Genomic DNA, 144179 nt, shown 5'->3' with positions numbered 1-144179 from the left:
TGTTAGCCTATGAAACACCTTTGTACAAAAATAGGATTTAAAATTGCTTTATCTAGGCAGATATCTCAATATGAGTGGGTGGCTTGAAGCCTTTATAAAACTTTGAACAAAGTGCCCCTTCTTCAGGGTCGATGCAGTCCTGCCCCACACAGTACACAGTGTGTTGAGCAGAGCAGTGGCTGTGTTTTAGCTCTCACTTGCCTCTTGCCTGGAGCCCTAGACCAGGAACAACCCACTCAGATGAAAGAGGTGGTTTCACCCAGACCACATAATTTGCTTCTTTTCTTTTCTATTTCATGTTTTATTGCTTTGGTCAAAATTTATAGAAAAAGGTCAAATAGTAATGGTGATAACAGTTAACTAGTTTTTTCTTAAATATTATTGAGACTGCATTTAGGATTTCACTATTAACTATGCTAACTTGAGATAGATACTTGCAAATTTGAGATATTCAATAGCAATATGAGTTGGTTTCACCTGCATAAACAAATTAATGGCTTTTCTATTTTGCAATAGTTACCAATTAGAAAATGGAAAATAGATCCCATTAATGATGGTAAAAAACATATTAACTGGAAATAAACTAGGAAGAAACGTGCATTATATATATGAAGATCACAAAACTTTAGTGTGGAACATTAAAAAAAGCTTGAATTAGTGGAACAACATACTAATTTATAGTTGAAAGGACTCAAACTTACAAAGATAATCAATTCTCCATAAATTAATATATAAGTTCAATTCATTACAAATACAAATCCCAGGAGGACTTTTATGTAAACTGACAAGCTGATTCTGAAGTTCATCTGGCAGAGTAAGTGCTTGAGTCTAATTCATAGCTAATACACTTCAAAAGGGGGTACTTACCCTATGAAGATTCAACATATATACACTATAGTAAATGTGAAAGTGTAGCACTAGTACAGGAAAGACAAATGCATCAATCTTATTGAAGAGACTCTAGAAATATGTATGTGTGTGGGTGTTTGTAAAAATTCACACATATATATATGTTAGCTTTCCAAATCAATGGGAAAATATAGACTACTGAATAAATGAACAGTATGAAAATAATTGTCTATCAATCTAAAATAAAATTGGCATTTCCATCTCATATCACACACGTAAAATACCAAATGGATTTAAGACCTAAGTGTAGCAAACTAAGTTATGAAAGAATTGGAATAAAACATGAGAGATTTATGTATACATATTATTTAGGATATGCTAAGGTTTTCTCAAGAAGGATATGAAATCCAGATGCAAGGTATGAAAAATAGAGCTTTAACTATTAAAAAATGTTAAAACTGGTAGTAGGAAGATAACCTAAAACATGAAGACAGTGCAGATTAAAGACAGAAATGGAAACACAGAGCTTGCATAGAAGGCAAAGAGTTGACTATATATATATATGTATGTATATATATGTGTGTGTGTATATATACACACACATATATAGTCTAGTTGACTGTGTATATACACTATATATACATATATAGTCAATATATATACATATATGTATATATAGTGTGTATATATATATAGTCAACTCTTTGCCTTCCATGCAAGCTCTGTGTTTTCATATATATATACGTGTGTGTGTGTGTGTGTGTGTGTATATATGAAGCTCTCCCATAAAGTAATTAAATTTAAAGCACATTGAAAAGGGCATTTTATGAGTAATCTCTTAATTGTCAAAACAGATAAAGAATTGATGCCCAGAGAAGTCAAGTAACTTGCTCAAGGTCACATAGCTTCCAAGTAGTGGTGGCTGGATTTGAATGCAGGGAGTCTCTCTATAGCTGAAACAAACACCATGATTTCCTGCCTCCTCAAACTGAAACTAACCAATATTGGGGAATTTAGGGAGCACTTTGGGAGGCTGAGGTGGGTGGATCACCTGAGGTCAAGAGTTTGAGACCAGGCTGACCAACATGATGAAGCCCCATCTCTGCTAAAAATACAAAAATTAACCCAGCATGGTGGCAGACACCTGTAATCCTAGCTACTCAGGAGGCTGAGGCACGAGAATCTCTTGAACCCAGGAGGTGGAAGTTGCAGTGAGCCAAGATTGTGCCACTGCACTCCAGTCTGGGCAACAAACTGAGACTTGGTCTCAAAAACAAAAAAAAAAAAAAAAAAAAGAAAGAAAAAAATTATCATATACTGCATGAGTCGAAATGGACACAAACTTCTTGAAAGAAAATTTGATAATCACTTTAAATATTTATTACCTAAATTATGTTTAACCTTTAAATCAACAATTCCCTTGTATTCACCAGTTTGTTAAATACGGAGTTATTTAATTACACACCAAAAACATTACAAATAAGGCCATGGCATAGAAACATACAAGGATGTTTGTTAAATTTAATTTAACAAAGACTAATTATACAAATTGACTTTACTGGTAATGCCCCTCAAACTTTTAAGTAATAGCTAATTTCATCACCACATGGATTTTTTCAGAGCATAGTGAAAATCTACAAAGTGCATTTTATAAAACCAGCATAACTCCTCAGCAACCAAACCTAACAAAAATGTTACAGCAAAATTATAGACCCATTTTGTATATGAAAACAGAGTTAAATATGGAGTTATTTAGTTATACACCAAGTATGTTACAAATCGTACCATAGTATACACACGTAAATACAGCCTTCTGTGTTTCTATGCCATGGCACAATTTGTAATGTATTTGGTGTGTAATTTGATAATATTGCTTCTCTCTCTGTTTGAAACTGCGTGTATATAAAGGTTTATTTACACAAATGAATCATATTATATACTACACATCAGCACATGTATTTGTTTCATTTAGAGTTTTGGAGGGATTCACACCCGTTACTAGTGCTTATCTTCTGGAAAATGACAAATAGGGAAATGGGGGAGGCAGGTATGGGGACTTCCGTTTATTTATTTATTTATTTATTTTTTTTGAGTCAGAATTTTGCTCTCTCACCCATGCTGGAGTGCAGTGGTAGGCAGGTATGGGGACTTCCATTTAATTTTTTTTTTTTTTTTTTTGAGTCAGAATTTTGCTCTCTCACCCAGGCTGGAGTGCAGTGGTATGATCACGGCTCACTGCAGCCTCAAACTCCTGTGCTCAAGTGATCCTCCCACCTCAGCCTCCTTAGTAGCTGAGACTACAGGAGTGTGCCACCATGCCTGGCTAATTTTTTGTGTGTGTGTGTTTTTTTTTTTTTTTCTAGAGACAGGGGTTCTCACTATGTTGTCCAGGCTGGTCTCAAACTCCTGGGCTCAAGCGATCAGCTGGTCTTGGCCTCCCAGAGTGCTGGAATTATAGGAGTGAGCAACTATGCCTGGCCTCTACTTTTTAATATATAGATATCTGCACTGTTAAATTGTTACGGGGACCCTGTGCTAAATCCAAAATAATCAAGAGATACCTTTCTAGTCAGAGTTTTTAAAGAGGCTGTTTTCTATTGGTTATGAATGAATTTTGCATGTTATCCTTTGTTTTTTCCTCATCTATTGAGATTACATAATTTTTCTTATTTGGCTGATTGATTGAAAATGTCATATTAATAGATGATTAATATGAATAGAGATTAAATGATCCTCACTTAAAGTCTTAAGGAGACTTAAAATCTTTTTTTTTTTTTTGTCTTTTCCAGAGCTCAGTGTTCCATCATTATATGATTAGATGTTATGGTTTGTATTTATTTAAAAATTTCAGATTTCTTTTCATATACAAGATGGGTCTATATCTTGTTTTGTAATATTTTTGTTAGCTTTTGGTTGTTGAGGAGTTACGCTAGCTTTGTAAAATGCACTTGGTAGATTTTCATTCTTTTTATATGCTCTACAAAAATTCATGTGGTGATAAAATTAGGTATTATTTAAAAGTTTGAGGGATATTACCAGTAAAGCCAATTTGTATAATTAGTCTTGGTTAAACTAATTTTTTTGTCTCTTCAAAGTTTCTCCTACTTTTTGAATTATTGTTCACATCTATTTTTCTAGAAATTTAAATTTAATCCAACTTTTAAACTTTTATCGCACATAGTATACTCTTATGATTTAGAATTCTCAAAGATCAGATGGCTGTAGATGTGTGGTATTATTTCTGAGGACTCTGTTCTGTTCCATTGGTCTATATCTCTGTTTTGGTACCAGTACCATGCTGTTTTGGTTACTGTAGCCTTGTAGTATAGTACAAGAAATGGGGAAAGGATTCCCTATTTAATAAATGGTGCTGGGAAAATTGGCTAGCCATAAGTAGAAAGCTGAAACTGGATCCTTTCCTTACTCCTTATACGAAAATTAATTCAAGATGGATTAGAGACTTAAATGTTAGACCTAATACCATAAAAACCCTAGAAGAAAACCTAGGTAGTACCATTCAGGACATAGGCATGGGCAAAGACTTCATGTCTAAAACACCAAAAGCAACGACAGCAAAATCCAAAATTGACAAATGGGATCTCATTAAACTAAAGAGCTTCTGCAGAGCAAAAGAAACTACCATCAGAGTGAACAGGCAACCTACAGAATGGGAGAAAATTTTTGCAATCTACTCATCTGACAAAGGGCTAATATCCAGAACCTACAAAGAACTCAAACAAATTTACAAGAAAAAAAGAAACAACCCCATCAAAAAGTGGGCAAAGGATATGAACAGACATTTCTCAAAAGAAGACATTCATACAGCCAACAGACACATGAAAAAATGCTCATCATCACTGGCCATCAGAGAAATGCAAATCAAAACCACAATGAGATACCATCTCACACCAGTTAGAATGGCGATCATTAAAAAGTCAGGAAACAACAGGTGCTGGAGAGGATGTGGAGAAATAGGAACACTTTTACACTGTTGGTGGGATTGTAAACTAGTTCAACCATTATGGAAAACAGTATGGCGATTCCTCAAGGATCTAGAACTAGATGTACCATATGACCCAGCCATCCCATTACTGGGTATATGCCCAAAGGATTATAAATCATGCTGCTATAAAGACACATGCACACGTATGTTTATTGCGGCACTATTCACAATAGCAAAGACTTGGAATCAACCCAAATGTCCATCAGTGACAGAGTGGATTAAGAAAATGTGGCACATATACACCATGGAATACTATGCAGCCATAAAAAAGGATGAGTTTGTGTCCTTTGTAGGGACATGGATGCAGCTGGAAACCATCATTCTCAGCAAACTATCACAAGAACAGAAAACCAAACACCACATGTTCTCACTCATAGGTGGGAACTGAACAATGAGATCACTTGGACTTGGGAAGGGGAACATCACACACCGGGGCCTATCATGGGGAGGGGGGAGGGATTGCACTGGGAGTTATACCTGATGTAAATGATGAGTTGATGGGTGCTGACGAGTTGATGGGTGCAGCACACCAACATGGCACAAGTATACATATGTAACAAACCTGCACGTTATGCACATGTACCCTAGAATTTAAAGTATAATAAAAAAAAAAAAAAAAAAAGAATTCTCTCTGTAGAGTGTAGGCCTTTGGTCATTTCATTTTTGTTTATTTGTATTTTTCTTTTATTGATTAGGTTGTCTAGAGATTTGTTTATTTTCTTTTTTCTCCCTAAGAACCAGCTCTAAATTTTTTAAGAATTTAAATTTGAATATTAGCTTTAATTTACATTTTTGGGACATTTACTTGTGACATTACTCATTAGTTTGTTTTCTTAAAGAAACCTTTAAAGGAAATATCGTCGTGCTTTATTTTTCTTCCTTAGATTTGCTATATAGATGCAATGTTAATGATTTCATTTTGTTTATGCAAAACTGGTCATCCACAAAGTTAAAATTATACCATTAGCTACTGTCCCCATTTCATGGAGAGTGGCAATTTTAATGAATATGTAAATATGGTGATTACTTTTAGAATAAAATACATATATGTTTACAAATAAATAGCTTGCTTTTTTGTTGCTGCTCTTACAGAATCATAGAGGCATTAAATGGAACTGATTATGGAGTTGGTATATAAAATAAAATAGTTTACTTAGGAAAGAAAAAACATCTCAGTATCTTAATGAACATGGCCAGACTGAAGGAAGGAATTCTATATCTCTAACTAATATCTATACTGTGAGGAAGACAAAAGATTTGTATTTACACAAAGATAAAAAGAAAGTGGCAACCATCTGCCACTAATACTTAACAATACGGTTTAGTCTATGATATGCAGGAGTTAACAGTTAATCTGTTTAGCAAGCACAGGTAGACCATGGTGCTTTAAGTATGAAATCTTAGAGCAGAAATAGACAGCATGGTAAATCCTACAAAGGTAAAAAGAAACTGCACACTTTCTAATTTTGAAGACAGTCCTTCCACTTTGTTTCTTACTCGGTGAGAAAATGCCTGAAGGTCTCTATGACAGTAATTCAGCTAGCTCAGTATCTTTAATTCATCTATTTGTACTGTTAGATGGAAAGATTCATAGCATGGAGATTGGAAAATGCTGCCCTTTTGGAAATAGCTTGAATTCCTGATAAGTGAAATGCCATGTGATGCCACAGGAAGACAATGAATTAGCGCAGGGCTATGGAAAAGTTCTTAGTTTGGGAGTTGGTTGGAGCTCTGCTTAATCCTGCTCTCTGATCCTAGGAATGTATCCCTGAGCAAGACAGTTAAACTGTCTTCATTTCACTATCTTCATTTGATAACGCAAATGATACTACTTGCCTTTCAGAGTACTTGTGATGATTAAATATAAACTATGTGTAAAACATTTTTAGAAATCTCGATAAAACACTTTTAAAATGCTGTTGAATAAGTAGTAAATCTATTTTTAATATGATGATGTAACTATTATTTTTAAAAAATTCAGTGTCTTTTGTGGTTTCCAACTGAAGGCATCCCTGACATTCCTCAGTCATATCCTTGGCACGTTTCTGTCATTCAGCACTGTAATTAATTTTACGACACAGGCAATTCAGTTCCACAAACATTTACCAGGTACCTGTTCTGCTTAAGACTAGAGAGTAGGTGATGGAGATACAAGAGCTAGAGGAATGAGGCTCCTCCCTTAACAAATGTAGATTGTATCCATCAGATTCACAACCTGATTACTTGACCCAAACAGTTCTGATTAGCAAACACCATATGTTCAGCACTGTCCTCTAAGTTTAATTTGCCTGAGGCATTATTCCTCTGAGTACCATAGATTTTTACTGCTCTCTTACATTTAACTTGTCTTACTTTTATGTGAAATCAGATGTGAGAACAGGAAGAACTGGGAAGAACTCTTGGCCCTTCAGTGGTCCAAAGTGGAAACAGTTATATTTTATTAAAAATGAAGGGGTTTAGCAAGCATTTTAAAATAGAAATGGTGTGGGAGCTCAGCAGGTCATGAAAATGCCTTCAGAAGAATTTGCTGAAGGACTCTCTTCAGGGGTAAAGATCAAAGATCAGCCATTCACAGCATAAAGGCGGCAGTGTTTTTCATTTTAGCTTGTTCAGTATCATAAATAAACAGGGATATTGTGTGCATAGATTGGTTGTGGCTCTCCAGATTTGAGAGGGAAGGAAACACATAATTTCAACATGTGAAGGAAATGTGATGGGAATATAAGAAACTTTCAAATCTAGGAGTGTAGGGAGTGGGTTACCATTTAGTATATATGTGAAATCTTCCAAGATTCTTTGAATTTATTCTTTTTCTATTGTGACGTGTTTGACTTAAAAGGAATTCAAGTTCATCTATTTGAAACAAAATTTGCCATCACTATCTGTTTTTTTTCCTCTGTCAGAAAGTAGTAAATCAGCTTTTAAAATGAATTTGTAAAATCACGATTTTCATACATTCATTTGAATGCCCACACAATACAACATACAATGATAATATAAAATAAATATGTTAAGGCAATTTAGGTCAGAAAATATTGATTTGTGAATCAGCAAGGAAGAAAATACTAAATAAGATGTATAAAAGTTTGGTAGAGTTTCTGAGCTGTATAAAATGTTGTGATAAGTAAGGAAGTCTGGATTCAACTGTTTTTAGAGCTCTATGGACACATAACTGCTTGGATAGTGTGATAATAAATAAATAGTGTTGATAAATAGATAGGTGGAAAGTTCAGAAGATATACTCACACTGTCTATTTTGTGCAAATATTGAGTTCACTAGTGCTGTACAGGATTTTCTATGAAACACTAATTTGGAGATATTAATTGGTATTAAATACTTCTAAAGGTTCTCACTGTTAAATGAGTTTTAATTGAGTTAAACAGGTTTGCTCAATGCATTTAATATACAGTAAACCTTGTGAATTTTCCATGAGTAAATGTAATACCCATTATTTCCTAAATTTGTTAATAAAGTTATGGGTATATTCTTTTTAGATTGTTTTTTTTCCAGGACTATGCTACTTTGAGATAGAGTATTATTGACACAATTCTCATATTATAGACTTATTGCATTTTCTTGCTTTTTTCTAAGTGTTTGCCTTTTGAGCTTTTCCTAGATAAAATCACAGAGTGGAGTCATAGAGCATCTGCTAGCATCACTTCATGTGACTGATTAAGTAGAATGTTAATGCGGTCTCACCCAGCAGGATTCAAAGCATAGCATTAACTCAGAGGGAGTGCATGGAAATACTCTGTGCTAGTTATATCTGTTATCCCTGTCCTGGGGAATGGACTTTAAGAGACTATGTCAAATAGGAGTAAGTTCATGAAAAGTAACACGATGCTGAAGGGGCATTCAAAACTTTCTATTTTGGGAAATGTAGAAGGAATTAGAGATGTTCAACCTGGATATGAGACAATTAATTAAAAACTACTATGGCCTTTAAATATTTGAGAGAATGGCATTTAGAAGAGTGTGCCAAAATGGGTACAACCTGATCTAACAGAGATGTAACCAGGTGACAGAGTTTTGGGCTCAGTATAAGAAGATACATTCCTGCAGTCAGAATTGTCTGAGAATAACTGTCCCCTTAAGACGTGGTTGTGTTCAGCCTTAAACTCAGCAGAAATACTGTCAAGAGAAATGGGGGCAGTCTTAAAAAAAAATTACAGTATGAAATGACAAATTGAATCCTTTGAACCTAGAAACTTTGTGAATTCTACTACAAAATTTCATTTAAATGAGCATCTATGCAAAACAGAAATTTTCCGTGCCTTGATTCAAGATTCTTATTTCCAACAGTATACGAAAAAGATGATATTATTTTAACAGGTGTATTTGAAGTTTAGGACCGTTCTATAAATATTTTTGTAAACAACTTGGAGTACAGAGTCTCTAAGGAGTGAATGGTTCACTTCTTTGAAAAATAGACATGAACTGACAAATGACTTCTGGTTTGATAAGTGGCTTATTAGTGACGGGGTAGTAAAAGCCAGAACAGAATCCGTACTATATAACCAGAGCAGTGCCACTTATAGACATTAAAATTCTATTGTTTTTGTGTACAAAATTCGGGTTCTGTCCTAATGATATTAGTAAATTCACCTTGAAATAATAATAAAAGCCTCACGGTGACCCTGTGGGATAAGAACTATTACAAATGACAAAGCTGGAGCTCTGAGAAATGAAGTAACTTGCCCAGTCAGTGCAGAGAACATTTCTAGTTCGGAAGATACCATTTTCTTCTGATTTGGGGCAAAATGAAAATTTATATTTCCTGGCTTCAGTTTGCAGTTAGATACAGACATGTGGTATGAAGTTCTATTCTAGTCTCGGAGTTTGAGTACTTATATGAGACAGCATGGGAAATGCTGGCCAATAATATCACTCTTCTTTCCTATTACATAGGCTTTTAATCATGAGATTCTGCTATCATGCTCCTAGCTAATTGAACAAGGACTGACCTGACCCAGGGGAAGCCATTTATAGATTGCCCGGTAGTCCATGAGGGGTCTGCCTATAGATTTCTGTCCAATTACAGTGCCCTAAGCTGGGATGGTGTCTCATCAACCCAATGGGATGCTCTTTCTCAGTGAGTATAGACATGAGACATATAGAGAAGTAATCAGCAAACACTAAAGCAACAGATGCTGAGGGACTCAGAGAAGCAAAACAGTCAGCAAAGCCCTGAAGTGGAAAAAGTAGAATTGACAGTGCTGTGTGACTGTTAAAGAAAAGTAGTTCTCCTTCCTTGTATCCCCATGTAATTTATATTGAAACATCCTGCCCATTAACCAAGTCCATTAGTTTTCTATAGTTATGTACCAAATTGTCACAAACTTAGTGGTTTAAAACAATAAAAATTTATTGCCTGACAGTTCTGGGGGGTTAGAATACTGAGATGGGTCTGCTTTGGCTAAATCAAGGTATCAGCAAGCTATGTTCCTATCTGGAGGCTCTGGGGGGATTTCATTTTCTTGCCGTTTTTAGCTTCTAGAAGCTGTCTTGATTCCTTGGCTCATGGCTAGCCTTCCATCTTCAAAGCTAGGATTGGTCAGTCAAGTCTTTCTCACAATGCCATCTCTCTGGTTCTGCCTCTTCAACCTCTTCTATTTAAAGACCCCTGTAATTACATTGGATCCACTCAGGTTTTCCAGGATAATCTTCTTTTCAAGTCAGCTGACTAGTAACCTGAAGTGCAACTAAAACTTTAATTATCTTTTGTCATATCAGATAATATATTTCCAGGTTCTGGAATACATCTGGGGATTAAGATTTGGACACTTTTGAGAGTCATTATTCATGTTTTTTTCACCAACTGTACATAGGTGGATTTTTTGGCAAATATTAAACTGCACATATTAAACTCAGGTTATTATTTCCTAACAACCATCTACCACTACTACTAAACAATAAAGTTTAATCTATGATATGCAGGGGTTAATAATTAATCTATTTAGCAAGCACAAGTAGACCACGGTGCTTTAAGAAAGAAATCTTACAGCAGAAATAGACAACATGGTAAATCCTACAATATATGGCCACAATATGTCTCAAATTTCAGCATATTAGATGATAATTTGTTCAGTACTCAGAACCATGGAGCATTACAACAATCTGAGCATTATCAGATCCCAGTGATAAATAAGGTATCAGAGGCAGAGTTTTAGTAAATTCTTTATATACTGGTGTTTTAAAACATAAATATGAGTATTCCATTGTACACTGAGGGTCACACAATTGTTAAAGAGAGTATCACAGTGTGAGGGTTCAGATCGATTGAGAAGTTCTCTAGGTACAGTTTCTCAAGTGAGACAATAATTCCCTCACATCACTTTCCTGAAAAGCATTCTCTTTCTCTGATAGCATCTATCAGGTAATGAGAATCTCACTACTCTCATGAGTCAATGGATTATTTTGATAGTTGTCTGGGGTGATTTATGCATAAACATGGAAAGTGAACATATGCATTTATCTCTGTCTCATTTCTAAAGGGATGGGGACTAAAACAAACAAATGAAGAAACAAAGATACCAGCCCACAAGGGCAAACAAACAAAGAAGAAACAGTAGACAAGAGAGAAAACACAATTTTGGAAGATGAAAAATAAATGGAGAAGTGACAACTGCTTTAGCAGAAGTTGAAACATAAGTGCCTACAGATGGGTGAGAATAAGAAGCAAGGTAAAGAATTCTGCAGATCTTCAAAAAAAGCTGAGGACTTAGAGACCTCAAGTAGTCTGAAAGGTGCGTGGGGCTACTTCAGGGAAGATGGATTGGATGTAAGTTGTTCACAAAGCAGTTAGACTCTCTGATCCTCATCCCCACATGTTGATTTTCTGGATTCAGTGACACCAGGTATAATGGAGTAACCTGCCAATGACCCCATCCCAAATTCTAAAGTCAACATGCTCTACCTGTTAACACAGAACTTCCAGTCCAATTTTTAGTGTGTTATTTGTAATTATGAATAGATAGCCAAGAACCACATTTGAGGAAGTCCTCCGATATAAAACTCAGAGATCAAAATGAATAGAAAAGAATTGAGCACAGAAAAAAAAAAAACCAGATAAAATAGATAGTATAGAAAAAACCTTTAAAAATACTGTTAATTTCAAAGAAAAAAGCAATTTACCCATAAAACAAGGAAAACTAGAGAATAGTAAAAGATTCATGGAAATTATCAAAGAAAGAAAATGTGAATATACTCTAGAGGAGAACGACATGTGCTCTGGATTGAAAGAGCCTACCAAATGCCCACCACAATGAATAAGAAGTAAATAAACCAAAACCCACACCTAGAAATATCAGAACTTTAGAATATCAGGGCCAAAAAGAAGAACCTAGGGGCTTCTCAAGTAGGGTAGGGTGGGCATGAAATGGTGCATATACATAAAAATGAAAAAACAAAATGCCAGAAGAAACTGAAGCCCTCAGTCCTAAAACTGTAAGGAACTGAATACTTCCAATAACCTGTGTGAGCTCAGAAGTCAATTCTTCCCCAGTTGAGCCTCAGAGAAGACTGAAACCTTAGAAGACATTATGATTACTGCTTTGATTGCAGACTTATGACCCACAGAAACTAGGTTGTTTTAAGCTGATACCTTTATGGTAATATTGTGACAAAGCAAGAGATAACAAATATACCTGGAAACATTATTCAATTGTAAGGGTAAAATGAGAATGTTTTCTCACATGTTAGATCTAAAGAATCTTGGATGAAATTCAACTTTCCGGAGCTCTATGTCTGTCAAAAATAGATGGCATTCAAAAGAATCTAAGGCATGAAAGAGTAATGAATGACAAAAGTAGACAAAAATCGGGCTTGCATGTGGTAATTATGGTGCGAGCATTTTGTTGTGAGCAGTATTGGACATCTGAAGAAGAACCATACAATCTAGTTTTTGGTAACATCATACAATCCAAAGCACTGTACTTTGCAAATAGAACACAAATAAATAGGTGGGTGAAGAAATTAATGAAATAGAAGTATAAGAAACTCAAAGCACCCTAGTGCAACAGCATTTGTGGTCAGATTTGTTCATATAACTAACACTATCATAAACGATGGTATCTTCAGCTGCCAAGAGGAGCATATGGGTATTTGTATAAATTTCACTTGTCCCACTGCTATCCCAATTCCCAAAGGGACTAGGAATGCTTTTTTTGTACAATATGAATTAGGTGATATATTCTCCTTCCCTTATATAGAGGTTTAACACTCACTGCACTCTAATTACAGTTCTTTCCCTCCTTAGGGCCTTCTCACTTACCATGCCCTGGGTTTTTGAGCAGATATTTGCATGGTTTATGCCCTTACATCACTCAGCTTTGCTTAAGTATCACCCTTCGGGAAGCTTTTCCTTGTTGTGGTGCCTCAAGTACTAGTCCCTTGTCCTGATGTATTTTTCTTTAAAGTGCTTATCATTATTTATTAATTTTACACACCTCCCCCAAACACATTGTAAGCTCTTTGAGTGATAGATGTTTTTATTCATTTTTCTATCCCAAGACCCATATAGGTGGCGAACAATTAATATTTAAGTGAATGAATTAAATTTCAAAGCCAAACTTCCACATTTCTTCAGTTGAAGAATGAGATATAATAAGACAATAATCTAGACTGGGTTTCATTCTATACTATTTGAAGATCTTCTAAACATGCACATTTTTCTACAAAGAATTAAATGCAAGAAAGTTATAGACAGATCCAGTTCTAAGGAAATTCAAGGTAATTAGAATAGACCACATACTTTTTATTCTCTCCACAATTACAAATTTATATCATTTTAGCAGCAAATACACTGTACCGACTGTGTCATCTTAATAGTCATGAAACAGGAAGGTAAAGGCAGGGGTAAAGATTGGTATTATGTTATTTGGTTTTTGAGATTCTGGTCATTATTGCATCTAAAAGTGATGTTTTCCTTAATGTATTGGAACTTTAGGCAGAATGGAAGAAAGCATTTACCCCTTTCTGATCATTCCACTTAGTGGAAACAAAAGCGTTGCACTGTTGAGAAAAAGAAAATCCCAAGACCCCCAGCTGACAAAACAGACCATCATCCTGGCCAAGAGCACCATAGAGAAACCATGAAAACTGAGTTACTGGCCATGATGGGATGCAAGATCAGGCATGCCTTGCTATATCCCCTTCTTTGTTAAGTACCATTAGGCTTTCTTCTCTAACAGAAACTAGACCTTTTGAAAGACTCTTTCCACTCCTGGTATCAACCAACCACCTGAGGCTGCCCCTTCCTTTTTGTCGTTTCCACACAAATGACCAGCATTCCTTTTGGATAAGAGACTACTGACCATGCAGCAGTTCTGGCCAGTAGATGGAGGATGTGCACTGAGTGCCTTTATGTCCTCAGTCATGATGTCAGAGGGCTGAAAACTTCACTTTCAGTTCCATGGAGAAGATGAAGCACAATTGCATATAGGCATCCTTCTCCTTTCACAAATATTCATGACTCCTCCTATATATTACTATACATACTCACCCACTCCATTCAGCATCAATTCCTATTCCCTTTGCTCCCTGTTCAAAGTGTCTGTTTTCAGCTTTTGCCTGGAGTTAAGCTTCCCAACCTGTCAGAAAGGCTACCTGCAGGCTGCAACCTTTTATGAGAAGTAAAACTCTCCTTTCCAAATTTATGAACCGTCTCATTCTTCATTTGACACTGTGCATTAGGGGAAGTAGATAGAATCTCTGAGGTAATTCCATCCCCCTGCTAGTTAATTCTTTTTAAGTTAGATCTCTACCTCATTGCCTGGCATTAATAAATATTTAATAATGTAAAGAATAGATGAGAATTGAAGAACTAGCATCTAAATGTGTTGAAAAGCCAGCAGGCCACAGGCAGAAAAGGTGAGTTTGCAAGCTCTTCCCAGTGTTATGCCTCACAAGATGCAGCCAAGCAAAGGAAGGCTGACTTTTCATAAGCCATTGTAACTGCAGTGCAGATTCATGGTAGGCTTGAAGATAAGACAAATGGTGTTGCTGCCTCTACTGGTAATACTAGGTTCCTAACTCAGTTCTTTCAATTCACCTGTGTAGTTCTAGATTTTATAAAATGTAACTATACCCAAGTCTCTTCTGGCTTTTAATAGAGAAAATGTTGAAGAAAACCATAATGATGACTATTTTGATTGTGTTATATAATATTATACTCATATCTTGGTTAATTCCCGCTGATATTTTACAAATTTAAAGTTTAGATTTTGACTAGGGTGATGAAACATCCCAGTTTGCCCAAGACTTTCTGCTTCTATCGTTGAAATTCTGCATCACAAGAAACCTCCCAGCCCCAGACAAACCGGAACACTTGTGTCAGAGGCATTTGAACCAGAGCGACTCCATCTTGAATAGGTGCTGGGTAAAATAAGGCTAAAACCTACTGGGTTGCATCCCCAGGAGGTTAAGGCGCTCTTAGTCACAGGATGAGATTGAAGGTTAGCACACAACATAGGTCATAAAGACCTTGCTGATAAAACAGTTTGCAGTAAAGAAACTGGCCAAAACCCACCAAAACCAAGATATCAACATAAGTGACCTCTGTTCATCCTCACTGCTCATTATTTGCTGATTATAATGCACTAGCATGCTAAAAGACACTCCCACTGGTGTTATGACAGTTTACAAATGCCATGGCCATGTCTGAAGTTACCCTATATCATCTAAAAAGGAGAAGAACCCTCAGTTCCAGGAATTTCCCATCACTTTCCCAAAAAACTCATGAATAAACCACCCCTTGTTTAGCATATAATCAAGAAATAACCATAAAAGTGGCTACCCAGAAGCTCAGGCTGCTTCTCTGCCTGTGGAGTAGCCATTCTTTTATTCCTTTACTTTCCTACTAATTTCCTTTGCTTTCACTTTACTCCATGGACTCTTCGTGAATTCTTTCTTGTGCAAAATCCAAGAACACTCTCTTGGAGTCAGGATTGGGACTCCTTTCTAGTAACAGTTGACTACCCTAAAGCATTCTCTTGGGCTGCAGTCCTGGCAGGACCATGATAGGTTGTTTGGAATTGAAAATGCCATTGTTTAACCTTCCAGAAAATCTTCATTTCTACTGCAATCACCTATACTTAACTATTGCTGTACCATGACCACGAAGAGCAGATCATACACTGCTTTAACCCAAGGATAAACATTCAACACTTATTGAACCCTCTCATTCAGTAATTCTCCTCTTAGGATTTAGAGATAAAGCAAAGATGTATATGTAAAGACATTCGTTACAATATTATTTCTAATAGCAAAAATTGGGAATCAACTTAAATGTCCAAAATGGGGACTAATTTAGTGAAATACATTCATGTAATAGAAGACTACATAGCCATTTCAATTACATTTTCTTGCAAGCTATCTAATGATGTGGCACAAGTCTTCAAAAAGAGTTTTAACATGATGAGAGATACAAAATTGTGTACACTTAATAGAAAAAAACTGGAAGGAAATATACACAAAATGTTAATAGGTTATCTTTGGATGATATCAAGATACTTTTTCATTTATTTTTGTGTCATTGCAAATACTATTATTTTATCTGTAATCAATATAAGAAAATAATTGTTGAGAAAACTGTTAATGCCTCATATAGAGGATTTTCAATTTTGGTTGCCTAAAAGGTGTCTGGGAATTTTACTAACCCAGATTTCTTGACTCTACTTTCAAATATTCTAAATCAAGGTCTCAGTTGAAGCTCTTGCACCTGCAATTAAAAAAAAAAATACCCTGAAAGATTCTAATGCATGTGCCATGAATCACTTGGGAAAACAATAACCAGGAGTGTGTCTGTCTATCTTCAATCTATTGTCTATTCTTTTGTCTGGCACGATAGTCTAACATGCAGATAGAAGAGGTAGTCCTATAATCAGTTTGACGTCAAGGCACCATCATCAGTTGCCCAACCTAAGCTACCTCAACCACTGATTAATGATTTAAAATTTACCATTAGATGTCCTTTCCTTTAGCTTGTGATTTACCACTGAGGGATTACTTTTGGAGCTCTGTGGCTGTCTGCACACATGCATGCAAGCATCCACAACATACAAACATGCATGCATGTACACACACACACACACACACATACACACACACACACACACAGAGATTCCACATCAAACCTCTGAAATCAGTATCTTGAAGTAGGAGGCTGAATGTATGCATTGAAATGGCTCATTAGGTGTTTCTGATATTTACTCTCTTTAACAGCTACTGTATCTCTGTAGCCTAAGATTCAAAATCTTGTTAAAACACAAATGCCCTTGAAAGATAAGACTTTGAAGCTGTTACCAATTATAAGCATCTCAGTAAAATTGAATTTGTCAGGTTTTTTGTTGAAAGTCGATTTTCATGAAGATAGAAGGAACACAAAGATCTGGGTACATGAAGAGGAATGGAGAGTAATTTAAAAACAAACAAACCACAGAAGCAAAAACAAAAAAACTCCCAAAAGCCAGCACACAAAGCAGCTACTGGAACTCCCAGAGACTAAGTGCCAATCTCATTATTTTGCATAGGCAAACCCCTGGCACTGCAAGGGTGGTTTTACCAACTCCGAAAAATAATTAGGTGCTATTGGTGAGTAAAGTTTAAAAGTTAAATTGCTCACATCTTAACAATAGCTGAATAGTCAATGCAGCAGAAAGTAGCCATTTCATTAGCACTTTTTGCAAGACTAGTAAGTGGTTCATTATCAATTATGCAGCACTTATGCAGATTTGCTTTAGACTTATACCTCCAAGGCCACGCTTCCCACATTTCTTAATTTTCTCCTGTATTTAAATGGCTGGGCTTCAAATCTGTGCCTGGGATGTGTTCTCAATCCATCAAGGTGGGTCAGTTCAAAAGGAAAAGTGGCAATTTCTGCCACCAAAAAAATATTTTTTTAATAGAATGCATTTTAACTTCTTACCTGCTAGGTTCCAAAGCTAGCTCATTCTTTTGAAGAATAAAGTGAGAAATAGGTAAGTTTTCTAGTGCTGAGGTGGAGGTCACAGGAGCTTTTCATCAGAGAATAATGCTTGCCTCAGAACTGGCCTGGCATCCCCTTGAAGACTCAAGATATGCTGCGGAAGCTCTGTGTGTATGTCAGGGAGCAGAAAATAGTTTGAGCAGCTGTAATTTGTGCTGGGACCGTCCTGTGTTCAGAAACTTAATCCATTTCCTCATCTTCAGTATACCAAAGGATGAGGAGGAACATTTTTCTTAAAGAGTGTTTATAAAGGAGCCACTTAAATATATAAAGACAAAGAAGAATGCTAATTGTTCCATAGAGCATGTTCCTTCTTAAAAGAAACTGTAATAATGAGAATAGGAAGGTCAGTTGGAAAGATAGTGCATGATTAAGTAAAGAATTAATTAGGTCTATTCAAACTCTTCTCCTTCCACCTTCCTGGTGTAGGCTGCAAAGTGACTTGTGTTAATGGAGCTAGTTAACAAAGGCAAGAACAGCTGGGAAAGTCAGAGAATCGTTAAATAGTGTTATTTGAAGAAGATATAACTCTTGCTTGAATAGATTTTGGTAATGTATGTGTGTGCTTGACCCTGATGCCTGGGCATGTTGTACAAAACATCACACTTGAGCTGTTCAAGTTGCAGGAGTACCCTGTTCTGTCTTCTCTGAATACCTGGAGTATTCATGCTGATGAATTTCACTCTTGGACTCCTGTTTCTAGGCTGGGTCTACATCTACACCACAAACACGACATAACCTGAACATAGGCTCTAAACAGGCTTAGGAATGAATGAGCAGTTCTATTGAGCCTCGTTGGACAATCACTTCAGTGAGAGCTTCACACAAATAAAAGACAGTGATATAGAATGTTAGAGCTGGACAGCAACTTCTATGTCACTGGGACTGTTTTACAGTTGAGAAATCTGAGGCTTGAGAGGTTATGATAATAATGCTGACATAAGAACAATGTACAACCTAAAATAGAATATACACTAGATAGTTGCCTATGTTATCATTTACTTACAACTTCCTGAGTTGGGTAGGATTATTACTGCCATTTTAATAAATTAATAAACTCTGGCTCAGAGAGGTTAAGTAACTTTTTGAAAGCAACAAGGAAATGCCCATGTCAGAAATTGAACACTGTTTCATTGAATCCAAAGGGTATGCTCTTCTTTATATGTAGGTGTTTCTCAAAGCTGGCTGATGTTCAGAAGCACCAGAGAGTATAAAGCTGGCTTTGAAAACACTGTCCTCTACCGCACTGCCCTGCGGGATCCTGCCTGAGGTCTGGAGGCACTGAGGGAGTCAGACTGGGTTTGCATAAAGACACACCAGCTACTGGCCTACTCGATTCCACCCACCCTTTTGTTTTATGGTGTGCATCCTAATTTATCTGACCTTCGAGCCAGAGCCAGTAGTCTACCTTCCATCTCTATGCTATTTGCAGTTAGTCTCACTCTGAACCCTAACCCCAGGCAAGCATTGATCTGCTTTCTGTCTATAGATGTCTCTTTTTTTTGAAATTTCGTATAAATAGAATCATAGAATATTCTCTGGCCTCATTCACTTAGCATAATTTTTTGAGGTTAATTCGTATTATAGCATGTTTCAGTGGTTTGTCCCTTTTTGTTGCTGACTAGTAATCCATGGTGTATGTCTGCTACAGGGAAGAAAGTTTAAACTCTTCAGTTTAACATATAAACCTTTCATAACTTGGAGGGAGATATCCCTCCTTCTCCCTCCTTCTATTGATGTCAGTCCTCCTACATTCCCCACCCTGATATTTTACTCTAGCAATATTAAGCCATTTGCAGGTTCCAAGCATACTATGTTCTCTTTTCCTATATGTCTTTCCTAATAATAATAATGTAAGTGATATAATAAAGCTAAATCTGCTTTGAACACCCTTATGCTCCCTGTGTCCAACTCTAATCATATTCTGCTCCAGTTATATTTGTTTGACTCATTTCTTTTTCTTCTTTTTTTTAAAATGCAACTCAGAAGTCTCCTGCTTTCAAAAGGCTTTTCTGACACATAGCCATCCTACCTTTAACCTTGGACTGGCAAATAACTGGCAGATGCCCCAGTGGTCCATAGTTTCCTCTTCATATCACATGTATCATAAGCATTTGTTCATTAGTTTGCTACTCTAGACTTATCATATTGTAAGGTAACTGAAAAAATGAACCATGTCTTTCTGTCGTTAGCAATATAGCACATGGTAGGAATTTAATATGTTTGAAAATACAAAATTCTCATCTACGGCTTGTGTATCTTATGGCTCCTGAACTCAATGGAAGAAGAATCTCAGTACCATTGACAAGTAAAAAAGGTTTTTTTACAGATAATTATTTCCAAATGCAGTTGTTCTGTGGAATAATGATAGTCTAGAGTTACCACCACCCATATCACAAATTACTTGTAGACCCTTTAGGAATCACGTTTTTTATGGTTATTTTATTTTTAGTGAGTATTAAACTAAAAGTACTTAAGTACTATCTAATTCAATCACTGTGTTTCAGTGATGTGTATTACTGAGGTCCAAAAAGTGAAATGACCTGATGAAATTCACACATCTCGTGGCTGAACTTGTACTGAAAACTGGCTTCCGTAGACTGATTTTTACCGCAACATGCTGCTTCCCCTTTCCAAAAGACGGTAACAATGGACATAGCTCCAAAGGTAAGAGAAGGTGCTCTAAAGTCAGACTGACTGTGTTCAAATTTTAGCTTCCCAGTCTTACATTCTGTGGGACCTTGTGCAAGACACTTTACCCCCTGTGACCTCGGTTTCCTCATCTGTCAAACATGGATATTTAGTTGCACCAATTGCACCTACTGCCCCTGTGATTTAGCTATTGTCTCTTGGCCTCAAACCTTCCCTTCTACACCCTACTTTGGGATGTTTGGACTGGAACATGTCTCTTTGCTGTCTGCCTTCCTGCTAGGATCTATCAGTAGGGGAAACTAGAGAGAGAGACTGAGAAACTGGAAGTAAAATGTGTGTGTGTGTGTGTGTGTGTGTGTGTGTATATATATATATAAAAATATATATATAAAGTTTTTCCAAGATAGGCAGGAACAGCTTCATGGAGGCTCATCAGGAATACTATCACTTTAGCCAAACATTGTTCTATTCTCATAAGGCTTAATACTCCACAAAGTCCCTCCTGTAAGCCTTTAATTTTAATAATTGCAAACACTTTCATCTGTTTCCCTATACTTAGGAGGGGTAGCTGCTTTCTGTTGTTACCACCACCTGTTCCGTCTTTTCAGTTCTTTAATACCTAGTTAGCAAATCTTCTTAATAAATTATTTCTGTTAAAATAAGAAATGTGATTTCTGTCTCCTGAGTAGACCCTGACCAATATGTCTTGTTTACAGAGTTGTTGTAAAGATTCAAATTATTGTCCATGTAAAGGGTTGAACAGTGTCTGGTATGTAGATAGGGTTCAATAAATGTTGAAGGTTGGTATTGCTAAATGCTGTTCAACTGTAATAGAAGAATTGTGTATCTGTTATGAATTTCCTTTTATTTATTTTCTTCCTCATGAACACTAAAGGAAAGGCTAATCACACAGGACTCATGTTTTGTTTTGGATTTCTCTAGAATTCATACATTATTTTGGAATTCTTTAAATTTCTGTGGGAGGTACAAAAATCTTGGACACTGGATCAACTTTATAGGGTTGCTTAGTTCCCCCAATAGCAACTCTCATTCCACTATTTAACTACTGAAAACAACAAAAACAACAAAGGAAGCAAACAAAATAACCTTCTCGAAGAAGCGTTTTGCCTGTGAGTTATCCACATTAATTTCCCAAACAGAAAACTGAACAAATATGAATAATTAACTCATTCTCTTTGAGGTTTGTTTCTTATGAATTCAGTTTTAACTAGTACTATGGTTTTCACAGGTATGTTCCTTTCTTTTTAGGTTCTTTGGGGTTTTTAAATTGTCTGTTTTTAAAATTTCTATTTCCTACACTTTCTGCTAAGCATCCCAACATATTGTTTGCTTGTACGTAGTTGCTTCTCATTGTTTCAGATGCTTCTCTGGGTAAACAAGAACTCTAGATTTTATTTCTCCATTCAGTGATCCAAATGGACTGTTTCCCAAAACCTTTGCAGTAAAGCTGGTCAATTTTCTACTTATCCTTGAACCAACTTGAAGAGAGAAATATGGACAAATTTGTGATTACTGGTTTCCTGAGAAGTGTTATAAATCATCCTTCATAATATGGAACCATAGGAAAATACACATTGGGGTTTTGCTTCCATTTCTAGGCGTATTTATTACTTCTGAGACTGATTGGTCTACTAAAATATCTAAGTTGGTTCTATGTTTACTGATTAGTCAATATATTAGCATTTTGGCTGGAGTTCAGGAGGTAAAGATGCTGTGTGTGTAGAGAGAGAGAGATGGAGACATAGAGAGAGAGATGGGGAGAGAGAGTAAGGGGAAGAGAGCAAGAGAATGAGTGTGTGTGTGTGTGTGTGTGTGTGTGTGTGTGTGTGTGCGCGTGCACGCGCGCATGCACGCACATGCATTTGGAGATGAAGTCAGAGCTCAGAAGGAGTTAATGGCTGACAACAGCAATAATTACCCTGTGCTTAATTCTGGTAGCCTGTTTTGGTTATACTTTTTAATTTATTGTTTTAACTTTTTTGAGACAGGTCTTGGTCTGTCACCCAGGCTAGAGTGCAGTGGCATGATCACAGCTCAAGCAATCCTCTTGCCTTAGCTTCCTGAATAGCTGGGACCACAGGCTTGTACCACCATGTCTGGCTAATTAAAAAAATTTTTTTTTATAGAGATGGGGGCTCCCTATATTTCCCAGGCTTGTCTCAAACTCCTGGGCTTAAGCCATCTTCCTACCTTGCCCTCCCAAAGTGCTGAGATTACAGGCATTTGCCACCATGCCCAGCCTAGTCATACTTTAGTAGCCAAAAGACTATAACAGGTGGCTGCTTCAGCAACAATAGTGAATATGCTGGTATCGTCCTTTGAAATGTTACACTTCAACAGTCTCATCAAACTTTGTCCAGTCTTAAGAGGTCCATCACAGTTATGAATTTCATCACTTTCATTATCAAGGAAAATGTTTTTTTTTTCTGCTTCTGTTTCAAATTTAGTTCCTGCAATTGCAGTAAATCTGAACTAAAAGAATGTTAATAAAGTAAACAACTTGAACTAAATCAAAGCAACCAAAAGGAAACATTCTCTTCACCATCAAGGTTTATATTCCATAAGGAATAGGAATATATTAATATAGATAGATAGATAGAAAATTCTAATGAAATGTTCTTCTTTCTCCTTTGCTACAGAACAAAATTTAGCAACAATGGCCCTCACAATACTCTTTATATAAAGGAAATATTTCATTACCAGGAAAATTAGAGACAGTCAAAAGACAATTCTTATTACCTGATGTGTCTTCTTCTCTCTTTTATTTTCCTTTGGGTGAAGTCCTTTCCATGAAATTTTCCCTTTTATTTGCTGCCTGTGAAAGGGTCTTGTTTAATTGCCTAGCTATGTACTGTTTTGACTCTTTTTATAAGCTTGCCAATTTACTCCTCCTGTCTGTTAATATTTAATTATTCAACTACCTCAATTAAAACTCATTCCAGCTGCTGAGGAATTGCTGCTTGGCACTTCCCTAGTTCTTTTCTTATGTGTATATTATGAATGGTTAAGCTCTGGGGCTTTCTGGACATATATTTTGTAATTTTCTAGTCTCCCAACACTAATTGGGAACAGTGAGAAAAAAATCTGTAGCTAAATCATTAATAAATAATGGTTCAGAGGTTGAAAAGAATCTGGAAAGAAGAAAGAGATCCAAAAAACGAAAACTCAAATGCTCTGGTAGCCAGGCAGGAAGAACAGACTTAATTGTTATACTAGAAGGACTTTAGGTGCCTCATTATTACATAACAGAAGAATGAGCTATGAGGTTGGGATTATTAAAAATACTGGGAACTTTAAGTTATCTTGCTTTTTGTCTTGACAATATGTGCATGTGCAATTAAAGTCTGGTGACACTCTGCCCTTGTCCTGGTTTATATCCTCAATCTCTCAGAAGTGTCATGGTGATGGCTGTCATCCATCCAAAAGCTTGATGATATTTTCTCTGGAGCCCATCTGTGAACCATTGTATCAGATGGGAGGGTCACCACTGAGCAACATGTTAAATTAGATTTGCATAAAACATTCCATCTTCTCCAGGTTGAGCTTGCAGCCTTTACATGTTTTCATCTTATTTGTCTTAGCTTCAGCATTATTTCTATAGAATATCTTTTGGTCCCATTTTAGCAGGTGGGACATCTTCAGATCTGCTGCTGCTGCTCCGCCCTGCGAGTTGAATGTTTACCACACAGACTGTACTAGTTCTTCAGAGCATTTCTGAGGTAGAGAGTTCTCTGCCTTTCACATCCTCCCCTGGGGATGATGTTGGGGAATCTGCCTTTTGCATACTCCCCTGAGGATGATGGTGGGGAATCTGGTTTTCCAAATACCTGATACTGAAGAAGTCTGACCCTGGTTGACATTTAGCAGAAAACTAAAGACATAAAGTATCATCAGACCGTGTTCTTCCCTAGGGGTTGGTTGAGAAGTCTGTTTCCTGTTCTCAAGTCCTCCAATTGTCTTCTCTAAATTAAGACTATTTTTTTCTTAGATTAATTCTTCTTTCAAGAAAGAATTTTTTTTTCTTCAAGATGAAGACAAACTGTTAAGTATTGTAAATTGTGAGGCTGAAATAAAAGCTCTGTTCTAATTTAGTGGTTAAAAAAAAAAAGTGAGAGTTAGATATTTCTCTAAATGATATACAGATGAAAATCTACTTTAACGTGTTTCTAGGACAGTCATTTGTTCTGTCGTAGTGACATTTTCTAATGATGATCACATTTTCAGTATGCAAAACTTGGGATAAATGTGCCTTTCTTTGGTCATTTACTGCGTGAAAACAATTTTTACTTCGTAGGAGATAAAATGAAGTGTCACGCAAAGATGCTTGCATGCCTTTTTTCTCATGGAAATTGAGTGCGATGAGTGCGTAGAAAGTCAATTGTGATTGGGAGTTAGAGCAGGCATTCTAGAAGTGAGGAAGAATGAAGGACAGCTAAGCACAATGCTATCAAGTTGTTAAAAATTGAATTTTAAAGATTCCTGAGACAGCTTACATCATTCCTCTTGGACTACAATACAAATATTACATAATTAGATACTCTTAAGGATTGCCATTTATAAAGGTGGAATCTGCAAAGGCTTTTGTTGCATTTCTAAAGGATGTGTTGAAAACTTATTCCCAAATAAAAATTACTAAGGACCTTTTCCTTACACATGGAAATATTATTTTTCTACATTATATATTTTTTATGTTAAAATAACATAAAATCAACATTTGTTTCAATGTTGATGACAGGGACTTGGAATACCAGGATTTCACACTGACTCCCAAATAAGAATTACTAAGGACCTTTTCCTTACACATGGAAATATTATTTTTCTACACTATATATTTTTTATGTTAAAATAACATAAAATCAACATTTGTTTCAATGTTGATGACAGGGACTTGGAATACCAGGATTTCACACTGATAAGCCTTTTTCAGTAAATGTGGTGTAGGTATAAGGAAGTAAGTGTATCCTTTCTACTTTGAAGGACCAGAGAGCTAAGACGCCAGCAAACTTGTAATGAATATATTTTCTTGTCTATTCTTGTAATCTATAAATTCTAAGTCACTTTTAAAATGTCAATTTTCTTCCTTTTCTCATGAAGTTATCATTTATATTTGTTTTTCTTTTTTCTATAACCAGGAAGCCAACGTTGATATGTATTAATTTGGATCATTCTGTTTTATAAGACAAGTGCTAACAATTTTTTTTTTTAAATCAAACTAGTTACCATTCTTTCACTGTGTTTTAAAATGAGAATATTTATCTACCAGGTTTTCTGTCTTGTCTTTAACCCAGTTAACACTACTTGAGAGCAGTTCTGCAGATGGTTCAGAAACATCTTTCCCAAGGATGCTTATTTCAAATTCATCACTTCAGTAATCATTCTTCATATTTTATGCTATGGCTTTTGTGAATTAGTCATTCTTCTACTGAATATCTCTTCTTAATTTTGAAGTCATTGAATAGTACTTTATGTATCCCAAGGCCACTGGAACTTTTCTTTCTCCAAGATCATCTATGCATAATGTAGTATCTTATTCAGATGTCAGAAGTGTTTTGTTCATTAATAGCAGCCATGCTTTAACAAGTTATTTACACGGTGGAGGGGCACTGATCTCTGGGAAATGGTATGAAGAGAATGTGCTTATGTGTGAGTGAGGGAGTGAGGTGGGTTTTGTATTTTGAAAGAACATAATCAATATACCTACTCTATTTTCTTCATAATATAAACTATAAAAAATAATGCTGAATAAAATCTTAGTGGGTAGGGATATGCAAAAGATAGGGTAGAAAACACTTGAAGGGGTTTGGCCAAAAAAGAATAAGCAACTGCTTTTGGGGCAAGGAGTGGATCACCAACCGAAATGGAGGTAATGGCTTATACTAACTGCATGTTGTTATTTGGTGACATTAAGTTGTTATCTTCACAACTGTCATAAATATTGATAAATATTGGTTTATAAGCATGTCATTGGGGAAATGGAAAGATGCTACAAATGAGTTAGATTGTCATAGCTATTCTGTGACTATGGGAATAGTTAATTCTCAATATGCAGATTTTTGGTTTCTCTTGACTGACATCATCTTCCTGGGTCATTTCAAACCGCTACTGTGTATTCGGAGAACATACATCTGGGTTACTAAGAAGAACACACTGTAAGATAAATCTTTTTGAAGTCTGAAAAAAATCAGTTGATCACTCAAAAGTAAAAAGGGAGACATTATTTAAATGTATGTTCTCAGATCATTTTTCCAAAATATTAGGGAGAAGAATCTGCAATCAGATTCTACTGGCTCTCTCTTTTATCCAAGAATGAACTGTTAATATTACAGTGCACTGCAACTTTTTTCTAAGAGTCCTCATTTTGGATTTTTCTACATCTTAGTCAACACCGATCAGGGATCACAGAGAGGGTTGATGAGAGTTGAAAATTAAATGGCTACTAATAAGAAGCTATATTTTAAAAAAAGAAAAAATAAATATTTTTATGACAGAAAATTTGAATGGATTTAAAAAGTTACAATTTGTGAATTATCTTTGATACGTGCTTACCACCCTACATGTTACTGTAAAACATGTCAGAAATTCACCATTGAGTTTCCTAAGAAGAAAAAGCATGTTCTTTTAACTGAATAGTTTAAGATAGAATCTCAAACAAACCATCATGTTTATTGTAGTTACTCTTTCTGACTATACAATTAGCCCTCCGTACTCAAAGAGTTCTGCGTCCATGGATAAAACCAATCTTAGACCAAAAGTATTCGAAAAGAAAAAAATATTGCATCTGTACTGAACATGTGCAGATTTTTCTTTCTTGCCATGATTCCCCAAACACTACAGTATAACAACTATTTACAAAACATTTACATTGTACTAGGTATTATAAATAATTAGAAATTATTTAAAGTATACGGGGGGATACATATAGGTTATATGCAAACATTACACCATTTTATTTCAGGGATTTGCTAATCCTCAATTTTGGTATTCCTGGGAAGTCCTGGAACCAGTCTCCCATGGATACTGAGGATGATTGTATGTGATTTAAATCTAAATCTAAATAAAAGACTATTTTACATATATTATTATGCAGAAATACACATTAACACAGAAAAACATACAATACAGATATACTGAACACTTGTATATTTAAATAAATTTTATACATATATACATATATTTTTGGTATCTTGGTCCAAAAAGTTGTCATTTTTCCAGAAATATGTGTATTTCTAAATTGTTTGACTTTATGTTCACTTGATTCTCCCAATGGAAATTTACCCTGATGTAATTTTAAAATACATTTCTTTAAAATCATAGTAAAAATAGTTTAGCATAAACATATCTTTTGCATTCAGATACATTATTTGCTATCTTATTCTTTAGGGAGCTGTCTTTTTAAAAAATGTAATAGCTAATAAATGAACACCAATGATCATTTGGTCATATCAGTTTTATTAGTTATTCAAGCGAAACATAATAGAAGGAATAACTTTTTTAAATAAAAAGATTAGACATACAGACTTCCAGAATCTATACATTCTGCTTTCCCACAATAGACTAACCAATTGCATGATGTTAAATATGACCACAAAAGGAAATATTATTATTGTAGAGAATGATAAAGGAGAAGAAAGAAACTGACAGCTTGACTTTCAGATTTAGAAAAATGTCTCTTCTATGACTTTTCAAGGACATTTTCTTTTGCTCTACATATCTTTGAGAAGTAAAAATAAAAACAGTAATTACTTATTCATGAAAAAAAATCAGCTCCTTCCTTGAGAAGCGAATAAATGAAACAACAGGTCATATCTCCCCTGGTAGAGCTGCGTGTTAGGTGCCCCTAGTGTTCTCTGCTGCATGAAGGCATTTAGCCTAGAAGAGCAGCTCCTACTGCAGTTTATTTGAGAAACAGCTGATAATTCACTTGGACTCTATGGCTTCCAGCTTCCTCTCAGAGCTGAGGCTGTCTCACAACTACAATTCTGAACTCCTATTCTGAACGTGTAGGCTCACAGGAACTCTCAGTTTTCAGACTTTGTATAAGGGGAAGGAGCTATAGGGTAAAGACCAAGCAGGAACTTCAGAATCTGTCTCTTCTTGGGATCACTTCTCAGTGAACATCATTCTTTTCAAATTTAATGAAGGCTAATCAGTTAGACATGTATACTGGAGACTCAAGGCTAACAGGTTCCTTTTTAAAACAATAATTGAGTTATGGAAGGCTCTGTCTGCCTCAACTCCTTCTGCATAAGGGTGCTTCACTTCCAGCTCCTGCTGAAAGAGAATTATTTCAAGTCATGTTTCCTATCACATCACTTCATCCTCTCAGCCATAGCTGATGGAAAATGTGCAGTTATTCCATCCAGGTTGAGCCAGTTCTTAGGGTGATGAGCCACCTCTGATGCCACCTGACAGACACACATGCACAAACACATACACACAATAAATTAGTTCTAAGACACTCTCTTTTCAATTTAAGCCAGGGAATACCAAGACAAGGAACCCATTAGCAAGGGGAGCTGAGCCTAAGCTGTCTTATATAGAGATGGGCAGGTGGAGCTACGCGAACATTTTAGTTTCCCATTGTAGCTGCAAAAAATTACAACAGCCTTAGCGGCTGACAACAACACACATTTATTCTTACACAGTTAGGAGGTCAGAAATCCAAAATGGGCTTCACTGGGCCAAAACCAAGGTGTCTAAACTCCCTCAGGAGGATTGAGGAAATAATCTATGTCTGTACCTGTACCTTTTTCAGATTCTGGAGCTGCATTCCTGGCATTACTTGGTTCCTTCCTTCATCCTTAGATCTACTTCCAAACTTGGGGCATCTTTGTCTGTCTGATCTTCTGTTGCCCTCTTATGGGGATCCCATGATTATATTGGACCTCTCTGGATAATCCAGATAAACTCCCCATCTCAAGATCCTTAATCTAATCACATCAGCAAAATATCTTTTGCCATGTAAGGTGACATTCATGGTTCTGGGGATTAGAACATAGGTATGTTGAGGGGCCATTATTTGGCCTACTATCCCAGGTAATGTGCACACCCAAGTTATAAGGGAGCCAAAATTATGAGTTAGCAAAGTGTATGAGACACAAGAGACATATGATGTAGTAAGGAAGGAGAAAGCAGCTGTGTCAAGGGAAAGGCAGGGCTGGCCAGAGTAAAAGTTCATGGGGTTCTGTGGCTTTAGTCTCTGCAACCATAAAAACAGTCTTCAGTTCTTGCTGGTCCTGAGACCTGAGGTCAGCTGTATCCACCTGTGAGTATATCCTGAAAACAAATCCCTGCTGCTGGAGGTAACTTGAGGTTGTCTCTGATATTTGTAATCAAAAGGACCTGATGGGGGCCAGACGTGGCGGGTCACGCCGGTAATCCCAGCACTTTGGGAGGCCGAGGCAGGCAGATCACGAGGTCAGGAGATAGAGACCAGCCTGGCTAACACGGTGAAACCCTGTCCCGTCTCTACTAAAAATACAAAAAATTAACCTGGTGTGGTGGCACGTGCCTGTAGTCCCAGCTACTCAGGAGGCTGAGGCAGGAGACTCTCTTGAGCCTGGCAGGCAGAGGTTGCAGTAGCCAAGATTGTGCCACTGCACTCCAGCCTGGGCAACAGAGCAAGACTCCGTCTCAAAAAAAAAAAAAAAAAAAAAAAAAAAAAAAGAAAGAAACCTGATGGGAAGAAAAGGAATATTTGTGATACTTTTCCTTAAAAGCGGGTGGTAGGGAGGGAAATTGATATAGTTTGGATGTGTGTCCCTCTCCAAATCTCATATTAAAATGTAATATCCAGGCCAGGTGCAGTGGCTTACGCCTGTAATCCCAGCACTTTGGGAGGCCAAGGTGGGCAGATAACGAGGTCAGGAGATAGAGACCATCCTGGCTAGCATGGTGAAACTCTGTCTCTAGTAAAAATACAAAAAAAAAAAAAAGAAAGAAAAAAATTAGCTGTGTGTGGTGGCGGGCGCCTGTAGTCCCAACTACCCGGGAGGCTGAGGCAGGAGAATGGTGTGAACTTGGGAGGCAGAGCTTGCAGTGAGCCGGGATTGCGCCACTGCACTCCAGCCTGGGCCACAGAGCGAGATTCCATCTCAAAAAAAAAAAAAAAAAAAAAGTAATATCCAATGCTGGAGGTGGGGCTTGGTGGGAGGTGATTGAATCATGGGGGTAGATTTCTAATGAATGGTTGAGCACTATTCTGTTGGTACTGTCCTTGCGATAGTGACTTCTCTCATGAGATCTGTTAATTTAAAACTGTGTGGTAGCCCCTCACTCTCTATTGCTTCTGCTTTCGCCATGTGACATGCCTGCTCCCCTTCAACTTCCGCCATGATTGTAAGCTTCTGGAGGCCTCCCCAGAAGGAGGTGCCACTATGCTTCCTGTATAGCCTGCAGAACGGTGAGCAAATTAATCTCTTTTCTCTGGAAATTATCCAGTTTCAGGTATTTCTTTATAGCAGTATGAGAGCGGCCTAATACAGAATGTTTGCTAATTGTCTAGACACATTATTGAATAATTGTTCTACTTGCTTTCTCAGAAAACGGATTTTTTTTTCCTTTTGAATTTTAAATGGCAACAGTGTTAATTTGAGGAGAAGAACCCTGGCTCTTCAAAACAAAACTTGCTATCACCTAGACTTTGGCCCTTAGTAGCTGCTAGATTTGGGGAAAGTTAACTGACCTGAACATATTTCTGGTTTTCCTTGCAGATACACTGGGGATTGTGGAAGAATTATATGTGGATGTACATGGAAGTCCTTTGAGACCATAAAGAGTTACTGCTCTTTGTCATGACTGACATAGAAGCCTGGCCCATGGACTTCTTGGAGTTTTAGAGTATGGCAAGATCCTCCAGAAGGTTATACATATTTTTCGTAAATAACTAGAAAGATGCCCTATTGGGGTACCGCAGTTCTCCAAAAGAAGTAAGGTTTGTAGACAGATGAACTTGGAAATCAGAGTAGAAAAGAGAGAAAAAAACTATAAATGGCAAAGGCCGAATATGATTTATGGTATGCAATCATTTCTCAGAACACTGTATATGGGATAGGTATACATGGCCTTTGTTCGGGTTACAGGCTTACGGTTATTTGATTGGTAACTCAAATGATGGATATTGCCAGTTGTCTCCTGTGAGAGAGGTAGAGGTCACTTAAGCTATGATTTTTCATATCAAATAAAAAAAATGCCTAAATGTCTGATGGCTCTCATTTGCCTATATTTCAAACTTGAAAAGAGAATGAGAAACATGAAGGAAATGATATAAGTGTGCTTTGTCCAAACTAGGCAGGAGAGAAGCACTTGGAAATGAATGGGACAATCCTGTTCTCTTCTGAAAGATGTGGAAAGCATTTTGTCTTTCTCTGTTTGAGAAAATAGGCGTCCAGAATTTTCTCTGTGAGCATGAAGACACAGAACTGTAGGCATCAGCCAAAATGAGGCTTAGCACATAAAATCTGTGATGAAAATTCCAGAATTTACATAAAAACTCCTGACATAATCTTGGCACTAAGCAGAACGTCCAGCTGAGTGACGGCAGCAGGCTCGGCAGCTCTCAGGAAAGGGCTGATGAAAGCAGAGCCCACAATGTTTTGATGCCTAGAGCAGTGGTATGAGTCCAAGGTTACTTCGTTGGAGAAAAATCTTCAGTGCGGCTGCTAAGGAGCTCTCAGGGTGCAAACTGATTTAGAAAGTAGAGAGTGGTGAAACTCTCTGAGGTACTAATTTTGGAGCACTCATTGAAAAATCACTTCAATATTCTGTTCCTTTTAAGAAAAATTGTTGTTTTTACAAGAAGGTATAAGATATGAAGTACCTTATAGGTATGGTCCCTCCATTTTCACAGTGACTATTGTGGACTAAGTATTTGTGCTACCTCCTCAAATTCATCTATTGAAGCTCTAATCCCCTCCCTTCTCCAGTGTGACTGCATTTGAAGATGAGATCTCTAAGGAAGTAATTAAAGTTGATACAGTTTGGCTGTGTCCCCACCCAAATCTCATATTGAATTGTAGTTCCCCTAATCCCCATGTGTCACAGGAGGGATCCAGTGGAAGGTAATTGAATCATGGGGGCGGTTACCACCACGCTGCTGTTCTCATGATAGTGACTGAGTTCTTATGAGATCTGATGGTTTTAGAAGGGGCTTCTCCCTTCGCCTGGCACTCATTCTCTCTCCTGCCACCCTGTGAAGAGGTGGCTTCTGCTATGATTGTAAGTTTTCTGAGGCCTACCGAGCCATGCAGAACTGTGAGTCAATTAAACCTCTTTTCTTTATAAATGACCCAGTCTTGGGTGATTCTTCATAGTAGCATGAGAACGGACTAATACAAAGGTTAAGTGAGGTCATAAGGATGGGGCCCTAATTCATGAGGATGTAGCCTTACATGAGGTGACACCAGGAAACTCTCTCTCTCTCTCTTCTGCCATGTAAGGATACAGCAAGAAGGCAGTCATCTGCAACCTAAGGGGAGAGCCCTCCCCCCGGATATCAATCCTGATGGCACCTTGATCTTGGATTTGAAGCCTGCAGAACTGTGAAAAAATAAATTTCTCTTGTCTAAGCCATCCAGTCTGTGGTATTTTGTTATAGCAGTCTGAGCAAATTAAGACAGTGAGTGACTCAACATGCTGTCTAGATGGTGAGACACAAAAGTTTAAAGTAAACTGGTAGTTAACTTTAAGTTAGAAGTCTTAATGTATTCCAATTTTCTTGTGTGTGTGATTTATGCGTATTAATAGTTGAATCTAAACAGGTTTTATTGACTTAAAGTGGATGAAAGTATTATGGTAAACATCAGAGATATGGTAAAATATAATAGATGTGGACTTGAATGTTTTTGTTTGCTTATTACTTATTTATGCACAAAAATTTACATAGTTCTTTTCTGACCCATTTTTCTCTTCAAGGAAATAGGAATAAAGAAGTATTAATACCTGTGAAACCCGCCAGACCTCCTTCAGCAAATTCATAGGGAATGTCTAAAAAATGGGTACAGGAAAACTGAAAAATTCTATTTTATTTGGCATCTTTCAAGGAACAGAGACATCACAAAATGACTTCAAGCTACCCAGGCAGTGTTTGTATATTGTACGTATGGAAGTAGGGAAGTGCACAGAGCCTTATAATAAACAAACCCCTAGAGAACTGGAACATTACTCACAATCTTTCAGCAAGACAGTCTGCTATTCTTGTACCTGGTGTCTTCTTCTGCCTCTCTGTTCTTGCTCTCTTGGTAAGCTCATGCATACCACCTTCTCTCTAAAAGTCTTTGTGCTCTTATCTTCTTATTCTCTGTGCATCTGTGTCTATTTGCCTTTTATTCAAACTTCTCAAGAGAGAATCCAACTGAGTGGGCTTGTCCAGTATTTAGATCTGTTGCTGGGTAGTGCTTGTGCTGAGCCAGGTGATAGGCCACTGGTATCTCTCATGTCATACTTTGGGACACACTTTGATTCATGGTGGTCAGACTTTCGTGGTTATATGACATAATCCTGGCCATCTCATTGATGTGTACACATGTTTAAGATTTGTTGTTAAATGGACATATATGTGTAGATAACAAGCAATACATGGAGCTGTACACATCGAGATCTGTCTTTCACATCTCAACACAAATAATGCTTATATCACCTTCCATTTGAGGCTCTATGACCTTCAATATTGACTTTCGTTCTTGCTATTATGAAGAAATGTTCATCTCTTTCTGTGTTTTTCATTTTGTCCACTGGCCTTTCATGTGATATCATTGATGGGCATGACCTGTTTCACTCTACCGGAACAAGCAGGTTGGAGAGAACCTGGGGCAGGAACCTGTGTTGAGTCAGAGACAGGCATGGAGAGGGGAGAAAAGGATGTGGATAAAGTGGGAGGTGGGAACAAGCCAATTCCTGGCAAGCACAGCAAAGTCTCTGTTGGTACTGCAATAGAAAGCAGTCAGTTATCCAATATCTAAATAGGTCTGCATCTCTCATTGGCTGTGTAACCTTGGGCAGTGTACCTAACCACATCAAGTTAGCATAAGGAGTTTGGATTATATGCTAAGCATATTGGAAAGTCAAGGGAGGTTTTAAGCAAAGGGGTGACATGACCTGGATTATGATTAGAAAGTTCACCCAGGCTTCCAGGTGGGGAGCAGATTGAAAGAAAAGAAGGGGGAAGGCAGGGAGAACAATTAGAAGGCTAGTGCAGTGGTCCAGTAGAGAGATCATGTGGGTGGGGCCTCAGTGGGTGGATGGGTGTCAGTGTCAAAATCATCTAGAGGGTGACAAGAGTACAGATTCAGGATTTTCTTTTGGCGGTAGAGACAAAGAGACTTTCTCATTGATTAGAGCAATAACAGCCACAAAAAATTAACAACAATCTAATAACTTCTTAAAATCACAGGATAAGCCTGGGTAATCCATGCAGTTGGAGAACAGTCTTTCCATTCATTTTCTGTTTCTCTACCTCCTTTGCCATCAGTGTCCCCATGCAGTTCTTAGTGGCTGAAGAACTCTCCAGGAGGACATTGTGATCAGTTTATTTCTTAAGTTGCTTCCTATAATCATTTCTTATATCTTACAGTCTCCTTTGGCCCACGGAGTGACTAAAGTTTATTTTTTAAAGGTGTTTTCCAATAAATGTAAATTACTTCATAGACAATGTCCATAAGAAATAAAACATTTGCATTTTAACATGGAATAATTCTTGTTGAAAAGGGCCAAGATAGTGGCCAAGTCAATAGGATCGTTATTTAAATCAGAGAGGATCCTTTAGTGTTCCTCAAATGACACCACTTAATTTAAAGCTTCAACTTTTAGTCAAAGTAGGACTGTTCCATAATGTCATTGGATAGTTCTCCTCATCAATTCTGTACATCAGACTTTATGGTGGAGCTTTTAAGAATACATTCACCTGAAAACACACACACACACACACACACACACACACACACACACACACACCTGAAAACACATATAAAGGCACACATATGCTGCATCCCACTCCTGGATCATAATTTCAGGGATGAGTCCAGGCAGTGGTATGTTCTCAAGTTCTATAGCTCAGGAGTTGGCCTGTAAAGGGTCACATAGTAAATGTCTTAGACTTTGTGAGCCATGGGGTGTGTCCCTAGGGACTTGACTCTATGGGGGCAACTCAAAATAGGTAAACAAGTGAGTGTGGCTGTGTCTTCATAAAACGTTATTTACAAACCAGTCAGTGGGCCAGATGTGGCCATAATTTGCTTAGAACTGCCCTAGGTGAGGGCTTCACATAGTTCCCCAGCTCCAGGATGTCTCTGCTGGTTTGATTCTGGTTTTGAAATTTTGTGATTTGTATCAATCCTTGATTATCTGTTGCATCAACAATTTATCTTGAGTATTTACTACTTGCCAGCACTTAAAATATAAATACTGGCTCCTATCTTCAAGTAGTCACAGTTGCTGGAGAAGAAAAACAAAAATAAAGACAATTAACAATGTCAGGATAAAGATAAGCATCAATTTCTATGGGGGGCAGGAGTGGAATTGAAGTGAATACTGGTGATAAAAGAAGGCTCCTCGCAGGAGATTACTTGAATTCTCACTGGTAAGGTTAGCACTAGCCCAAGGTCCCAGAGTCAACTCCATCCTGAAGTAACAGTTTCCCTGGAAGTCCTGGCCTTTGGCTTCTATGCCTCAGTCCCAAGCTATAGCCCTATTGCCTGCAGGCTCCTCCCTCCTCTTGACATCAGTGGTTTTGGGTAATCCCAGGTTGTTCAGCACTCTGATGTTCCTGACAATGCAACCTGCTGGACCTGCCTCTCTATGGCGCCAGGGATTATTCTGGTACTTGGTCTCTAAAGACTGGCACCAGCCTTGCTTATGTCAGGTTGCCTGGCTCTAAAGTGTTGCTTTCTCCCAAAAGACCTCCTCCCACATGCAGCCTCTTTCAGCATCACTCAGTCAACATACTGGGTCTTCTTCTAGCCCATCTTCTGCCTGGTCTCTTATTAACACTTTGCATGTCACACTCTTCATTTCTCTATTATTCCTTTCTTTCTATCCAGCTTGTCTATTTGTAAGCACTATTCTATATGCCTGCTGCAAGCATGGTTTTGAAGCCATTGCTTCTCTCCAGAACTGCTCAGCAGGAAGCAGTATACCTTCTAGAAGTTTCGGTGCTTGTGTGGATCTAAATCTCAGTTTATAATCTTGAGAAATACAATCCTTAGGAAATTTTTTCTGTACTTTCTAAAGTTGGCTATGAATTTTTTATACTTTTACAACTGTAGTGGGCAGTTGTTCTGTCCCCTGTGATGTCCCTTGGTATCTTTATGAAATTTAGCAACACCACTCACAGTAAGGCTTCATTAGCACTGGGTTGAAGCATATCCAGGAAACAGGCCCCTTACTCACTCTTTTGGCCCAAAAGCCGTCATGGTGCACAGGCATGGTGAGCCTGGGGATGTTTCCTCTAATGATATTCAGAAGTTGTCCGAGCTGAGTGAAACATGACTTTGGTGCCGGCTGAAGCATCCTTTCTGACCAAAGTGTCAGTTAATTTCCAGAAAGATTAAACTATCCCCACATACACAAATGTTCAAAATTCACAGGCCATCTGGGGTTCCTGTATCTTCACATGAGATACCCCAGATGGATTGTAAATTCATCCCTGTGGGTAACAGAGTGCAGTTGCTCCTCAGTCTTCCTACTTTTCCCAGTGGCATCTGATACTGTGGCCATCATGAGGTTAATTTATGTGGCTTGATACACTTTATCATCTGTCACTTGTACAGCTCTTGCTGTGCCATCTGGTGTCTCAGAGGCGGTTTCAGGAAGCAGCATGCATAACAAGGTATCTGCAATTGTGAATTCTTTCAAGCATTTATAGGTAATAGCTAAAAGATATTTCGAGAAGCCAGTGCCCATCTCTGCCGCGGATCACCACTAACATGGGTAATCTGACATGAGGTTCAAACAAAGCCTGCTATACTTTGCAGGAAAACACATCTGAATTAGTCTGCAATCACCAATATTGATGGAACCTATTTATTTCAAGACCCTGAATATCTCTATCAGGCTGAGAATATCTTACTGGGCTCTTGTGCAAATCAGGAAAAGGCAGAGACAATGGCTTACTCTCAAACATGATGGATGATGAGACAAAACAGCACATACTAGCACGAAAAATTGTTTAAATCAAAAATCCTGCAGCAAAATGCCTAAGTGCCCCTATTATAATGATTTCATATCCATGTCTCATTTTCAGCAATGTGTTAGGACCTCAAGAGAGCACAACAAAACATTAACTAGGTAAAACCATGAGAAACAGATAGAAAATATACTCAGAGGAAGTGGGGATGTTGAATCCGACACAGCATGGACTGTCATGTCTGTCAATCAGGCTATGATTTGCATTCCACTGTGCCAGGATCAGGGGACAGGGCTGAGGTGGCGGGGGGAGAAATTACGAATGTTACAGTTCTTGCCCTCTGGACACCACAATTTATGTGGGGGTGTACGATACAATTATATGCATTTTTAGTAAATACTCAGGTAGAAAGAGAACCAAATCAGGGAGTGTTTAAAAAGAGACGGTATAGCAGAGTATGGCAAAGTTCTTGAAAGAAATTAGTGTTAAGCCAGGTTCTGAAGAAGTGAAGAATAACCTTTATAAAGGAAACTGAAAAGTGTGCAGGATGATGCAAAGGTCAAGAGGCAAAGCCTGACCATTTTATGCAGGGTATGGCCGGCCGGGAACTTAAGCAAAACATAGGGGTCCCTGGTGAGAGATGGAGTCAGTGAACAAGAGGAGTTACTCAGTGCAGGTTGTAATATAATAGGCTGAGACTTTGAAACTTAATTTATTGGGCATCACAGAGCCATTGTACGTTTTCAGGAAGACATTGGAATGAAAGTAGAGTTTGAGGGGAAAATTACTGCAGCAGCAATATGCATTGGAACATCAAATATGAGTGCAAGAAGAGTGATGACATATTCAAGAACCTTCCTAATGTTTACAGCTGAACTGCATTTAAATATAATGAACTGCAGTTAAAATATAATTATAAGGTAACTCTAGTGCATCAAATATTAAAGGTAACCCACTGTTTAAAAAACAATTTTCATGTCAATAATGAGTTTACAAATATCACCCCATGTCTTCCCACTTCTCAGCATTTCTCTCTATATTAGAAGACTAAGTAAACATGAGCCAACAGATACTGTCCGCACAGCCAAAGACGGTCTGGAGATCTGTACTCTGAGAACTGCAATAAAAATCACTGAGTTTAACTGAAAAGTCATTTGATTAAAAAGAACCCTTTGAAACCATCTATTCTGTGTAGGATCATCTCTTGGCACTTTCTGATTATACATTTCTAGAAAGGAAAATCTAGGTTTTATGTTTGAAAGACACCTCTCATCAGGAAAGCCTAGCTGAGCCAGTAGTATGTTTCTGACAGTGGTAAGAACAAAGAATTTCATCGGAAGGGGAAGGGTTGCTCTTGCCATTGATGCCTAGAGATTGGAGAAGTGGCCTGGCCAGGCTCATGCACTATTTTAATCCATTCTGCAGTTCTCCCTCAGAACCACACACTCAGAAATCTGTCACAGACATTTTGATCCCCTGTGCCTCTTCAGCCAAGGGCTGGCAGACAGTAGGGGTTCAATAAATGTTCATGAAATGACATAAGCTATGTGTTTGTATTGTCTCACTTTCTGGGAAAACAACCTTTTCTTTTCCCTGCTGAAATGTCTTTATTCGAATTTCTGCACTGTGGCCTGGGAATCTTGGAGTCGTTGTTGAGGAGATCATCTTCGCCATCTAACAGTTCCCCTCTGCTAGTATATATTCTGCCGGTTGGACATGGAATACTTTTTTCTTTGTTTTTTGGCTCTGGGTGGAGTAACACATGACTTTCTTGGGCAATCTCAGCCATTCATTCCTCTTTTATCTAGTCCAGGGGTCAGCGACTTTTTCTGCAAAAGGTCAGATGCAAACATTTTAGACTTTTTGGGTTGTATGGTTCTGCACAACTAACTCTGTTGTTATAGTGTGAAATCAGCGTAGACAAAGCATAAACAAATGGGTTTGGCTGTGTTGCAATCAAACTTTATTTACAGAATAAGTAGTGGTCATATTTGGCCTCCAGGCTATAGTTTACTCATGCAATTTAGTCTATAAATTATAAGGTCCTTAATATATTGTTTTGAGTATTCTAATGTTTCTACTTGCTGACATTTAGTCAGTATCTACTGCCTTCCTTCTTTTTGATACCAACCATCACTTTTGCATTTATTTTGTGCCACTCAGTACTTTTGGGCCCATGATTAAACAGGGGGACTGGGCCTTGCCAAACTTTGTTGTTTATGCGCTGTGGGCACTCAATTCCTTTAACACACAACCCGCTCTGTCTTGTGAAGTAAGTTTTTCTACAGTAGCAGGTGATTCTGGCAATAAATACAGCAAAATCCAATAAAGTTGGCAAATTCTTTCTTTCGAGCTGTCATTAACCTTGTGAGTTATTTCAGCAGAATATTATTTGTGTTTCTATTACAGTTAGTAATTAAGTTTTTCTTGGATCTCTTGATACTGTGGAGCCTTTGAATATTTATTCACTCATATTTTTGACCTTCTTTGAAGAACTAAGGGCCATAATGAGCAATTTACCTTCTCTCAGTTGCCTTTTCTTGACCTGGGCTCTATGCTTTATGCTTTCTGAGAGAAGGGAAAATTATAAAGACATAGAGGTTATTAAACTATCTTCTGTGAGGTGCCAAGTTTCTTTGAATTGTCTATGGGGATCCTTTAAATGATGATGTACTTATTTGCAGAAAAGACATTCCATACATCACCGTCATGTTATCTGAGGGTGACGGGCATAGATATATGTTTGCTATGGTTTGGATGTCCCTTCCAAAACTCATGTTAAAATTTAATTGCCATTGTGATGGTAATAAAAGGTAGGGCCCTTAAGAGGTAATTAGGCCGTGAGGGGCCTGCCCTCATGAATAAGTTAATGCCAATATTGCAAGAGTGGTTGTTATAGAAGTGGGTTTGGTTCTTCCTTGCTCTTGTGCTCTCTAGTCCATCCATCTTTTGCCATAGGATGATGCAGCACGAAGGCCTTTGCCAGTGCCAAGTTCTTGGACTTTCCGGCTTCCAGAAGCATGGGCCAAAAGTCTTCTATTGCTTATAAATTACCCAGTCTTAGATATTCTGTTATAGCAACACAAAACAAACCAAGAGAGTACTGTGTAATGAAAACCTCACAGCTTGGAAGAAAATAGATAATGGAATTTCTCCAGATTCTATCAGTCTTGAGGCATACAGTAATGACAAATGCCATCTTAGGACTCTTGTATTTGCAAGGTTTTATTTGGTTCTTTTATACTACTTTCATTTGTAAATGTTGAGTTGTTGCAGAAACCCATGCACATTTTGTCACAGTCTCCTTTATGAATATTATTCCTGTACTACTTCTTTCTGCATTTTCTAAGCTATCATGGTTGATCCCCCTACATCAGAATTAGAATATCTATTTATAACATTGCCCAGTTAATACATTAGAATAAATCTTATTAAAATGCACAATACTATTGTCAAAGAAATAGTAGTTTTATTACCTGAGATATAGGAAACAGGTTGACTAAAGAATAAAGAAGTAAAATATGAGAAGAAATTGTCATCCCTCCTTCACAACAGGGAAAAAAATAAACTTTTGCCTTTAATTGCTGAGATTTTCAGTGAATGGTTTTCTTGTGCAAAACAAATGAACAACAACAACAAAATCCTTAGTGAATACAGAGCTATAAATCTATCAGAACTCCCTAGTCAGAGCTACACTCTGGGCAAGGGATTTAGGTCTGTGCATTCTGATCCCAAGTTAGTTACGTGCATTTCCTGGTTTTATCTTTTAGAAACCCTTCACCATTACCATTTAAAATTTATTTTTAAGCAATGAGCCCTGCATACGTTTGCTATTGAATAAATCAATAGTTCTAAGTCCTAAGTCTTTCCAAATTTGGCAAGATGGTCTTGCAGAGCTGGCAAATTCTGCCAATCCTGAGAAACTAGTGTGAAATACTAGATTTAGAGATGGCTAAGGGCATTTCCTATTTCATTAACATTTAGAACACATTAAGGACTAGTAATAAATATAGCATAGCCATTGGACTTCTGCTCCAAGATTGTGGGGAGGGAGACTTTAGTGGCAGCTTCCTGCTACTGAAGTGTGATAAGGTAGGAGAGGGGTCATGCAAACTCCAGATCCCAAAATAGGAACATTATACCAGGAAGGAAGTAGGAAAAAAAATCTTTTTTTTTTTTTTTTAAGTCTTACAGCTGATGGAGACATTATCATGAAAAATGTAGAGCTGACTTGTGGGCATGGGGGCACAGGGAGAAATGTAGTAATCACCCTGTTATTTCTCTTGGCCCTTGAGAGAATGTCAAAATAAACACATCGAGGTCTGTACGCAGAGGCTGTCAGCAGTCTGGGTGCTGTGCAGACCACATGTAAAGGGAGCTGTTAGTAGACAGCAAACCAGTCTTTGTTTCCATAATTCTTTCAAAGATAGAAGGCAGAAAAATTTCTTTCTTGCCTCAGAGAACAAATGTAGACAGTGATAATTACAGAAGCAGACTATTTGGAGACCATGATGAGGGTTTGCATTTAGCCTAATCTCATTTTCTTAGCTATACTTTGCCATGTTTTAAATGTTGTGGGGAAAAATGGGTAGGGCACATCAATTTAGTTGGTAGAAGAGAAAATGCCCTTGCACTTTGTATTAACGTAACATCCATGGCATCAGGCCTACAAGTAATCTGTCTTTAAGGTAGAGTTCAGGCTATGTGAGCGAGCCCATCCTGTTAGATGGCTCAGTGTTCTGAGAGTTGTATGCTGCCCAGGGAGGAAGAGGGCTCTTCTCGAGGCTTCTACTATAAAACATGATTGAAAATGACAGGCAATAAAAATACAGATGACCTGAATTACATGGTTTGATTTGATTTGACTAAGCCCATATTCCATATACTCAGCTAGGATATACACATTTCAGAGAAGGAAATGCTTAGCTAATTAATGACAACTCACTCAACATGTATTTCCAATTTAAATACCTGTATTGAACTCTTACTTTATTACTATATTTCTTCTTGTTCTTCTTTGATTGACAATAGTTACCAGAAATTGGGCTGATCACTTTATATTTATTTAACGAAATCCTTCAATGAGTTCAATTCCATTATTTTCATCTTATAGATTTGGTTAGGTTACATATCCAAGAGCGTACATAGCTCATAAATGCAGGAGGTGGCATCGGAACCCAGGTCAGTTTGACATCAAAACCCCTCCTTCTAATTATTCTGCAGTAGTTCCTCTTCTAAAATGACACACTCTTTTCTTCAGCATAGTTATGTTGGAGTTTTCATGTTGTAAGTGGTTTAGTCATTGAACAAAGGACGGGCTCTATACATATTCCTTGAAAGTACCTCTCCATCCTCAGTGTGCCTCTAATAAAGAGAGGCCTCTACGAACTGAGTGTAAGTGTGAGCCCTGCTATTTAATTCCCCTCCTTCCCCCAATATATTTTTTTCTACTTCTGCAAGTTGAAGAAGTGAGATTGACTAAATAGTGATTGAGGTTTTGGTGGAGTGAGTTTTGGAGAATTGACGAGAAGGTAGTAACAAAGAGTGAAACTTGGTTACTTAAGTATCTTAGGCAATGCCATTACTGTAGCCAGTGAAGCTGGCATTGTGGTTTCCCCCAAAGAACTGAAGTTTTTGACTCCCAGTACTTTGTGTTTTGACTCCCAGTGTTTTGTGTCATTAACAAAATGACCTACTGATATGCAAGAAGAATCATATTTCTTTCCCTTGCCTGCTTCTCCTTCCTCCTTCTCTTCCTAGAAGTATGTGTGCAGAGGCTTGTGGTGCACTGAGGGGGAAGATGCTGCAGGGCTCTTGCTGCAGATAGAGAGACCTTGGCTTACAGCCTCTCATTATGGACTGTGCTGAGTGTGGCCTTCTGGGACCTGGGCCTGCTACAATGTGAAGGCTGTCTGAATTAGTTTCACTGGTGTTCCCAACCACTTCCCAGACCAAATGTGGAATGGCTCAGACTTGGAAAAGAATAGTGGAATTTAACAAACTATGAGTGGTTGTATAGAGTCGAAAACTTTAAGAAAGATTACCTGGGAGAAGAAAATGAAGGAATAGAAAGTGATCTTTATTCTTATAGGTAGGCAGTGAATGGGTCACTGGTTCAGGCGCTGCAGTAATTCTGGACAGAACCTACTCAATGTGTGATTTATCATTGTCAGAAACAAAAATTGCCTTTGCATTTATCATTCTACCTCCAAATTCCATTATGTCTGCTAAACTCACAATCTCTCTTTTGCTCTTCCCACTTCTGTACCTTATAAAAGCTATAGTGGGCAAGCATTTTCCTCTATGCTGACCCCAATAAGTTGAAAATACACATGGAGGTTGGGATAGAAAAACACAAAATTCCATAATGCTAATGACATCTGTTTATCTCAACATCTTTGTGGTGACATTGAGCTCCCCAAGGACCTGCCTTTATTCACTCAGTGGTTGATTCTTTGCCAGGAGGACATTCCACCATATTAATCCTGTCTATGTAGATAGATTTTTAAACTACTAGTTAAAAAAACTACTTAATACCTCTATTGATAATTATTATATAATTCCATATTTCTTAGCTCTTAGCAACATAGTTCACATTCTTTAAAACTGCTAATATTAGAAAAATATTCCCAATAGTTCAGTATATTTTCCAATATATCAAATTTTCCATTAATAATTTTATATATTAAAAATGTATATGTGTACATCTATACACATTAAATTATAAATGTAATGATATTTAGTAAACTGTTCATGGTTCATGGTTAGACTCATGAAAAACTCAGGTTAACTGCTATGGTTTATCAGTATACAGTAAGTGTTGGACTTTGTGAAACATTCACTCCTAACTATGTCTGTTTGATGGATGTTGCTTATGTCTTAAGTATGGCTATATATTAGCAGATGGAAGAAACCTATGTACCAAAAGCTGAAATGTATATTCTTGACTCTAGCTTCTCTGAGTAGAAAAACTTTGGGGAATAAAGAGTAGTAATAGAAAATGCATTCTGAGTCTATGCTGTAGCTGTGAACAACAAAGAAAGTATTTTGAATGCAAACATATTTTCTTTCAACTGTGCTAAGGAATGTCACAGTTGGACTGAAGTCTTGTTAGCTATTGTGTCAAACTGGAATAATGTTTCTATCAGAACATGTCTCATTTTAAAAATTATGCATCGTAACTGTAAATGTTGGCAGACCCATATTTCAAATAGGGCAACAAACTAGTTTTAAAACAAAAAGTTTAAAGATTCTATAGGTGCAGAAATTTATTAGTTCTAATTTCTATATCCAGTTAAAAAAAGGTTTCTATGTGTTCTTCCAATGGCTTAGGTTGCCTATATAATTAATATTTCTAGTTTTCAATTAATCAGGAGAAAAATCACTTTGACATATGTCTGTCTCAAAATGGTGGTGGACAAGCTAATAGGTGAGAAGTGAAGTCTGTGAGAAATGGTGGGAAATTAGGGTTATTTATTTTGCCACCAGCTCTGTGTGTGGTGATTAGAAAAATAACAAGTTATCAAAGTTTAATCTTTGATCTAAAGAGCAAAAATTTGAGCCATGGATTGATTTGTACTTCAAATTTTGGAAAGAGGTGGATGAAAGGGAAAAAACCCTAGATTTATTAAGTATATACTAAGTATCAGGAGAAATTCTATAAGTCGTGAGTATGTTCTGTTTGTTAACAAATTTAAATAAATTACCATGTCGTTGACTTACACAGTATCATCAAGTACAGGCATTCATATTGAATATAATGAGTAATGCTTGGTAGTAAACCTAATATAGGCACATACCTCAATGAATGTGATCTATATTCCTCTTATTAAAGCCTCTGTTATGTTATCTTTGTGTGAAATTTATTATTTATTCATTTTAAGTTTAGTTTCCCTTCCACTTATGGGACAGATTTGTTTTTTTCAAATTGTAACTAGCAACATGCCAATATGCCAATATGAGTCTTTATGAAGGCCATGTCTTTATGGCCAAGGAACAAAAAATGCCCAAAATACTATTGAACCTAATATCATTTTTAAAATTCTGTATTCAGTGTTGCATGAGCTAGTTAGTGGTCAGGAATTCCTGGAGGACATAGGTATAGTTTTCTTCCACTGCTCCTAAGTTATCAGTAGAAAACAGCTGGGGAGTAATTTTCCTGAACCCCATTTCTGATCTGAAAAAAATTTTTATAGAGTGTTTAACTGGAACACGATCAGTTGATCCTGAATAGAGTAGCTGTAGTGGCTTTTATTGCTTCTTCAAAATTTCCTTGCTTGACTCTGTTAACGACAAAGCTGAGAATGTAGCCCCTTCCCCATTGCAGCAATGAGCAATTGATGACTGCACATTTTGTGTTACCATGGCAATTGTTCAGTTAATGATGCTTTCCCCTCCCTCTCTCCCTCCCTCCCTCCCTCCCTCCTTTCCTCCCTCCCTCCTTTCCTCCCTCCCTCCCTCCCTCCCTCCCTCCCTCCCTCCCTCCCTCCCTCCCTTCCTTCCTTCCTTCCTTCCTTCCTTCCTTCCTTCCTTCCTTCCTTCCTTCCTTCCTTCCTTCCTTCCTTCCTTCTTCTGTGCTTCCCTCCCCCCTTCCCTCTCTTTCTTTCTTTCTCAAAGCAGTGAACGGTGAGGAATACAGATTTGGATACTAAAAGATCTAATTTCAATAGAAAGTCCCAAGATTTATTATAATTGCTTTTAAATTATATGATGACGCTTTGAACCGTTAACTCTGTCTTCTGTACCTATACAAAATATATGGATGCTTTATTTAGAAACATAAAATGTGAACTAATATTAAGAAATTTCCCCCCTTTTCTTCTCAACTAAAGGTTTTCTATAGATTACTTTGAAATGAAAATGTTACCTGGGTGTGTGAGCTGAGAGTTTGGACTTTTCATCTGACAATGAATGACACTGTATTTGACCTTGAAGAGGGTACTTGACCTTACCATTGCCTATATGTAGAAGTAGGAATGATTCAGATACCTAATGATTGTTAAAAATGCTTTGTTGCCTCAAATGAAATAGCTACATGCTTTAGAATTAAATATTTAAAATGGATATAATTTCGTGATTCTTCATTATTTCATTGTGAAGAAAATGTGTTTCAGGAATTATAAAACTATCTTAGAGTCAAATATAATAAAGTATAGCATTGTTAATAGGCTTACATAGAAAATGAATACAAATCCAAACTTAAATTCAGGTTCACTGGGTTTTAATTTTTTAAATCAATTTCTTTTCATGGCTTTTGATAATCTTTCTCCTGTGATTCACCAAAGACAATAATAAGAGGTATTATTATTGCTGTTTGTGAAGGTAAAACATATTGTGTCATTAGATCAATGTCCTCTCATCAAATTTGGCTATGTCCTAGTTCAGAAGTGCTCATGTAACTTAAGAAAATGTAAAATACATTTGATTCTTAGTTTCCTCATCTGTACAGCTTTTGTGATTTATTAATAAAATAGGGCTTTCATGTTCTATAATATCTACATCAGAAGACATTTTGTAAGAATTAGATTAAATAAGATAATTATAAAATGCTTCTCAAACTCTAATGAGTTATACAATGTATGGCCTTATTTTGGAAGGCAGTGTGTGGTCCAAGTAGAGAGGGCATTAAATATTAGGCTTACAAGTGTTGACTTAATTTGTTGTGTAATGGAAAAGCCCTGGAAGATTTTAGAAAAGACAGTACAAATGCCAAAGTAGGACTTGGGGAAGATTTGACCTTGCAGCAGCTTGTGTGACAGACCAAGAAACAAATAGAATGATCGTTGTAGTATAGCGTAGTTAGAAGACAGTACAATATTCAGGTGAGAGATAAAGAAGAGTCTGAAACAGGTAATTAACTGGGTCTCTTTCTCTCACTCAGGCTGGAAGACAGTGGTACAGTCATTGCTCTCTGCAACCTCAAACTCCTGGGTTCAAGCAATCCTTCCACTTTAGCCTCCTGAGTAGCTGGGACTACAGGGGCTTGCCACCAAGCCCTGCTAAAACTTTTTTGTATGTTTTTGTAGAGATGGGGTCTTGTCGAGCTGGTCTTGAATTCCTGGGCTCAAGTGATCCTCCTGCCCCAGCCTCCCAAAGTGCTTGGATTACAGATGTGAGCCACTGTACTCAACCAAGTACAATGTTTTTTCAAATCAGAGATAGATGCAAAAGATACAGCAATAGAATCTTTGGAATTTAAGTTTAAGAATCTTTGAAATTTACAGTTTAAGCATGAAGATGTTGCATTAAGTAAAGAAAGAATGAAATGTGGCTTAGAAGTTTCAAACTTAGGCATATATGACAAAATTAGAAAATTTAGGAGAGGAAATTGGTGCTTATAAAAGATGCTAAATTAGCCTTAGTGTATGCTGACTTTGAGGAGTTGGGAGGGCACCCCACTGGTTGGAAGGGCATCCCATTTAACAACAAGAAGCATTAAATGAAATCAGAGAAGTAGTCAGAAGATCAAGTGGTTAGAGGATGAAGAATCATTTGCAAGGGAGTAATAATAGTATTCCTGAGAATGAGGGTCTTAGATGAGAAAGATACTATAGAGACACAGGGATAGGTAATATCGTATTAAGAGGTTGTGAGAAAGTGGGGCTCTACAAAGGGGCTAGAAGGAAGGGTCAGAGAAATTAAAGAATTAAAAAATACTGTAATGGATGCCAAAGAATGAGAGATTTGATATTTTCATGTAGATGGACTGTTCAATTTTTAAAAAATATTTTATTGGAGGCCAAGAAGGAAGGGACTGTGACTAATTATTAGAGATGCCAATTTTGAGCAGATGATCGGTGAGGAGTGGGTGGTTGGAGATTGTATCTGTTTTCTTCACTATGTCACCATCACCTACTAGGGGCCTCACGTACATGAACAATTTAGTAAATATTTTTGTGAATGAATTCATGGTGAAAACCAGATTGCTAAAGTTCAATAAATGAGTTGGTGACAGGCAATTAAAATTAGAGAATGTAGGATGCTTTTGTAAGATATTTGCAGTGGTACATAAATTATATCATGGACATATTTTACTACTACTAATAGCTAAGATTTATTTGTAGCTTACTATTACTTCATTAGAGCTCAGCAATCCTATGAGGGAGGTACTATTATTATCTCTATTTTAAAATTGACAAAACTCAAGCATAGAGAGATTAATAAATTTGCTGAAGGTCATATAGCTGGTCATGGAAGAAGCTAGGATATATCTGCTCATATCATCCATCTACTTAAAATGCTTCAATAGATTCCGCATTCAATCCTAGTGTCTACCACAATATCTGTCACGCTGAGGTGTTTGTTACCTTCCTGCAGATGAAGGGACTGAGACATAGAAATCAAGCCACATGCTCAAGACTTGACAGAGTTAATTTTAGTGGTGGAGATAGAGGTTGTCTCAGGCACGTTGAGTCCAGAGCCCCTGTTTGTAACCACTATACCACATTGCCTCCAATTACTTTATGTCTAACATGTATGGCTATGTATGAGATTGAGTTTTGATAAGGTATTAAAAAACAGAATTAGAAATAGTAAATTGGGAGAAAAGTAAGTGATTAAAGCAGCAAGCAAGTTGATGACAAATATTAAGTCTGGTTGGAGTGGCAGAGTGGGAGAAGTGTAGATAATTCAAGTTCTCGGAGAAACAGGAGTTCTGAGTGATGTTGAGATCTGAGACGTGTGCACTAGTGGATTAGTGATGATGAGTAGAACTGGAGGTTATGAATGTTGAACATTTTAACACTTATGACACGAGGGTGTCAAAAAGACTGAATGAAATGAATGTTTGGAAACAAACTTAGACAAAGAAGAATTCATTTTTCCAGGCACAGTGTCTCAGAATTGTTGATAGGATCACATGTTACATACTAATACTATTCACATGATAGAGGATGATTGTCTGGGAGTTTATCTGTGGCAGGTCCTAAATCCCATGTTGGCTTCTTCCAGTTCTACAGTTGTGAGTCCAGAGAAGTTCTTCTAGATGTAAGTTCATAGGATTTGCTTAAACAAATAAACAAACAAAAAACCTTCTACAGAACCTAGTCCCACACCTTGTAGGTAGGAATCATTCAGTAAATATGTGCATAATGGAGATTGGGCTTGGTAAAAGGGCTCCTCTTTCTTATGAGAAAATGTTACAGCAGGTACCCTCCATTCATTAATACTTTCTTAAAAGATGTTGATTAATAATTTTCCCAAAGGAAGTCATTTGAGGGACATGTATTCAGTTTATATCTATGGGATTTTGTTTGGAATTTTAATGATCAAGGTTGAGATCTCATGGGTAACCGAAGACACCATGTATTCTGGTATTCTATTTAAATAGGACTCCCCTTGAACTTATTGCCACACTGCACCACTACCTCAAAGCCTGAACTACAGAAACTTGAAATTCTTCCCACTGCTCTGGTGCCTTTCAGTGCTTCCTTGATGAAACAACCAGTTAATATATAAGTACAGCTACTGGACTGTGGACTTCAGAAAGAAATGTTCCAAGGATTAGTAGTAGCTATAACTGAAAAGACATAGCCTCACTCTAAGGAAAGAACTGCATTTGAGATTCATTAATCTTACAGACTGGATTATTTTCCCCTTCACCCACATGGACACATACACATATGCACACAGGTACACATATACCCTTTCCTCAATGAATCTTTTCCCTAAAAACTTTTTTCTAAGGCAGACTGCATATCAGGATACATGTAGGACCTCGTGTGACATAAAACATAATTATTCTTCAACGGGAGACATTTCTTTAGACTCTGATTCATTACTGGTTCAGGAAGTGGGGAAAGAGGCAATGAAAGGCAAAAATGAGCCACATTTTCACATAACAGATAGTCAACTTCCATAGACTTTTGTGTCCTCCTTCAGAGATTTTTTTCCCCTCTTTGAAACTTTTGCAGACAAAGTTTTTAACTATGCTGTATTAGCCTCAGTGATAACCCAGTGAGGGTCCATCTATAACTGCCTCTTGGATTGCAAGAGAACAGAAGTTAGAGTCAAACTAATAGCATGCAGGGAGTTCAGTGCTTTTGCTGCTTTGAAGCCTGTCTGTCAATTTTTCTTAAAATACACACGTACATACACTGCCTTCGGTGCTTTCACTGACTGATTAATGTGGCTCTGTTCCTCCAGGCTAACACATACTGCACTCTCCTTGTTTCTAGCAGCCAAGCCCCTCTGGTGTTGCCCGAATTATACCTGATTCTCTTCTACAAATTATTGTGATGATTAAGAAAGTTTGATGATATACCATTTTTTGGATTCCAGACCTCCTGTCAGATAATAGAGTCAGAAGAGTGGGGCTGCTACAGTTATTCCATATCAATGCTCTGAGTTCAAATAAAGTGTCAGGATGACTAAGTACAAGGGATTTGTGGAATGCTTTAATGTTGCCTCATTTCAAATCACTTCATAAGCAGCCTGGAAATGAGCTCAATAAATTCTGTTGGAGGAGGAAAAAAAAAAAGGAGCCCTGTATTCACTACAGAAAAAGTAGGTTGCTATTTTATAATTAGGCCTCTGGGCTGGTGGGAAGGAGTCTTATTTCCTGTTTGAAATCCACTTTGTAAGCTCTGTGATGTGGAGATGGCTAAATGAGTGTGAAATATTATAATTAAGGACATCACAAGCTGTTTATCTTATCAACAGTATTTTTCCTTAAAGGAAAATTGACCTCATTGACCACTTGTGTATTATGACCACTGTTTTTTCATGATTTGCCAGTTGTAACCAATAGAGGTTTATCTGGCTCTAAGGGGGCAAAGAGGTGATATGAATAGCAGCCCAGCAACAGAAGTTAGTGAGAGACCTACATTGCTTATATTTTGCTTGGATCAGGCATTCTTTTCATTAACTGCAATAAGCTGTTTGTTTATGGAAAGAAGTGAGTTTGCAAAAATTTGACTGAACCTGGGAGGGCGTGCTACCATGCTGCCCAGGGCTAGGCTGTGAGTGCTGTCTTGGACATCCTGCCCAGAATTGTGTTTTTGTTTCAAGGCTAACACAGAAAACCAGTCTCACTTTGGGAAATGAGAACTGGTTTATTATCGTTTGGATGGAAAGCAAATGGCCAGGTCTGTAGTCTCCGCTGTAATTTAAAAGGCTCTATATTATGATGATCTTTTGACCTGCCAACTTTCTTGTTTTCATTCAACAGTGGGAGAGTGGGTCCTGCTCTTCTGTACTACTCTGATTGACAATTCTCACCAGGTTCTACTGAAAAGATCTAGATCATAGCCATTTGCCTCATAAGCCATTTGACTGAACTGAAAGATCAAACCATATATTCACAACACTTTGCCTTAGTGTTGATTTCTAAAAGATCCTAGTTCTCAAAAAAACCCCAGCAATATCTAATATGTTCTTAAGATGCAGTTGGTGTAGCTGGACATTCCGTATTGGTTGGTACTTGGCAAAATGATGGACAGTGACAAGTTTTTATTCTAAATTCCATCCACAAACCTGCTTTGCACTAGAATCTGAAAGCCCCTTCTATATTCATGATTTCTCCATTTCTCCACCAAAATCTTTTTACATATATAAAAAACAGCTTTATGAAATAATGCTAAATTTCATCACATTAGAAGTGTTAAGGCCAGGCGCAGTGACTCACACCTGTAATCCCAGAACTTTGGGAGGCTGAGGCGGGCGGATCACTTGAGGTCAGAAATTCAAGACCATCCTGACCAACATGGCAAAACCCTGTCTCTACTAAAAATACAAAACTTAGCCAGGCATGGTGATGGGCGCCTGTAATCCCAACTACTCAGGAGGCTGAGGCAGGAGAATCGCATGAACCTGGGAGGCGGAGGTTGCAGTGAGCCGAGATCGTGCCATAGCACTGCAGCCTGGGTGACAGAACGAGACTCCATCTCAAAGGAAAAAAAAAAAAAAAAAAGAAAAAAGGAGCATTAATATCTTCTGATAAGGTTTTATGGATACCCAGGGCCACTGCTTATTGTTTTGACCTTTGTGTACTGGCTAAAAACATCAGGCCAAGAAGTGAGTGGAGAATAAAATCCAGTTTACAGTCACTTCATGTAGCTCTGCACCTTGGGACAGGTTTGGATTTGCATGGGGGCATGGGTTGCTTTTTCTAAATTCACTGCCCATAGAACATGCCTGTGCCTAATTTATACAAAAGCACCACATACGCTAGAGCTGGGCTCCATATTACTTCCCCTAAAGTAAAAAGAAATAGATATATAATAATAGCTTTTCCCTTACCACAGAGGTTTTTCTGAATACCAGGGCTCCTGAAATAACCGTTTATAGACAGAAGCTGACTTTGCTCATATGCATAATTATTAAACAAACACATTGTTCGTAGAAAATGCCAACACGTAAGCTATTGAATGACACCATATTCCAGAACAGAGGTTGGCAAACGTTTTCTGCAATGAGCCAGACATTAAATATTTTAGGATTGCAGGCCATCCGGTGTCTGTCACAATTGCACCTCTGCTGTTGTAGCACAGAAGAAGCCATAGAAAATCCAAAAATGAATGGGCATGGCTTCGTTCCAACACAACTTTATGTATGGATGCTGAAATTTAAATTTCTTGTACTTTCCACATGTTACAATTTAAAAATGTAAAACTCATTCTTAGCTTAAGAGTCACAGAAAAATAGGCTACAGGCTAGATTTGGCCTCTGTGGTAAGTAGTTTGTTTGCTGATCCCTTTTCTATATAACTTCCAAGTAAGGCTTTTTCTTTTTCTAGGGGCTGGGATGGGGCAGAAGAGTTCTCTGAACTCTTCTTCTCTTCGGAATGAGCATCTTAACCTCACTGACATACTTTGAGACCCTGTCAGATTATCAAAGGAGGGAATGACAAAGAGGTGACATTTTAAAAATCCTAAATTATTTTAATTTTTATATCTATTTAGTTGTTTTAGGAAGTAAAGCATAATATTTCAATATTGTTGAAATGCAAGAGAGGATCACCATGAATTGACATGTACCTGTTCAGAAATGCTTCCTGCCATCCAACTGCTAAGTCCTATTTGATGTCAGAATAACTCTTTTACTCATTCATTCACTTACTCATTTATCAAATACTTCTTGAGTTCCTGCTTTCTAGAGGACCCATGACTTGCTTAAAATGCGGGGAAGTACAAATCATGAGAGAAAGTGTGAACCCCTAGGAAGTCCCAGAAGCAAGAGGTGAAGTGCAACAGCTATAGAAGGCTGGGAAACAGCCACCAACACATGGCCTGGCTTGTGAGTTTGTCCTGTGAACAAATGTGGCACACACCGTAGAAGGAGAAGAGGCGGAGTCCCAAGCGACATCAGAATGTAAATAGCAACTCAAAGCTACCCCAAAAAACATCATTCAAGTGTTCACTTGGAGCTTTTACCTACAGAAACTGGGATCTTAGCAGCTCAATATTCTAGGAGGAAGGACAGTTATACTTTATATGCATATCTGTCAGGAACATAAGCCTGAATTGTTTTCTCTTTTCTCCTGGGAGTTCTATATTTTTAACAAGTACCTCTTTCCATCTATAGTTGATTCCCCGATTTTCTGCCATGCTCGATGCATTCTTTCATTATTTCCAGGACAGCTCTTCCAAAGTAACGCCCTACCACCACATCACCTCATCATTACCTTGCACATGGGTAGAACTCCCTGACAGAGGAATGTGTAATTGCACCTTGGTTTTTCAATGGAAACAACTGAATTGAAAAAGAGAAGAGTTCATGTGACTTATTATAGTTACCCCAAACCCTGGCAGCTTTCAGAGAAATGAAATACATGGAGAGGAAAAAAATTATTCTGACTCCAAAGTGCCAAAACATCAAGATGAAACATAAAACATGAAAAATGCAGTCCACTGTCCAGATACTTTGTCTTTTAAATGACATGCATGTTGTATTTGCAAATTTAGCCGCCTTCAAACATACATTAAAATCTACCTAGATTAAGAAAGTGACATAAATGTATTAATTCTATGTAAGATTTGCGGAGGTCTTCATATTTTCTGGTATTTTTTTCACATGCCATATTTGACTACCAACCAGTAAGATATTAACATCAATTCCTTTTGCAGAAGTAGTAATCAAGGGCCAAGATGTGAAGGGACCTGCCTCAACTCAATTGGCAGGAAGTCTAGGCAGGGGATGAGATCAGTCCAAGTAAGTGACAGGTTCCTCCAGATGTTATACCATATTATCTTTTTATTGGACAAAGTTGCACTAAGGCTGCCATTAGTGCCCTATGTGAGTGTGATTAAAGAAACTATATATAAGCTACAGCCTTTGATGAATTGTTGTTATTTGTAGAGACTTTGGTTGAGAGTCTCAACTCATCTCATAAGCTCTCTGCTACCTCTGCCCCCAAAATGTTGAAACCTGGGCCAAGATTATTTTAGTTTTACCTGATGCTTCCCTCACCCAAGAACTTAAATAATATGGCATATTTAAAGTATTTGAATATCAAAAGCTTCAACAAAGCCAAGCGTCTCGTATAGTATTAGGCAGATCTACCCTGTGTATTGGATGTAATAATTTATCATTATGGGCAGATGCATAATTAGTATCATTTCTAATGATACAGAGATACAAATTTCATGTTTGATGTGATTCTGCCAAATAATTTAACATGGTACAGTTAAAAAATGACATGGATCATATATTTCATTAGTGGTCTGTGAGGGAAACCAAAGTAAATCTGATTTCAGCCAGGTCAAGATGGGGCATCCCCTGCATCCAGCAGCCTCATGTGAGAGTGTTTATTTAAAAGGGTGAGGGGGGTGGGGTGTATATGTTTGTGAGAATGTTTTAACGCTTAATTGCTTTCCAAATCTGGAATAAATATTTACCTAGAGAAAAATCTTTGAGACATTAAGGAAGACAACGGTTCTCTCTTTTAAGACAGAGAAACATATAAAATCACAGGCATTTGTGGGCTGTCAGAGCCCCAGGTGATAAACACTGGCACTTTCATGCACATTTTTGCATCTCTGCTGGTATCCTCTGCACTAACATCCTGCAGAGCCTCTTCCCTCCCCTTTACAAACTTAGACAAACAATATGACCATCTTAACTTTAAAAAAGGGGGCAAACCACGTCCAGCGAAGATACAGTGTAGGGTTTTTTTTTGTTGTTGTTGTTTTCTCAATCTTTTCTTCTGTTCCCTAATCCTGGACCTCACTTTCTCCACTGAGAAGCCCAAGAGATCATGACTGGTAAAGATATGAAATTAAATGAATGACAATCCTATCTAACTGGAGATATTTTCCCAGGAAAGTTGCTGTTTTGCTTGTTGAGTCACTGATTAATTCAACAACGTTTGTCAAATTATTATCTATCAGTGACTATGCTAAGCACTGGTGTGCCCACTTCCACTGACCACCCCTAAATTGAATAAACAAATCATAGCCTAGTGGGACAATAGACACATAAGTGACACAATTAAGATACAGTATGATAAGGGATGTGCTGTGCATCATTAAACCAAAAGGGAGGAAAAATTAACCCAGACAAAAGAGAGTAAGCCTAGGTTTCTTGGAGGAGAGAAACACATAGACTCGTAACATGGAACTTCTACCTGCCAGGGCTTCTGCTTGCAGCTCATCTCCCATCATCCTAGGGCTTCCCAGTAGGGGACTTGCATTTGTCATTTCTCTTTTCTTGTTTTACCCTCAGCTATGGTGCTGCATCCTCTCTGGCTTCTGCTCACTGAGGGACAAAGCCTATGAGCTGTCACTGCTGAAGTCTGCAGGGGAAGCTGTGGTTGTAATTCATATGCTAGTGCTATTGGACTGACGGAAGCCACCGTCTCTGGGCTAGACCTAGCACAGACCTTGGCATCGAATAAAGGCTGCTGAAATGAATTGAATGGCTGCTCATCCCTTTTTATCCTGTGCTTGAGCCTGCTGCAACACGAATTTTGAATGGTGGCTTTCCCCACTGTTCCTGCTGCCATCTACGGCATATGCCACCAATCAGAGAAGATGTATGCTCTCACTTTCTCGCAGGGGAAATAGCTCTGAAAGTTTTTTGGTTAGGTGTTCCCTCTCTTCAGAACGCAGGGGCATCTGGAGGGGCAGTGGATTCTTCTCCTGCTCTAGTCAGGAGAAAAATAAAAGCCTCACTTCTGACCCCGAAGCATTGGCTTTGGAGATAATTTTTGTGGCTCGATGCTCCCTTTCCAAGAATAAATTTTTTTTCAAGACTATATCTAGTCTGTCATGCAAATAGAATTCAAACGGCTTAGCAAAGCCAGCCCTCCAGATCCCTGCAGACACATGGAATTCTCCAGAGAATACACTTTAGAATCAAAGAAGTTTAAAAAGTAAAAGTAGGGGGAAAAGTACAGAATGGCAGGGCACAAAAAATGATTGCACGGAGAGCAGAAGACTTATTATCCCTACCTAATGTAATTCTCCTGCACCTCAATATTACAGATTCTCCGATTCAGCTTCTAAAAGACTCTTTTTGTCCAAAGGGTACTGGCTGGAATTTCTGAAGAAAACTCATTGGTTTTGGGTCTTTTCCCCACTTGGGTCACTGTGAAAACTAACTGATGTGACACTGCTTTTAAGTAGTTGAGCAAAAATAAGAGTTTGTGATTTGTCCCCTGCAGAGTGATAAGAATGGTTAGCTAAGGTGATTGTCCTACAGGAGGTTTAATATATTCCTTTTTTAACAAGGGAAAATCTGGTCCCAGATGAAATTCCAGAATAGTATAACATTTAGAATATCCTAATATATAGCAATGATTTTTAAATTTGGTTCTAGAAGATGACCTGTAATTAAACATCAGTGATTGCTTTTATATAAAATATTTTCATACTTTTTTCCTGACGGTTTCTATTTGCAAATATCTAGAACCCTTGGCTTGAATGATAACTTTCATGTTAGAATTGATCTCTTTGGGGTTTCTCTGAATATAACTTGGCACATTTTAGATGTACAACACTTATTTGTTAAACTACATTGAATAACATTTGAAATTATATCGCTTATTCGGCTTAAACCCTTGGACTTTCAAGAACAGATTACTGTAACTCAGCAATGTTTTAGCTATAAAATAAGAAGTATGCAGCCTGAACACAGCAGCTGTCTTTTTATTATTTTTCATTTTGAGACATTTCTTATGCCGTTGGCTATTTTATTAGTATCCCCTGTTGCAAAATATTTTTCTTTAGCATCAAGGTGGCTTACCCAGGGTTTCCTAATGCTCAGCATGCCCAGGAATTGTAATATGGTAAATATCATGTGGGCAAAGTGATTGCATTTAAACAAAATTTGTCAGTGACAGCATTCTTTCCCTGTTATTTAGGCATATTGATAATATAGAGACAGCCTCCTTTAGGAAATGTGGCATATTTTTTCCTATCGATTATAACTTGGAATTTTTAAAAAAGTCCTTTAAAAAATCCATATCTAAATTTGGAAGGCAGAGTTTTGTAATTTCAAACACATTAGTCCATTTTTAGAAGTGCCTTGTTTGATTAAGCTCATTAGCTTGGGTATATGGGCAAAAGCCATTGAAACTAAATTAATTTTGTATAAAATAATTATTGTTTCTTATCAGCTTCTCTTTCAATATGTTCTCATAAGTGAATATTTTATGTAGGAACAAATACAAACACAGTTTTTATCATCTTGTGAAGTGTAAAGGATGATAGACTATGTATTTCCAATATAGCTTTTATTTATACAACCATTATTTACACAGTATATGGTTATATTTATTATTTATTGTTTTCACCATCCCTCATTCCTCAAAAGCTTAGAAACAGCTTACAATAATACAAACAATGGTATGTGATGCATATACTTTGGAAAATTCATTAAGAATCTGTCAAATCAATTCAATACTGATATATTTGGAAATATAATAAATGCCTGTTATTATTTTGAGCTTTTAGGTCACTGTCCATCATATATATATGTATAAAATTCACATATATATATAAAAAATATATTGCACTGAATACGAAATCAAAATGGCAAACCTCTTGGCTTACAAATGGCTAATTATATTCATTTCCTGATTATACTTGGGGGAGTCATTGATGATTACCTTCTGCAAATCTTGCTTTGTGAGGTCTATTGACATTCAAACAGAATGGGCTATAAAGTCATTTGTGGTAATTTCTCAATACCTTTTGTCTAATTTCCCTTCCCCATGTAGCCTATTACCTAACAGGAGGTCTGTCATGTCAAACTATTGAATTACCTTGCCCAAATCAGTGAACAATACAAAACAATCAAGCAAAACAACCACAAAAAAACAAATATGGCATATTTATACAGCCTTTTTTATCCTGATTCATAATTTGCTTTTACATATTTGACCTGAGGCTAATTGCAGAGCCCAGTGGAAGTCAAGGAAGCTGTTTTGAAGGCACAGCAAACCTAAGGTATTACCACCTGTCCTGTTCTTGGAGCCCTGCCCTGTTGGGAGGTCATGAGACCATGAATTGGGAAAGAAAGATGCTGTGTCTGCCACATGTTTTATAAAACAGTGGTGTGTGTGAAGGTATTCATGTTTATGTATACGTTAAAGAGAGCAAACATCTTATTTGTGTATGTATGTATATGTGTATTGTATGTAAGTTTGTATGCATATGTGAAAATAAATAAAATACAAATAAAATAATTAAATGCAAATCTATGTCCTCCGTGTGCAAATAATGAAGACTTACACCTTCTTATATTTTTTTTTTTTGTTTGTTTTGTTTTTTGTTTTTTTGTTTTTTTTTTTTTTAATTTATTTATTATTATTATACTTTAAGTTGTAGGGTACATGTGCATAACGTGCAGGTTTGTTACATATGTATACTTGTGCCTTGTTGCTGTGCTGCACCCATCAACTCGTCATTTACATCAGGTATAACTCCCAATGCAATCCCTCCCCCCTCCCCCCTCCCCCTTCCCCCCTCCCCCCTCCCCATGATAGGCCCCGGTGTGTGATGTTCCCCTTCCTGAGTCCGAGTGATCTCATTGTTCAGTTCCCACCTATGAGTGAGAACATGCGGTGTTTGGTTTTCTGTTCTTGTGATAGTTTGCTAAGAATGATGGTTTCCAGCTGCATCCATGTCCCTACAAAGGACACAAACTCATCCTTTTTGATGGCTGCATAGTATTCCATGGTGTATATGTGCCACATTTTCTTAATCCAATCTGTCACTGATGGACATTTGGGTTGATTCCAAGTCTTTGCTATTGTGAATAGTGCCGCAATAAACATACGTGTGCATGTGTCTTTATAGCAGCATAATTTATAATCCTTTGGGTATATACCCAGTAATGGGATGGCTGGGTCAAATGGTACATCTAGTTCTAGATCCTTGAGGAATCGCCATACTGTTTTCCATAATGGTTGAACTAGTTTACAATCCCACCAACAGTGTAAAAGTGTTCCTATTTCTCCACATCCTCTCCAGCACCTGTTGTTTCCTGACTTTTTAATGATCGCCATTCTAACTGGTGTGAGATGGTATCTCATTGTGGTTTTGATTTGCATTTCTCTGATGGCCAGTGATGATGAGCATTTTTTCATGTGTCTGTTGGCTGTATGAATGTCTTCTTTTGAGAAATGTCTGTTCATATCCTTTGCCCACTTTTTGATGGGGTTGTTTGTTTTTTTCTTGTAAATTTGTTTGAGTTCTTTGTAGGTTCTGGATATTAGCCCTTTGTCAGATGAGTAGATTGCAAAAATTTTCTCCCATTCTGTAGGTTGCCTGTTCACTCTGATGGTAGTTTCTTTTGCTGTGCAGAAGCTCTTTAGTTTAATGAGATCCCATTTGTCAATTTTGGCTTTTGCTGCCGTTGCTTTTGGTGTTTTAGACATGAAGTCTTTGCCCATGCCTATGTCCTGAATGGTACTACCTAGGTTTTCCTCTAGGATTTTTATGGTATTAGGTCTAACATTTAAGTCTCTAATCCATCTTGAATTAATTTTCGTATAAGGAGTAAGGAAAGGATCCAGTTTCAGCTTTCTACTTACGGCTAGCCAATTTTCCCAGCACCATTTATTAAATAGGGAATCCTTTCCCCATTTCTTGTTTCTCTCAGGTTTGTCAAAGATCAGATGGCTGTAGATGTGTGGTATTATTTCTGAGGACTCTGTTCTGTTCCATTGGTCTATATCTCTGTTTTGGTACCAGTACCATGCTGTTTTGGTTACTGTAGCTTTGTAGTATAGTTTGAAGTCAGGTAGCGTGATGCCTCCAGCTTTGTTCTTTTGACTTAGGATTGTCTTGGAGATGCGGGCTCTTTTTTGGTTCCATATGAACTTTAAAGCAGTTTTTTCCAATTCCGTGAAGAAACTCGTTGGTAGCTTGATGGGGATGGCATTGAATCTATAAATAACCTTGGGCAGTATGGCCATTTTCACGATATTGATTCTTCCTATCCATGAGCATGGTATGTTCTTCCATTTGTTTGTGTCCTCTTTGATTTCACTGAGCAGTGGTTTGTAGTTCTCCTTGAAGAGGTCCTTTACATCCCTTGTAAGTTGGATTCCTAGGTATTTTATTCTCTTTGAAGCAATTGTGAATGGAAGTTCATTCCTGATTTGGCTCTCTGTTTGTCTGTTACTGGTGTATAAGAATGCTTGTGATTTTTGCACATTAATTTTGTATCCTGAGACTTTGCTGAAATTGCTTATCAGCTTAAGGAGATTTTGGGCTGAGACAATGGGGTTTTCTAAATATACAATCATGTCATTTGCAAACAGGGACAATTTGACTTCTTCTTTTCCTAACTGAATACCCTTGATTTCTTTCTCTTGCCTAATTGCCCTAGCCAGAACTTCCAACACTATGTTGAATAGGAGTGGTGAGAGAGGGCATCCCTGTCTTGTGCCAGTTTTCAAAGGGAATTTTTCCAGTTTTTGCCCATTCAGTATGATATTGGCTGTGGGTTTGTCATAGATAGCTCTTATTATTTTGAGGTACGTTCCATCAATACCGAATTTATTGAGCGTTTTTAGCATGAAGGGCTGTTGAATTTTGTCAAAAGCCTTTTCTGCATCTATTGAGATAATCATGTGGTTCTTGTCTTTGGTTCTGTTTATATGCTGGATTATGTTTATTGATTTGCGAATGTTGAACCAGCCTTGCATCCCAGGGATGAAGCCCACTTGATCATGGTGGATAAGCTTTTTGATGTGTTGCTGAACCCGGTTTGCCAGTATTTTATTGAGGATTTTTGCATCGATGTTCATCAGGGATATTGGTCTAAAATTCTCTTTTTTTGTTGTGTCTCTGCCAGGCTTTGGTATCAGAATGATGTTGGCCTCATAAAATGAGTTAGGGAGGATTCCCTCTTTTTCTATTGATTGGAATAGTTTCAGAAGGAATGGTACCAACTCCTCCTTGTACCTCTGGTAGAATTCAGCTGTGAATCCATCTGGTCCTGGACTTTTTTTGGTTGGTAGGCTATTAATTATTGCCTCAATTTCAGAGCCTACTATTGGTCTATTCAGGGATTCAACTTCTTCCTGGTTTAGTCTTGGAAGAGTGTAAGTGTCCAGGAAATTATCCATTTCTTCTAGATTTTCCAGTTTATTTGCGTAGAGGTGTTTATAGTATTCTCTGATGGTAGTTTGTATTTCTGTGGGGTCGGTGGTGATATCCCCTTTATCATTTTTAATTGCGTAGATTTGATTCTTCTCTCTTTTCTTCTTTATTAGTCTGGCTAGTGGTCTGTCAATTTTGTTGATCTTTTCAAAAAACCAACTCCTAGATTCATTGATTTTTTGGAGAGTTTTTTGTGTCTCTATCTCCTTCAGTTCTGCTCTGATCTTAGTTATTTCTTGCCTTCTGCTAGCTTTCGAATGTGTTTGCTCTTGTTTCTCTAGCTCTTTTAATTGTGATGTTAGAGTGTCAATTTTAGATCTTTCCTGCTTTCTCTTGTGGGCATTTAGTGCTATAAATTTCCCTCTACACACTGCTTTAAATGTGTCCCAGAGATTCTGGTATGTTGTATCTTTGTTCTCATTGGTTTCAAAGAACATCTTTATTTCTGCCTTCATTTCGTTATGTACCCAGTAGTCATTCAGGAGCAGGTTGTTCAGTTTCCATGTAGTTGAGCGGTTTTGATTGAGTTTCTTAGTCCTGAGTTCTAGTTTGATTGCACTGTGGTCTGAGAGACAGTTTGTTATAATTTCTGTTCTTGTACATTTGCTGAGGAGTGCTTTACTTCCAATTACGTGGTCAATTTTGGAGTAAGTACGATGTGGTGCTGAGAAGAATGTATATTCTGTTGATTTGGGGTGGAGAGTTCTGTAGATGTCTATTAGGTCTGCTTGCTGCAGAGATGAGTTCAATTCCTGGATATCCTTGTTAACTTTCTGTCTCGTTGATCTGTCTAATGTTGACAGTGGAGTGTTGAAGTCTCCCATTATTATTGTATGGGAGTCTAAGTCTCTTTGTAAGTCTCTAAGGACTTGCTTTATGAATCTGGGTGCTCCTGTATTGGGTGCATATATATTTAGGATAGTTAGCTCTTCCTGTTGAATTGATCCCTTTACCATTATGTTATGGCCTTCTTTGTCTCTTTTGATCTTTGATGGTTTAAAGTCTGTTTTATCAGAGACTAGTATAGCAACCCCCGCTTTTTTTTGTTCTCCATTTGCTTGGTAAATCTTCCTCCATCCCTTTATTTTGAGCCTATGTATGTCTCTGCATGTGAGATGGGTCTCCTGAATACAGCAGACTGATGGGTCTTGACTCTTTATCCAGTTTGCCAGTCTGTGTCTTTTAATTGGAGCATTTAGTCCATTTACATTTAAGGTTAAGATTGTTATGTGTGAACTTGATCCTGCCATTATGATATTAACTGGTTATTTTGGTCGTTAGTTGATGCAGTTTCTTCCTAGCCTCGATGGTCTTTACATTTTGGCATGTTTTTGCAATGGCTGGTACCGGTTGTTCCTTTCCATGTTGAGTGCTTCCTTCAGGATCTCTTGTAAGGCAGGCCTAGTGGTGACAAAATCTCTAAGCATTTGCTTATCTGTAAAGGATTTTATTTCTCCTTCACTTATGAAACTTAGTTTGGCTGGATATGAAATTCTGGGTTGAAAATTCTTTTCTTTAAGAATGTTGAATATTGGCCCCCACTCTCTTCTGGCTTGGAGAGTTTCTGCTGAGAGATCTGCTGTTAGTCTGATGGGCTTCCCTTTGTGGGTAACCCGACCTTTCTCTCTGGCTGCTCTTAAGATTTTTTCCTTCATTTCAACTTTGGTGAATCTGGCAATTATGTGTCTTGGAGTTGCTCTTCTCGAGGAGTATCTTTGTGGCGTTCTCTGTATTTCCTGGATTTGAATGTTGGCCTGCCCTACTAGGTTGGGGAAGTTCTCCTGGATGATATCCTGAAGAGTGTTTTCCAACTTGGTTCCATTTTCCCCCTCACTTTCAGGCACCCCAATCAGACGTAGATTTGGTCTTTTTACATAATCCCATACTTCTTGCAGGCTTTGTTCATTTCTTTTTCTTCTTTTTTCTTTAGATTTCGCTTCTCGCTTCATTTCATTCATTTGATCCTCAATCGCAGATACTCTTTCTTCCAGTTGATCGAGTCGGTTACTGAAGCTTGTGCATTTGTCACGTATTTCTCGTGTCATGGTTTTCATCTCTTTCATTTCGTTTAGGACCTTCTCTGCATTAATTACTCTAGCCATCAATTCTTCCACTTTTTTTTCAAGATTTTTAGTTTCTTTGCGCTGGGTACGTAATTCCTCCTTTAGCTCTGATAAATTTGATGGACTGAAGCCTTCTTCTCTCATCTCGTCAAAGTCATTCTCCGTCCAGCTTTGATCCGTTGCTGGCGATGAGCTGCGCTCCTTTGCCGGGGGAGATGCGCTCTTATTTTTTGAATTTCCAGCTTTTCTGCCCTGCCTTTTCCCCATCTTTGTGGTTTTATCTGCCTCTGGTCTTTGATGATGGTGATGTACTGATGGGGTTTTGGTGTAGGTGTCCTTCCTGTTTGATAGTTTTCCTTCTAACAGTCAGGACCCTCAGCTGTAGGTCTGTTGGAGATTGCTTGAGGTCCACTCCAGACCCTGTTTGCCTGGGTATCAGCAGCAGAGGCTGCAGAAGATAGAATATTTCTGAACAGCGAGTGTACCTGTCTGATTCTTGCTTTGGAAGCTTCCTCTCAGGGGTGTACTCCACCCTGTGAGGTGTGGGGTATCAGACTGCCCCTAGTGGGGGTTGTCTCCCAGTTAGGCTGCTCAGGGGTCAGGGACCCACTTGAGCAGGGAGTCTGTCCCTTCTCAGATCTCAACCTCCGTGTTGGGAGATCCACTGCTCTCTTCAAAGCTGTCAGACAGAGTCGTTTGCGTCTGCAGAGATTTCTGCTGCTTTTGTTGTTGTATAGTTGTGCCCTGTCCCCAGAGGTGGAGTCTACAGAGACAGGCAGGTTTCCTTGAGCTGCTGTGAGCTCCACCCAGTTCGAGCTTCCCAGCGGCTATGTTTACCTACTTAAGCCTCGGCAATGGCGGGCGCCCCTCCCCCAGCCTCGCTGCTGCCTTGCTGGTAGATCACAGACTGCTGTGCTAGCAATGAGGGAGGCTCCGTGGGTGTGGGACCCTCCCGGCCAGGCGTGGGATATGATCTCCTGGTGTGCCTGTTTGCTTAAAGCGCAGTATTGGGGTGGGAGTTACCCGATTTTCCAGGTGTTGTGTGTCTCAGTTCCCCTGGCTAGGAAAAGGGATTCCCTTCCCCCTTGCGCTTCCCAGGTGAGGCAATGCCTCGCCCTGCTTCAGCTCTCGCTGGTCGGGCTGCAGCAGCTGACCAGCACCGATCCTCCGGCACTCCCCAGTGAGATGAACCCAGTACCTCAGTTGAAAATGCAGAAATCACCGGTCTTCTGTGTCGCTCGCGCTGGGAGTTGGAGACTGGAGCTGTTCCTATTCGGCCATCTTGCTCCGCCCCCCCCCTCCACCTTCTTATATTTTTATTCACTATATAATGCTGTGTCTTTGTAGATCTACAGCAGATAAAGCCCACTGGACAGGTGTAAACCTCTATTCCCCAATACCAGAACATTTTTCCTCAAATGAATTATATTTTTTTTTCCTTGCAGCTCTGAAGCTTTTCTGGATAAGAGTCAAGGATATTCTCATGACTAAATGGTAAGCTTTTTATTTTGAAACGAAGATTTACTCCCCTAGTCCTGCTCGTCACCAAACCAAATCATTTTGTGTTTCTTTTCTTTGCAATATTGCACATAGTGAATTTCTTATAAATATTCCTGTGAAAGGGGAATTTCTCCCCTTCCTCCTCAAGGCTTTTACTTGTAGAATACATTGTTGGTTTGGATGCTGTTACTGCTCCTGACCTCCTCCCCTTGTTTTTAGAAGCACCATGTGACCCTAGAAAGGCAATGCTTTGAGTGTGTTTCTACTTCACTTGTGAGAAAATCTAATGTATTTCATCATTAGACTCCTGTGGAAATGTACAATGAAAGTAGGGGATCTGGTTAGCGCCGGAGGCAAAGTACTACTAACTCATCCCAAAAGATTGCTTTTTGATTAAGGGGCTCTTGCTGTAAGGTGCTCAGCCTTTCTTGCAGCTGATATGAACTGCTATTCTTGGCTGTCTAACCTAAGTTGAACATCTGATTTTTTATTTTAAAGAAACAGCAATTACATTAAGGAGTCCTCATTTGAGGTATAATTCTTGAAAATTTCAAGTAGAATTCAATAAGCTGACTGAACATTATGCCATACAGTTAGGCAGAAATTCGTAAGGGACAGAGGTGGTGGGGAAAGGTAGAGGGAAATTCTACCCTAAATGTTTCACAGGTAAATGGGACCGTGTCAAAGACAATTCAGACTAGAAATCTGCTCTGCTTTAAGAAAATGAACGGTGGTCCAATGAAAAGCTGAGCTTAAAAAACATAACTTTGTTCTTCTTTCTCACATGCCCTGAAGAGTTAAAATAGCTTGTTCTTAGATTTGTGAAGAGAGAGAGAAGGAAAGGAAAGGGAGTAGGGGTAAACCTAGGGCAACTATATAATTTATTGTCCAAACTAGGACGCTTTTGGAGTTAAAGGTACTCTAATAATAATTATACCAGATAAAAGGCATAAATCGGGACTCTCACAGGCAAACTGGGATGTTTGGTGACCCCTGGGAAGCACAATTAATGGGGCTTTATGTCCCCGGTCTTTCAGCCTTGCTGTGACCATGAGCTCACAGTGGAAGCATCATTTCTATTGATGGCTTTTTTTTTCTTCAAGGTTTCTGATCATAAACTGTCTGTGGTATAGGCAATCTCAATTACACTTTGTGGTGGGATAGGTTTTCTGTTCTTGGCATTCTGTTATTAGATTAACAAGCATTTTATTGTTTCTTTTGTATATGGGCTTTTCATATTTGGTACAATTGGAATGTGGAAAAAAAAAGTATTTAATAGGATAGCTGAAAAAGAACATCAAAGCCCACTATTTGAGTTATCCTTAACTGTTAGCTATCTTTTGTTCTTCAGAGCCCATCAATCTATGAATTCTGTCTCTTTTCTTTATATAATGATACTGTTTTCTCATTTTCACTGGGAAAGGAAGAAGGCAGAAAGAAACTTGTTGTGACTGTTTTATTACAATCCCAGTGATTTTTCTTTCACAGTAGGGCTTTGTCAAAAATGTAATGTATAATAATTTTAGTACATAATTTTGGCCTGACATGATAGCCTCTGAGGTTTCTTAAGCAAAGTTTGAAACTAAAGAGATCAATTTGAAGCAAGGGTGATAGTGTACTAACATTAGGAAAATGTACTTTCTTTTGGTTTTATTCGTCAGCTTTAGGGCTTTTAAATGGTGGCTTTCAGTCACGTTTTTTATGAAAAAACAAGACTCATGTAAATAACTGCAAGGCTCTTGTATCAATTCGAACCCCGAGAGCGCGCCAACACCACAAGGCGGTGTGGAGCAACACGGTATTTTAATGAGCGCCTGGGCGCAGAGGGAGCTGAGGCCTAAAATGGTGTCAGCACCAAATGAGGATGGGGCAGGGGTTTTATAGTCTTCTGTAAACGGGAAGTGTTTCAGTCTGATGGAACTGCTACGTGGTACCCTGACGGCCTCTCTCTCAGTTTTCAGGGGATACCTGTCTTCTGGCCAGCTCTCTTCCTGCTTCTGCTGTGTGGCTGACGCACACTGCTGCCGCAAGTGGTCTCGAGCCTCGGGACTGGACCTGAGAAGGGAGGAGTTATTCCTTCCCTTAAGATTTCAGGGGAGAATATTTCAGTAACAAGAAAGTTCACTTGAGGAAAGAAAACTGAAAATGAAGCTAAGTCATTGATTTAAAACATCATATAGTCAGATTTCTTGCAGGCATTTTGGATATGTTATGCTTGATGAGAGAGCAAACAAACCAACCGACAAACCCAAACAGTGATGTCACAACTTATTAAGACCTTATCAAATGCGAGACCCTGTGCTAGGGGTTTTATGTACACTACCTCACTTAATTCTTACAGAAATCCTATTACAGATACAATTTCTTTATAAGAGATCTTAAGAAAATATCAAAACTCCCAGAAGGCATGTCACTGTACCTAGTTCACAGAGAAATGAGGAAATGAAATTCAGAATGAGAGGGTATTAAACTGGTACAACTATCTGCTATTTATAAGTGAGAAGGTTTAGGTAAAAATTTAAAAAGCTCAACCTATTTTTGAGAATAATTTTCTGTTTGAATTAATAAATACGGAATATATATTTTAAACACTAGATTTTCAGTAATTCAAAAAAATCATTAAAAATGAAAAGCAAGAGAAGTGTGTCACTAAAAATGTAACTTTTAGCTTTTCTTTGGCACAAACCTCTTCCCCATGTCCCTTGCACAGAACATCTCCCTGAGAGAAGAACAATATCCCAAGACTAGGTATAGCAGCTCTTAACACCTCTCAGTTTATTCTCTCTTCTAGAACGACAATTCACTATTCATCTTTCCAGTCATCTGTCTTTTTTCTCTAAAGATCCTGATCCTGAGATCTCTTCCTCTTTTTTTTTTTTTTTTTTTTTTGAGGCAGAGTCTTGCTCTGTCACCAGGCTGGAGTGCAGTGGCGTGATCTTGGCTCACTGCAAACTCAGCCTCCAGGGTTCAAGTGATTACTCCTGCCTCAGCTTCCCCTCCCCAGTAGCTGGGATTACAAGTGCATGCCACCATGCCCAGCTAAATTTTGTATCTTTAGTAGAGATGGGGTTTCACCATGTTGGCCAGGATAGTCTGGATCTCTTGACCTCATGATCTGCCCGCCTCTGCCTCCCAAAGTGCTAGGATCACAGGTGTGAGCCACTGCAGCCGGCCAACTCTTCCTCTTCCTAAGACCCATCAACTTGGTAATTCCCACCAATAGATGAGTGTTGAATTAAACTGACTGAACTGAATCACATCTCTCCAAACACTGGTCTAGCAGCAACTGACTTCCCCATTTCCTATATCTTATTTGTTCTGCTTGAGAGAAAAGAAAACTGTAAATCGAAAATAAAATAAAATGTTTAACAAATTCCTAAATCCTGTTATAGAAAATAATCAAAATGTATTGATGACATTTGGGGCCATGGCTTATAAAAATGATGACTTAGAGTGGACTGCAAAAAGTACCCGCTCTGGGCAGGCTAAATATAAAACACTGCTTCCTGCAGCAAGGTGAAACCCAGGGGTCTTTTGTCCTCTTCCTCTACCCTTCAGAGGGGGCAGGCAGTACAGTCCTCCCTTGATATCCGTAGGGACTGATTTCAGTACCCTGTAGGATACCAAAATCTGCAATGTTGAAGACAGTATGGTATTTGCATGTAACCTATTCATATCCTTTGATATAAGTTAAATCACCTCTAGATTACCTATAATATCTAATACAGTATAAATGCTATGCAAAGAGTTATTATACTGCATTATAATATTTGTATTATTTTTATTGTTGTATTTTAATTTTTTTCAGAATATTTTTGATCCATAACTGGTTGAATGCATGGATACAGAACCCACAGATATGGAGGGCCACTGTACTGAGTCTTAGATGCTTCAGTGGGTACTCTCAGGGCTCTGGTGATGGTGAGAACAATTTTAGCTCTTGTATATTAAGTAAGGATGCTGCATAAGAAAATACTTCTATAGAAGACCAAAGAATGTTCATTTGTAAAGCCACCTTTCAATTTACTTATGTTTTGGAAAATCAATAATAAATAGAATTAGCTATAACATTGCTAACAAGCATTAGCAATCACATTTGGCACCAGTCAGGTCTGTCTTAACACTATTAGCTGAACTTAACCACTATTAGCTGTGTGACTTTGGATATGTTACTTAATTTCTGTAGCCTCATTTACTGATCTGAAAATGAAATAATAAATTTCTACCCCCAGGGTTGTAGGGAAAGATTAAAATCATGAAAGTAAGTTTCTGGCAGAGAGAATACCTTCAGTTTTTGCTCATTAGTGTAGAATGCAAATATGCTCAGCTTCTGAATTTTAACAATGCACTCATATTTAGCATATCAATAAGCACTATTAAGGAATAAATGAAAATTATAGTGTTACATAATAAAGTGGCCAAAAAAGTGTTAAATTCTGGTTTAAGAGTAGTAGCCTGTGTAATTTTATAATATGTGTCACTTTTTGTTTTATAGAAATGTATAATGCTAGCAGTAATATTTCTTAGTGGTGGTTCATTGCCCCTCGTCATGTTTAGGGTAGAGATATTTAGGTGGAAACTGTATTTCACGTGTCAGAGTGTAATCTAGCATGTCAGTTACACTTGCTCTATAAAAGGAACCCTTTTAATAAATAACCGTAATGGAAATCATGCTTTAAAATGTAAAGTTATTAGAACATTTGCTGGACAATCTGTTTTTTATTAATATAAGTTAAATTTTATCCATTTGTGATAAGTACTTTATTTGGTCACATTTTTCTTACCGGAAAGTCTTATAATGACTTGTGGAGTTAATGACAAGGCCAAATCACACACAGAATTAAGAGATAGGTAATATTTTTAAAAAGACTGCCTTTATGAAACTGCTAATAAATTGATTCCTGTTTTTCATTAATGACTTGAAACACAACCAAAACCTGTGGCATTTCAAACAAAACTGAGTTAATTCAGTAATTCTTCTATTTTACGCAGAGGAGATTTCCTTTTAGTTATCACATATCCATGATTACAATATGTGCAAATCCATTTTGATGTGTATAAAATGTTGTTAGAAATATTTGCTGGGTATTCATTTAGAACTAGGAAATGCACGAAAATAGTAAAATTTTAAAGGCAGATTATGAAGGATGCATTATATAAATGGGAAAATTATCAGCCTTACTCCTTACTTAAATTGGCAATGCAATTCTTTTTATGAAAATAATAGGGTAAGTTTTACAGTATTGTCCTGTAAGCTTCTTCATATTGTTTACTACTTGCATAGTGACCACAGTATTATTTGATAAATATTATTGTTTTGCATTTGATGCTAGAGAATATGTGATTTGAGCTTTAATACCAAAAACATTTCTCACCTTCCACACGTGCATTTCCTCACATTCACGGTTCCAATATAACTGAAGTATAAATGTAAGAATAAAAGACAATGTCGGGTCTGCAGGATACAGAATTGGACTTGCCTGGGTGAATGGGTTGGGGATGCAGCCGAGGGTCTTTGTAACATGGCTTGCCACTCAGGGAGGCTCCATCATGGGATTATAGTGCTTTTTCAAGCTGTCTGATGAGAGACTTTTAACTTGCAATGTCTAGGTATTGCAATGCCTTCTTCTCGTCACGGTTGCTAAAAACACACAGCCTTTTGTCAGGCTACAGAATGTTTTAATTCCCAATGCAAATCTGGGTGACATGTTTGTTACGCTAGTGGATATACCTGACAGATCCTATTCTGAGTTTTCCAGGAAAAAACACAGGGCAGCACGTTTGTGGGCTATCAATCCTTTTATGTGAGCATGCCTTTTAGTAATTGGGGAAACTGTTTCAAAACAGAGCTGATTTTATATAAAAATAATTTGCAAGTTGTGTTTGTATAATTCTTAGGGTAAGGTCATCTTACCAGACCTAGTTGTTAGTTATAAGGATGGTTTTATGGTTTGCATTAATCAGTAAATGATGGTAAAGGCAAATAAAAATAAAGCTTTCATCACACCTTTGTTAACCTTTAGAAATACATTCGTTGAATTTTTAAGTTACTTACGCATATGCATACAAAATGTGTAAAGAGTTATGGTACATGCATTCACCTAACTTATAAAACAGAACAATTACATACACATGTTTCTGAAACCATAAATCATAGGTGTTCATAAAAGTATGCTGAAGTGTATTTAGTATTCAGTGCAAAAATAGATATTAAGAAAGCTTTCCTTGAGATTTAAACTCTATCCTTTATTTATAATGAGATGCATTGCCTTTAGTCACCAGAACACAGGTTCAAATTCAGGTCGCTTGTATGTGAGGAAACCTACCTGAAATGAATTGTTCGCCACAATATTTAATAATGTTATGGGCTTGCCTGTGTATGCAGTGTCTCTAGGAAATAAAGTTTCTTGAGCCTAAAAGCAGATTTTAGATCATATTACACTATGTTCCAAACTCTCCATTTCTGTTTTTAGATGAAAAGAAAGGAGGATGCCAGTTAAGCCAGCTTTGAAAAATTTTATTAATTTTACATAGTACCACTACAAAGATTTTAAAACGTTTCTCAACTACAAAGTGGTAGTATTTGCAAGGTTTCAGCAGTATTCTTAATTCCTTTTCTATCTCATCCTTTATATCTTTCACTTGCTTTGTTTTATTCTTACATAAATGTCTTTATTTTGAATTTATCTCCCCCAATTTCATATTTATTGTCCGAGAGACTGTTCTATGTATGCAAATGTAAGCAGAGCTAGTAGTACAGAACTAGACAGAAATAGGTTAGAATTGAGCATGTATCCTTTTAATCTTTTCATTGAACATGCAAGAAGCATATTTAGAGCACTTTAATCTTATTTGAATTAATTGTTGTGTTGGTTCAATTAATATGTTTGAATTTCCTTACTCAGGGGCAAAATTGTGATAAAGTATTTAAATTTCTATTTGCAGCCCTTACTGTGTGGCATGCAGAAAGGAGCTTATCTTGTTTCAATTTGCAGGCCACAGGATCTATTTTCCTTTTAATATGGGTACAAGAAAGACTAAGTACCTTGCCTTACTACTATAAGAGAGAACATTCTGAGGCCACAAACATATTGGAAGAATATGTTGAATTAACTAGGGATGTTCTGCTTTATGTTAAATATTTTTACTGCTTGGTAAGATATTAAGATATGTCATATGACTCTTTGAATTATTTGCTATTGTGAAGATTCGGCAAGTCAATGAAGAAATGCCTTTTGAAATTTTTTCTTTATTATTATAAAGTACCTGCTGGAAGGCTCAGGGATATCTAGGTTAATGTGTTTCTATTTCAGTACCGAAAAAACAAACGTGAGCTCTTGGAAGGGTCGTGTTCACATCCCGGTTGACGATAATTTCATAGGAGCGAACACCTGCTGAAAAGGTGTGGGTTCTGTGGTAGAGCAAGGGGAGTGGGGGGAGAGAGGCTTTAAACAAAAACTTTAACTGTAAAAGAAACAAGTTTTCCTCTGGGAAATTACTCAGAGTGCAATACAAGCATATTTTTCTAATTAAATAGATTAGTTTATGCCTTTGGCACTTAAAAGAAAGTCCTTAGATTCACAGCCTCCTGAGTTATAAGTATTTCCCGGGTTAATTCTCTCGAAATTAAATCTGGCCCTGTTTCTTGCCATTCTGTTCCTTTTTTTTTTCCTTCTATTCCCTTTTCTCTTTTCACCTACAGCTCACTCCCTTCTCTCTCTCTATGATCTGTCCACCTTTCTCTTTCCTATCCTCAACTCTCCTGCCTATTGAAATGAGACCAGCTCCGACATTGAAATGGACCAGCTCCGACATTGTTCTCCATCTTCGTCCCTTGAGTCAGAATGAATCACTGCATAGCCGTATCTCCATAGGACTCATTTTAGCCTATCTGCCTTGAATCGGTTGCCCACTTGTCCATCCCTCTGACTGCACTGTGGGCAACTTGGAGGCAAAGGTGCCATTTGCCCTCTCCAGCCTCCAATGCCAGACATACAGTTTTGCATAGAGGAGGCGCTCAAAGGAGGTTGAAATTAATGCTTGTGGTTAATGCTTATCAATGAATAAGTCCTTAAAATCTGTAAAGAATCATTTTCCTTTTACTTTATAAATTCACATACTTCCTCTTTTGTTTTTGCCTTTTTACATCTGTCTGCTCATCTCCTGCTCACTCACTGAGACACCTGTAAGTGCTACTACAGAGAGGAGAAGAGAACTGTGTGTGTGGAGGGTGTCTCCACACTGCCTGTGCAGTGTGTGCCGCAGATGCACAGGATTCACTGATCCCCAGAAGAGGACTGAAGAGAGACCAGGGCTGAGTGAGAAATCGTATTGTACTAACAAGCAATCATTGGGAAATCATTTCAAGACTTTGACAATAATTTCCCAGCGGTTGGTTGTCTAGAAAAGGGAAGGAAAAAAGGAGAGAAAGAAATAGTATTTTATACTGAATACCAAATAATTCCATATGACAATGCAAATCAAGTTTGAATGCTAGAAGCTTAGAAATTAAAGCCCACTCAGCCGTTAGGTTGCCTGTCTTGATCAAGAAGGCGTGGAGAGTCGTTGCCTCGGAAGGAAATATAGAAAAGGCATTTGAAGGACGGAGGCTTAAAAGAAGAGCATTTTTCAGTTTGTTCCAAATGAAAGCCACTGCAAGTCAGTTACACAGAGCTAGTGTATCACTAAAATGGGGTAAAGTAAACAAAATGATAGATGACGCCCTGGCATTTAATACTGGGGAAATCATCTTATAAAAAGATTAAAAGAAGGAGGCATTAAAATCCCAAATAGTGTGGCTTTATGAAATGGATCACTTAGAAGTGTGGTTTGTGGTTTCATTTTGTATGACACATTGGCATACATACACAAAACAAATTGCTTTGCGTATTGTAACATGCATTTCCAAGACCTCCTGCTTTTGGTGTGTGCTTTACATAAGTGGTTTCTATGTTTGCACCTTTACTGATGGGAATTCATTTATAACCTACTGCAGTGGACTTTTTGGCTGTCCTTTTTGATGAACTGCTTTTCAGTTCATATAATTTTTTTGAGGCTTCTGTGTCATAAAAGACTTCTTCAAATGCTGCATATTATAACAGAAAATTGCACTGAGGAAGAAGGCTGGAGTCAAGGTTAGATAAAGAAAAACAAAACATTTGTATTTCTTTCTCCTATATTTCTTAAACCAATTGAAAATGGCCACTGGTTTATTTTGTAATATTGTAAAGTTGAGGTCATAGGAAAATTTACTGAGAAACATAAATGGAAGTTTTCCACTTCTTAAAAAAAATGCAGTTTACTAAAAGATATACATTGGCTAGCAGTTGAGAAGTTGGCGAGATGTCAAGGCCAAAGTCAGATTCCTATTTCTAGCATTATCTGTCAATCACTTTTTAGGAGTAATGTAGCCAAAAAAGGAGTCATATCCCTGCATCTCAGTCTTATCACCAGGGGCATGAGAGCTGCTTGGAAAGAAATTGGAGCCCTTCCCTACTTCCCAATGGGCATCAGGGGTAAGGATCCCAGCTTTTGCATAGGACCTCAACATTCTTTTCTCTCACCGCTGATTTCCTTTATACCTCTGCTTGGGCTCATTTCTGGATGAGTTTAGTGGCCATGTGCCAACATTTCGGTAAATCTAAGGGACTCAGCTAAAAACAGAGAAACTATATCATTATGGTAGACACTTTATTTTTTTTTAATAGACCAACAAGGCAATATAAGATCTTTACAGATATAAACAGTTATTTACTTTACACAAGCTCCATAAACAACCTATTTGCCACCAGGGCTGCCCCAGATATCTGTGCACATCAACTGAAGGGGCCAAATTCAAGTGTCATTTCTTCCCTGAAGCCTCTCTGGGTACTCTGCTTGATGAGATTTCTCCCTGTACTGAAAGCGTATTGTAATGTATTTGTTTTCTGTAGCACTTAGTTAATTGTAAATAACATGTCCTTCATCCAGAGATGTGAGGAAAATCTCACAGCACTTACTGGAGTTGCTTGATTCCAGAAAAAAAGGTACACGGTTGTGTAAAAATCAAGGCAGGACTTACTACGTGTGCAGTTTCTTGAACACCTACTATATACCACACCATGAGTTAAGTGCTGGGCATCCAAAAGTGGATAAGACCTTTAAAGGGCTTACATTTTAGCAGGGAGAACAAATTTATAAACATAACAATTACCTTCTCTACAATATGATATGTTGCATCGTAACTACACACACAGTTCTGGGGTTGTCCAGAAATGCATCTGATTATTTCTATCTTGGATTTAGAAAGTGGTACCTACAGGGAGACTTCTCTGGAGATCCTTATTTTTCCCAGGCTTGAAGACTGACAATGATTTTTTTTTTTAATGTAGAAAAGTAAAAGAAAAGACATTCAATGCATAACCACAGAAGTGTGAAACGGCATATTGTGTTTAGGAGTTATATGGACTTGTGAATTGCTGGAATAGTATTGTGGAAAATGACATTAATAGTAGAAAAAAAAAACCCCACAAAACTAGAAGCTAAACAAGCAAGCCAGAGATGCAGTCATGAAAGACCTTGCTTATCCAGGGGATGGCAGATAAGAATGAGCAAAGGCTGGGCACAGTGGCTCATGCCTGTAATCCCAATACTTTGGGAGACAGAGGTGGGTGGATCACCTGAGGTCAGAAGTTTGAGACCAGCCTGACCAAGATGGCAAAAACCCATCTAGTAAAAATACAAAAATTAGCCAGGCATGGTGGTGCGTGCCTGTAGTCCCAGCTACTCGGAAAGTTGAGGCAGGAGGATCGCTTGAACCTGGGAGGTGGAGGTTGCAGTGAGCTGAGATCATGCATTGCACTCCAGCCTGGCTGACAGAGCAAGACTCCATCTCAAAAAAAAAAAAAAAAAAAAAAAAAAAAAAAAAAAAAAAAAAATTAGCAAAGTCACCATGAGAGCAGCAAGAGATGGCATCTGAAATCTGAACAGGAGGAAGAATGCAAAACCCTATACAATGTGGGTAGAAAAGTGTTACTTCTAATGTCTGAGGCCACCGAGTGTCCAGGAAGGTGATTCCTTAGGACTCAACAACTCCTGGAGGCACCATGCTGCCACCCCACAGTACAGTGATTGAAATGCAGAGTGATGATCCTGAGTCATCAAGGAAAGAGAAAATTCTGTGCAATAAGCTATGTTTATGAAGTCAGGGAAGTGTGTAATGGAGTTTAGAATGCTATCAAACAATGAATATCAGAAAAATGTTTTTTGATGCTTACAGATATGTTAATTCATAAACGTATGAATCCTCTTATTTTCTGACATGGCCAGCTATTTTAGGCATTACTATAGTCTATGCTGTCTTTTCATACCCATGTTAGACTAGTTTTACCTCTTAGAGTTTAAGCTCCTTATTGACAGATACCTCACCTCATACTCCCCATATCACTAAAGCCAATGCTGGAGATACTTTAGGTTATCGGTACATCTTACATGATTGTTTCTATACCATGGTCCTGTTGACCAGTTATTGAATCTCTATTGCCTCCTGGTTCTTGCTGACTTGTTTATGGGATATCTCAGGATAGTCATTTGAAACCTTTCATGATTATCTCACAAGGAATAAATTCATTAACTGTCCTTTATTTTGAAGATTAATTGGTTCCTAGGAAATTAACAGTGGAAAGATGACATTCTATAGGGGAAAGAGAAAGAATGTAAATTTAGGACCTAGAGAAACTTTGATGCCAGCCACCCATCGCTGGGGGAGCAGTTGTGGTGGGCAACCTTATCCAAGATGCAATCTTTGTGAGTCTCAGTTTGTCTTCATGTAAAAAGACAGTAGATACAAAGAACCTTCAGAGAACTTATAAGTAGGAGATACTTTTGTAAAGCACAAAGCGTACAGTCTAGTACAAAGTAGGCATTCAAAAAAGAGTAGCTATTAGTTTTTTAAAATTACGCTTAAGAACATTATATTTTTAATAACACACTTAAAAGATATATGACATGCTTTTGAGAAAAGGTGAATGGCAGTGAAAGTAGTTCACTAAATACGAACCCATGGTAACCTATTTTATTTTTCTATTTGCCCCTGAAGTGGATACCAATGGCATTTAAAATCACCCGAGGTCAACATATCCCTGTGATAGCCTCAAATAAGATAATATAAAATACACTTTAACTTTATTTTGGGGGAATTTTTAGATCTTTAAATATGACAAGCCTGATGTAAAGTGAAGAAAGAAAGAGACAGAAGTAGCAGACCCGCAATTTAAAATACAACAATGGAAACCAATGGAGAAGTAGATCTTTTAGAACACAGAAGAGCTGCCAGAGGCTGAAGGTTCTGCAAGGGATGATTTTGAGCTATTGACTGTGAATCAATTCTCAGAACATACATTCTGTAACAGGAAGCTTATTTTAAACGTATTTCTCATTTTTAATTCTTATAACAAATTCAAAACTTTGTGATTATAATCACTCTCTTGTTTTAATCCCCCATTTTCCTGGAGAAACACAGGGCACTATTTGTGAGCAAGATTTATCACCTTATTTTCTTGCCGATATATTCAGTATAAATGCATTTTTATGTCTGCATTCCCAGAAGTGGTTTTCTTTTCTTTTCCTTTTTTTTTGACATTGACGATTAAGAAATGGCGAAATGACACCCAGGCTTCTTTTTCCTGGTCAAAAGGAGCAAAGTACATATTAGTAGTGACTACCTATTTTAAAATCCCCTTTTTCTTTGTCTGTCGAGCTGTCTGTAATCATCAGAGTGGAAAATAACTTTGAAAGCTCAAGCTCAGGGAAAAAAGGAGATTTAGTGCCTCAATATGGCAAAAGAAGTGGCAGTCAGGAGAGCTGCTTTTTTGAAACGTAAGTTTTTACCCAGGGTTGTAAAGTTCTACAAAATGTATGACCACATAGTGCAAATTCCAGATTGGCCTGCTTGACCTACAGCTTTTCAGGTAAATTTTGCCACGTGGATAGCTAGGGATAGAGCAGGTGGTTAGTCAGAGCGAGAGCGAGAGCGAGAGCGAGAGAGAGAGAGAGAGAGAGAGAGAGAGAGAACAGAGAGGGGGAGGGGTGGGGAAGGGAAGGGAGGAGAAGAGGGAATAGAAGAGGAGGAGAAGAAAGGGGAGAGGAGGGAATAGGAGGAGAGAGGAGGGCCAGGAAAGGGAGAGAAAAAGAAAAGAAGGGAAGGGAGAGGGAAGGGTGGGGTGGGAGGGGGCGTGGGGCATGGGAAGGTGAAATTTACTTTAATCCAAAAAATCTGAAAGGCAAACTTGAGTCTGGCTCAATTCAATTTCGTTAATGACTGCAGTCTGTTTGCCTCAGCAAATTCACCCTGTATATTTTGTGCATGAGAAATAGTGCTTCCTGTTTTCTTTTGTTTGCTTTTCTTCCATTTCCCTCCATGATGTTCATTCTGTCATCTGTGCCAGACACTGTGAAAATACCTTAACATTCCTTGCAGGCCTTAAAGATTTTTAAAATTTTTTTTTTGTATGTTGAACTTAATCTTTTCCAGCTTCTTTTCTATTAAGGTTGTATGGAGGTTTCAGTTATTTTTCTTTGTATTTCTTTTATCCTGCTGTTGCATTTGTAGACACACTGTCTCGTTGCTCTCTAAGATGTGATGTATTATGCATGTCTTTTCTAGTGGATTGGGGTAGAAAAGCAAAAAAGAACTGGTGAGCTAGAAGAGGTCATACCCTCTGAGGAATGTCCACCAATGACAGTGCTGACTGGCTGCATGGATAGTCTGGAGGGGACTGGCTTGGGTGGGAGTCAGAAAAGAACATTTGTTTTCTTTCATCCAGGAGCCTGAATGAAGAGCAATTTTTCTGTTTGTTACAGTGATGGGTAATTTGGAGCACTTCCCTTTGCATGAAGAAATTTGCTATTCTAATCAAAATCTCGTCCCTTTCTACAAACCATTATAAGATACTTATGAAAATAGGCAGATTCAGATTTCCTGTTTGAATTTTTGTCAGCTCTCACTTTTATGCTCATTTGCAGAATCACATAACTATGAAAGGCCAATTAGCTCTAAGTCCCCAGAAAGTGACAGAATAAATTGCTTTCTTCCTAGCAAATCAAGAATAATATTGTGGGTGCAGTGCAAAAGTGTCCACCCAGAGATTTCAGTTCATTTTATCAATCTAATAGAGTGCTTTCGGCCTGTCTTCTGTGACTCAGACTTCCCGTATCCACTTTCCTGTCAGGGCTCTTATATAACACTTCTCTACTTTTGTGTTGAGATAAATCTGTAAATTTAAGCGGTGCATTGGTCAAGATGCTTACTGTGGAATAGATCTCTTGCCTCAGTCAAAATTTATTGAAGTCAAATCAAGGAATTTAGAGAATTCTCTTTAGCAAGGTTGACTGCAACAAGTTAATATCCCTAAATGCAGCATAGTGGGCATTTGAGATTTTTTTCCACAGAGGGTGGCTGGGATGATATAGCTGTTATCTGCAATAGCTGTGCAAATATGACTGGAGACCATAACATAATTGAGGTTTTCAAAATCCAGTCTCCTCAAAAGATTTTCGGCAGATTACAGCTTCTCTGAGGTACTGCTCCTGCACATGATGTGGGAAAGTTGCTTTCTTTCTCCATATTTCTCTTTGTGAATCTTCTCTACTTCTTAAAGACTTTACCCCTAAGTTGTCTTGAGTTACTCCACTATGCTCAGGAATCTCAGGGCAGCCCAAAGAAAAGAAAGGCAATTATTTCAGCTGTGGACAACCATTGGGCAGGGCTTATAGGAGCTCTGGGGAAGGCCATTCCCAGTCACTTGCAGGACTAAGATTCAAGGTAAGTTTTATCACTGAAGGAACAATGCGTCTTTCTTGTTTTACATGCTCAGAGTCTCCTCTGAAAGACCCCTTGCCGTGTATCGTATTGCCATAAGTATTATTCTGGTGCTTTAGAAGGGAGGACAGCATAAGCAGGGGCTTGACTTGGAATTAGTGTTGAATTATTTTGTTTTCTGAAGTCCACTGAAAGATGATGAATTGCTAATCATGTCTTGTTCACATGTTGCACCTACATTGGTATAAATGAATTGAATTCAATCAGTGCTATTAAAATGAATGAAATAGTTATTCACCATAATCAGGCACTTAGGCTGCAATTCAATTTTTGTTGTTATGGAGAATGGATACAGGATATTTGAGGAGTTTTGTTCTGGATTCCCATGGGGTTACATACAACATTTATATTAATACCCAATGAGCTCGACATGATTAGTGTCATTGCAATGAATTCCAAAGGGATTAATGAGGATTTAGTATTCGTAGGGAGCTGTTGCTATGCAGAGACTGCCATTGTACAATTCTAAGGTGGCCTCATTTTGTCGGAACTTTTGGATTAGTGATACTCAATACAAACATCTGTACACTGTTATAAGATTTACATTCTTCCCCTTGTTAGAGATGACATTGCTAACTCTACTGCACTACTGGGGCTCATTTAATCTAGCAGTCATTTCAGCAAGCACTTCATAAAAAACAATTATTGAATTAATTGTGTGGCTTCCAGTTCAGTATTCATTTATGGTATCCCTTCCACCTGTAAACTCCTCTCCCAGTTGCCTTGTAGAGGTAAAACTGGATAATTTCACAACCTATAAAATATGTGTTCTTTCTGTTACAACAAAATCTATGACAAGAACTCCACTGGTAGAGAACACACAGTTCTGGTATCATTTTGTCCTGCTTTGGGGAAATAAAACCTTGTCAACTTATCAGAGATAAGTTCATTCAAACTCTGCCTACCTTTCAGCTGTCCTTCCATGAAAGAACTCCTTCACAAACCCTCCCACAGAAATTCAAAAATTCACTGAACGTTTTCTTCCTTGATTTATTTTTAACTACATCAGAAAAGAAAAGCGAGTACTCTGAAGCCTGAACCTATTTATATAAAGGAGGAAAGTGTTTAATCTTTCCAAATTCTCACACTTTTTTTTTTGGACTGGAGCTTCTAAGTTGTACTTTTGTTTTAATTGTTTGTATTTCCCAAAACTTCACAAGGTTGAGCTGGGCACCTTTGTTTCTAAAGTTTATATTTAACCAATTTCCTAAAATGCGCACTATATGTGATGAGAGAAACGAGCTGCAAAGATGAACCAGACTGGCAAAGAGCAGTCTTGGAACTGAAATGTGTGAGACTAGAGCACAATAAATTTAGGAATGCACAAATGAGGCCCTTTATTTGATTTCTAAGTGATTTGAAACCTTAAACAGCTAAGGCACAGCATCAAGCAGCTCACTATTTCCATGTTTGACTTTTTCTCTTGTATCTGCAGACCCATAGAGCAATCACGCATCCATTTCATGTCTTTAATACAGATAACATTTATCCTACTTACCTGACAACTTAAGGTGTAGATTAAACATCCCCTCACCCTAAAAGAATGTGTTACTTATTTTAATTGCATGGTTTGAATCCAAATCAATTATTCCCGTGTAGAGGCTGTATCTGAGGGTAAAATGTACATGGTTAGGAAAGTGTGATGGGGAAGCTACATAGAAACAAACCTAGGGAGCTAGAAGAATCACATGGGAAGTTCCACCTAAACAAAACTACATTAGTATTTCAAAAAAATCAATGGGGATTGATGCAAAAAAATTTAATTCCTGTAAACTTTTGAATAACTCATGACCCGGTGGATGGCAAGCTTTAGGAAATGGCCTCACTACATTAAATGAACAGTGATCACATGCATCCAGGCACCACCTGTCAATTCTAGCTGGAATTCACAACCACCATTATTCTGTGTTACAGAGGGATACAAGGGGACAAGAATGTGGACCCCTCACATGATTCCTAATGATGCTTAGTTTAAAATACAGTCAGAACACTAGGGAGACTTCAGGGGATGATGGAGCTGTTTTGTATCCTCATTACCATAGTTATACCAATCTCTACATGTGCTAAAACACATAAAACTGGCCTATACTACAAGGAATCAATTTTACTATAGGTAAATTGAAAAATAATAGTACAAAGAGTTACAGTTAAGCTACAGTTTAGGGTAGTTCTGTTGCATGTCACAGAAGAAAAAGAGGGACTCAATTGATAGATTAACCCATTACCGAAAAACCTAAGAGAAAAAGTTTACGTATTAAGACGTAGAAATAGCAATTACCTTTTCAAAAAAGACACTAAAATCACGAAAAAGTGAATGTGCAAAGTTATTTGTTGGGATGCTCAATCAGCTTCTGAACAAAAGCTGACTCCCTAGCCAGGTGTTCAGGCCTCTTATGATATGCTCCTAACTCATCTTTCATGCTGCGTCTCCCTCTGCAAGCCCCAAAATAATTTATCCACAGTTCAGAAATCTCAAAAGTTCTGAACACTCAGTGTTCTTTCATAATTCATTTAGTGGTCGAGCCTGATGTCAGTGATATGAGACTATTTGTTTTTATGTCTGTCACTTAGTGTGAATAACTTGCATGTTGCTATAGAAATACCACTTATTTGATTACTAGGTGCTGCCTAGATCCCACAAGGTGTGTTTTAATATATAGCATGTGAACGGAATTCCCTTTCTAAAATCTGAAAAATTCCGAACTCTAAAACATATCTGATCTCAAAGGTTTCTGGTAAAGGATTAAGGACTGTGTTTTCAAAAGACTGTTTCTGAACAAAACAGATGGTACCACCTACTTCTAATGGCATGTTTCATATGTTTATGCTTTAGCACCTTTGCTAATATCACTACCTGTGTCCTGGATGTACAGTTCTTCTAACTGAGCCATATGAAAGAAAGTTTTAATGCCATTGCCTCCAAGAAGCCTTCTTTATATATCCCAAACTGACTTGTCAACTCTTTCTTTACTGATTCTAACGTTTTATTTCCTTTTACATTGTAATTGTTATGGCAACACAGACTTCTTTGATTAGCCCTGACAGTCTGGGGATGGTTATCACTGCAGCAGAGTTTGCACAAAAGATGTGGATTCATAACTAGTATTGAAATCAGAATATCTCTGGAGCAAAGGTTATGATCATAGCTACCAGGGCAAGGATGGAGACCAATGCTCCTGTGTCAAGGCTAGAAATAAAGATTTGGTTGAAGCTGAGAACTTACTCTGGTGCTTGGCAGGAACAGGTTGGCATAAACATGGAAAACCTGGTAAAAACACCTATAATGGGAAGACTAGCCACTGTATACTGGTTGATTACCCAATTGATTACCAGAGTCTGTGCAGATATATTAGAGTCATCATTTCATCTAGAGCTCAACTTTTAGAGTAGTTATTATTATCTCCGTTTTAGAAATGGGAGACTAAAGTTCAGAGAGGGTAAGCTTGAGCAGTGTCACGTAACTAGTAAGAAGCAACGCCAAGATTTAAACTCAGTCTCTCTAACACACTGGTCCTTGTTCATAATCCCTAAAGAATATTCCTTCAGTTTGGGCAAGCAGATAACAAGGATATGTTCTGTTGAGATAGACACTGGAGTTGAGGACTTAGGACAGCAATTAGCATGGTTTTTAATGCATGGTATTTTACCAGTGGTGTAGTATGGCTAACTATGATCTTACATTTAGCAGCACTGGCGTTTTTCTTCATGAACTCTAAAGCTGCACACTTCTTTAAACCTTACAATTCTCCTGTCTCTTAGAATGGATTCTCTACTTCCAACTTGGGTAGCACATACACCTAAGACTGCTTTTTATGTGACATGAATTCGTGACAAAACACAAATTTTCTGTGTTTTCTTCAGGATATTAACTCTTTTGGGGTGCTTGAGCCTGATAGAAAGTGTAGTATATTGATTCTTTTCCCCAGTAGTAAATAATACAGTATCCTGAATATAATAGGAAATAAATAATTGTTTATGAAATAAATTCTTGCTAGCAAAGATTAGTAGACATGGGCAGCTTGATGGAACATATTGTTGTTGACATCTATTTCATACTATGAGGCAGTTTATATTTTAAGCTTTGCAGATTTCAGAATAATGTTTAGCTATTTATAAACATTCAAGAAAGAGCTAATAAATTTTATCTTTCTTCAGCTGGGAAAATGTTGGAAACCACATAAATTTTCTCAATATTATTTTATGATTTCTGTAGACTGAAGGATTTTTGACGTGTGGGATCCAATGGGAGAGCATCCCAATAGTGTCAACAAAAAGCTGACATTCTATTTTCTGCTCCATTCAGCCTTTCATTCTGAATCCTATCTGTGCAATCTGCAACTTTCACCCCAGGAAAGGAAACTGTAGATGAATTAATGAGAACGGAGTTAGCATCGGTCCCTCTCAACAATTTATAGCAAGTAAATTAAAATCACCTGTTGGTCCAGCACATTAGCGTTGCTGACTCTTTGCTCAAACCTTTCAGGATTAGTTTAAACTCAGAGGGATAAATAGACCTAAATAAAATGTATTTATTCATCTTTCATTTCACAAAGAAAATTGTAGAAATAGTTGAGAATGTTTTCTATTATATCTAGCTTTTCCTCTTCTTGAGAAGCAGAAAAAATGTAAAATATAAAAGGACATGAAACTCTTCTTTTGTTCTGCAATGTATAAGACATATTCGAACATAGGCTATTCTTTTATTAATCAATAAAAATTGATAGTGGAAATATTTTCTTAGGTAACCACATCTACTTTTTTACTGAATGCTTAGGAGGTTGACTTTGGATCTCGTTCAACTTTTACTTTAGGGACCAGCCAGACAAAAATCCTGGGTTTTTCCACGTTGTTATACCAATATCTGTAGTGAAGATACTTGTGTGATCTCTGAGAATGGACTGAGGCAGCTAATTCTCCCAGGACGTCTTTGAAGCATTATGGGTTATACCAACTACTCTCAGTGCTGCCTGTGGTGATCTGACTTTACTTAGAGACACGGAGCCTCAGGGAAAAAAGATTCTTGAATTGCACCTGGGCCCAGCTGTTCCCAAGTAGATCCATTGATTCAGAAATACTTGAGAATCTTTTAAAAGTACAAATTTTAGAGCTCAGCCCCTACCTACATTTTTAGAATCTCCACAGTCCTGGCAAATATATCTATTTTTAAGAAGTTTTCTAGATAATTCTAATAAGCAGCCAAGTTTGGAAGTCAATTGTCCAATCCAGACCATAATTCATTTATTCTGCAAATGCTTGTTAAGTCTCCATAGCTAATGGTCAACCAATGTATGATTGGTCGACTAGTCCAAGAGATCATCTGCTTGAGCCTCTAGTTTGCTCAAGGAATCTGAATATTTAATGTTTAATTAGAACACACTCAAACCCACATCTTGCTTATATTGAGAAACCCAGACTCTACCACAATATCTTTGAGGATTACAGAGGGATTTACATTTTGCCTAGTCGTCTACATTTCAATTCTCTGCTTTTACTCTATCTTGATTTATACCCTGTATTTCATTTTTCCTTTCCTGCATAATCCTTTCCTACATCGCATCACCCTACAGAGGCCACTGTCCAAATCTGTCATTTTCCAATGCTGACAAAAGTCTTTGGGTGGATTCCCTCACCACTTCTTATTCTTCAATATCCCACCTTCCCCAAATAAATTAGTTTTACTTTGCTATATGTAGAACAATTTAATTCTCTTCATCTGACTCCTCAGAGGGCTGCCACTTACAAGTGTACTGGTTGTGTACTGCACAACTCTATCAGATGCCATTTGTATTAGAGTCTATGTGAGTGACAGCCTCTGGTGTTGAGCAATTCTCAACCTCTCTGGACATGCATGCATGGGGGCTCTACCTTTTCACTAGTCTGCCAGTGTTCCCAGGCTTATTTTATCTCTCTTGCCATCATTTCTAAATCTTAACCATGCATTCTGGTTTGTCTATGTCTGAAGCAAGACTATAGTTATTCAGTTTACAGGAGAGCTGTTGGAATTCTACCCTTACAGTGTTTTGAAACCACCCCCCACCATCATGTTGTACTTGTGTTGTAGTCCTCCTTTGTACTATTTTTACAGTCTTCCCTTGTGCTCTCTGACTACATGGTTATTGTATCCTTTCTTGTTATAAGACAGTGTCCATTTATAGATCAGGATGTGATGCTTATCTTTAAGAAAATATCCCTGAGGTGGGCTCTTACACAGGATAGAGATATATAGGGAGTGCATCTGAACCATTATCTGGTAGTGAAAGGATTTATAGAGAGTCAAGGGAGGTGGTGAGTAGTTCAGCAGTGGGACTATGGCTCAGCTCTGCTGCCTTCTACTCTGGCAAGCCCTGCAGTCCTGGCAGACTGAGGTACAAGGTGATATCTGAGCAAAAGGAACTTGTTAGAATTGGAGACAGGGCAAAAACCAATCTAACAAGAAGACTGACTATACTAAGACACTGAGACATTTAACCTGGGATTCCAAATTTCTCTTATCTGAGGACAGGCTTGATTCTGGAGCTGAATGTTTAGATGAATGTTAAGTGACAATATCTGTGCTCTTCAATTTTGTAGCCACTAGCACAGTAAGAACTTGAAGTATGGCCAGATGTGGTGGTTCAAGCCTGTAACCTCAGCACATTGGGAGGCCAAGGTGGGTGGATCAACTGATGGCAGGAGTTTGAGACCAGCCTGGCCAACATGGTAAAACCCCCATCTCTACTAAAATTTTTTATTTTTTTTTTTAAATAGCCAGGTATTGTGGTATGTGCCTGTAGTCTCAGCTACTCAGGAGACTGAGGCACGAGAATTGCTTGAACCAGGAAATGGAGGTTGCAGTGAGCCAAGATAGCACCACTGCACTCCAGCCTGGGCAACAGAATAAGACTGTCCCCCCGCGGAAAAAAAAAAAAAAAAAAAAAGAACTTGAAGTATAGCTTCTCTAAATTGATGTGTATTCTATGTGTAAAATACACATCAGATTTTGGTAATTTTTTGGGAAAAAAATAAACTATCTCACAAATAATATTTTATATTGCTTATATTAAAATAAATATTTTTGGTTAGGCCTTATCCTCACTCTTAATCTATACTGGTTTAAATAAGCTATATAATTAAATTAATTTTATCTGTTTATATTTTTGTTAATGTAGCCACTAGAAAATTTAAAATTAGATGTGTGACTTGCATTATATTTCTACTGAAGAGCACTGTTTTATATTATGAAGGAGTGAAGCTACAGGAACTCTGATACAGCCTTTAATTTTTTTAAATTACTGTTTAAATTATTTCTCCTCTATCCCCAATATATGCATATTTACCATTTGTTGAGTATTACCTATTTTCCAGCTGGTTTATAACAGTAATCCTCATAACATGCTTTACAATAGATGTTATTATATCAATTTTTCAGAGAAAAAGAACTGCTTCTTGGAAAAAATAACAATATATTATAAGAGTTATTACTTATGGAAGACTTGTGAGGCAGGAATTATATTTATAACACACACATATATATGCGTATATATGTGTGTGTGTATGTGTGTAAATACACATCCAATTCCAATTTTACACATTTTATACATTTTTAGAAAAATAAAGTTCAAAAAAGTCAGGCTATTTGTCCAAGGTCATGCAGCCAGGCACAACTGAGCCAGGTTCCAATTGGTGCTGACTCTGGAGTTTCTGATCTTTCCATCATGTATACTGATGAGCAAATCATATTGTTTGCCAAACATTATTATTTTTAAGAAGCAATTATTATTTTTAAGAATCAATTAATACAAGCAGATAAAGAGACTGGCTTTTATTTTATCAACTATGTGATTATCACTGGGTTGTCACTGTTTGAGGTGGAATTAGTGGTGCCCCACTCTCACTATCATTATCACATAGGATGTGTCATTGCATACCTCAAACAGCTTTTTTGCCTTAGCGCTCTCCTTGGCTGAATTAAGTTCTGATGACAGGCTCATTCTGGCCTCACCCTCACTCTTCACCCCAGGGCAGCTGTTGCAGGTGTATAGCCATTCTGGAACATGGTGTTGCTATGTGCTGGCAATAGCAGCAGCTATGGGGGAGAAAGCATCTATTGCTAATCTAGCAGCAGTAACTAGTATCCTTTGGATGATGAGGAGTCCAGGGTCAAGTACTTAGATGAGTAATCTAACCTGGGGGCCTCTGGCTGGTGGTGGTGGTGATACGTGCACTTGCTTTTATGTCTCCCTGGGGTAAAGGCATCAGGAAAGCCCTAGCCTTCCTTTTGATGTGGATTGGCCAGTCAAGGAGTCCTAAAATTAAGCAGTAAAAGAAATGCCCTATATTGTCAACCTAAGTTGAAGTAGCAGGACCTATTCGTCCATAATAATATATAGGCTATTAAGGCAAAGAGTAATAGTGGATGCTACATGAATATCTGCCACAAGCTGGCTTTTGTGTCAGATACTTTACAGATATTACCTCTAATGCTCACTACAACTTTGAAACCTAAGTACTACCATCACTACGTGAAGAAAGTAGGATTCTAATGCTAAAGACACCCAGAGAGCCTCGGAACGGTGTTTCCAGCTTATTGGCTTTCTGAAATAGTTCTTGCTTTTATTGTGCAATTGATTTTTACCAAAAAAGGAAACTTTGAAGGAGGAGCAATTGTAATGGATGTTTATTGTTTTTGCCTTTGCTTCTGGAAGTATAGTACCATTGTTATAATTGTCTGAAAGTCAGAGTGCAAGCTACCTGAGTTGCTCTGGGGATATTAAACAAACAAGCTGCAAAGAAAATCTGGTTTCTTTTTCCCCTCATATTAAATTATGGTATCTATATTTCACACATCTATATAAATGTATAACAAGCAAAAAAATTATAACAAGCAAAAAAATTATTTTTCAGTCCCCTATTCCCACTTACCTTAGTTATTATGTGCAAAAACACATTGTACTAAAAGGGTTTTGACTTTTACTAAGTTTCAATTTTTTTTTTCTAAATAGAAGGAAATTGGTAAATAGAAGAAAAACTTGGAATTGGAAGACACTGTTTAGAGTAAAATGAATGTACAGAGTTAAACACTAACATTATTAAAACAGCACTGATAAGTAGCCAGATGATAAAACTGAAGACAGATTGATATGTTTTGAAGTGGAAAGTTATTCCACAGATAGCATCAAACTAAGCAACTTTAAAGTATATGAAACTCACAAATGCTGAAATACTATAGTAAAATTACATTTGGGAAATAAAAATAAATGCTTTGGCAGATATCTAAACTCCAAAAGTTACAACTATAACATACAAAGAACAAATGCGGGCTTTACGATGTTCTTAATACACAATAAATGAAATTATTTCTAATATGAGTTGTGTAATACTATAAAATTTACTTTTCCTATGGGTTGGAAAATGTAGTTAGCATTGTACACATGTAAATATTATTTGCTACAAAGGGGAAGATTTTAGAGCAAAGTTACTGAGGCTTTTTGTGGAGTTACATTACATCAGCTAAAATCAAATCTCCTCTTATCTGCTGCTGCAAAGACCCATGTAGCAGAAACTACATTCAAATATGTATTTTTGGCCTCCTTTCCCTTCAAAAAAAGGGCTTCAGCATCTGACCTGATTTTGAATCCTTGCATTTTCCATCTGCGTCATCAGTGATAAATAACTCAATCAGTCCAAACCTCAGTTGTTTAAAATGAAAAATGGGTATACCTTGCCTATTATATTGTCATGAATATTAAGTTCAGTAACTTTGATACAATTCCAAACAGTTGAAATGTGACAATATTAGTTTATTTCTTTTTTTTGATCACTTCACTTATGAAAGTGAATGGAAATGGAAGTTAACTAAGTTAAAGTTATCTTCTTATGGTTCTGGTTATCAAAAAATTCTAGAATAATTTAAAATATACAGCAAGATTGGGACCATCTGCTATTTTAAAGCTTTTCTAGAATGTTTCCTCTAAAACATAATATTTAGAGACACTTAATATCCTCGCCAATTAATTGTATAGAAGATTTGTATCTGTATAAAAATGCCTTGTATTTTTAACTCTTTCTTTAATCAATCATATATTTGTAGCTTGTTCCCTAACTAGATTACAAACTACTTGAGGTCAGGGATTACTCCTAGTATTCTTCTATAACATCACGTTTAGCACCTAGTTTGTGAGCAAATTCGCTAATCATTTCTTCTAGGAAAATAGAAATAAAAATGTGTGAGTTGGACACATGTTTTAAAATTCTATTTTCCAAAGAAAATCTGTGAATATTTACTTCTATTCAGTAAATCTCACTGCCCATAAAATTAACTACAAATTGTTTGTCAAGGCTCATATCCAGAAGGGTACTTCACAGGATTTTTTTTTTAATGGTTTTAGGTCTTACATTTAAGTCTTTAATCCATCTTGCATTAATTTTAGTATATGATGATGTTATAGTGGGTAGATAGTTAGATACGACCTGGACGGGAGAGGGCTCCCGCTACACACACACCAGGAGTGTTGGGCAACCATGACGTGATGGTCAGGTGGTTGTTAACTGTTTCTCTAAAGTAATAATTGGTCACAGCTTGTGCCAGGGAAAGACGGCCTCCTACTAGATAGGAAACACCTGAAACTGATCAGCAACTTCCCAATAAGGTCTCAGGAGTGGGAAGAGGTAATGCAAGATCCCGGAAGTATGCCAACATATAAACCCCCAAGACAAAAGGTCAAGCTTGGCGCTTAGTTTATCAAGTCACCCTCTTGGCCCTCTTCCAAGCTGTTCTTTCCTTGTTTTCTTTTCTTTCCTTCTTTTCTTTACTGTTCTAAAGCTTTTTAATAAACTTTCATTCCTGCTCTGAAACTTCCCTCGGCCTCTTTTTCTGCTTTATGCCCCTCCGTTGAATTCTGTCTTGGGAGGAGGCAAAGAGCTGAATTTGCTGTGGACCTGTACAGATACACTGCTGGTAACTCGAGGTAACTTGGATCTCTGCCACCCTAACAACAATAGGTAGGTGTCCAGTTTCATTTTCTGCATATGATTAGCCAGTTACCCAGCAGCATTTATTGAATAGGAAGTCTTTTCTTGATTGATTGCTTGTTTTTGTCAACCTTGATGAAGATTGGTTGGTTGTAGGTGTGCAGCTTTATGTCTGGCTTCTCTATTCTGTTATATTGATCTATGTCTGTTTTTGTATCAGTACCATGCTCTTTTGGTTACTGTCATACTCCATTCTTCAGTGTCATTGAATAATTATGCAGAGTGTTCCTTTTCATGAAATATTCTGTCTCGTTGCTACCTGTTAAAATCCTACCTCATTCTTCCAAGCACATCCCAAATTTGGATATTGGCTTTTCTGTGTTTCTCTCTCCTCCAAAAACTCATTGCATTTTGACTTTATTAAAGAGCTTTTAGATCACACAGACCTATACTGGACCTTAGAGATAACTATTATAAAACTATCATAGTCAACTAAATATACAGAAAGCAACATTCTATTTTGCCACTCATATGACCAATTATGGATCAGAACGAGATTTTTGAAAGGTTGTCCCTGAATCGTTTTTCACCTCTTGCTTTCTCTAAGCTTGTCTTCTCACTTTATTTCATTGACTTCATCTTCAATCTCTGATATCCTTTCTTCTGCTTGATCGATTGAGCTATTGATACTTGTGTGTGCTTCACAAAGTTCTTGTTCTGTGTTTTTCAGCTCCATTAGGTCATTTATGTTCTTTATGTTCTTCTCTAAAATGGTTATTCTAGTTAGCAACTTGTCTAACTTTTTTCAAGGTTCTTAGCTTCCTTTCATTGGGTTAGAACATGCCCCTTTAGCTTGGAGGAGTTTGTTATTACTTACCTTCTGAAGCCTACTTCTGTCAATTCATCAAACTCATTCTCTGTCCAGTTTTGTTCCCTTGCTGGTGAGTAGTTATGATCCTCTGGAGGAGAAGAGGCGTTCTGGTTTTTGGAATTTTCAGACTTTAAATTAGACTTTGCACTACATACAATTTTTGATTGCTTAAAAAGGCTTCACTTTACATTTCTGTGTAATATTTTGTTAATGTGAATCATATTCAGTGACAATCATTATAGCAAGTTTAATGTTATGTAATAGGTGTGTTTCTATATTAAAAATACTTTTACAAATAAAATCATTTTATTGCAAGTGAGTTTTCTTTAATTATGGGAAGTAAAATGTATATTATATTGCAATATTAATAATTAAAACTTATCTGTAGAGAAAATTTGGGGTTTCATTGATTATCATTTGTTCTAAAAGGAGATCTTGATTGTTATAAAATTGCATTCTATGTTAAGATTTTAATTTGCTCACAATTAATTACAAGAGATTGTCATTTATTATGGATAAATAATATTTCTTTATACAATAAACTCAATTTTAAAGGCTGAATTTTTTATATTGTATCTTATTACTGATAGCTTAATTCTGTCTTCCAGTAAATTCTGTGCTTACTACTTGTTACTGTTGCAACTTCTTGCTTCCTCCTCCCAGTAACCACACCTTCCAGAAGTGTGGTCTAAAATGAAAAGGTATAAATTGTGAATTTCATCATAGAGATTCTATCAAAAGTTTGTTGAAGACTATAGCTATTGTCATTGTGTCACATAGTTGTCATGGAAACTAGAAGTTAAAGAAAAAGACATGGTCCATGCTTTTGGGGGTAATATATAAAAATATATGGTATCTCAGGTGGTAAAAAATAAGTGCTACAGTGAAATAGAAAGCAAGATGGAAGATGTAAAGAATACTGGTGTGGTTGAGAATTTATATTTGTATAGGGAGGTTAAAGAAGCCTCACTGAAAGGTGACATTTGAGTAGAAACCTTAAAGAAATTCAGGCACAAGCCATGTAGGTGTCTGGGGAAAAGAATTCCAGGCTAAGGAATCAGCAAGTGCAAATACTTGATGCAGGAGCCTACTTGGAATGTTCCTGTTCGAGGATTCAGAATAAGGCTACATAGCCTGAGTCGAGCATGTGCGAGAGTGGGAGATGAGATCAGAGAATGGTATAGATACACCATGTGTGTAGAGCATGAGGCTCTTGTTAGCTTGTATAATGACTAATTGTTCATATCAGTGAGATTTGAAGGCAGTGTGGAACTTTGAAGCAGAGAAGTGCCATGATCTGACTTACATTTTAAGTGGATTACTCTGGCTGCTCCTTTCAGAACAGATTGCTGTTAGAAATAGGGAAAGCAATTAGGAAGGTCTTTTAGTAATACAGGTGAGTGGGAGATAATGACAGCTTAGATTTGGGGTGGTAAAGTAGTAGTGGTGAGAAAAAGTTCTGCATGTATTTTGAAGGTAGAACCAATAAGATTTCCCAAACATAGGATAAGAATAAGAAAAATCAGACTCCTCTTTGGCCCAAGCAATTGGAAGAATGGGCTTCTCATTTACTGAGATGAAGATTGTGAAACAAGGAATGCTTGTTTGTCTGTTTGGCGAATGATGAGAACTAGGAATTCATTTTTAGACGTGTTAAGTTTGAGATTCAATTAGATTTCCAGTTGAAAATGCCAAGCAGGCAGTTAAATATGTGAACTTGAAGTTCAGAGAGGTGTCCTGAGCTAGAAACATAAATTTGAAAAATATCAGTGTGTGGATGAATTTAAAGTCATGAGACTAGGACATACTATTTAGATAGAGGAGAAATAAGGGAATAAGAATTTAGACACAGCTCTCTGACATTTAGAGGGCAGATGAGGAGTAACTAAGGAGGTGGAGAGTCAGCAGGTGTCATTCTAGAAATCAAGTTAAAAAAAAGCATTTCAAATGCTAATGAAGTGTGTCAAATACTACTAAGTAAGACAAGGACTGAGATTTGACTATTGCTAATAGGAATGCAAGGTCTTTTTTTTTTTTTTTTTTTTTTTTTTTTTTTTTTTTTTTGCTTTGATGAGTGCTATCGCTGTACAGTGGTAAGAATTATTAGAGTAAATTTAAAAGTGGGTGGATAAAATGGATTAGGATTTTGCAAAACAAGCAACTCTTCCGAGCACTCCTGTAAAGGGAAGTGGAAAATGAGGCATTAAATGGATCTTTTAGTGGGAGTTATTTTATGTTTGATTGATGATGGGTATGATTCCACAGAGGGGAAAAATTTGATAAGTCTGTAGTGAAAAGAGACAATTATTGGAATCATGTAATTGAGTGGGAAGGAAGCGATGGGTTGTAGCTACGTGAAGGGAGAACCAGAAGGTTTGTCTTAGAGTTTTGGGGAGATCATCCAGAATAACAGATTGAAGCCTGAGTGTGTGGGCAGGGAGCCTGATCAGTTGGCAGATATGGCAGTGGAATTTATGGTGGTAGGAAACAAAATCATCAGCACAAAATAAGACCTGGGAGGGAAATGGTAGGGTTTGAGGAGGGAGGGAAAGCTCTGTCACCTAGGAGCAAGTGAGATGGAATAGGCTAGGGAAATGAATTTGGATTTCTAGGAACGACCAAGTGCCTGCTTGTTTGTATCAGAAACAGCTATCTGTTCACCAAAATCCATGTTCTCCTCTTCTTCCAGGACACACAAACAGCACATCCAGAGCTCCCTTTCAATTAAGGGAGGTCTGATAACTAGAATGTAAGTGGAAGTGATGTGCTACACTTCCAGGTCTAGCCTCAGCAAACCTTCCACGAGCACTCCTCCATTCTATTTTTCTCTCTAGCTAATGCCAGATCCATCTTAGAAGTCCACAGACTGAGGAGAGCAGAGCCTTTATCAATCTGGTACCCCAAATGAGTGCATGGAGAAAGGCTTGCTCTGTTGACCTTTCCACCTACGTGGTACAGTTACTGACCAAGAAATCAACTTCTGTACTTGCATTGCTGTAATTTTTCAGTGGGAGGAAGGTGGAGTTCATATCCCAGAGCTATTAGAGTTACTCCAACTAATTGGTCTTTGTTATGTTTCATTCTTTCCTTGTGTTTCTATGTTTTATTCACTTTTTTCTTAGTTTCTTTCTTTCTTTAGATTTTTAATTGACACAGTAATTTCTTTTTTTATTATACTTTAAGTTCTAGGATACATGTACAGGACATGCAGGTTCGTTACATAGGTATACACATGCCATGGTGGCTTGCTGCACCCATCAACCCATCATCTACATTAGGTATTTCTCCTAATGCTAACCCTCGCCTAGTCCCCTACCCCTGAAAGGTCCCAGTGTGTGATGTTCCCCTCCCTGTGTCCATGTGTTCTCATTGTTCAACTCCCACTTATGAGTGAGAACATGTGGTGTTTGGTTTTCTGTCCTTGTGTTAGTTTGATGAGAATGATGATTTCGAGCTTCATCCATGTCCCTGCAAAGGACATGAACTCATCCTTTTTTATGACTGCATAGTATTTCATGGTGTATATGTGCCACATTTTCTTTATCCAGTCTATCATTAATGACACATTAATTTCTAAAACTCACAAGTTTAGTAGAAGAAAAATAATAGAAAATATGTGCTGTATAAGTAAAAATAACTAATATAAAGAACACATTACCCTATATTTCATATTATATATATTTATATTTTACATAATATATTTATGTTTATATATTAGTTACATAGGGCTTCTATAACAAAGTACCAAAAACTGGGTGGTTTAAGCAACAATGTATTGTTTCACAATTCTGGAGCTAGAGTCTGAGATCAAGGTGTTAGTAGCTTTGGTTTCTTCTGAGGGCTGCTGGGGAGAATCCGTGGAGTTCATCAGCTCAGAGATACGTCATTCCAACCTCTGCCTTCATCTTCACGTGGCATTCTCCCTGTGGACCTGTCTTGTCCTTATATCGTGAAGACACTATGCTGGATTACAGCCCTAGCTAATGACCTCATCTTAATTTGATGATCTCTTTAAAGGGATGATGTTTAAATAAGCTCACCAAATGAGGTACTAAATATTATACTCTGACATATCTTCTTTTGGGAGACACAATTCTACACTTAACAATACTCTACTGGGAGGTCCAATAGCAGAAGCGAGGGAACACAGGCTCTTGAATATTTGAGAATTAGGTTGGAATCCCAGCCCTGCCACTTACTCTTCTGTGACCGAGTCCCAGTTATTTCAACTTTCTGAGTCACAGTTTCTTCTTTTGTAAAATGGAGATGGGGACACCCACCTCATCAGGTTTTTGTGAGAGTTAATTATTAGGCTTTCAATAAATGGTAGTTATTAGTCAGTTATGATGTTAACATGCCAAATAAATAATTGCTTTGATTCAAATGTGCATTAACATACTCTATAGTTGCTATAGAAATAGTATAGTGCTAAGGAATAATCCTAAATTTGTCATTAAAAAAAAATCCAAGTAGCCTAAACCATCCTAATTTAACACATTGATGTCATCATTTTAAATATAATCTTGACCGTGAGGCTCACAATCTCAATTTGTTCTTCATTAGTTGACATCTGTACTTGGATGCTTGTCCTTAGCTGAGTTTTACTTGATACGAAATGATAGATATATCATGGGACTAACTACTTACTTCAAAGTCATGTTCTTTCGTGATTTGTGTTGAAATGAGTCCATTGTTTGCAATTGAAAAGCTACTCACAGGACTGAAAAGCCCCCCGAAAGTTTAGAATTCTGAGAGTGGCTCTGCATCTGAGGAGCATACAACCAGTTCCCTTTTAGGTGTCACCTTGTCCTTGAAATTGAGAACCAGCAGATTTTATATAAATGGATGATTCTTTGATACTCAACCATTCTTTATTCAATCTCTTCACAGAATAGTAGCTCTAAAAGCACGTTCATTCTTCTCTTTTTTTCCCTTTCTATTTTTTTTTTTTTCAACTTGTAAGGTTTATTAGTTTTCCCACCAGGATGAATGGAGCAAGAGACAGCTGCTGAACTAATAGCAGGAACATCTGGTTGTGTTATTAGTTCAGTTACTGCATATACCTGTGTCTGTTCACCTCTAAATGAACAAGTTTGATCCTTAGATACAGATGCTAAAACAGAAACAGAATCAATGGAAAAGCAAAAGAAATTACAGAAAAGAAATGAGTCTCATAACTTGGAAATGAATGTGGGTAAAGTAAGAGAAAATGGTGAATGGAGTTTATAAAGCAATTGTAATATCGAATGAATCAGGATATGATTATCAAGAGAAGTGAACCGAGAAGTGCCCAAGCATTTAAAGGGAAACGGGTATATCTCCAGACATGTTACACTGCCTTTTTTCCAAGTGGATTAACACGTTGGCATACTATATAGCCCCTGGCAGCATTTTTCCACTTACATTTTTCACCTGTCACTATACAATTTGTTTCAGACTTAGCTTTTGGAATTAACTTAAAATGCATTCTGGGGCTTCCAGTAAGGGATAAAAGAGAAAAACAGCTGACATGAAAGTCACCACAAATCATTCACAGCTCTAACGGCGCTGCCCATGTCCCATTTTCTATTTACCAAGCTGAGTGCTAAGTACATCCACGTCTACTCTACACATTTTCCTTAAAGGGGCTATAAAATGCTTGTTGAGCTATTAGCACTCACTATAACCAGGGTTTCATTAAGGAGAATAGATACAGAACCTGAAGATGTCAGTCATAAAACTCCATTCAGAGCACAAACAGTGCTTAAAAGAGGCAGAAGGACAGCAAAAAAGAGAAGATGGTGTATGGCCATTAGGCTGGGGTGGGAGGGGGAGAAGCAGAAAGGAACTGAAGCAGAAAATTAAATGGTCTGATACTGACTTTGAATAATAGCTCTGGGTGACCCTGAATCTTACTACTGGAAGTGTGGGCATATTAAAATCCTCCAGTTGTGATCAATTTCCCGTGTGCTAGGTATTTTCCCCTTCTGCATGCACTGTTAGGTGAGTAGGAAGAAGTCAGTTGTTTAGAAAACTCTTGGAGGCTCTGTGTCCATTTTATATCCTTTGTAAAATCTGGTGATTTCCTCTCCTTTCATTAACTCCTCCAGAAACACTGGTCCTCGTGTGGGTCCTTCACTCATCAGAATCTAATTATTGCCATCTACTTTTGTTCAGCTGTCCGGGCATAGTGCTCAGAGATCACCACAAGGAAAATCAGAGCTGTGGAGGTGTTTGTTAGCAATGCCAGATACACCTCCACCGGGAGGTTATTTTCCCCCATTTTGATTAACGCTTCAGTTTTAAAACTGCCACCCTTTTTCATCAATTATTTCTCCCTATAAATTACCACAAAATGAGCCTCTTCCTGAATGGTTGAAGCTTGGTGTTTAGGCTTTGATGCCTTATGCTTACTTCATTCTAATGTTGGTATTAAGATAAGAACAGTCAGTGGCATCTCTGGCTCTTCCAAGATTTTACATGTAGTCATGGCTCAGCTATTCTTTTTCTACTTAGAGTATGATTTTTCCTAAAAATGAATTTCTTTAAGATAATATAAAAGGAAATAATTCAAGATATCCCTAAGGAGAGAAGATGTACCCTTCATATAAAAGTGGAGGGAAAAAGACCCTGAGTTGGATTTTTGCTTTTTAGTTTCTCGGGCAATAGAGCCCAGCATTGTACTCTTAACATCTTTCCCGATAGTTACGTCTGGTAAACTAAAGCATAAAAACTGGAAGTCTAGCATTTCTGAATGTCTGAAAGGTAAGTGGAACACTGAAGCTAGAACAATCAGCTTTAAATATTATTTTAGTAATGTTTTAATATTCATCCTTCTTGGATTATACAGAATGAAAACAATATATTGTCCATATTGAGAATAATACGTAAATCAAAAAGGCTACACAAGTTACTACATTATAATAGGCAAAAAAAATAAAGTGACTTTTTTTTTTAAACTCCCAAGGAGACTAACAGATGTTCTTACATTTCTGCTTTCTTCTCTCCACTGTGTCTGGAACCACTTCTTTTCTTCAAAGATGACGTTTAGGCCATGGGAATAGTGAGCAAGTCCCCAGAACCCCTCTATGGAGGGTGACTGGTTCTTTTGTCACTGAATGGGCTAAATTAGTACCCACTGTGTTAGCTTCCTATTGCTGCTGTAGCAAATTGTCGCAAACCCCTTATTGACTTAGTACAACTTTGTTAATATTGTTGAGTTCTGGAGATTAACAGACCAGCGTGGCTCTCACTGAGCTAGAATCAGGGTCATCAGAGCTACATTCTTTCCTGGAAGTTCTAGGGGAGAATCTATTTCCTTGCCCTTTTCAGCTTCTAGAAGCTTCCCACATTTAGTGGCTCCTGAATCCCTTTCATCTTCAAAACCAGCAATGGTCAATCAAGTCTTGCCCTGCTTCTGACACTGCTGCCTCCCTCTTTCCCCTTTAAAGTGATTGTGATTACATCTTGCACTCCCAAATGATCCGATATAATCTCTGATTAGCAAACCTAATTCCAACTGTAACCTTAATTCTCTTGTGCCATGTGACATAACATATTTATGGGTTGCAGAGATTAGGATGTAAACATGTCATTGGCATTTTTTGGCCACTACACATCCCCTCATAGAGGCCAGAATTAAAATAGAAATGTGATCAACTTTTGAGTCGTTCTGGAAATTTTCAGTTACATGAAACTGAGAACTATATTATTTGAAGTTAACTGTTATTCAAAAATTATATTAAGTGCAATTTAAATGTATAAGTAACTTCACCTTTGGTTTACATAATGCTGTGTCATGATTTTGGAGTTGAGACTCAGTAGGATGAAAGGAAAGGAATATGACTTTGAGATCCAGAAGGCCAGTATTCAGATTCCAACTTCATGGCTCACTGAGCTTTTGATTCCTAATTGTTACAATGGAAACAAAGATGTCTGCCTTGAGGGATGTAGAGAGGATGAAATTATGCACACAAATAAGATGTCACCTAGTTTGTATTAATAGTGATAGCCTACATACCTCTTATGAGAAGTGTAAGACACATGGTGGGTGTTTGGTAAGTGTTGTTGCACCCTTTGATATTCAGTGTATAAAAAGTGGCACTTAATCATCACCACATTCTAGAGACCAAATCTAATCTGAGACTCTAGACCACAAAACACAAATTTTGGGTCTGGGTTCAAGCTCAATCCTGGCACTAGTTCCATTCTTTGGTGTCAGTTGGTCTTGATGAGATTATCATGGAGCTCAGGTGTGGCATGTGTGGCAAAATTGAAATTTGTCCCCAGTTGTGTGACACCTGGTTCATTCCCCATCAGTGATTTCAGTCAGGTAACAAAACCGATTTTCAGCCAACCCTGCCAAACTGATAACTTACTACTTCTAAATTCTCTTTCTCTTATCCTTTTTTATAACCCCACTGTTAAATACAGCATGAGGAGTTATTATCTTGATTGGGCTATATAGGAGAAATGTACTTATAATGTTGCATAATTCAAATAAATAAAGATAGATATATAATAATGCATGGAATGCATAATCTGATATGTTATATGTTATTTAACCCAATATCTTAGATAAGTAAACAGTACATTAGACCTGAGATGATAATAAGCTATCATATTCTGCTATAAATAATTTCTTTAAAAAATTTTTTTTTAATTATACTTTAAGTTCTAGGGTACATGTGCACGACATGCAGGTTTGTTACATATGTATACATGTGCCATGTTGGTGTGCTGCACCCATTAGCTCGTCATTTACATTAGGTATATCTCCTAATGCTATCCCTCCCCCCTCCCCCCACCCCACAACAGGCCCCAGTGTGTGATGTTCCCCTTCCTGTGTCCAAGTGTTCTCATTGTTCAATTCCCACCTATGAGTGAGAACATACGGGAAAAGACTGGTATGACTGGTGTGACATATGTCATAATGACATATGTCCACATTCTAATACCTGGAACCTGTAAATGGCAAAAGGGGGTTAGAATTGCAGATACAATTAAGGTTGCTAATCTTCTGACCTTGAGATACCTTGAGATGGGGAAATTATCCTGTATTACTTGGGTGAGTCCAATCTAATCACATGGCTATTTAAAAGTGGTAAAAGAAGAGATAGAAGAGAACCAAGGGGATGGTAATGTGAGAGGGACTGGACCCACGGCTGCTGACTTCGAAAATAAAAATTATATGATCTCAGGAATGCAGGTAGCCTCTAGAAACTGGGGAAGGACAATAAAACAGATTCTCCCCAAGGACCTCCAGAAAGGAACACAGCCTGGCCATCACCTTGATCTTAGTCCAGAGAGATCTTTGTTGGACTTGTAACCACAGAGCTGTAAAATAAATTTGTGTTGTTTTAAGTCACTAAATTTGTGATCATTTGTTATAGCAGTTCTAAAGGGCTAATGCACATACTTTATCTATATCTTAATTACTATGGTAATTTATCGATTCAGTAGCTTAATCAAACTATTACATGATAGTAACTTAAAAAATATATTTTGTTAGTGTCACATTAAATACTATTCCATTATTATTTTAATTAATACATTTCTTCCAAAATTATATGCTTTATAGACAAGGTTTTCATAAAATCATATATATCTCTAACCTTTTATAACAGGTTGAGGTATTATAGAAAACTTTAAAGGGGACTTTGAATAAAATGTATTAAAGTGTAGGGCATTGACATTACATAATTGTATGCAAAGAACTTTATTTCAGATCCTTGTGACAAATTAAAAATGACAGTCACATTTGACCAGAACAAATGACATTCATGTTTTTCAGATGGAAGAAAAAAAAATCAATTTACCTTTAAAAGCCATTTACTGCCTCTATCACACCTACCATCTAGGTTATTAAAATTTTAAAGTTCTAAAACTCTGTAAGATTTCATGAAAACCCAAGACACTGTCTCAAATATGTATCATTATGAGGTAGGAAGACAGTGATTTCTGGTGATATCATCTGATTAATCATTCTGTAATCTCTGCCAAGTACATGCCAAGTATTTTAGAAAATTAAACATATCCCTTCTTCCCATCCAAAAGGGAAACTGAGGCAGGTTCAAGACCATGTATACTATTCCAGATCATTGAAGACGGCTGGGTAGAAGGGGGAGTAGGCCTGTGTCTGTGACCTGTAGAGCCTGGATTTTCTGCTTTGCGTAACTGCAGTGTCTCTTCTGTGAAATGCCTTCTTTCTCCAAGCTCTCATGTAACAGTCACACTGTTGTCCATTCCCTTTTACTTTCCACTTCAAAAAAGACAAATAAGGACATGGAGGGAAGGTAAGTGAGAAATACTTCAAAGTCAGTTTTCTGCTTGCCATGGCCTAAACTTATCTCTCTGCTCCTGAGAGAGACTTGTTGGAAGACTGAGGTTTGACTTGAACACTTAAGAATGTTCCAAGAGTGTGCTTTGTAGCAATGCCCCTGAAGAAAATGAACTCTTACTCCATGAGCTGCTGTGAAGCAAGCAATGCACACAGAGAGGCATCATTCATCTTCTTCTGACTCCAGGGGCTTCTCCCACCAGTCTGTTTGACATATAAAATTTCCACCTCACTTGGTGGTAAAGCTGCCTGCTGCTTCCTCTGTAAGGGAAAAGTGGCTAGAGTTCTATAAAGTTAAAGAAGTTATTACTTCCATAAAAGAAAAGTACAGAGAATTGAGTGGGAAGAGAAGTAGGAAGAAGAGAGACAAACTAAACTTGGAATGAATGAAATATGGAAAAATAACTGAAATCTTACCATGAACAGAATCATTGAATAATCATACATATTTCAAGGACTTCTTTAAAAATGTTTAAAGATTGAGTTACCCCATAACAACCCAGTTTCTACAAAAAGGCTTGGACTATAGTTTCCACCTGTACATAGGCAGAGATTATAGGTTATTATCCTGACTGCTTGGGCTGCTCTTTCTGCGGGCCTAAGCGTGTCTGCTGGGTACAGTTATTGTTATCATTATGGTCACTGAGTACAGGTACAAGTGAAAGGCATTTATTGCTTTTAAACAGTGAGTGCATCATTAAAAATCCCTCTTCCACAGCCTTTTTAAATCAGCAAAGTCCTTTTACTTCTCTGACCAAGACCTGTGAAGTGGGACTGTTTACATGATTGTGGAGGAATGCTAATTTACATCATTATAACTTGTGTCCATTTCCTGGACCTGTCCTCTAAAAGCTGTTCTTTGCCCTTTACTTCTCTGAATATCGGTTTTCTTATCAATAAAAATGTTGGTTATAATTGACTGGGTTCCTGTTGAGGATTAAATGAGATGGTATATGGAAAAATGCCTAGCATATTCCCAAAACTTAAATGTTCTTTAAATGTTAGTTTCATTCCCTTTTTACCTTTCTGCCTTGCTGACACTTTCCTTCTCTTTTATAATTATCTTGTCCTTCTCTTTGTCATTTCTTCTTAGTTTTTTTCTCCCCTATTTGTAACTAGTAACTTGATTTCTGAAGGTCCTGACAAACTTAAACTGATAGGATTACTGTATGACACCCTAAAGAACTGTTCTATTTATGGATGGCTCACTTGAGAATACTGACATGACAGGCTTCATCGTAGTTCTAAATGTAGGTTACCACAGAGTCACAGCCTTTGATTGTCTCTCTTCATTTGTGTGCAATTGCCTGAAATAGAGAAGCAGCAATATAGAACCAGAAAGTTCTGTCGCTATGTCTCTGAAAGCTCTTGATGGTAGTGAATGACTGGTCATGTGGTAGTGTCAACATGTTTTAAGTCCTAGTGATGACAAATGCTCTCATTCTCAGAAGTGTCATATGGGGACCCACTCAGTTTTCAAATTCAATGACAAATATTTATTGCATGTGTAATGTGTGCTAAAAATCGGAGATAGGACGGTGAGTAAAAGAGACACACTCTTCATCTTAAAATTTAGATAAGTTGAAGAGTTTGTATAAAATGTATATATATATGTGTGTGTGTGTTTTGTGCTTTTTAATTTTTATATTATAAAAAACACATGCATTTACCCTTTAACCGTTTTAAAGTGCACATTAACTGCCATTAAGTACATTGCACTATTGTGCTACTATCATCACCATCCAGCCACATAACATTTTTCATCTTACAAAACTGAAACTCTGCATTCATTGAACAATAACTCTCCATTATTCCTCCCCCTTCACAAATGGCAGCCACTATAACACTTTCTATGAATATGACCACTCTAGGTAGATTATATAAGGGAAATAATACAGCATTTGTCCTTTCGTGACTGGCTTACTTCACTTAGTGTAATATTCTCAAGATTCATTAGTATCATCGCATATTTCAGAATTTCCTTCCTTTTTAAGGCTAAATAGTATGCCCTTGTATGCATATACGCCATTTTGTTTGTCTGTCCATCTGTTGATAAATCGAGTTACTCCCACCTTTCAGTTTTTGTGAATAATGCTGTATGAACATGGGTATATGTATGAACATATTTGAGATGTTGCTTTCAAATTTTGAATATATACCCCAAAGAGAAATTGTTGGGTCATATCATAATTCTATTTTTAATTTTTTTGAGGAACTGCCATACTCTTTTCCATAATGGCTGTACCATTTTACATTTCCACCTGTAGTGCACAAGTGTTCCAATTTCTTCATATCCTCGCCAATATTTGTTACTTTCTGTATTTTTTTAAAATCACCATTCTAATGAGTGTGAAATATTATCTCAGTGTGACATCTCATTTTGATTTGCACTTTCTTAATAATTAGTCATGTTGAGCATGTTTTCCGTGTGCTTATTGGCCATTTGTATATCTTCTTTGGAGAAATGTCTTCTCAAGTCCTTTGTTCATTTTTAAAATAGGGTTGTTTGTTTTATGATTTTGTTGAGTTGTGATGTTGATGTATTTTTAAAGTTAAAAGAATAGTATATGATTATTAGTTAACTATAAAAAGTGTCTTTTATCTGCTGTTTGAAACTTCTAATAATTTTTAAAATATTGTATTCCAGATACCACTTAAATATTTTATTGTTATTATTATTTTTGATGATATAATTTAAATAGCTAAGTCAAAACTATGTCATGGGTAAGATGTGCCTCATATTATGTTATATGGTCATCGAGGCTAGGCTTTTCCAGAAGGTCTTCTGAACCAGTGCATTTTTTCACTCTCAGCTTCTTGTGAAGAAAGAAATCCTTTGGGGGTGAAATCTCACATGCTTATTCATTTCATTACTGGGAAAGTAAAGTTCTAAGGTGTTTTTAATGTGGGTTTTATTTTAAATTTCTATTTACTGGAAGATTTTAAAAGGTGCCAAAGAATAAATTGCAGAGGTAAGATCCTTTAGGGCACAGGTCCACTTGTTAATGAACTGTGTTTAGATGTCAGTCAATATTATTTTAATCTTCTATTTTATGTGTCAACAGAAACTAAACCAAGTTTTCAATATATCCCTGAGCATACTTCAGGCATGTAGATGACTTATATATTTTGAGACATAGTTCTACCTTATATAAATATACTTGATACTATTTTCTTGCTCACAGTAGAATAAAATGTTAATAATTGGGTAAGTCTCTGCAATTTTACTATCCATTTCTTTCTGGTTATATATAACATTTAGTAAGCACTAAACTCTAAAAGACTCAGGCAATTCAGTTTGAATAACCACTTAGAGGTACATATGCTTACTCAAAATAACTGAGCTACTTTATTCTGCAAAACGAATTTGAACAATCCCCAAAGAACAGATTCTTATGAAATTGGAGGTTGCAAACTGACTTTCGTTTATATCCCTGGATATATTTTCCCAGAAAATTATATTCACCTGCATATTTCTTTACATAAATGTTTTCTATTTTCTATTTTTAAGAAATGGCTAGAAAATTCTTTAGGTAATTTAAGTGCCAGCTTACCTGGATTCTGAGGGTTTACCTTTGTAGATTGTATTCCATCATAAGGTTGAAGCTTTGTCTAAAATTCTCCTCTATACTTATATATACATAGTTAATCTACATATTTTATAGTATTAAATACATATGCATAATATGTAATAATTTAACAATTCATTATGTTATAATTAATGTACAACAAGATACTGGCTATAATTATGTATCATGATCAGGTAACATACTTTTCATATACATTTAAAAATATTTGTTGGATGTGTGGTATGCTGAGCACTGTGTTAGATGCAGCATAGGCTCTGGTCAACAAGACATAAGTGGTCCCTGTCCTTATGGAGATTGCAGTGTAGTGGAGGAAAAAGGCCATAAATGAATGAAAAAGTAAGCAAGCAAAGCCCCATACAAATATATATATTTAAAAAAAATTGGGCCGGGCATGGTTGTGCATGCCCATAATCCCAGCATTTTGGGAGGCCGAGGTGGGCAGATCACAAGAGCAGGAGTTTAAGACCAGCCTGGACTACATGGTGAAACACCGTCTCTACTAACAAAATGAAAATTAGCTGGGCATGGTGGCAGGCACCTGTAATCCCAGCTCCTTTGGAGACTGAGGCAGGAGAATCGTTTGAACCCTGGAGGTGGGGTTTGCAGTGAGCTGAGATTGCACCTTTGCACTCCAGCCTGGGCAACAGCGTGAGGCTCTGTCTCAAAAAAAAAAAAAAAAAATTCTGTAGGTTTTTTGGGGAACAGGTGGTATTTGTTTACATGAGTAAGTGCTTTACTGGTGACTTGTGAGATTTTGGTGCATGCATCACCCAAGCAGTATACACTGAACCCAATTTGTTGTCTCTTATCCCTCACCCACCTCCCAACCTTTCCACTGAGTCCCCAAAGTCCATTGTATCATTCTTATGTCTTTGCATCCTCACAGCTTAGCTCCCACTTATGGGGGGGAACATAGAATGTTTGGTTTTCCATTCCTGAATTACCACTAGAAATAATAGTCTCCAGTCTCATCCAGGTTGCAGCAAATGGCATTAATTTGTTCCTTTTTATGGCTGAGTAGTATTCTATCATATATATGTATGAAATATTTATCATATGTATTCATATATCTCATATTTCATCATATATCTGTATGGAGATATATATATGGTGATATATGGTGATATATATATATGGTGATATATATATGGTGATATATATATATGGTGATATATATATATATATCTCTCTCTCTCACCTTCGGCAGCTCCCTAGGACTTCCAGATCCAAATTACACTCAGCTCAGCCCTAGAGACCTAGAGACCATGGGCTACCCTCTGAATGCCTCTCTTCAGCGGCAAGGATCTGGTTCCTGGAAAACGGAAGTCACACTGATTCACACCTTCAAGCAATTCCCACTGCCTTGTGGAGCGAATGTTAACATCCTTCCAATTCCAGTCAATGCTGACCTCACTCCAGAAGTCTTTCCTGAGGTATGTCCCTTGTATGCTGGTTTTCCTGAGGGTTTTAATAACAAAGGAATGCTGGATATTGTCAAATGCATTTTCTGCATCTATTGAGATGATCATGTGATTTTTGTTTTTAATTCTCTTTATGTGTGTATCACATTTATTGACTTGCATATGTTAAATCATCCCTGCATCCCTGGTGTGAAACCCACTTGATCATGGTGGATTATCTTTTTGATATGTTGTTGGATTCAGTTAGCTAGTATTTTGTTAAGGATTTTTGCATCTATGTTCATCAGGGATATTTGTGCATAGTTTTCTTTTTTTGTTACGTCTTTTCCTGGTTTTGGTATTAGGGTAATATTGGCTTCATAGAATGATTTAGGGAGGATTCTCTGTTTCTCTGTCTGTGGAAAATGTGTCAATAGGGTTGGTACAATTCTTCTTTGAATGTTGATAGAATTCAGCTGTGTATCTAACTAGTTCTGGACATTATTTTTTGTAAGTTTTTAATTACTATTTCAGTTTCACTTCTTATTATTGGTCTATTCAGGATTTCTAATTCTACTTGATTTAAGCTAGGAAGGTTGTATATTTCCAGGAATTAATCTATCTCCTCTAGGTTTTCTAGTTTATGAGTGTAAAGGTGTTCATAGTATCCTTGAATGATGTTTTATATTTCTGTTGTATCAGCTGTAATATCTCCTATTTCATTTCTAGTTGAGATTATTTGGCTCTTCTGTCTTCTTTTCTTGGTTAATCTTGCTAATGGTCTATCAATTTTATTTATCTTTTTAAAAAAATAGTTTTTTGTTTAATTTATCTTTTGTTATTTTTTGTTTCAGTTTCATTTAGTTCTGCTCTGATCTTGGCTATTTGTTTTGTTCTGCTGGGTTTGGTTGGTTTGTCCTTGTTTCTCTAATTACTTGAGGTGTGACCTTAAATTGTCTATTTGTGCTCTTTCAGATTTTTTGACGTAGGCATTTAAGGCTATGAACTTTCCTCTTAGCACTGCTTTTGCTGTATCCCAGAGGTTTTGATAGTTGGGTCACTATTATTGTTCAGTTCAAACAATTTTTAAATTTCCATCTTGATTTCATTGTTGACCCAATGATCATTCAGGAGCAGGTGATATAATTTCCATGTATTTGCATGGTTTTGAAGGTTCTTTTTAGAGTTGATTTCCAATTTCGCTTTACTGTGGACTGAGAGAGTACTTGATATAATTTCCATTTTCTTAAATTTATTGATACTTGTTTTATGGCCTATCATATGTTCTATCTTTTAGAAAGTTTAGTGTGCTGATGAATAGATGTGTATTCTGAAGTTGCTGGGTAGAATGTTCTGAAAATATCTGTTAAGTCAGTTTGTCCTAGGGTGTAGTTTAAATTCATTGTTTCTTTGTTTACTTTCTGTCTTGATGACCTGTCTAGTGCTGTCAATGGAGTATTGAAGTCCCTCACTATTATTGTATTGCTGTGTATCTCATTTCTTAGGTCTAGTAGTAATTGTTTTATAAATTTGGGAGCTCCAGTATTAGGTCCATATATATATTTAGAATTGTGATATTTTCCTGTTGTACAAGGCCTTTTATCATTATATAATATTCCTCTTTGTCTTTTTAAACTACTGTTTCTTTGAAGTTTGTTTTGTCTAATATAGGAATAGCTACTCCTGCTAACTTTTGCTGTCCATTTGCATGGAATGTCCTTTTCCATCTCTTTACCTTAAGTTTATGTGAGTTCTTATATGTTAGGTGAGTTCTCAAAGGCAGCATACAATTGGTTGGTGAATTCTTATCCATTCTGCAATTCTGTATAATTGAAGTGGAACATTTAGGCTATTTACATTCAACATTAGTATTGAGATGTGATATACTATTCCATTCATTATAGTATTTGTTTCCTGAATACTTTGGTTTTTATATATTTATTGTATTCTTGTTTTATAGGTCCTGTGAGATTCATGCTTTAAAGAGGTTCTGTTTTGATGTGTTTCCAGGATTTGTTTCAAGATCTAGAGCTCCTTTTAGCAGTTCTTGTATTTCTGGCTTGGTAGTGGCAAATTCTCTCAGTGTTTGTCTGAAAAGTGCTGTAGTTTTCCTTCATTCATGAAGCTTAGTTTTGCTGGATACAAAATTATTGACTGATAATTGTTTTGTTTAAGGAGGCTGAAGATAGAGCCCCAATCCCTTCTCCTGAGAAATCTGCTGTTAATCTGATAGGTTTCCCTTTAGAGGCTAGATTCTTTCCTTCATCTTGACTTTAGATAACCTGATGACTATGTGCCTAGGTGATTATCTTTTTGCAATGAGTTTCTCAGGTGTTTTTTGAGCTTCTTGCATTTGGATGTCTATACCTCTAGCAAGGCCAGGAAAGTTTTCCTCAATTATTCCCCTAAGTATGTTTTGCAAATTTTTAGATATCTCTTCTTCCTTGGGAACATCAATTATTCTTAGGTTTGGTTCGTTTAACATAATTCCAGACTTCTTAGAAGTTCCATTCATTTTTTAAAATTCTTTTGTCTTTGTCTTTGTTGCATTGGGTTATTTCAAAAACCTTGTCTTTGAACTCTGAAGTTCTTTCTTCTGCTTGTTTGATTCTATTGCTGAGACTTTCCAGGACATTTTGCATTTCTCTAAGTGTGTCCTTTATTTCCTGAAGTTGTGACTATTTTTTATTTATGCTATCTATTTCACTGAAAATTTTTCCATTCATATCCTGTATCATTGTTTTTTTATTTCATTAAGTTGGATTTCACCTTTCTCTAGTACCTCCTTGATTAGCTTAATAATTGACCTTTCTGAATTCTTTTTCTGGCAATTCAATAATTTCTTCTTGGTGTGGATCCACTGCTGGTGAGCTAGTGTGATTTTGGGGGATGTTAAAGAAACTTGTTTTGTCATATTACCAGAATTGTTTTTTTGGTCCCTTCTCATTTGGGTAGATTCTATTAGAGGAAGAATCTGGGGCTCAAGGTTGCTGCTGTTGATTATTTTGTCCCATGGGGTGTTCCGTTGATGTAGTACTTGCTCCCTTTTCCTAGGGATGTGGCTTCTTGAGATCCAAACTATAGTGATTGTTATTTCTCTTCTGGCCACACGACAGGGCTACCAGCCTCTAGGCTGGTACAGGTGGGTGTCTGCACAGAGTCCTGTGATGTAAATTGTCTTCAGGTCTCTCAGCTGTGGATACCAGCACCTGCTCTGCTGAAGGTGGCAGGGGATGAAATGGACTCTGTAACGGTCCTTGGTTGTAGTTGTTTAATGCACTAATTTTGTGCTGGTTGACCTCCTGCCAGGAGGTGGTGCTTTCAAGAGAGCATCAACCGTGGTACTATAGGGGAAGTTCAGGTGGTAGGTGGGGCCCTAGAATTCCGAAGAGAACATGAACTTTGTTTTCAGTCACGAGGGTGAGTAGGGAAGGACTATCAGGTGGGGGCAGGGTTTGGTGTGTCTGAGCTCAGATTCTCCTTGGGCTTGCGGCAGCTGCTGTGGGAGATGGGAGTATAGTTCCTAGGTCTATAGAGTTATGTTTTCAGGAGGGCTATGGCTGCCTCTGCTGTTTCATGCAGGTTGTCAAGGAAGTGGAGGAAAGCCAGCAGTTACAGGCCTCACCCAGCTCTCATGTAACCCAAAAGGCTGCTCTCACTCCCACACTGTACCCCTAACCACAACAGCACCAAGCTTGTTTTCAGGCAGTAGGCCAGCAGGGTGTAGAACTTGCCCCAGGCTACCAGCCTCCCAGCTGAGGAAGCAAGCAGTGCTTTTGCACCTTCTCACTTGTCAAGTCTACACACTAGATTCATCCCCTCCCCCGAGTTCTGGCCAGGAAACTTCCTATTTGGTTGGAATTGTTACAGAGTTCATCTGGAGGTTTCCTTCTCCCTGTGATCTTTTCCCAGTTCCTCTGGCAACCCTCCCCAAGGACCCCTGTGAGACAAGGCAGAAATGGCTTCCCTGGAGACCCAGAGGGCACACAGGGCTTTTTCTGCTGCTTCCTCTATTATTGTATCTTGCTCAGCTCTCTAAATTGTCTCAGTTCCAGGTAAAGTCAAATCCTTCTTCTGTGATCTGGTCCTTCAGATCCCCCAGAGAGGGTATGTGTTCATGGGAGGACAATCCCCCTTTCCCACTTTCACAGTTTGGCCGCTCAAGTATTTGGGCTGTCTCCTGGGTCTTGCAGGAGCAATCACTTCCTTCAAATGGTCTTTGGATTATCTCGGTTTTCCTGTTATACTCCTGCAGTAGTACTTGGAGCAAAAGTTTATGATGTGAGTCTCTACACACTGCTCTGTCCATCCGAGTGGCAGCTGCAATATAGTCCTGCCTCCCTATTCACCGTTTTAAAAATATATACGATTTTTGACTTTTGATGATGTTACATCCTGATAAACCCATTATAAGTCAAAAAATTATAAGTGAAACTACTGTACTTCAGAGACCATCTGTATATTTTGGTAAATGTAATGAAGAAACAATATACATTTATGGAGAATAATGTTACCAGAGAGAAAAGATGGTCAAAAAGGGCTTCCCTGGCTTTTGACTGAGATGTGAAGAATGAGATGAGGTGAAATGAGAAGGAACAAGTCACAAGAAGTCTCTCTCTATTTCTGTGGGGTGTGTGTGTGTGTGTGTGTGTGTGTGTGTGTGTGTGTTGGGTGTGTTGGGAATAGATGATTAGGTAGTTGTACTTACTGTATTAGAGAAAAGACAAAGCATCAAGAGAGAGTCTAAGGTAGGAAATAGCCCAAAATAAGCCAAACACAGAAGGAAACTGTGGAAGGAAAATTACAAAAGGGGAGATTGAAACATGCACATGAAAAGTTGAGGCAAGGTTATGTAGACCATGGTTATAATTTTTTCGTATTTTATCTGATGTTCGATAAGAGACCACTGAGGAATTTCAAGCAATGCAAGGGAAAAATATGTAATTTTTTAAAAAGAAATTATTTCAACTTGTATTTGCCAAGTAGATTGGGGTAGAAGTAGAAATTAGGGACCAATATGGAGGCTAGTTTTGTGGCACAACCTAGGGGTTGGAGTGGAACTAGAGGGAAGTACAAGAATCCCTATTGTTCCATCTTCTTCTTTTCTGGGTGAATTACGATTTTCCAGTGTTCCTTTCAAACCTGGGTACAATGAGTTCACTTCTATTTAGGATAGAAGTAGAAGCCACAGAGAACGTAATTTCCTTCCTAACACTGAGTAAAAAGCTAGATAATGTTTAAAATCATCACTCGTTTGAGTAACTATAGAGTTGAAGCTGAAAGGAAACTAGATGATCCAACTTCTGTTAGGTTCCTTGGGGGAGGAGTAGCACGCATAGACTCTTTAGCCTTTGGCAGAACAAGGAGGAAGAGGGGACAGTTATATACATGTGAAAATCAGAGCAAACAGTTGAAATTCTGATGAATAGTTAAAGGCTGAGTCTGGGAAAATTGGGTAACCAGAGACAAACTATATTTGTCAAGTAGAAATGTTAGAAATAAAAACTGTGCTGTCAGAGATGAAGAAGTCCTTCAATGGGCTTATCAGCAGACTGAAGACAGAAGAGGGGAAGCATCAGTAAACTGAAATACATTGATATAAAGTATCCAAAGTGAAACAAAAGGGGAAAAAACATAAGAAAAAGCATCCAAAAGCTGTTGGAAAATACACAGTGATCTCACACAAAAGAAAGTGGAATCACTGGAGGAGAAAAGAGAGATATTAGGGCAGTAGAAATATTAGAAAATAGCCAGCAATTCACTAAATTTAATGCAAGATAATGAATCACAGAATCATGAAGCTTAGAGAAGAACGTATCTAGGCATATCGTCATCAGAATTCTTATTATGGGCTGAATTATATCCTCCACAAAATGTATGTGCTGAAGTCCTAACTCCAGTACCTCAGAATGCATCTATATCCTTGGAAGTAGGGTCTTTAGATGTAGTTAAGTTAAGGTGTGGTCATTAGAGTGTGCACTAATTCAATATGATTGGTCTCCTTATAAGGAGGAAAAAACACACACACACACACACACACACACACACACACTGATACAGAGGTACAGAAGGAAGACAATGTGAAGACACAGAGGAAGATGGCCATCTGCAAGGAAGGAGTGAGGCCTAGAACAGATCTTTCCATTCAGGCCTTCAGAGGAACCAACTCTACTGACACTTTGATCTCATACTTCTAGCTTCCATAACTGTAAGCTAACAAATTTCTGTAGTTAAGCCGCCTAGTCTGTGGTATATTTTGTGGTGGCAACCCTAGAAAACTAATACAGTGCTGAAAACTAAAGATAAAGAGATAATTCTGAAGGGAGCCAGCTGAGAAAAGATATGTCAAATAAAAGAAACCCAAAAACTGAGGGCAGATTTATCATCACAGTCTTTACATGGCAGAAAACAATTGTGCAATATCTTTAAGGTAATATAACAAACAAACAAACAAACAAAAAACTATTTTCTCAGAATTCTATGTTCAGCAAAAACATATTTCAAAAGGGAAGAAAAATAAAAAAAAAATTAAGAAAAACAAAAACTGAGAGAATTCATCATTAGCAGACATGTACTACAAGGTATGTTAAAAGAAATTATTCAGGAAGAGGAAATATATAGACAAATTTTAGATCTATACAAATAAACGAAGAGCATCTAGAATGGTAAAAGTACATCTAAATATAAAAGATTTTTAAATTTTTAAAAATTGCTTTAAAAGATAATTGGCTGGCTAAACTAAAAATAGCAGGATTTAAACACATATGGAATTAAAATGTATAAACACAAAAGATGAAAGGATCAAAATGAAAAGACACCATTGAGTTCTTATTTAAAGTAATGTGATATTATTTGAAGATCAACTAAGGTAGGGAAGACACAAATTAACATCGGGAATAAATGAGAGGATATCACTATACATCCTACAGATATTAAAATGATAATAAATATTATTATAAAATGTATACCTATACATTTGACAACATGTATGTGAAGGAAAACTTGTTGAAAAGTAAAAACTATTAATGCCACTCAGTAAGAAATGGAGAAAACAAATAGTTCTCTATCTATAAAGAAAACTAAATTTTAGTCAAAAGCTTTTCTCTAACAAACTTCAGGCCCAAATAACTTCATTGGTGAATTCTACCAATCACTTAAGGAAAAAATAATACTAATTCTACATAACATATGGAAAATGTCAAAGAATCTACAAAAATTCTATCAGAACTAAGAATGGAATTTACAAAATTGCAAGGATACAATAGCAATATATATTTAGAAAATCAATTGTACCTCATTATATTAATACTACCTCATTATATTAATACAACTAACAATAAAGCATTGAAATTTTAAAAATACCATTTGCAGTAGCATTGAAAATATGAAGTACTTGGGAATATATTTAGGACACAATTTGTGCAAAGCCTGTACACTGCAAGTTACAAAGCATTGCTGAAAGAAATAAGATCTAAATAAATGGAAAATTCATGGGTTGGTACCCAATATTATTTTTTGTCAATTTCCTTCAAATTGTTCTAAGTATCTCTCAAAATCACAATCAGAATTCCAGCAAGTTTTTTCTTGTAGAAATTGGCAATGATTTTAAAATTTATGTGGAAATTGAGAAGACCTAGAATGGTCAAAATAATTTTGAAAAAGGAAAATCAAGTTGTAGAACTGATCAAAATAATGTGTTATTGGTATAAGGGTAAATATCATATAGATCAATGGAACGGGACAGAACCACATACTGAACGACACAGATAAACTTGTGTTTTACTCAGTGAAAGTCTTCATTTCTTCTTTCTACATTATTGTTATCGCCTTGCATTATAATCATTTGTTTTTAAATTTTACACCTTTAAATGGATTGTGAGATTCTGAAGGATATAGAATATTGTTTGATATTTCTATTTACACACAGTGCCTTGTTTTACCATTAAAAATACGGTTACATAAAGCTCAACCTCTTTTCTGGTATTCTTGCTACTTGCTCAGCCTACTTTAACTATCTTATCTACAGCAAATCATCTGAAATATAATAGGTGATCAGTAAATATTTTAAAAAATTAATAAAAATATGAATTGAGTCTAACTTCTTGATAAAGTTTATTTCCATTTTCTGATATAAAAGGCAAGTGAACTAACCATCTTCATAAAAGCACTTTATATAAATGAAACAGCTTTCATTAACTTACTTAACAAGAGTTTATTGATTAACTACAGCCATCTAGACAATTTCTTAAATAGTTGAAGCAAAAAGCATTATAACATTATTCATTGTTGTCTTATATTGGTGAAACAGTCGAATCCCTACATTTCACATTTGAAATTTTGTTTCCTTAGTATTTAACCACAGTGCCACTTGGTTTAATGGATATAGTCCATAATTATTATATTACATATCAGATAGGTTCCTCTTGGGTAAAGTACAGCAGACATTCATGAAACAGACAAAGAAACAAAAAACATGTATGTGTATGCATGTGTGTATATATATATATAATATATATATATAATATATGTATATATAATCTAAAAGAGGAAAAAATCAAAAAGTTTATTTCTGCCTAAACTGTTTACAAACTAAAGTTACTATAAATTTGTTATTAAAATGTAAATAAAATTTACTAAAACTACATTGATGATACAGATGTAATAGTACTCTTTTAATGTAATTGCATTTTTAAAAGTTAATGAAGAATTCAGAAAAGATTTATGTTGTCATATTTTTCAAATTGTTCTCAAAGCACTCTTATTCCCAAATTTTCAGACATGGTTTATATTTGTGAAAGTGACTTGAAGAATTTAAAGTAAAACAGAGAAAGCATTTGCAAATATTTACCCATGTGCCATTTCCTGTCAGTCTTATGCCAAAATACATATTAAAATAACCACAATTATGCTAACACTTTTCAGAAGGAAAAAAGAAAGAGATTGAAATTAAATATGTTCGAAAGCAAATTTAAAAATAGGTAATGATGGCTCCATATTATCCATATAAAAAAGAGAAAATAGATTTTTCCTAAGTTGGGAAAATATAGTATTAATTAATTTTTATAAACTTGGACCTACAATTTAAAATGTATTTATTAAAAACTCTTATTTCAAATTTTCAATTCAATAATAAGTACTTATCCTTTGCCAGAAACTGTTCCAGGGATTTGAGATACATTAAGGAGCAAAACAAAGATTTTAGTCCACGTGAAGCTTATATCATTGTGAAAAATGAGGAAAAAAATTAAGAATAATTAAAGTCTACACACACACACACATGCACACGCACACACACACACACACACACATTAGAAGGCAATATGTACTATGGAAAGAAACATTAGAACAGGAGAGTTGTGAGCATACTGGATGCAACTTTAAAGAGAATGGTTATGGAATGTTGTATTGGGAAGGTGCAGGGAGTGGCCATGCATACGTCTGATTGAAGAGCAGGTCAGGCAGAGTGAAGAGCCTGTGCAAATGTCCTAAGACAGTGTGGTGGGAATGTCTGGAGTGTTTGCAGTTGAGGCCAATGTGGCTGAAGCAGAGTGAGCAAAGATGAAAGTAGTAAAAGGGGAGAATAGGAGAGGGAAGAAGGAGAGGAGGGAGAAAGGAAGAGAGGCATCGATTATTCAGGCATTTCAGGTGGCTGTAAGATCTACAGATTTTTCTTTGAGTGAAATGAGGAGTTAATAATTATTCCTTCTACTATTCAAGGAAGGAAAATAACAAGTAAGGAATGCCCAGTAATAGTTTCTCCCTCACTGAATACCCGACAAAGCCATCTATCCTCAGTTTCTCCAGGAAGCCTCTCAGATCACCTGACTGTAACTCTTGTGGAGCTACAGTCTCTTCTGAACTCACAGAACTTCCTCTCGGTATCGTTTGATTTACCAGCAACTCATATAGTTCCCACTACATCTTTGCTTTATACATTTACTTAGTATTGTCTTAAATCTCTACATACATTGTATGTCTCTTGAAGGTAGTGAGTTTGTTATCCTTCTCAATATAGTTGCCTTGCACAAAGAACTCAATATTTTTAAATGAACAGGGTTTCTTGACTTTATATTAATATCTATTTCCACACTGCAAGAGCTATCTTGGCTTGGCATAGTGGCTCATGCCCGTAATCCCAGAACTTTGAGAGGCCTAGGCAGGAGGATTGCTTGAGCCCAGGAGCTCAAGACCACCAGCCTGGGGAAGATGCCAAGACCCATCTCTACAAAAAATTAAAAAATTAGTCGGGTGTGATGGTGTGCCTGTAGTCCCAGCTACTTGGGACGGTGAGGCAGGAGGATGGCTTGAGCCCCAGAATTCAAGGTAGGAGAGTGCTATAATCCTGCTCTAGCACTCCAGCCTGGGTGACAAAGCAAAACCCCATCAAAAAATCTTCCCTATGTCATCATTTTGATATGTGTGGCTAACAAAAAGTGATATCGCATTTTATTTATTTTTTTGAGACAGGGTCTCACTCTGTTGCCCAGGCTAGAGTGCAGTTGCATGATCACAGCTCACTGCAGCCTCAACCTCCCAGGGTCAAGTGATCCTCCTGTCTCAGCCTCCCGAGTAGCTGGGACTACAGGCAAGCACCACCACAGCTGGCTAATTTTTAAATTTTCTTTAGAGATAGGGTCTCGCTCTTTTGTGCAGGCTGATCTTGAATTCTTGGACTCAAGCAATTCTCCCACTTTGGCATCCCAAAGTGCTAAAATTATAGGTATAAGCCACCACGCCTGGCTGATAGTTAACTTTTTACTTTTTCTCTGTTATAAGCAAATATTTTCTTGTTTTTTCTGATGATTGAACTTTCCGTGAAACAAAACTACTTTGTAAACCAGGTTCCCTTTAATCATATTGCTTAATGGAACACTAAGTCTCACATTCCATATTGATCCTAGTTCTTCCTTCAAATACAGTACTTGGTTTCTAAATAGCTTTTTTGTTAAAATATAATGTATTCTGATGCTATGTCTACTATATCATACACATGAAGTTTTACATATTTGACTAATCTATTTTCCCTAATCATATATGTTTTCACAGAGTTTAATATTTTTGTTTTAATGAGAAATTGATAAAAATCAAGTTACCAACATGATTTGTTGTTTGTTGTTCTGCTATGGGTGCATTGTATTAGGAAATTCAATTATCTGTCAGTTCTATGTCTTCATCATAGTTTTTCTTACACAACATCCTGTATTTGGAGAGTCATTCATGGCCCATTGGGAAAGGTTAGAACTATAATTAGACCTTTTCTCTAGACACTTGAGCAATGGAATGCATGAAGGTTAGTAACAGCTTCCCATTAATTGCTCCCTTGTGGTTTTACAGTAAAGCCGTTAACTTATGTACTGGGGCTGCTACCCATAGCATCCTTGCACTGACATTTGAAGCAGTGATTAGAATGTCGTTGCTTTCCAATACTTCATTGTTATTCAGGGGACACATTCGATGTCTTTCCCCTCATACTGCAGGGATCACAAATTCAGACACAAAAAAAATCATCTGTTTCTTTATCATCGGAATAGGCCTTTTGAAAGTGGGTTTGTTCTGAAAACAGTGTGCACACTGGACTCTGTTCAGCACAGTGCCACTGTCTTGTCTTTCAAACTAATGGGAACAAAGCAGAATCATTCTTTATGTGCAAAGTAGTGCACCCCAAGGGCAAAACATCTATCAGTATGAAAAATAGTCAAGGAACAACCAAGAAATTGTGTTTTGTAGAAGCTCATGGGTTTGATTGTATGTTTGAGCCAGCACACTGCCATGTTAGTTTTCTCAAATCTTTGAACTTAATAGTTCCTTATTCAAATGTCTTTCTTATCATTTATAATGCGTGAATTCAACTATTCAGTTTGTCCTGTCAGTACTTGCCTGTAACTCAACTAAGACTGAGATTTACAGGGCTAGAGAGCACAATTATCCTTCTGTCTCAAAAATAAATTACAACTCCAAAGCCCTGCTCTTCCCTCATCATACTCATTCATTTTTTAAAAATTCTTCACCATGTATAGCATGAGGATATCATGTTTTAATGAAGAATGTAACCTAGGTCCCATGCCCCTTTTTTCTCTCCTTATTTCCTCTTAGTGTATGTGTACAAATATCTGTGTAGAGTGAGGGCAAATATATACTCTAGTATATGTATGTATGATTTGATTCATTTAACAGATTCATATTACAGACTCTGTAAAGTGTGGTGCCCTGATATAATTTATGTTCTTATATTCAAGGCCATTTCAGACATTTCCTTAAAGAAAAAAACACCTTTTATATGCACTGCACCTAAATGTAGATATCTGATATATTTCCTTCTTGTGAAAAAAATTACTTTCCTGCCATCAGAAGTAGTTGAAGAGTAGTTGTAAAATTGAAATGATCATGATGAAACTCTGCAGCATGGGGTCAAGAAAACTTAGAAGGATTATTAAGCAGCTGAAAGATGGGACCAGAGAGGAAAGGTCCTCAGAAGTGAAATTATTGAGGGCATAGGCAAAAAGTGGGAATGGAGACTACATTTAAGTACGTGAAAAGTTGGAATTTAGATTTTTAAAATAACTCATAGTCATCAATGGTTATAGGACAAGAGAAAATGAGCATAGAGTTCTTAGGTTGAAGTAAAAATGTCTTCTACAAGTCAAGATTTAAAGCATTAAAATTTTAAGTTTAATAACATTTTAAAGACAATTACTTTCTTAAAATTATTTTTTTAACTTGCCTCAGGACTGCAAAGTAAGCAAAATAAATTCCTTTAGTCATGAATATATCATTTATTAGTTGGTAGTATTAGAGTCCGTGAAAGAAATTGATTTTAGAGTTTCTAGGAACAGAGATGGGGTTATGGATGACCCCTGTTGACGTTGGATTATGAACATACATCTTGCAGACTGCTCCCTATAAAATAAAGGATGAAGGGGCCTCTCTGAGCTGTGCAAACAGTTGGGTGAAGGGGACAAACCCATCATCCAGAAGGTGCAGATCAAAGAGAACTGATTACTGGGGATGGACCACCAAGAGACCAAGGTGGGAGCAGAGGACATCAGAGTTTTAAAAGGTGTGAAATGAAAATGGGCAAGACAGTCTGGGGATCTTGGGGAATTTCATTAATTTTTGATCAGTGCTCAGTGTTTGTGCAAGTGATGCAATAGGATAATGGAGACTAATGCACAAATGCACTTTCTTAAGGAAAAACACAAGATGGATTGGGATGGAAAGCACAGACTCTTAAAACTTATGATCTGAAATGGGGGCTCAGGGGTGTGAAATAATAAGTCTAGAAATTAGGACAGTTACTGCAAGATGGACGCTTGGATCTTCAGAACTTGAGAGAACAGCTCTCTCTTATATGAAAGGAGAGAATCAGTAGATGAAATGATAGGTAAGAAGTATTTGAGGCTGGATGTGAAATGTTGACATTCATTCATCCAATATGTGTTTATTGAGCTCCTACTTTAAGTGCAAATTGCTGTTCCAGTGCTTGAGATGTATCAGTGAATAAAACCGCAAAGAATCCTGCCCATCTGGAACTTGTATTCAGCATGGGTAGCCTAATGAATAGTTCAATTACATAGTATGTAGAAGGTGATGAACAGTGTTGAAAGCAGGCAAGTAGAGCAGGGTGAGGGAATGGCAGTGCCAGGTGGGTGGTTGGGTCACTGTATTAAATGGAGTGGTGAGTAGGCTTCATGGACAAAGCATGGTCTGGGCAAGGACTTGCAAGAGGTGAGGCAGGTTAGGATCCATTCCAGGCTATGCGAGGGCTTAGGAACAGCTATGTGAGGGCTTTAAAGGCAGGAGTCTCTTCCCAGAACTGCAACTTTAAGTGGGCTCTTCTCAAACGAGCTAAATGAAGAAAAATAGGAGACAACATGAGAGATATAGGCACTTTCGCAGTTTTTACCCAAGTTGATCTCTTTGCTCTTAAACTCAAAGAGAGAGAAACATTCCGAGAATGAAAAGTTTTAAAATGAAAAACATTACTATTAAACTAGAAAACCATTGTTTTTATATAGAAATTACCAGAAAACCAAACACTGCATGTTCTCACTCATAAGTGAGAGCTGAGCAATGAGTACACATGGACACAGGAAGGGGAACATCACACACTGTGGCTGGTCAGGCGGTGGGAGGCTAAGGGAGGGAAAGCATTAGGAGAAATACCTAATGTAGATGACAAGTTGATGGGTGCAGCAAACCACCATGGCACGTGTATACCTATGTAACAAACCCGCACATTCTGCACATGTATCCCAGAACTTAAAGTAAAATTTAAAAAAAATAGGAATTACCAAGCTAATGTTATAACACAGCTTATTTCACAAAGACATGAGAGTATAACAATTCTTGATTTCTAGCAAGAAATTAAGAGCTGCAACTGGAAACTTAACATTGCTATTTACTGGTTTATACACACAGAGATTTCTGTGGGTTTGTTTGTTTGTTTGTTTTGTTTGGGACAGGGTCTCACTCTACTCTCCAGGCTGGAGTGCAGTGGTACAATCTCGGCTCACTGCAACCTCTGCCTCCCTGGCTCAAGCTACCCTCTCACCTTAGCCTCCAGAGTAAATGGGACCACAGGCACCACCCACCACATCCCACTAACTTTTGTATTTTCTATAGTGACAGGGTTTCACCATGTTGCTCAGGCTTGTCTCGAACTCCTGGGCTCAATTAATCTGCCTGCCTTTGCCTCCCAAAGTGTTGAGATTACAAGCCTGAACCACCTGTACCTGGCCCACATAGAGACTTTCAGCTCCTTCGTATTTAAATTCTGGATTTGATGTTCCATACTCTTTAGAAAACAGTTTTTAATATTAACTTTCCTCCTCAGCCTTTTCCTTAGCTATCTACCTCAACTTATTTTACTGTATCTTCCATGTATAAAGTCACATGGTTTATTTCTACTCACAGTGTATAGAAATGCAATTTTCCTTATTTTCTATAACTCAATTCATTTTGCTGTTGAATCACTTAGTATTATTATTCCTGATGGCTGAGACAAATAGATATTTTTAAAAGCACCATAATACTGAATATTTTATGTAGGTATTTGAATTCAGGATTCTTTCCTCTCTTCTTTCTCCTAATGGGCAGGTGAGGCTTATAAATTGTCTCTCTTCTTCCAGATAGGCTGTGCTGTTGTCTCAGCTGCTGGTTTAACTTGTGGCTAGTTATCTCCTCTTAGGAGCCCATTCATCAACTTGTGTTGACCATACTTCCGTTTTGGCTCTTATTGAAGGTGCTTCCCATAAAGGAACAGTTGAGAGGAAGCCACCTCTACCTCTGAGATTTGGGTTTTATTTTCTGTCCTACCACTATCTTGAGATTTTGAGTCCAAGAATAAGGAAGAGAAAAAGGCCTCACACTCACATCACAAATCACAATCTTCTTGCTTCCCTCTCTCTCCTGACCACCGTCTTCCCACCAATTTTGCTCCCTACTCATCCCGGAAAGAGTTTTTTAACCTCCTCACAGGATAGATGAAGCAGCAAATATTTGTATCTGGTATCTTTCTCAATCTATATTATTTGAAAAATGCTCTTCTCTTGGATTGCCAGCCTCTGGTTCTCGATATTTAAAGGAAAGATTCTAGAATTTAACTTACTTAAATTTTGGCTCCTGAAAATAAAAGCTTTGGCTGTCACAACCATTGCAGCTGAAATTAGTTTCAATGCTCATTTTGCAATTCAACCTTGAAATTGTAATCACCCAACCACTGGATGCTCCAACTTTTATGGGTGAGGTACTAAGAAGCACAGGACAATCCTCCACAAAACACACTTAGCTGGATGTTTTGTTTATTCTCAGCAACTAAAAATTAATATTTGTTGCACTGAAATGTATTTCTAATTGATGTAAGGCAAATTACCTTACATTCAATCTAAGAAAGTTGAATATTCCTGTACAAATAGAAGGTTAGGTTGTCACTTTGCCTTTTCATATCATTCTGAGATGGATACAACTGGTACATTTTAAATGCTTAATGAGAATAGATAACATGGTATTATCTTCCTTTGGTTAAACAACTCAATGGGCTGTACACCATTGTTGCAATGAGTTGCAAAATAAATTATTTCTTTCAAGCCAACAAGGAAGGAAGAGAAGTGTGGAGAAGTGTGGGCGTGCGAGGCAGAAAAACTGGCTTAGAATTATATTAATTCTGTTTAATTCTCATTAAAACCTATAGATTCTAGAAAATTGTTGTGTAAAATCTCCGTTTTATTATTTCTAAAATGAAAATATAGCATACATTTTGTAAGTTATTTGTGAGAGTATCTAAGATAATATATTTGAAAGTTCTTTGTGAACATTTTATAATACCCTGTGCAACTATAAGTTACTATTATCAACAATAAAAATAATGACCAGAAAAGGCAGTACTTTAAAAATTACATTAAGATTTATACCATTTCAGATGTGAACTTTTTATAATAGCCTTAGGAATTGTCTGCTTTGAAAGGACTTCAATCTACATCAATTGAGGATATACTATGTTTTCAGTACTCTGAAGTACTTGTCACCTCAAAGGTACAACATTTTAAAAAATGCTCTTTCTCTTACAGACAAGTAGTATTTTCCAGCTATAATAACTAATAGAGAAAGAGTGAACAATGTACAATCTTATTCCAGAAAAAAGTTTATATTTGACTTATAGGAATTTTATATAAACAAATAGACAAATGAAGGAGAACTGATTTCTTTAGCAACCCCTTTATGAAAATCTTGAGTAAAATATGCTGCTGTCTTACTTATTGAGCCTATCTAGTATTTACATAGCTTTTCTAACATAAGTTAGAACAAATGTTATAAAATAATTATAGTATATATTTCTTGGTACGGGTTAATTGAATAACTGAGTACCATAATAACTTGGTGAATTAAAGAGAAGCAGGTGATAGTTAAACTCTGATCCTTGCTATCAAAAGAAAAGGTTGATATAATATTGTACATGACAGCCAGGCGTAGTAGCTCATACCTGTCATCCCAGCACTGTGGGAGGCTGAGGCAGGCAGATCATGAGGTCAAGAGATTGAGACCATCCTGGCCAACATGCTACTAAAAATACAAAAATTAGCTGGGTGTGGTGGCAGGCGCCTGTAGTCCCAGCTACTCGGGAGGTTGAGGCAGGAGAATCGCTTGAACTTAGGAGGCAGAGATTGCAGTAAGCCAAGATGGCACCACTGCACTCCAGCCTGGTGACAGAGCGAAGCCAAGATGGCACCACTGCACTCCAGCCTGGTGACAGAGCGAGACTCAATCTAAAATATATATATATTGCATGACTTTATATCTTTTTCCCTATTTTATATTACAGAATTTTCAAAAGACCTCTAATTGTAAAATTAGATAGCAGCTCTAGGAAAGACCGTTTTAATAAAATAATTTTAAGTGAAGCATATGTACCTTATTTAAAAGCAATTACAGAAGGTGTAAAATGAAATTTACCTCCATCCCACATCTCCCCAGGATTATTTTCCAGGGTGGCCATGTTTTTATTACCTATTAAGCTTTTCTGTTGAATACAAACATAATTCTGAAGTGCCTATACCTGTATTTCTTGATTAATTAATTCTAGGCACTTAGTCTACCTCCCACCTCTTTTACCAACCTATTACTTACAGAGTTTCTTAATTAGCCCATTGTATTAGTCATGGTTCTCCAGAGACAGGATACATAGACAGACAGATAAATAGTCAGAGAGACAATCAGTAATTGACTCACATGATTGTAGAGGCTGAGAAGTCATAACTGCAGTTGGCAAGCTGAAGACCCAGGAGAGCCAATGATAGAGTTCCAGTCCAAATGCCAGCAGGCTTGAGACCAAGAAGAGCCAATGTTTCAGATTAAGTTTGAAGGCAGGAGAAGACCAATGTCTCAGCTCAAGGCAGTCAGGCAGATGGACTTCCCTCTTACTCTGCCTTTTTGTTATATTCAGACTTTCAACTGATTGGACAATGGTCACCCATATTAGGGAGAGCAATCAGCTTCACTCAGTCTACTGATTCATGTATTACCCTCTTCCAAATATACCCTCACAGAAACATCCAGGTTGTTTGACGAAGTACGTGAGCACTGGGTGGCCTAGTCAAGTTGATACATCAGATTAACCATCTCACTCGTTGTTTTTCAAAACTTCTAGTGATTATACTTACAACTCTAAATAATATACTTCAACTTCCATTTCTGTATCTACTTTAAATTTGCATTATTGACTCTTATCATGATGAGTACACTACTGAACTTATGTTCTGTCCATCACTTTCTCTACTGCTAACCCATGCCTTTGTCAGCTGTGCTACTGCTTTTCGTTCCTTCTTCAGGGTTTATAACTTTTACATTTTTGTTCTATAGCTACAAGTAAGTTTCCTGTGATATTTCAGTAGTTCTGAACCTTAGCTGCATGTTAATTAGCCAGATATTTAAAAAAGAGCTGGGGATGTTAAAAAAGAAGTTGATGTCAGGCTTCGCTCGAGACAAATTAAACCAGAATCTCTGGTGTTGACACTGTGAGTTAGTTTTTGTAATAAGATATATAAGAAACTCTAACATGCCACTACATTGAACACTGCATGTGTACTGATTAATCCTAAAAATTGGAAGCCACCAATAAGCTGCATTTATATTATGATCATACGCATATTATTAACTAGAATATCAAGTGGAGTGTGTGTGTGTATGATTACCTTAGAAAAAGAAACATACTCTCATGTTACTAATCTATGTGGCACCAGTGAGACTATATGAAGTGTCACATTTACGTTCAAATGTGTTCTTTTCTCTTATACTTCATCAATTAAGTGAAGTGTAGCCATAGCATATTTTGGGTTATATTTATCTCATGTAAAAGAAACTGTTTCTCTTCTTTTTCCTTTGATAGAAGAGACATTTATCTTTTTTATAATTTGAAAATCTTCCAAGTTCTTAGTCATACAAATTGTGAAATGTAATCCACTTACTTATTTGATTCATTATTTGAGTAATATTTTAGAAAGAATAAATGTGTTGTGAACTATTTTTTGCTTTTGTAAGTCTACATTTCTATCTTTTTTATTCAAGTAGTTTTCCTTTAGAACTTATTAGAAGTTTAATCTTATTAAATACTCCCATTTACTCTGTTTCACCTCCAACATTCCAACACCAACTGAATATATGGCAATTCAGTTCTGACATTAATTACTTGGAATTGGCATAGACTCCATAGGTTAAAAGTGAGGTCTTCCATGAGACTTCCCTCACTTTAGACACCAGCCCCAATTCTCAGGGTATGCCTAGGTCACCTACGCTTCTGACCAACTGGCTACAAATTTTGTGATTCCCATGACCCCATCAGGCTTGATTAATCACTGGAATGACTAACAGATCTCAGGAAAGTGATCATATACTTATGATTAGAGTTTTATGTAAAGGATACACATAGAGTATGGTCTAGGATGCAGAGCTTCTGTGCCTTCTACTCATGGAGTCAGTACATATCACCCTCCTCATATGTTGATATATTAACCAACTAGGAAGCCATGGAGCTTCCTTTCCCAGAGTTTTGATTGTGGTTTCATTAAATAGGTATGATTGGTAAATTATTGGCTACTTGGTTGAACTCCATCTCTGGCCTCTCCTCCCTCCTTGGAGGTCAGCCATCTGAGATGTCCCAAACCTTTAATCATGTGTTTGGTCTCTCTGGTCTCCAGCCCCATCCTGAAGCTTTCAAGAGGCCCACCCAGAGGAGCCTCATTAGCATAACAAAGACATTTCTATCATTCAGAATATGTAAGGGGTTTTTGAAGTTCTGTGCCAGGAAACCAGGACAAAAACCAAAGTTTACCATATTAAACATGGTGGGTAAATGTGGTAGAGAAGGAGAGCAGTGCCTGTCTGGAAATAGGAATGCCACCTGATTTTGCACTATAAGGAACTATGGTAGCGTGGTCCTCATGGAATTGCGTATTGTACTATAGTAATTTATTAGCAGGAAGGAACACAAAATAAGAGATTTATTATCCATTATCTTTATCATCTTATTCTTTTAAGATTTATCTGGTGGTTCCTGTCATGCGTGTCCATGTGAAGAGACCACCAAACAGGCTTTGTGTGAGCAATAAAGCTTTTTAATCACCTAGGTGCAGGCAGGCCGAGCCCAAAAAGAGAGTCAGCAAAGGGAGATAAGAAAAGGAATTTCACAAGATAATGTCATCACATAAGGCAAGGACCGGCCATTTTAACTTCTTTTGTGGTAGAATGTCATCAGTTAAGGCAGGGGCAGGGCACTTTCACTCTTTGTGATTCTTCAGTTACTTCAGCCCACCTGGGCGTATATACGTGCAAGTCACAGGGGATGCGATGGCTTGGCTTAGGCTCAGAGGCCTAGGCCTGGAGGACAATTGTTATAAATTGTTTAAAGTTTATATTTTCCTGATGCTTCAACATCCCCACAAACAGGCTGTGAACACCCTCCCAGGCAACTAGGTGTACCCATGTAATACTACTACTCCCTGCCACAAGTTTCGCTTCCTGCCCTCTCCTGAATATGACCTCGTGACATTCAAATGCACCAGTAATATCCCTTATGACTTTTGCTTGAGTTTTCCACCCTGATCCCTAATAACAGCACTTGCCAAGGGGCCCTCTCTCTCTCCCCTTCCCTTTCTCTGTCCCTCTTTCTTAGTTCTCTTCCTGCTTGGTTGAGCCCCATCCCTGGGAGCTCTGCCCGTATGTCCTCCTGCATGGTGTGTAATGCCTCCTGTTTCTAGAACCTGTGAATATAATACATTTTTAAATTTCATATGCCTTTCTGAGTGTAATTTCTGTGGTCATGTTGGAATGATTCTTAAAGACTCCCATAAGGGGGGCTGACTCCCCCATTTACAGAACAACCACCCCACTTCAATTAGAGGCTCCCCTCATTCTACACCAAGATGACTTGTTAAAATTAACTGGAAAATCCTGACTGAAATAGGGTAAAATTTCTGGTATTTTAGCACACATAGTTTGTGATGAAAAAAATATAGTTCATACGTGTGACCTAGCTAATAATAATACTTGTTACTATAATAACTAATATTTATCAAAGGCTTGCTATGACATTTTATATATTGTGCTTTCCTTGCAATATTTCATTTACTCTTCTCACAAATATATAAGATAGACACTAATATTATTTACATTTCACAGAAACAGGCCTAGAGATATTAACTAAGTTGCTTATATTCACACAGTAAATGATAGTGCTAGAATTAGGACGTCAGCCTGTATAACTTTAAAAAACACATGCTTTTTACTGTGATGATATATTGGCTGCTTGTTTCTGATATTTGGACTACCTGATAAAGTGAGGTTTACAGATAATAATAGATTCTGAAGACACTTGGAAGGACACATACTCAAATTTTTTTTTCAGAATGTTTCAAAGGTTGAAATGGTTCCACCACTGTCTTGAAGAAAACTTAACACACATAGTTGTTAGTTATTTGGTTCCTTATTTTAAGGAAAGAATCGATACATCTGTCATTTGAATGCCTGTGCGGTAGACTCTCCTTGATGACGCCTTCAATGATGACTTGAGAACATCAACCATCATTAATATCTAGAATCTACATGTCCTATATTAAAAATAAAAATCAGAGTTGTGATGATAAGAGTAAGTATATAGGTAGTCAGAACGCTTATTTGGTGCTTTAGGCAATTTGTATATATCTAACAGGAAAGCTGTTATGATAAAGTGTTTTACTAAATTTGAATATGTTATAGGCAAGTTTGGGAGGTTATCACACTCAACTTCTTCATCTCGCCGGAGGTCATGTTATTTGTGCCTATATAGAACAAGGAACAGAATGGAGGAAAAATGGTCCCATGTGCTTGCTGGTTCACAACGGTGGGCATTTGATTTATTCAGTCTTTGTACTTTTATCAGAGCACTGCCAACCACCTGTTTTAGAGGTGTTATAGTATCAGCCTGGGTCACATTTTCTATCTTTTATAATCTGCCCAGCTTCTGAAAAATTATTGCCATTTCCTTCTTCCTATAATCAAAATGTCAGTGCCTCCCACCAAATAGGTTTTGCTCCTTGACTATGAACATAGAGGCCCATAAAAAAGCTCATGTGAATCAAGTTTATAGGGACAAAGCAGTATCCTTATTTTACATAAAAATACAAGAGCCATTTTTTAGATGAAAACAACCACTTTCAAAGAAAAGAGCAGTAGGTTTTACTCCACAAACAGATTACTTACCATAACTTCAGGTAGATAAAGAGTGATCACTTTGTGTAAAATTGGAAAATTTTTTCTATCATAAAGAGTATAAGGTTATAAACAATTATGTGCTAATCCTTCATGGTGTTGGTAAATATAACCATCCAGCAAAAATGCCATTTTATTAATTCCTTTTGGACCCATCTCTGCTTCCGTTGTTTTTAATATTGTCTCATTTTCCTGTGAATGAAGTCAAAGCCAATTGAGAGAAACTAAACTGAGCTGTCTTCTCTGTTCTCCTGGCTGCAAGGATGCTTAGCTTGGATAGAGCTCTCACAGAAGGTAATGGCTTGGAAACATCTTGGCCACCTTGAAAAAAGAGGATTTTGAGAGACTGGCAGTCACTAGTCAAATATATTTAGGGCACACAGAACCTAATTAGAATAATTGAAGTTAGATAAGTTAATAAAAAGATTGCATTCAGTCTTTTTGCTTTTCCAGTCATCAAATTTTAGAGGATCTACTCTCACTCTGGTTCTAAGATGGGTATTTTTGTGTGTTTGTTTTTGTTTTTAGGGGATGAACAGCTGCTTTCTCTGTCGTTGCCCATGAGGTGTTCAAAATGCCCAAAATAAAATTATTCCTCACTTAATAAGAGGATATGAATATGCCTGGAAGCTCTTGTCCACTGACATTACTGGGTTCTTATAAAATAGTTAAAATATTTGTTATGTTTTCAAGCTGGGGACTCATATGCAGAAAAAGTTTAAAAGTAGTAATAATCCAAGCATACCACTTGAAAATAATTAGTATTTTAACATTCTAAGCTGAACGTTATTTTCATTTTTTATCTCATCTAATAATTGCCAGGTACCTTATGGTATTAATGTTGATTTTTATGCATAATGTGAATTTAATGCTCTGATGTGTCCATTTATAATAATGTAAGTTGTTAAAGAGTAACATATTCAGGAGCTGACAGATGTACACAAATTCACACAGGAGAATCACAGTGCCTCTGAGAGTGAGAATTCTGATCATAAAAAATAAGGAAGAACTTAGAAATAAAAGGACCGGATTCCCAGGAACTTGGCTGTCATGTAGTAAATTACTCTTATAGGGTGGTGGTTATCTAGTAATCCTTTTTTTTGATCTGGACTAGGTAGCTACCTCACCCCCACTTCTAGAGTTTTGTGCATGTAGAATGGAGCGCATGATCACCTGACCTTCCCAGTAACATGCCCATGCCCCAACCCTCCCTCATGACCACATTTACATAAACACAGGCAGTGACAATGTGGGCTTGTTGAAACTGAGAGAACAATTTACAAATTAATGAATTAGTCTATGTTTAAACTTCTATCTAACAAGAGAATCGTTTATTTACCTAACAGGTTGTAGTTTGATTACAGGCCATTATTGCCCCTTAAAAAATGAAACTGTGTTTGCATATCCAAACTAGGTTTGTATTTTATGTTCTATTTCACATCAAGGAAGCACTTTCCAAAGCTAACAAGTCTCATTAATATATAAAGTAGAATATGTATAAACCAGCATTTAACATTTGGAATTTAAGTATAGAAAAACTCAAGTTTATTTTTGTTCTTTTTAATATGCATTTAATCTGGTATATGGAATGAGATAATGAAAATAATTGAGATTCTGGGTGCAAAGATCAAGAATCTTGGGGTAATAATGTCACATTACGGTCTGTGTGATTGTGGGCAAATTGATCAGCCTCTCTGAAATACACATGTAATGCTATGAGCTAATACCAGAATTACTTGCTGTACAGAATTTCAGTGAACACCAACAAGACTGTAAATACTTTGAGAACAAGGATAACAATTTACCCAGTCAATAATAACAAAGGATAAACATTCACTAAAAATAACAAACAATCAAGTATTTGTAGCATAAATGAATAAATGAGTAAATGAATGAAATTAAAAAAGGATCAAGTTTTTTAAAAATTTAATTCACCTTTTGTGTTTACCCTGTATTATGTACCTATATCCTTGGTGCCATGGTTACTTTAAAAAACTCAAGTAGAAAGTTGGTCAACTAGTGTATATTTTGTCTATATACAGAGTCACTAAGGAGATTTACTAAAAGTATAGAATTCCCATCCTATGCCTATAAAATCTTTTAATGAGTCCAGGATGACTCTTTGGAATCTGTCTTTAACCAGTACATTAGTTGATTTTTATACAGTAGTATTAGTCTAAAAACCAGCATGGGGAACTACTTTCGGATTTCTCTTGAGTTCCTTAAAAACACATATTACACTTTAACACACACATATATGGTGTTTATTATGGGCCACACAGTGTTCTAATGCTTTAAATACATTAACTCATTAAAGTGCTAGAACAGTGCCTTAAATGGTATACTTCACTCATAGTGAAGTAGGTGCCAATATCATCATCCATATTTTATATATGAAGAAACTACAGCTCAGGAGAAGCACACGCCATGCCTGAGGTCACACAGCTGGAAGGTAGCAGAGCAGGCATCGAACCCAGTCAGTCTGACTCCAGAGACCCTGTTCTTTAGACCTTTATACTATGCTAGTTCTCTTATATTTCTGCCGCACAATTTTCTTGAACAGTTTGTAAAAATCCTTTGACTAATTTTAATGAAATTAGAATAAATTATTTTGAATTGTGCAGCTTTTGTTGAGCTCCTCCAGGTAATCAGTATTACTCTAATTTCAAGGTATACAAAGATTAAATAAGGCTGTATCCTTCACTCCAAGGACATTACAAGTTAATAACTGTTCCAAACATGAGAGCTATGCCACCACTAACTTAGGACCATGATGTCCTAGCTTGTTTATTCCGGGAAGCCAAAACTGAGATGAGGCTTTGCATGCAAGAAGTTTATTTTGGGCAGCGACCCCAGAGAATAGTGAGAATTTGAGACAAGTGTAACAGAGAAGGAATGACAGACAAAACAAGGATATGCTACTGAGCTGGTTACCATTGTGGGCAACTGAGCCTCTATCCTACTGTGATGTTCGTAGTAGCAGTGTGGAAAACACCCTTGAGGGTGGGCAGAGGAGAAAATTAAATACATTAGTTCTGTTCCCATTGGTTAAGGATTGTCTCGAGGGATGTTAATGTCCTCACTTCCAATTTTGTGTACGCATCAAATTGGCTAAATGGATCCAGCTGCAATGGGTAGCAGCACCTAAGTTCCAAAGTCTCAGGGCTAAAATCAAATGTGTGCTACAGCTGTATGCAACTGGCTGCCACAGCAACAACCAGAGTAAAACAAGTGGGCCCTAGAACCTTGCTACTCAATGTGAGGTCCAGCAGCATCTGTATCCCTCAGGAGCTTGTTGAAAATGCAGAATCTAGCTGGGCGCGGTGGCTGATGCCTGTAATCCAGCACTTTGTGAGGCTGAGGTGGATGGATCACTTGAGGTCAGTTGTTTGAGACCAGCCTGGCTAATATGGTGAAATACTGTCTCTACTAAAAATACAAAAAAATTAGCCAGGCGTGGTGGTGGGCACCTGTAATCCCAGCTACTCTGGTGGCTGAGGAAGAAGAATCACTTGAGCCTGGGAGGCGGAGGTTGCAGTGAGCTGCCTGGGCAACAGAGTGAGACTCCGCCTCAAAGAAAGAAATGCAGAATCTTCAGCTCACCTTAGAACTAGCACACCAGAATCTATGTTTTAACCAGATATCCAAATGATTTACATGCATATAAAACTTTGAGAAGCACCTGCCCAGAGGTTATAAACTGGGGCTCCAGAAGTGTCCGATATTCATAGCCTGCAGGTCCACTGGTAACCTGACTCCTCCATCCTTCTCCAGGTTCTTTTATTGCCCTTTCTCTTGTACATGTACTAACTGTGCTTCAACCACACTGGCTTTTCTCAGGTCTTATAACCAGACCATTTCTTCCCCTGCTCAGTCAGGATCTTTACCTAGACTGTTTTCCCTGCCTATAGTGTTCTCTCTTTGCCTTTCACATGACTGACTCTTTTTCATCCTTTGAGTCTCAGCTTAAATAACATCTGCTTATTGAGGCCCTCCCTGTACGAGGCTGTAAATTAAGATCTACACTGTTATTCTCCACCTTTGCCATCGGTTTTATTTTTTTCCTTGATGGTACAATTTATAATGTTGTACAATTTTTTTAACCTGTTATCTATATCTCATACTAGGTTATAAACTCTTCATACAGGTAAGAACTGCATATGAGGGTTCACCATTGCATCCCTGGAGTCTACCCGTGTTTCACACCTAACCAAACACAATATGCATTTGAATGAATGACCAAAAAGTGGGAAAGAAGACAGGATTTGGACTAAACAGATGTATTAAAAGTTTGGTTCTAATGAGTAATCCACATTAATCGCTTAACATCTCAGTTTTTCCTATCTATAAAATGGAGATAATATGATATATACTTCCTGGAATGATTGTGAATGATTGTCTTTGGCTTGCATAATCTTAGGATGTTTTAGGGGCTGTAGGATATTTGCTAGCAACGTAAGACTAAGCAATATAATGTTTCAGGCAAAGTTTAAATGAGTAATTTTGACAAAAATAAAACATGGGTTACAGTGCTCTGTTTTGCCCCATTTTCCAAAAGCTATTTTCCTATCAGTTCTCTACTATTATAACACCTTACTCCCATCATAAAAGCTGAAGTGGTGTGATAAGAAGCAGAAGTGAGCCTATAAATAGAAAATTTTCACCCAATTTGTAGGTTGTACCTGGTGATGTTGCCTTTGAGTGGGCTCTTGGTATGTTTTGTTATGTCATAAAGTACATACCTATTTCCACTGGGAGAGTCTTCAGTTGGAGCTCCTGGTATCTTGGCATCAAGAAAATTTCCTAGAGCCATGTATTTGCCCCAGTGTTTATAATAAATTAGACTTCTATATTATAAGATGAGATACTCCTACTGTAATATTTAACACAACTCATATCACAGAGGAAAGGGTTTAGATGTTATGACACACTCTGTTCAGCCTCTGATTTCAGATTTCTGTTGTTATAAAGCACCCTTCAGTCCACTTACGTTGAGATTGAGTATGACTGGCCCATGAGAGGCACTGAAATAATTTAAAATAGTATTACATACATACATAGAAACAGTATTTGAAGATAGGTAGAAACTACAATGAGTGCACAAAGAAGGGAGTAGTGATCAATTCCATTCTAAGCATGTGAGAGTATCAGAAAAGTTGCATGGAAGAGCAGGTGTGGAAACTGGCCTTCAAAAATATCTAAGAGTTTGCCAGTTTGAGAAGAAATTAAAGACATTTCAGGCTGAAGGAACAGTAAAAAGCATGTGGGCAGATGGTGCATTCAGGGATAACTTCAATTCATGTATATAATGAGTCAATCAATGTTAGAATAATAATAAGACAAAGAACGACTAAAAAATCTTTGCCTCTGCCTTAGTGGAGTTCATAGCCCAAGTGGTGGCAGCACAGACATTTGCTTTGTGTATTGGTTTAAAAGTTTTCCTGCTAGGGGGACAGACATTCACATGGAGATTGGAAATAAAGATATCAGTTGAGTGGTTCTTAGGGTGATATAGGCAAAAGGATTTAAGGGTTTGGAGCAGAGGATTTTTCTTTTTTGAGACATTATCAGTCAATCCCTACTATTGTCTTTTTTTTTTTTTTTTTTTTTTTAATGAATTTAAGACCATTGGCCTATACCTTCATACTTGTTCTTTTGTGAAATGGGAATGGTAGAAAATACGCGTACAAACACACACACACACACACACACACACACAGCCACAAGATCCAATCTGTGCCCTCAAGATTTTCACACTTTCCCACATGAAATTAATAACTTTATATCATCTGTCGTTGTGAAAGCATTTAAATTTGAATTCAAATGTTTACAAACTAACCCGAGGCTAGTACTGATCAGAAAGTTCATAAGGATAATTGATTCAATTCTGAATAAACTCTTTGATTAACAAGAATAAAAACTATTGGACCATACTTTTTATGCCTCACTTTCCCTGGACTTTTGAGAGTTATGCTCATACATAGCAATCTAAACTAGAATGCTTTGCCAGATGAGAACTTAATGTAAATGTGAAGTGTTCTCCAAAATAGCCATTTACTTTAAAATTAGTTATATTTTGATTTATTATTTTTATCATAGACTTTTAAAATTGATATTTCACCACAAGATCAGTAGAGAAGGGAGAAGTGAAGAGGAGAGGTGTTTTCTAAATTGCCCACATATGAGTATTAAAACATTACTTTTTAGGACAAAAAATTCAAACCTCTATCTACATTCACAGACAATGGCTAATGCTTTGACTATGTTGGCTTATTTTCAAATTCAAGTACCATACATGATGCAGCCAGGGTTTATTTGGTACCTGGACTAGTTAACTCACAGCAACTCTATGAAGTAGCTGTTGTCACTCCTGTTTTGCAGGAAAGAAGACTAACTCTTTCAGTTAAGAAGGAAAGAAGACCAACTCTTGAAAGCTTCCTTGAAATTGTATAAAAGATCAGAGTGAGAATGTGAAATATGTGCTCCGTGTCTAGTGCTCTTCCACCGTGTCACCCTGACCTTTCAAATCAAGGTCATTAGTCACTGCCACTTTCTCTATAAACTCAATGTGTCAGAAATATGAGTGGTTTGAAAAATAATCAGGTAGACAATCCAAAGAAAACTAAAACATTTCAAAATAGTTTTCTGTAAGAACTTAGACCTTACATTAAAAATGAATAATAAATCGATAAATAAAAGTATTAGTTTTAACTAACTTGACTATAGCTATAAGTTTAATAGATTTAACCTGTTAACATTATTTAGAGGACATTTCATCTGTTTATCCTCAGACCATCTGCTGGAGAAAAACTGTTAGTGTTCGTTTGAATCTCATGATGAGAAAACAGATATTACTATAGCACATATTACAAGAAGGAGCAATGTTGTGATTTTGGTCACAGCCATGAGAATATGCTACCTGATGAAGTGTATCTTGTCTCTCTGGAAATTACTTCAGTCTTCACTTCTGTCCATCTGGAATCTTTCATGAATAATATGTTTAACTACATGACATTAAATACAAACAAAATTCTTCTTACTTGTCATACAGGCTATTTTTGTCATTTAAGATTTTTCATTTAAGTAATTTATCAGTGACTATAAAACTAATTAACAACATATTTTTCTTATGCTATGGTTATTATTGATAGCTTTTCTCATTCAAATACTGGTCTAGTATGGAATTATGGTCACCTATTAAAATAATGTTGTCTTTCTGTGTTTTTATTACTTAGCTGAACATATCTACTGTGTGTATGTGTATGTATATAGTTTTTTTTCCTGATGCATGCTCTGTGGCTTAATCACTTTAAATCAAATAGTTTCATTCTTTACAAACTGCTTGCTACATCTGCCTGAATATAACATGTTTCTCACGGTAAGTAAAGAAAGTAGAGTTCTTTCCTGTTTCAATATTTCTCTATCAATACAATTGTTGGTATTTTATTTCCAGGATAGGATGTAACTTTCCCCTTATTCACTTTCTGTCTCTACCTCATTATTGATATAAACATAGTTTCTAAATTTTCATTTATTAACATTAAACTACCCAAGAGTAAAGGCCAAATAATGCTTTGTAGATGGCTATTTAGTCTCCAAATTCATGGAATATTGTTGACCCAGGTCCTGAGTCAACAGGGTATACAGCAAGATTTTCAAAGATGTTCAGCTTTTTTTTCCATTTCAATAAATATCTGGTGAATTTTTACCCTTATGATTAATATACACTGTTTTTCTAAGTTTCAGAAAAGTTGAAGTCAGCCTCTCAGAGCCTGTGGATCATCATATTTATTGTTTTAGAAATCACTTAGATGCTCAACTGTGCAATAGAGCAGAATTAATTCACCTAGAAACACAAAGAAATTGAGCAGTGTTGCAGATATTCTTGTGATTTCCATAGGCACAGAGTGTTAAACATGACCCTGAAGAGATTTACACTGAGTCTCATTATGGTTTGGGAAGATGTTTGCATTTATATAGATGAGACCTTTAGGGATGCAGTAATAACGCCCTACAGATAAAGTCACTGTCCATAACTTTTCAGTTTATGTCTTGGTTAGCTTTCGGTTCATAACCAGAAACTTTTTTGTTTTTGAACAGCAATTTGGACTCACTATTTTTCTCTAAAAATTAGGAGACTACAGTTATCAGTTATTAGTTTGTAAACCAATAAAAATTAGGTACCTATTAAAAAGGTCACTAGAAAATTTATTTTATTAATCTGATAACAGAGGTGATATAAAATTTGAAATACTGATTAATATTACTTGTGATTATAAATTATTTAAAATGGAAAATTATTTAAAATGGAAATGTAGTTGAAAGTTTTCTGAAATATCTGAATGATAGTGTCATGAAATGACTTTAAAATCATTGTTTCAAGATAAAAATGAATAGCTGTTCAATTTTTTAAAAACAAATTCTCAGTGCATTGAATCAAGAGTTAAACTCCATTAAAATATTTCACACTATCTGTAGGGAAAATACCCTACATGTAGACCTCTTGGGCTTTATATGCAGATAGACTAGCTTAGAGTATAATATAATTTTATATGCATTAATAATACTGAACAAAAATACAAAGGCAAAAATGATCAAGTCTCTCTACCTTGAAAGAGCATTTGGAATGTTGAATGTGAAGAGGCATTTGTCCCTGTAGATAGAAAAGTTTATATTATCACACCAGTATACACTTCTGATTTTTTATTACACATATACAATAAGATATTGTAAAAATTGAGAGTTCCTGAAATCCTTTTTTCAAAGCAAAGTCAGTAACTAAATCTGCGTGCATTTCTAACTGGATTATTTTGATTGATTTAGGAGTGTCTTACATAAAGAAGATGCTCAATAAATATTTGTTGAATAAGTGAACAAGTTGTTAGAAAAAAAATCACTGGAAATTAATTACTTAAAATACATTGACCATACCAGGTCAAGATTCCCCTTATTTACATTGTCCATTATTGTCACAATGCCAGGGTATCAACATGGAAAGAGAAAACCCACAATTTTGCCAGAATTATATGACAAATATCTATGAATCATCAGGGATATCTATGTATCCCTGTTATAATTTAAAATATCTGTAAGTTTGATGACACATCACTTTTATTCTGAATTCTAAGCAGTTTTAAAATCAGCTGAATTAGGCTTCATTTAAGATACAGTTATTCACCTTATCCTAATACAAATTGTTTTCTTCAGGAATTTACATAAATGCAGATTTTAATGAAACTATAGTTTTATGTGCAACGAGACATTATACATTTTTGTTATTTATTGTTATTAGTCCCTAAGTATTCAAACTCATGATTTAATAATCTTTTCCACTATTGACTTTCTCTACTGTTTAACAAGCTCACCAACCAAAATTACCCATATGACTGGCTTATGCATCTACTTAGCTATGAATGACAGCTCTATTCTGCATAGGAGTTCCTTCCTCCTTGTTCCATTTCACTTCCTCCTTTCCTAGCCACCAGGGCTGAATTTCTGTTGACATCAGCTACAGCAGCTTCATGGGAGTTTTATTCTCTCTTCCCACCCTTCACTCATCCCTCTTCCACATTTTGTACAGGCAGCCTTGGTTTTTCTACATTGCAGTTGTCTATATGACTATACTATCATTACAGAAACCCTCTCTCAGCTCTTTTATATTTACTGCTGTTTCTAATCATCTCATTCACAGAGTGATTGAAACCTGTCCTTCCTCAGTAGCTGGAAGAACTAGCTGAGATGCCACATTATGACAATGACCTGCAACTCTGCTTATGTGGAAGGCTGGCATAAAGAAAATAGTGAGCAGTTTTTAAATACACAGTACAGCACCAAGTGAGTGACAATCTCCTAATACTAACAAGGATAATATAAAAGAGGAGTCAAGCTAACCAGGTCTGAATCCTAACTCTGACTTTTTCCTTGTGGTATGACTCCAGACAAATGACTGAACCTTCCTGAGCTTCAATTTCTTAGCTATAAAATAACACTACTATTTCCTACCTTTAAAAATGGTGGCTAGGATTAAAAGAAATACCTCTGTGCCTAACATGTAGTCAAATGAAGGGAAACAGACTTGCTGAAAAAAATATATTATTTGCCCAGACAAAAGCATACACAAATGAACACAATTAATTATCATTCTTGAAGTGGAAAAAAAGAATGAGTCATAGCACAACCCGTTCAAAGGTCCTTGTGAAAACAGCTGTAATTGAAGTCATTGGATAGCTCCTTATTTGTCACATCAAGACTTTTTAAAAAAGAATAATATTTTCATTTGAAGAAAGATTGCACATTTAAATCACACAATCAGAATACCACTGCCTGCTTGTAAATTATCTAGTAATGATTTGTCCTTCTTTTTTCCACGTTAATACTATTCAAATAGTATTCATACCAATTTTTATTCTCACAACCTGATTGTTTGCCCCAACTACTTTCCAATCTGTGGTAGTGGATTGATTCACTCAACTTTATTCCCACTCCTTGCAGCATAATTTTACACAGGCCAAAGGCTAAAGCAATACTCTTTTGTAGCTTGGCTTCTGAACATAATCGAGCTTTCACTGAACAGGGGACTTGGGAAAAATGTGAAAGGGAGACATCAATGTCACAGGATAGCAGGCACGATTCTGCTGCATTTGCTATTTCCGCTGACAAGTGCCTTTGTGGAGGTTTTGGGTAGCAGCCATAGCAGTGGTTCAAGTGCTCATCCTCTAAACTCATGGGTGTCAAGGTGTGAAAACCTGGGCATCTATTCTGCTGGCTCAGATCACACAGTCCAAGGCGTTGTCTTGGCAGTTGTTGTGCTGGTCCCTCCTGAACCCCCAGTATTCAGATCATGCCAGAGACCACAGTTCTTATGTAGACTTTGTATGAGTGCTCTAGGAATGGTTTCTTGAAGCTCAGTTTAGAATCTGTTCCCCCAGATTCCCTACCTTTTCCAACTATTTTGTAACTGAAATCTGATTAATATTCCATTAAAAATCAAAATCATTCAAAGATGGTATTCCTTTGTCCCCTGAAACTTTTGTAAATGTTTGACTATGTTAGAAATTGTATGGGAAAGTATTTTTTTAAATACATATTTAGCTGGCTTAATTTTGATTGACAAATTATTTTCAGAATAATTCTTTCCATATAGCATACTTCTCTTTTGATAATGAATGTTGACATATTACATGGATAGTGAACAATTTTGAAGAAACAAATTTTTGATAAGAATATATATATGTTTAAAAATTCAGCTTTTATTTTAGATTCAAGGTATGGATGTACAGGTTTGTTTTGTGACATGGGTTTATTACATGATGCTGAGGTTTGCAGTAAGATTGATCCCATCACCCAGGTAGTGAGAATAGTACCCAACAGGAATTTTTTTAGCCTTTGCTCCCTGAGTTTTATACATTGGTTTTGTATCCTGAAACTTTACTGGAGTTATTTGTTGATACTAGAAGCTTTTTAGTGGAATTTTTAGGGTTTTCTAGGTATAGAATCATATGAGCAAAGAGATAATTTGATTTCTTTTCCTAATGGATGCTTTTTATTTCTTTATCTTGCCTGATTGCTCTGGATAGGACTTCCAGTATTATGTTGAATAGGACTGGTGGAGTGGGCATCCTTCTCTTATTCCAATTCTCAAGGGGAATGCTTCCAGCTTTTGCCCATTCAGTATGATGTTCGCTGTGCATTTGTGACAGATGGTGCTTATTATTTGGAAGTATGTTCCTTTGATGCCTAGTTTTTTGATGGTTTTTATCATGAAGCAATATTGGATTTTGAAAATCTTAATTTTCACAAATAGAATTTTTTCTCTATTCAATTGTAATCAGTTAGTATATATCTGCATATATACTGATTATAATTGCAGTATATATATGAATGTATACTGTATAAAAATATTGCATATACTATATTTATATACTACAAATATATTTCTTTTGTTTATATCCTTGCTATGAGAATTTAAAAAGAAAATTAAAAATGTCTAAAATAGACAAAGTAAATATTATAAAATGTTAAGATGGAAACGCACAGCCAGGAGGTAGTTTATCATCAAAGTTTATCATTAGAAAACTTGAGGCTGAATTTCAGCTCCTTTATACTGCCTATTTCAATTATGTAAAAGATAAGTTAAATAACCTCTGTGAGCCTAATACCTATGTCAAAGAATTGTAGGAATAAATTAGATGGAATACATAAAGTATGTGTTGTAGAATGGGTACTGAATTAATGATTGAGTAATAGAGGGTTGTAAGGGTACACTTGGTTTTTACTGAGGCTTAATATGCTGAGAAAAATAACATAGGCACAAGTATCCCTACATCCTAAATGAGCAACACAGACCCTCTTCAGGGCATGCTTCAAGGCACTGTGAAACAATTCCTCCCAGCGTCAGCCCATCACCTTATTTCTTCCAGACTATGTAAGGAGGAGGAAAAGATTCGTGGAAGAATAGAGATACTGGAGATTGTGGCAGAGACCTCTAGTTGTAAAACAAAATCTGTCCTTTCCTTTTATAGAGAGAACTGTAGCTGGGCACATGTATGGAATGCATTTCTTAGGTTCTCATGCAGGTAGGTGTGGCCAATCAAAGGTGAGCAGAAGAGATTTGTGCTACTTCCAGACTGGGGTTTCCCAGAGGGCGAATGTGTGTCTCTATGCCCTCATTTTCCCTGTCTGTATACATCTGATGATGAGGCCCTAGGGGGCTGTGTAGCTGCAAGTGAAATAGCACCTGAATGATCAGCTGAAGGAGAGTTAACCACTTGTTTAAACCCCATCCAGGACTGTTATGGGGAAGATATATAAATTTCTTTTTTAAGCTATGGAAGTATGGTGTTCAATTTGTTATCATCTTGTAGCATACCCCCACTAATAAAGAAAGTCTAAATTCTGTTGCAAAAAGTTATTAGCATATGATGGCATTTTGCCTTTCAGCCACTTATAGAGGAGTTTAGGAGAATGTGCACCATCTCAAGTCAAAAAAGGGGGGTTTTGGAGAAAATTACTTGCAGTGCTTGCTGTATGCTCCCTAGAATTTGGGGATAGAGAGGGACTGATGACTTTCTAAGAGAAGGGACATACTATGTGGTGACAGAGTAAAGAGAAAAAAAAGAGAGAAAACAATGGGGAAAATGTGTCACCTTTTCCAGAAATGGATGTACACTCCACCATCAAAAGGAGCCCATCTATGGCTGTTTCAATAGGGACTCACACCAAGAAAGGGTGCAAGGGTGAGAGACTCAGCTATAGATAGACTACTGGGAGACCATGGACACTTGTGACAAAGGCCAGTCAGAAGTCATGTTGCTTGCTTCATATGAGCCATGGTTGGTCCTGCAGCAGAAGGATCTCAGTGGCATCCAACAAAGGCATGGAGAGAAAGGGCAGCTGTTCATCTGCTGCTCGCCGGGCCCTGGAACCATGTTTCAGTTATGCCAGTCAAGTGGCATTTGGGATTTTCTTCCCTCTGACACCTCTCCTCCCCTTAACCCAATGATTTCGAAGAGACAACAGCAGTGACGAGGAGGGAGTTGAAGAGCAAGAAGACTATGCTCTCCTCACTCTTTGCAGGGGCACAGCTGGGGCAAGCCCCAGCTGGAGAAAGAGAATTTAAATTGTGTAATAGATTAAACTGTAATGTTAGAGCTGATGAGATTTTTAAATTTTTGAAATGAGATCGTTCTTTCTGAAAGGGGCCAAAAAAGCTTTGAGAATCACTTGAGATATCATCCAGAGGTGGGAAAGATCAACTCCAAAGAACATGATTGGAAGGACGTTGGGAAGAGTGGGATGGTTGCTCTCAATGATCACACAACTGCCTCCAACAAGTTCAATAACGTGATTAAGCGTCCTTTGTTATTGGTTAAAAGAAAAAATAATTTCATACCACCAGTTTCTGTATCTACTTCTTGTCCTAAGTTAGTGGCACCAAATTTTTTTGGAATAGATTACCTTTTGTTTGGCAAAATCTTCTGTTTATGATACAAAGATAAGGCCTCCAAACATTGACTTGAAGCAGTGCTGTCTTGTAGCATTATAATTCAAGCCACAATTATGAGCTTCATCTGTCATTTTAAATATTTAGTAGCCATATTTATTAGGTAAAATTTTCTGAACATATTTTATTGACATAGAATACCTAAAATATTATCATTTCAATATGTTGTAAAGATAAGAAATTATTAATGAGCTTTTTTTACATTTTTATA

General features: G+C 37.2%; 3 long non-coding RNA genes across 3 annotated transcripts; 2 read left to right on the top strand and 1 right to left on the bottom strand.

Moving 5' to 3' along the window:
• The first annotated feature begins 20345 nt into the window (after positions 1-20345).
• On the top strand, positions 20346-33079 carry LOC135970415 (uncharacterized). The gene is made up of 3 exons (XR_010586093.2): positions 20346-20505; positions 31224-31372; positions 32949-33079. It is a non-coding gene; the product is annotated as an uncharacterized lncRNA (long non-coding RNA).
• Positions 33080-78213: 45134 nt separating this feature from the next.
• LOC135970414 (uncharacterized) lies at positions 78214-99847 on the bottom strand. The gene is made up of 3 exons (XR_010586092.1): positions 99390-99847; positions 82100-82209; positions 78214-78406 (listed from the first exon to the last, which is right to left on the bottom strand). It is a non-coding gene; the product is annotated as an uncharacterized lncRNA (long non-coding RNA).
• Positions 99848-107536: 7689 nt separating this feature from the next.
• LOC141410217 (uncharacterized) lies at positions 107537-140376 on the top strand. The gene is made up of 2 exons (XR_012434431.1): positions 107537-107763; positions 139658-140376. It is a non-coding gene; the product is annotated as an uncharacterized lncRNA (long non-coding RNA).
• Positions 140377-144179: the final 3803 nt, after the last annotated feature.

This window comes from Macaca fascicularis, chromosome 4 (genome assembly GCF_037993035.2).
Source record: "Macaca fascicularis isolate 582-1 chromosome 4, T2T-MFA8v1.1".
Classification (NCBI taxonomy): Eukaryota; Metazoa; Chordata; class Mammalia; order Primates; family Cercopithecidae; genus Macaca; species Macaca fascicularis.
The sequence above is the reverse complement of the archived record's forward strand: the minus strand, read 5'-3'. Positions and strand labels throughout refer to the sequence as shown.